At 41.7% G+C, this 144,179-nt stretch overlaps 1 long non-coding RNA gene across 1 annotated transcript; it reads left to right on the plus strand.

Annotated features, from left to right (window-relative positions):
- The first annotated feature begins 34,240 nt into the window (after positions 1-34,240).
- On the plus strand, positions 34,241-98,299 carry LOC146831144 (uncharacterized). Its single transcript, XR_014961240.1, has 3 exons — positions 34,241-35,028; positions 35,290-35,331; positions 98,171-98,299. It is a non-coding gene; the product is annotated as an uncharacterized LOC146831144 (long non-coding RNA).
- Positions 98,300-144,179: the final 45,880 nt, after the last annotated feature.

Raw genomic sequence — 144,179 nt, forward strand, 5'->3', positions numbered from 1 at the left:
AAATCGGCGAGAATATCATGGAAAAAATGGACGAGAAAATTAAAATTTGGAGGCCTTGCCCTTCCAGATTTACTTATCTACTGTCACTCGTTCCAATTAAAAAACTTCAGACGAATGGCAGATAAGGCAGATACTACTGTTTTAGGCTTCCTATTTCAGGCTTTGTTACACAGTCTACCCCAGGGCCAGGAATATTTTCTGTTCAAATTTGGAGATCCCAGGTTTTAAAAAAAAGTTAGATTAAAGATTCTGATAGCTGCCCTAAAAAATTGGGTTTTTTTCAGGAAAAAGCTGGGAATCCCCTACTATGCTCCCCAGGCCCCGATCTGGGACTCACCAGGGACCCCAGAGTGTTTAAAGGATCAGCTAGCCCGCCCTTTGAGGTTGGCCGGTATTACACACTAGGGAGATCTTCTAAAGGATACACAGCTTATTGACTGGGATTCTCTCTATACTTTGACGGAGGGTTCTCTCACCAGGTTCAAGTATTATCAACTATCAGGTTGGTGGGCTACTCTCGCGCCGGTGTCCTGTACATCTAATCCAAGTTTTGACCAGGTAAACAGGAAAGGGACCTGGAAAAGAGAGTTGGCATTTTGGTATTGGGCTATGATGTGAGAAGAAGAAGTTCCGGAGATCGAACTCCTAAAAATATGGGGTGAACAGGTTGATTTAGATCATAATAATCTTAAGGAGTTGTGGGAGGATTCCTTCACAATGCTACACATTGTGGTTAAGCCAGCTGCACTTAAAAGGAACCATCTGCTTACCCTGTATAGAGTATATATCTCGCCCAAGAAACTTGCAAGATTCACCAACCTAGAACATCGGTGCCCTCGTTGTAGATTTCTCGCCGCTGATGACATACATATGTTTGTGGAGTGTCCCTTTCTGGCGCAATATTGGGCTAGATTAGGCGAATTCATTGCAGCAGTATTAAATATACAATTTACCATAAATCCAAAGACAATCTTGTTTGGGTTAGTTAACAATTATCAATTATGTGCCATTGATTCTAAATTTATTTTCTATACTATGTTGTTAGCAAGGCGAGAAATATGTAGGGTGTGGAAAAACGAGAAGGCACCTATATTTTCAGATTGCTTGAAACACATTATGTTCACTTGTGAGTCAGATATTGCCTGTGATCCCTCTAGTGAAGCAAAGGTATGGGCACCCTTAATGGCCTGGCGGAACAGATGATGAAAGTATTCCGATGATTGTACCTGGGCACTGTTGGGGCTCAATCTCTAACATCGTCAATGGGCCTCTCAGTGAGTAAACGTTGGAGTGGACAGAGCAAACAGTAAAATGCTAGAGGGGTTAGACCCCTCTCTCTCTCCCCCAGGGTCTTAACATCGGAACCGTATTTTATCTAGTGGGGGTTGAGGGGAGGGGGCTTCCCCATCTGGATTGCCTTTCTCATCTGCTGGTATATGAGGAATAAAAAAAAAAAAAAAAAAAAAAAGAGGGAACTGCCCATGACTCACCACAGAGGACTGTACAAGACATCGTGGACAATGTTGCATCCTCACTGGCTCCAGTCGGTAGCAGAAGAAAGGAATCCCTTCCCCCCACTGAGCAACTTACTTGCTTTTCATAAGCAGAGAGGTGCTCCATCATCTGAGAGACTTCCAGCAGTGCCGCTCTAATGAGAGAGTCTGTGCTGCAGGGTGCTGCCTCATGGAATGAGAGCCGTCTAACTTCTCTGAACTAAGCAGGACTTGCGGTGTGCATTGAAGGCTCTCGATGTATCACTGAACTCTTCTGTGTTGTGAGAGCAGGTAAGACGTGAACTAGTAATCAACACAATTTAACAAGAGAGTCCTAGGGAGGGTTTTAGAGACCACTAAAGGATTATTTCCCCAAGTAACTGATAGCCAAACACAGACATCCTAGGGTCTACAGCCTACCTCTAAGTCTCATTTCGACCTATGTGGTAGTAAGCCTATCTTGGAGGAAGCTAGAGATAATGCATGCAAAGGGGCAGATCCCTTTAAGGACAAGATCCCTCACTCACCAGAGGTGACATGCTTCATCATAGGGACTCTCCTCCCAAGGGAAAAACCTAGTTCCCTTGAGGGCTACAACCCCCTCACTGAGAGGGAGGAGCTCAGGGATGTTTTAATTATTGATGTTAGAGGACCAGCTACGTCCGTATATGATGAGCTGATAAGTGTGAGTAAGGGTGCAGTGCAAAATTGTGAAAAAGTAAGAAACTGGTGAAAGACTAAAACTGGCTAGGAGGCACCGAGAACAATTTTAATCAAGGGGCGCCTACTGTCAGGATTAAAAAGCAGTACACCGACAGTATGGATTTAAAACTGATGTGGTGTGAGTTTCAGGTGGTCAACATGTTTCAGCCCACGAAGATCAGAGGTGGATCGGGCTTTCGTCAGGACCTTAAAGATGAACGCTACTGCAAAATTCGAGAAAATGGTGAATAGTATCAAAAAAGGATATCAAGCCAATGCGTTGTCATCAGCCTATGGTAGAACCTGCATGTACCCGCGAAAGCTGGGTACAGAGTCTCACCTCTCGCCTGGCAACCGCTCAGGAGGGCAGCACCGCTCTGTCCGTCGGTACCGCTGGACCGATAGAGCCTGCTGCCGGAGGGAGACGTGAACTAGGCCAGTTAGGCCCAGGGGACGCTCTGCTAACAGTGCTGCAGGAAAATAAACAGTTGTTTCTCAACTTCTTAAAGGTCAAAGGGAGAACTCTTGATAATGGCCTAATAGTTTTCATTCCCTGATGTAACCATCAATGAATAGGTAATAACCCAAACACGTTACATGAAGGAGGGTGCGATAGTGATTCGCCTGACAACTACTAGAGCCCTGACAACAAGGGAGGATTTGTTGCTGCTCTGAACGTGAAACTTCTTTTCATGTGTTGAGTTTGCACTTTGAGTTATGATTTTTGGTTCACTGACCTGCATCAACATTCCCCTTGAGGGAGATTTGACTGATCGACTGCAGCTACTACTGAGAGTCAAGTGCAGAAGGGGTTGTTGGCCCAGTTGAGCAGGATATGTAGCAGGTCATGCCCCAGACATAAGCAGTAAAAGGCCTCAAACACCATGATTGGGCACAGTAATCACTGTATGCCCCTTGGCCCTTTGAAAATGGTTCTGACACATGTCATATGGGATTGCCAGAAAGTAACCACTTATTGGAGGCAAATTATTCAGATTCTGGGAGGCGTGATGGGGCTGGAGATTCCCATGGACCCCAAAGTGATACGAGTGGGAATCCTGCATGGGTGGAGTGGCACACATTATAAGAAAGTGCTCCTAGTTCTGGGTACAGTACTGAACAAGAGAGATATCGCAAAGTAATGGTGTGCACCGGATACACCCTCAATTGTGGAATGGCTTAGGAGGATAGACCATTCCACAGTTACAGAAGAACTGCTCTATAAGGCCAGTGCAGGCTCCCAAAATGTGCAAAGATATGGGATAAATGGTAGAAAAAACGAATGGTGTGTAACTGTGACTCATTATTATTTCCCTAGTATTGAACTGCCCATTTTAAAAAATGGTCTTCATTGGGTAACATCTATGTTCGGCACATTTTACCCCACTGTGTTGTAGGGGACTATTCCTTCACTTCCATTCAAAAGTGTTCTTATTTGTTTGGGTAACACCACTAAAACTAATATATAAAAAAAGAAATTGCTAGCTTGGGTTGGGTTTTGAACTTTGGAAAAGCTTACATGCCACATTGGGGTGAGCATGTTACTCCCTTATATGAATTAATCATGTCCATTTTTTGGGGAAACGGTAGATGAAATGGAACACTGCTATTTAATGTAGACTGCAAACAGACAGGTTATAGATGAAACTTACAGAAGACAACAAGATGAACCTAGTAATTAATGGTTTTTCCTAGCACTTCAGGGAATACATAAATAATTTACATGAATGGTCAGGTGACCCCTGAAGCATACATATTCCACTTATATTCTATTTTAGAGGAACAATTTATAATTATTGAGAAAAATCTCATACATTTCAGACAGCCATTTAGAAGATGACGAGTTCATGGCGCGGTGTAAATGCACCAAAGTTTTAGGTGATTCTCCTTTACAAATAGCAGAAGCACACTTACCTTTTACTCTGTATCCAAAACTACCTGATTCATCAATTCCTACACTAATCATGTCAGATTTATTATTCTATATTCAGAGTTACAATGTGGACTTGCCACATTTATGCCTAAATGGATTCAGAGATTCAAAGGTGAAAGGTAGCTGTTCAACTGGGCAAGCTTCCTTTGGTCCATGTAAAACACACCCTGGTAGATAAAAGTAAGGAAATTCACACTAAAGGAAACTGTGTGACTGATTTAGCCACTAAGTAAGTGGTGCAAACCAGATAACTACTGTATTTTGTATCTCAAACTGGGATCAATGCAGCCATTATGATGGCAATACAGCAAACATGCAACATTGAACTGAGAAAAGACACCTCATGGTTTCACTTCCAAATATTCTTACAGCCTTACCAAAGGAAATTATCCTCCTAGGTTTTCATATCTGGATTCCTTCTAGGCATATACCTAATAAATGAGCCAGATGAGATTTGATTAGGGCAGCTCATGAAGGGATAGCTACTGCTTGTGCTGGTATCAGTGCTACATTGTAAATGCTAAAGCAAGAGTACTGGTGAGCTTATTTACTTCAAAATGTGACAAAATATGTACATTAATGTAATGTTTGTTAGCAATGTTTGTTAGCAAATAAAACATGTAACTTCAGTCACATCCAGAACCTGCTCCCTTCACAATATCTGACAAACTTTCATTTTCTGTGATCATATTAGTCCACTGTCAATAGTCACTCAATATAAGTAAATATTGGTTGCAGCTAATTCCTGCTCTAGATTCCTTTGTGAGTGGCCATAAAAGACTTTCACTGTTTTAGTGGTCATAAAAGCAATGCCTAGTAGCAATAGAACCAGTTCATTCATTTCATTCAGACAACGGTCCAGTGTTCACAGCTAAGTCATTTTTAGATTATATACCTGCTCTGAGAGTAAGAATGCTATGCTCGCACCCTTTCTATATGGAATTGAACAACATAGCAGAGCAAAGTAACAGTTTTCTTAAGCAAACCATTTGATTTGTCACAAAATATTCAAGAAATTAGAGAGACTCTCCAACAAAAAGCACTGAAGCTAAAGCTGCTGACAAGTGGCTTCCTAAAGTGGGACAGCTAGTTCAGGGACTCATGCTTGACAAGCAAGTCTTCGGACTATCTTACAGATAGTTCTTGGGGTAAAAGACACATGCACTGTCATACTGATATCACTTCACAGTGCAAATATTAACAGAAAGGTATCAATCAATCACATCAAAAAGCACTATGTGGTTGATTCTGTTCAGCAGATCCTTGGCAACACCACAGTGCCTTAAATGAATCCAATGGATCATCTTCCTATTCTTGGAATGCCACAAGAAGAGTACATTTGCACTGAAATAATTGTCCTCATGCCGCGCACTGATGAGCCTGCCGTGTCTCCATCTTTACATACATCAAGTCCATCAAGTACTGATCCAGACATTGTGCAAGAATCATGTTCAACAAATGAAACTACTGCAGCTATTGCAATCATTACTCCTACTGCAACTTCAATCTTATGTGCACCACAGAAAGAATGCAAATCAGTATATTGAAATTCTACTGTTGCAAGAAATTGCACTGGAAATGAGCCTGATCAAAATGATGAAACTGGAAAAGACCTCCTTCCGTCTATCCAAGAAACACTGTTGCTAGGACCACAACAGATATGTCAGCCCAACATGGCCCTGCATTTGAATCTTTGCTGCGATAAGATCTTTCAATTTGTGTATAACAAAGTTAATTATAAACTTGCTGATGGTGAATGAGCACTATCTTTTGAAATATTTAACATTGTCTCCTATGGCTCAGGTAATGCTGCAGCATTCTTCTATTCGTGCATTAAAAATTATTACGATCCTATTAACATCAAAGTGTACCCTTTGCGTGATCATGTCTTATGGGAAAAGATGCCTTTTCAAATTTTTGTCCCTACAGAAATTATTTACATTCCTTATGTTTTAAGAACCTCATTGTGTGGCATTGTCAATCCAAGACCTTTTGTAAGTTCATGGGATGTAAATGCTGTTAAACAACTGATGACTGACTTACATTTGTATGCTTCATTGGACTATGAATATCCATATGTTGGCATAGAGAATAATCAAGGGCTGTTCGTTTTTCATCATTATGGACTACAGTACATTAATCAATCTAGCAGCCCGAAGGAGATATATAATTTTACATATTGGGACCCCTCTGATTAACAGTCCTAAAAGTGTTCAGAACATGCTTTCTTATTTTAACATTAATAACAGTTCTGTCCCTTCTGCATTTTATTGTTTTCAAGAATCTGAAAAGCTCAAAAAATTGGTTACTCATACATATGTATTTATTTGCTACAGTATATTGATTTGAATTTAGAACAAGGTTTCATATATTAGAAGAAAAATATTATTGAGAAAAGTATTTAGGGTACTACATTTTGGCAAATTCTGGACATTAATAACTTATTCAGGGCACACACGATTTCTAAAGAAATTAGATTTTTAAATAACACTGTGCAACAAGCAACTCGCATGAGCTTTCCATCCACTATAGTTTTAAAAACACTCCACCAAATCCAAGATTTAATATTGCACACTTTACAGACTGAAAAGGAAAAAATATATTTCTAATAATGATTTGAATTAAATGGTTCAGAAGGAAACATACAAATTAATATTACTTGGTTTAGATAAAAAAGACTTTTGACCAACAAATACTAATTCATGTTTGTTCGGGATTCTGTCTAAATAGACTAATCCAGTAGCACGTAGACCAGGCCAAAGACATAACACATATTCCCTGACTACCACAACCAATGATAGTGTAGGGAAAATGTGCCAAAGATGGCATATACAGTATAGTCTCAGTGCTGTAGAAAAACATATGGCAACAAGATATGCATTTGAGGGATTCTCTTTAGCAACACATTCTGTGAGGACTAAGATGTTTACAGCTGTCAGGATTTATGCTGCTGTAGAAAACAAACATGCATATTCTGAGAGAAATTTTGTAAAGTGAATTATGCAAACTACTTGCAAAGGTGGTGACACTTGTCTACTGACTCTTTCTAAACATATCTATTCAGTAGCCACTATCTCCTCTGCTTAAAATCTTTTGTAGGAAGATTTGAATTCCATGCAACACGGGCAAACTCAAATGCATCCACTTATGCAATTCAGTTTGGCATTACAATCAGTGTGTATAAAGTGCAGTGGTCACTGATAGATTATTGCACCATCTTTATTCCTTACAATCTAACTGCCAGACAGAAAATTATCTATAAAAAATAGGCAACATACAATCATCTCTCAATTTAACAGATAGCCTTTTTCTGTCACTGAAGGTCACAAGTACGTGGCTTCTGAATTGACTATCACTGCTTTTAATTCTATGATTGTCAAAAACATACATCTCTTGGATGGAATGAATGCATGCGTGATACATTTCTACAACATGCTTGTGGTTTCCTTTTAAGTATAATTGCTGAACAAAAGGAAATCAAACTTTCATCCGTACACCTTCATGTAATAATCCTTAAGAACCCTCACTTCTTTGTGATTCTTTCACTATTCATGGTTCTTGCAATCTTTTGAATCCCAGCCTTGTTTGTAAATTCCTTGTAACGCCTGCTTTTTTCATTTATTCTTTTAACACATTTTTTAAAATGTGGAGCTATGTACTTCAAACAAATACATCCTGTTGTGGATTGGACCAGGGTTGTGTGTATTTGTTAACTATTAAAACAAAAAGTAAAATTCTGAGGAATTGCATTTTATGTTCCCCCATTGAAAATACATTAAAAGTATTCCATGGACAACATTTGAGTTGATGAATACATGCTTTAATAAATAAAAAAAAGTTTGCATCAATCAAGGAAAGAGTTTTTTTAACCTCTGTAGCCAAGACATTTACTCTTCAAATTGCTCATTCTGTCTGCAAAATCCAGCATTTGTTGCAAACTCAGTTTCTGACACACCTCGCTGGTTGATTGTGCACTGTGTTCCCCGTCTGTAACACAACTGTAATCACCCACATTTATACAACCACAGGATCTGGCTTCCTCATTAGCTTTAGATCAATTTTTGGACTTATCCCTTCCTTTTTTGACTCTTTATTCTCAAATGTGTTTGGCGGAATATCTACTTCTCTTCTCATTGTGGGTTTGCAGTTTGTACTTTTTCCTGCTGAATAAATAAATCAACATGAACAACAATGCACCCTATCCAACTGAGCCTTAATGTGACAAAGCTATTGCACTCTATCTTGGAGGAGAATTGCTTGCTAAACTAATTGCACACTGTGCTCTATATTTTAGAAGCTTCCACCTTTATGAGTGAGACCTGTATTTCAATGCTTGAAGGTTTTTCAACTGTCACCTTGAACATTATTTGGAACAAGCTGTGTTGTTTATTGATTGCTGGAAATTACCCCAATTGATCATAGAGCATCAAGCATTCTGCAATGCAGTGCAACTACTTGTCATCAAATTTGCTAAATAATTCTTTGCATGTGCTGACACATATGCCAACATATAGAAGACCAACACCCTCACTGTTTTCAGATATACACAGTGGGCACGATTCACAAAGGTAAACTTTGACATTTGGTCCATTCCTAGACCAAATGTCTATGTTTAAGACTTTGGAAATTCACTCAGAAACACTAGAAAAAGACAATCAAAAGCTGCTGCTGTTTGTCTGTATATCCATATTATGCCAGTGTTTTTGCTTTTGATCTCTTTTAGGCACATTTTCAGTTTGCACCATGCCACATAGTCAAATTAGGCACAAGGTATTTTGCATAGGTTTTTTAAATGTGTTTATGACATTTACACGTATATAATTATTAGAAGTGTTGCTCTGTCATTCTGGGGATGGCATAATCTTTGTGGTAGCTGCACAGTGTTAGATTTAAAATTCCCCGTTCCCATATTGCATTCAGCGTGCTACATTAGATTAGCAATGTGTGACTAAAGTACATGTCATAATGCTCACATTATACAGCCCGCTGAGTTATCCTGATGCCATGCAAGCTTTCGTTAGCCAGTGTGACTCCATTTTGTGTTTCGTGACCCTTATTAGACTGGCTCTGCTGAGCCCGTGTTAGGACTTAGAATGAAGAATAGCTTGCCTCAGCAGAATACTGTATTTCATTATATTTCTCTTCTATGTCCAAGGCTGCGACATGACTTGCTAACAAGGCAATTATGCTGTTTTTACATTCCATTGTATACATGTAGCTCTGCTCCCACATTAGAAGATGCTGAGGCTCGGCACAGTGGCCATGGGTCGCTGATAGCATGCCCATCTGGCAGGTGTTAGCTCATCTCTCTGTGCCTCCATTGTTAGTGCCCATTTCAGACTGGTACTTTATCACCAGAGGCGTGGCCGAAGTCTCCTGAAGGGTTTATCTTCTATTAGCAAATGTTGGAGAGTCTTTCCCCTCGACAACATCTCATGGTGATGGTCTAACTGGGCTCCTCCGCAGAGAAATGCAATAAATACGTAAATTTCCATTCTCTACTGTCTGATCGACTCTTCATTTGGGAAGGCATTGCAGGTGGTCATAAGTACCCACGTGGCCCTGGGGGGCCACGTCCTTCAATAGGTACGCCACTTACATGTATTTGAGTGTACACTTTCATTTAAAAACATTCACTAGCTGCATTTGGTATTCTTTGAACATGTACAACATACCATGGGCTTTATACTAATTTGATAGTGCATCAGTTATTCATATATACATATTCTTATGAATTGTAGTGTTGTACAGAATTAAGTTAAGGTGCTCCAAGGCTATTATGTTAATTCTTTTATTTGACATCATTCATTCTGAGGCCTGTTCTTTTCAAAAGAATCTGAAAAGTATATTTAATTTTGGTACAGACACATATTAGGCACTTTCAACTTCCTGGAACGCTTGGTTTATGTGATTTGAGCTTGAAACAACCTAACTGAAGGGAATATGCTTCTTGTAGCCAGCCTGACATTATTGGCTCATTTAGAAATGCCATAGAGACAGAGAAAGACTTTCTGAAGGTATAGCATGACAACGCTGTTGTTCGGCTAGGAAATGTGGGTTGGAGGCCACCTCAAGAAACCCACACCAGCACTTTTAGAGCTAAGAGAGCTGAGCTGGTGGCTAGAAGGGAGGGGTTGGTGAAGCAAAGACTGGTTCCATCATTCAATGCCATGGACCTATGAAAAACCCTCGCTAAGTTGCAAATGTTTTTTAATGGATAGCTTATTAATTGCTTGCACTGCCACTATTTTGTTTATTTTCAGTTACATCAAGACACATTATCTACACTAGATCAGGATGATGATTTTAATAAAGTCTTAAAATATATCCATAATGTTTTCTTGTGTGTATTTATCCATGGGGGAAGGAGTTTGAAATTTACTAATAACAAATAATCCTGTAAGCATCACAGGACCTATTGTTGTTCTGAATGTACTATCCTCACGCATTGCACAAGTGGTTTGTGAGTTGCAGCACACTATGTTCCATGTTTCTAGATGATACATTGGGATTTAGCATCCACTTACACAGAGTCAGGGGGCCTAAACCTGGACCATATTTTGCATACGATTACAAAAAAGTGTACTAGGTTTCAGTGGCAGCTGGCTCAGGTAAGAGTGGTGGCGGTGGGGCGGGGCTGGGGCAGGTGGGAATTACATAGATGACAGGGTAGGTAAAATTAAATTAATAAAACCACTTATTTTGCACTTGCCGTATCGCCGACCTGGCGATGCGGCAAGCGCAAGATAAGTGGTTTTATTAATTTTGTATTTTAATTCTCCCTACCCTATTGTCTGTCGTCTTCGCCCCACCTCACCCTGCCTCCGCCCCACCCTACCATTCTTACCTGTGCTAGCCGCCACTGCAAGCTTTCCAGGTTCAGCTCTTGTGATTCGTCCTGTGCCAGTCATCCAGTGCATGTCAAATGCTTGCCAGTTGTTACAATCACGTGTGGCTGCAAGGTGAATATAGCAAACAAAATTGCATATATGCCTACAACATGGCATTTTGGTGATTAACACACATCAGAACCTCCTTCCCAACAGATCCATGAAGGAAACATTGATTGCATGCCTGAAAAGTCATTGGATGTCTGGACCACTCCGTGGCTTCCCCTTGTAACCCTATGTCTCAAATCTCTGTTGCAGATGATGCTGCATATGCCCTCTCTCCCCATTTCTTCACCTCAATAAGATGTTTAACTACAATGCAGCAACAGAGATACAAAAGAGCAGAAACACAAAAATAATTTACCATAGAATTAATTTTGAGCATCCTCAATTCATGTTGCACATGAATATTTTACATAGGAATAGTGTACCAGACTCCCCTGCAATTGTGTACAAGACCATTATAGCCTTTTGCATTCACACATCACTGTTTGTGATTGAGCTTATACATATAACCAAACCCTGCACTCTAGTTATATCAAGGTTCCTTGGCTAATTCATTGCCTAGAGATTAGTGTCTGACGGTGAGTGACCAACTTGTAACATCACACATTTCCTGAGCTGCAGGTGTGGCTGCCAATTCACAGTGATTGAACAGTGTTGAGTCAATTATGTCATTGTTCTCACCTAACATCCTTGTGGCAACACTATGGCCCCATCATGAGGCTGCAACCAGTCTTACCGTTGTGAATGCACAACATTTCGGAGCACACATCATTGATTATGCCATGCACATATGTCTAGTTAATCCAACTTATCATACGTACACATACATGCTTTCTCCCCAATGAACATCATACTTAGGCCTAGGCAAATTTTAAATTACACCGGCGTAATTTGCATAATTTTGAGAATATTGTGTTACACTTGTTAAGAGAAATGTCCACAACTACACCATTGTGCTACTTTGCGTAATTACGTGCCAATCATGGTAAAAACGTACTGTGAATGCACAGGAACAACGTAACATGCGTGGCTGTTGGCTATGCTTTTGTTCAAATGCGTCCGCACGCTAAAAATATATGCAAGGTTACATTTCAGGATAAATTAAAGGGTGAAATGATGGATATGCAATTTGCATAATTTTTGTTGAAAATTACATGAACATTGCACACCCCAATACACTGCTTGTTTTGCATGAATAAAAGATTGTGTGTAGTTAGACACCTACAGGACTTGGCAATACACTTTTCGTAAACTGTTGTTTGGAGTCATGTTTTTAACCAGTAACTGATGTGCTGCACCACTAGGGGTTCCAACAGGATACTCAGCCTCTTGTTCTGTTCTATTCCCTTTTTCCCCTGTTTTTTCAGGAATTCAGGCAGTGTATCTGTGCATAGGGGTTTTCCAGTAACTGTGCATAACTGAAAGTTAGTTGGCAGAAGTGCTAAAGCAGCAATTCGTTATCTATTCACTTATTTAAACAGAATTCTTCTCTATTCTGCTTCTGTGAAAACCTAGAGATCCAGGAGAGCTCGCAGCCTCATTCAGAAAGAAAGGGACCTCATTGGGGACGGGATTTCCAAACAATATCCTCAGCACTGTGGGTAACCAATCTCAGAGGAGGCAAGAATACACACCTAGCAATGTGGATAGATATAGCTAAGAAATGCACTGCAGTGGGTGCTACCGCCAGGAGAGTCAGAGATTGCAGGAAGCCTAGAGAAGACCTCTGCAACAGGTTCTGGCTCAAAGCCCACGACTTTGTGGGAAGGTCCACTTCCTTCACACCCATGATGCTTACAAAAGAGCCACAGACAATGGACAGCAAGATGTGTTACCTGTCAATCCCATGGATGTGTCTTGTAAGGACAGACCTTGTTATTTCAGCGGCTGTCTTTCACTGCATCCCGAGGGTTGTTGGAATGAAGGAATATATGATAGAGCTGGTTCCTCCAAAATTAAAAAATACTACTTTTGGTGGATACATAATTGCAAATCATATCTTAAATGCACATGCAAGTAGTAGTTAACAAGGAGTGAGAGAATCTTATAAAGTACCTCATTGCAGCGTACACGCGAATGCAACAGGCGACTTGACTTCGCAAATTATAAACGGTTTACAGTGTGCCTCATGATGTGGGCATGTGGCTGTGAAATAGTTTAGCAAACTGGGAGTGTTAGCCACTACAGCTGTGAAGAGTGACAGTATGATATTATATGTTCCTTCATACTATTGAGAGGACAAGACACTGGATGTCAGGCATTTCTTTATTCAGAATTGTGACCTTGCTGAAAGATAGTTCCATAATGGGAGTATCTGAAAACTGTGTTGAAATTGTCATGGTACATTGGAGGTCGAGGTGCCATGATCTATTTCTGATTTGCAGTTCTTACAAAATTGACATCACCAGCAATGTCTGGTTGACAGTTGAGGTTTAGACAATCCACACCATACATCCATGCCTTTGGAAGTAATGCTGTGCGACATGTTAGAATTTGGTACAATACCATTCCCAATGTAACCTACACATAGTTACAGTGTAATTCATGATTGAAAGAGACACATTATGGTGATGATGTGATTGTGAGTTTAGCTTAGGGGTTCATGATACACATGGTGTTGTTTATAATAGTTGTATGTACTATGTTTCAGGTGTTGACATTAAAATTGCAGTTATAGTGCCATATGCACTGCTGGTGTATTTGCTTTTGTGTGGTAGAGTGATGACTGTGTTACATTTCTACTTTAGTTTGCACAAAGTTATATTTACTGACATTCACTGATTTAGTTTGAGGGTGACATACTGGTTCTGTGGTCCATCTGGATTTAGTGCCAAGCTCACTTGGCTCTGCAGGCTAGTCAGCAGCAGTGGAGATTGTGGTAGGTGGCTGAGGGCACTTAGCAATACAACAACATGATTTTCATTGTTTTTGGTGTGGGCTTGGGACAGGCATGGCTGTGACACATAACTGGCAGGGGCAGCTGGGATGTGCTATTATGATCGCCCCTATTAAGCCCCAGCCATGAGCGAGATGGATGCTGCTGTTTTTGACATTGCATACAAGATGGCTGTAAGAAGTTAGGGATAGGCCGGTCAACATATGCATTGTTTCTCTTTTGTGTCTACGTGTCTGGGTGGGTTAGGGTACACTAGTGTGTGATTTGACACTATGTCTTATTCCTGGTGTGTAATCTATGTGACTATGGTAACTTTAGCAGGAGGTGTGTTGATTCGCCACATAGGTTGATGTGCCCATTTTACTTGGTCTGACTTTTGGGTAGTACTACTTCTGCATACATTTACAAACGTAATGTTACCATTCTTATCTGGATCTGTGATATTAATAGCAATCCTTAATGTCACTTCTCTCTGGTCCTTGGGTACTTTTGCAATGTTCCCTTTAGTTTGAAAACACAGGGCTGATCTATGAAGACCATGGATGTCTGGGCAGGTGAAAGTGTTGGATCTAGAGACTTGCGTGCCGCTTCAATTTCCAGCAGGAATTCAGTAGGAACATTAAGAGGCTTGGATGGACTTTCTGTTAGTACTTTATGGTTTACCCCACTCTGGATCTTCTAGGCACCTAAGATTTGAATATTGCTCCCACTAAAATCATTTTTTGGCTTCAAATTATTTTGAAGCACTTAATCCAAACATCGGGTTTCCAGATTTAAAGACTGTTCCTTCACCTTAGTGTGACAGTGCCTCAGTTCATTTAGCTTTTTAGCAACAACTTCGAAGACAAGATCTAAACTGCTGATAGCATCTTTCACTAAGGACAGCCAAGGACATGCCCTTCTTAGCTAAGTTACCATCTCTAACAACTGATCCTCCTGTGAATCAGGATCTTAAGAGGGCTTATGATTAAACACCTCATTTTGCGTGCTGATAGGAATGGATTTCTGGGGCGTGGATAAGCAACATTTGTAAAGAAATACCCCAAAATATGGAGAAATAAGTTTAGTTACCATGAAAAATTGGACCTGAAATCACTTGATGCCAAAGTGAACCAATTAACTGAGGCAGCGCACATTGCCACACATGAAGAATCAAAAGTTAATTCTGAATTACTGTGTTGGGAAGAATCAGTCTTCGACTTGATCAATAAATCATTAGTTTGCAGCAATAAATGTTCTTAACTGTTCATCAGATACGCCTGAGCATCAATTGTGCCTATTACAGTTCTTGGCCTCTTTTATTTCTTTCATTGATTCAAAAATCAACAAACTCTCCCATTAAACCTTACAATGTGTGTGCTTGTTACTCTATTGTAGAGAAACAATGTCCCCTACACTGATACAGCAATCCTTTGTGGAAGACAGCAAGCAAATTAGATGGTGTTGGTCAACTGAAGGCTATTATTGTTAGGGGTTATAAGACTCACAGACATCCTAATTTCCAGTCATATGCAAACATGCCCAGCACGCTTGTTGTTGCTGTTAGGAGTATTTTCCATTCCTCAAGCAAGGCTGGGCAGCTACAAATGAAGTGTTGGAGAGAATTGTCATATGTTCCATAGCCCCTGCACATTGTGGATTTTAAGGATCAATGCCACATGCCTAGGTGTTTCAAAAATGGCCACTCCATAACCTTTATTTTTTTCTTTCTGGATCCGTGCATTGCAGGTATGTTTGGAAATGCTTCAGTTGATAGGAATTGATGATAGCACATGCATGCATGCGCTTCGCTAAAACATCCATGTCAGCCTGACATGAGAGAAACCACACTCGCTTTCTAATGATTTGCTTGAAGGGATTTTGACTCGCGTGTGAAGCCCAAAGCTCTCTGGCATTCAAGACAGTGCAGCAGTCCTTGAGGTAGAGAAAGTGGGGTTGTCTTGCACCGCTTGATTGAATTTGATCCCACAATAGGACCTGTGCTGCTGTCTTGCCTGTTCACACTCGCCTAAGTACCTATAATCTACAGCTGATACCTCACAAAAAGCCACCTTAGAAAAAGCACAGGTGGTTTGTCAAGCAACCGTGCCAATGTAAGCCCATTATCAAGAACGACTAAGAAACAACTAACGAAACTGGCAAAATCAGAAAGATCGTCCACTTGCAGGAAATAATTTGCAGGGTATGATGTCCAACTAAGGCAGTGTTTAAGGTATTTCTCCTTTTTAACAATAACAGCAAGAACAGCAATTCTAAGCTATCCCCCGAATGAAGGGAGTGTGGCTGTAAAGAGAACAATAAGGCACTAAACCGCACCCTCCAGAGTTGTATTTGTTAGAATTACACTTGCTGTTGATACAAGACACACAGAATATAAAGAGATTGCAAAATGTCGTAGAGGACTATCCAAACTTTACCTGGGTTTATCTGCCTAAACCCTAGTACATCCAAACTGATAAGGGACATTAAGGGTGCTGTACATGTTTGGTGTATCTCACATATTACTGGAAATGACTTATCTTCATTATCTGGCAGGACAACTTGCGGTACTGTTCTTGTCACAGACGTGGAAATGTAGCAACCAATCTGAGTGTCTACTGCTTATACAATGTCTTGCAATAACAGAATGAACCTCCAACTGCAGTTTTCCTCCTTGAGAAGTGTTTCACAGAATGTGGACATCTAATTGGGAGACTTCTGAATACTGTACTCCTCCAAAGCATCCTAGGATATACTAAATAGAAGATATGTAACATTCTGGGTGCAATCAGTGGGAGAACTGGCATATCTGGAGATTAAGGAAATTAAGGAAATCTACTACAGAACAAGAGGTAGTAACCTCGATATGCAATCAAATTGCAGATATTTTGCATAAATGTCATACTAGTATAAACACCTGGGATTTGTCATTGGGAAACCCTGGAAGCAGAAATATCCTTGGATCACTGAGTGAGAGGTATAAGTAGACGAGAAGCAGAGAAAATCAGGCTACCCTTATAAAGAAGGGAAGGTTGGACTGAGGAGAGCTTTAGTGAAGAATAGGTGGGACTTTTCCAGTCATCCAGTAGTAAAGAAATTAGTTATTGCTACAGAATATTGCAGGACTAAAACTATCTGCAAAATTATATTGATTTTGCGTAATTTATTTATGATGAAGATGTGGATTAAGTGCAGGAAACCTTGGATTTAAATTCCTTGCCATTTGAGAGGTTTCAGGAGTTTGTAAAGCTTGTTAATGTCTCAGTTCTTACAGTGGACCGTCCAGTGTTAATCTATTTGTGTATTTCCCACCTTGAAAACTAAGGCCAAAAACACATGCAGTGCTCTAATATCATGCAGGCATTCCTTACTGAGAAATGGTCGCAGCATAATGGTCCTTTTCAGATGCATGTCATGAAAGTGTACTTTTTTTCCTTTTCCCTTAGCAGGAAACTCACAATAGACCAGTTCTCCCCCACTGTAAATGCTACTATGTTGTCTTGCTGTCTTTGGACATGATTAGTACTGGTGATTTTATATTTAAATTTCCTCCATGAGGAGGATAGACATTTTGATCTTCTTGCTCTTTGATGGGATATCCCCTCTTAATGACCTTTAGCATAGTTGTATATGAATGGACGAACTGCTGGAAGACAAGCATTATTTGTTTGTCTTTCTTTGTTTACATCTGTTAATGACTTTATTATAGGCTCAAGACTAGATAGACGTCGCTTTTCATAGGTGACCTTTTTTTCTCACACTTCTGGTACAGCATAGGAACCATGATGGAATGAATCATAGTTAGAAGGTAAAGAAGCTTACATTTTAAAAATGAATTCACAAAATGGTAGATTCTTCCAGCGGTCCTGTGTTGAAAGTTTAGGTGGGGTTGTAGATCCAACTTCAGTGAAAGTCATAACAGGTCATTGAATCAACATTGGCACATCTATCCCACAGGGGGTGGACTGTGGTAGGAGTAACACACCTTGTAGAAAGATTTCTCAGTACTATGGATCTTAAATGTACGCAATTCTACAAGGGATGTCAATTCCACACTCGTGGGCTGGGGCAGAAATAATACCTATTTTTAAGAAAGGCTCACCCCTTTTGCCTGTTAATTATCACCCCATTAGCTTAATAGATGTGTCCAAAAAAGTATTTGCTCGTGTTCTTCTAGCGCGCCTACAGGCCTGGATGGAAGACTTTAATGTTGGCACCCCTCTCCAAGTTGGTTTCAGGGAACGTATGTCGATAAAGGCTACAAATGATTTACTGGAAAACAGTAAAAATAGAACGAGGCAGGTTATACCTCATTTTTGTAGACCTGAAGTCTGCGTTCGACCTTGTACCGCAGGATAAGCTCTGGAAAACTCTGCAAGATATGGGAGCTCCAGAATATCTTTGCCAGTTGACCCAACGCTTGCATTTAAACAACTTTGCACAAATCCGTTATGGCAAAGTGGGTGGACTAACATCTCCTATCCCGGTGGAGAGGGGTGTGCGCCAGGGCTGTGTCCTGGCACCTACTCTTTTTTTCCCTATATATCAATGGCCTAGTGGACGCACTTAATGCGGGGAAGAATATTGATGCCCCTAGGTTGGCCAATAGAAAAATACCGGCCCTGATGTTTGTGGATGACACTTTATGGCTTGCCAAGTCCCCTATGGGGATACAGCTGATGTTTGACAACTTTGGTGTCTTCTGCAAGCATCGGGGCCTGGAGATTAATCGCCAGAAAACTAAAATGATAGCCTTTAACACAGGCAGTACCACTCGCTTAAACCCAAGCCTAAATGGGCAAGCTTTAGAAAAGGTTAATACCTTTGATTACTTGGGCATTACACTTACCGAAAGAATGGATTGGGGCGTACAACTTATTAAAGCCAGTCTAAAACTGACTCAGGTAGCAGGAGGTATACAAAACTTTTACAGGAGTGCAGCAAATTGTGTGGTCAGCCCCGCCCTGGAATTATACAAAGTACAGGCAAGGAGTGCTACTTTATACAGGGCAGAGCTATGGGGCCGCTGTGCATTAAATAGGCTAACATGTATTGAAAATAGTTTCATCAGACAACTCATTATGTTACCATCTAGTACTTCTCTAGTTCCATTACGTATGGATCTAGGTCTAAGACCCATTGCGGATGAAGCCTCCCTAAAACCAATACTATACTGGGGGCGCCTATGGAGCACCCCAGAATTTATACATTTTAGGGAGGAACTGCAAGAATTGATGGGGCTACCGGGAGCCCAAAAAATTTTCTAGCTCAGATTTGTAAAAGATACATGTAAGACCCTTGGCAGATCTACTCTTTGGAGTGCTCCAGAAGAATGCTCCATTTCGATTACTAAGAAGGAATTGGCAATGAGTTATAGAGAATTCAAGCTTTTGGCTCTTATTAGGAGCCCTACTCTGGGCCGATTAACTTCTGAGTTTCTAGCTGTAAGGGAAAGCTATTCCATCAAATTGGTTCTGCATGATATACAACCCTTTTTAGCTAAGAAACTCTATTTACAGTTTAGACATGGGGTTCTTCCGTTAAGCACTTTTACGAAGAAATGGGAAAACTCTGGTATAGAGATCTGTCCTGCGTGAAATATCGCAATAGAAACAGCTCCCCATGTTCTATTTTTTTGTCAAGAATACAAATGAGCCAGGTCCCGTTGGTTAGAGCAACTTATCAAAAATCTGGGCTCTGGGAGGTGCAATGAGGTTTATAGAATTCTTAAATATGATACTCAATTACCCATTGTTTTCTCTGTAGCCCGCTTTTTGTTCTCTATATGGTGCACTTGCAATGCGATCCTTAAAAAGGCTCTCTTAATAGTCTGAGCTGTTTTGTAATGAACTATAGCCTATTGATCAAACTCCTGTTACTCCTGTCCAATCAATTTTAACACGATTTGCCTATACTTTTAGAACGGCTGGGACCTCTTTTTTGGGGGGGGGAATGCATTTATCATTACTTTTTTGTACTTTGCATTTTGAGATGATGCACCTATGATGCACTTATGGCTATTCTTTGCACTTTTGCATGTTGAGATGATGGCCAAACTGAGTCCTTTGTTTTTTTTATTCTTATGATCTTATCTGTGGGTGTTGTGATGAAGATTCCACTTTTTGTAAAATGTGATGATTGTTTTTACATATGTTTTTATATTTTTATTGTGCTTTTATGGCAGTATGCCGAAATAAAGTTTTCAAATGGAAATGGTAATTATAAAGTTAAGCAAACACAAGTCAGATTGCTGTTGAATGTTCCTGTTGCTGAAAAGCTGAAAAGCTGAAAAGGCTTGTTGTAAGCATAAGTGACGGCCCGTGTAGGGCGTTTTACTGGGGCGGTGACGTGGCACAGAGGAGGGGCAGGGTGGCGGGTTGCAAAATGCGGCAAATGGGAGATTTCAGGTAAGTTACGAAAAAAATTAATAAAACGAATTTTGTTGCGCGCGCTGCAATTACTTGTTACTCTTGATGACCCAGGGATACGTAATTTCATAGCAGCATGGGTTGTTCTCACATGTTTTTTAACAAGTGCATAGTGCTCTGTTTCAACCGTTCGTCACAAGGGCACGGGGTAGTAGGATGCATTCTTATGATAGGCAAGGAAACTATGTGACTTACTATTCCTAACCGAAGTTTAATCAGAACAAAACGGTGTGAAGACCTAGTAACTGTAGACAAATAATCTTGGAATCCTATTCTGATGTCAATTGTTTGATAGAATATAAAGGTAGTTTGCTTCTCTACTTCCCTCATGTGGATCTCTTTTTTGTGGGCCAAAAATGTATCCCTTATCACCTCTTTAGATACATTTATCACCAGTCCTGGTTTATCATGTAACGAAAGCTTGAATAATTCACAATCTAAATCAATAATATACTTTCCCCAGGGAATACATAGGCTTTTATCCAAAAGAATACAGTCCTTATTAACAGTTTGGCTAAATTTGGTTTTGTCTTTGGCCCAAATTGATCTCCATAACAATAGTGGGTGCATAGCAATCCGATCAGATAAATAATCTAAACCTACTTCTTGATGAGTTATTTCAATAGAAGCTGAGGTAGGTAAGCTTAAGAGGTGTTTTAAAGAAAGGTTTTCTTCCTGTTGTAAAATCTTGCTACAGTTATGGCCCCAGACCCCTGCACCGTATAAAGCAATGGCGACACATCTAGCCTTATATATATCTACCATATCTTTTATATGGCGGTCACCTAACTTTGATGCAAATGGAAAGATACTATGTGCACTCTTAATCATTTTTGAATGGACGTTAGTTAACTCATGCCTCCAGTTCCCAATGCCTGAATATGTTTTATGTTGCGTCATATATACAAAAACCAATTGATGTAAGACAAGGAATTGTGCTTGTCAACTGAACGATATGGAATTTATAGGATTGATTTATGTATAGCGGACATTGTCTTTCAAATCACTATTTAATCTTTTTTTTATACTTTTATGGATGTTTTACACACCGAATAAAGCTTGTTGAACTGAACTGACTAATAAAAAGCATGGTCAAAAGTGCAATTGATAAAATAACAGTGGAAATTTCAGAAACAAGTTTGATTGTGGACGAAGAAACGGATAAGCATCACTGAAACCAGGAGCATGCACAGTGCTTCCTTAAGCATCAGAGGATTCGATGAAAAAGTTTGCTTTAGTGGACTATTGCACTAGTGGGCAGTCCTTCTTCACCGCTAGAGCCACAAATTTAACCACCGAGATGAGAGAGCTGTATTAAGAGGATTGAGGGCATTCATGATTGCCTGGTGGCATGAACGTGTTTCCAATTTGATCTATTTCGACTTTAGGAGTATTTTCCATTCCTCAAGCAAGGCTGGGCAGCAACAAATGAAGTGTTGGAGAGAATTGTCATATGTTCCATAGCCCCTGCACATTGTGGATTTTAAGGATCAATGCCACATGCCTAGGTGTTTCAAAAATGGCCACTCCATAACCTTTATTTTTTTCTTTCTGGATCCGTGCATTGCAGGTATGTTTGGAAATGCTTCAGTTGATAGGAATTGATGATAGCACATGCATGCATGCGCTTCGCTAAAACATCCATGTCAGCCTGACATGAGAGAAACCACACTCGCTTTCTAATGATTTGCTTGAAGGGATTTTGACTCGCGTGTGAAGCCCAAAGCTCTCTGGCATTCAAGACAGTGCAGCAGTCCTTGAGGTAGAGAAAGTGGGGTTGTCTTGCACCGCTTGATTGAATTTGATCCCACAATAGGGCCATAAACCTGCTCTGCTAGTGAGCCAGAGTTAGTGACAACAAATTAGGAATGCAACTGCCCTTGCTACCTTCTGGTCGAGAAGACTAAATTCTAGCTGGATCTGGGCAGTTGATGAGGATCACAGTAATTGAAGAGCAGCTTTATGAATCCTGGTGACCAGCATATTTAAAAGCTTGCCATTTCCCCATACCAGGTTTCACTGCGCTTATTAAATGTGCTGCACTCTTACTCCAATGCAAACTGCCTGGAAGCCAGCCTTAGGAAAGCAACGCTCATAATGCTGGGCAGGAAAATTAGGATGGCGAGTGGCTGGTGACAACAACACCAAGATCTTGAAGGAACAGAAATACAAATACCTTGGTGCTACCATTGATGCAAGGTGCTCCTTTGTCCAGCACATGGAGGCTGTAGAAACTATGTCCCTGGCCCTCCTGTCATCTTTCTCAAAACTCTATGTGGGGGGCAGGTCTTGTCCTGCTTCTGAAGGTAATGAGGGCAAAAATCCTGCCATCCTTGACTGAAAGAAAATTATAGGTTTGGGAGCTCCAAGGTTACCCAGAATCGGCCATAAGATAGTATGATCGACTAGATCAAAGGCACTATTAAGATCTGCAAAACACAGATATAAATTCCCCTGCTTGGCACACGTATATTTACCATTAAAAGTTCGAAATTAATACATTGCTCTATTGTGCCAAGCCCTTTTCCGAAGCCCTATTGCACTGGAGAAAGTAACTGATTCTAATTAGCCCACTCTTCTAATCCTACCAGTAACACTTTACTCATAATCTTTACTGATGAGTCAAGAAGTGAACTAGGGCGATCATTTTTAGCTCCTTTTTTAAAAACTAGGAATTATAATTAATTTGCCCCATGTCGATGGTATAGAATCTGTCACGGCTACATTAAAAAATCTGGTAAGGATGGGACCCCATAAATCTGCAACTGCTTTATAAACATCTACTGGGACCCCATCAGGGCCAGATGCTTTCCCTCCCTTACTTCCGGTCAATCCCATCTGGACCTCAACGAATGTAACATTTATAACCAGCCATCTACTCTGTGTTGGGCTTTGGGGCCTAGATACTTTATATTCTATCGGGTTAAAAATACTTGAAAAATGTATCATCTGTGCTTCACAATTAACATGTGATAGTAACTCAGGAATTGAGTCTCTCTTTAAGAATGGCGCGTTTACAGTTTCCCAGAATAACTTGTTGTTAGTTGTGCCTGCTGCCATTGATACCTTGTCCCACGCTAACTCCTGTAACTCCCTTCTCCTTATTTTCAGTGCAGATTTATAATTAAAACATAGATTTTTAATTATTTCATTATTTCTAGGTTTGTTATGTAAAGCCTGTTTCAGTAGTTTTAGAGCCTGAAAATATGCATAATCAAACCAGCCCCTAAATTGTTTACTTTTTCCTGAGAGGGGCAGTCAAAATTCCTTCAATATCTTGGTTAATTGTACTAACATTTGCCAACAGCTTGAGGGCACTAACATCTTTGTTAAGACAATAGGAAATCTCTACACCACATGTAGGGACCATTTTGTGTATTACTTTTGTCATATCCACCCCCTCCATTTAATTTGTGTCCCATTCGGTCTAATAGGGGCAACATTAGTAATAAGGCTTTGTTGTAATACAACTTTTGGGCCCCAGGCATGGGTAGACATAACAATGCTGTTGGAGTCGCTGAGTGCTAACTGGGCGATTCTTGGGGTGGAACACATATAATTTATACTTGAAGAAATTAACATATGATGAATAATGGCTCCAGCATTTGAGCCTATAAAAGTCGGAATTAAACCCCCACAAGTATCATAGGCACATTGTAACAATTCCAGATCGTATTTGGCCATCATAGTATTTAAAGCACCGCCATAGTCATTATGTGGGAAGTGTACACAATCATTGCCCTCGTCGTTCCTATACCCTCAGACTTTAGTCATAGATAATGGACATGTTTGCATATTAAAATCCCCAACCCATATGATTGTGGTATTAGTCCTGGTCATACTTAACAAGTTATCAAGCCCTTTGTCTAACTCAATTACAATGTTACTGTGAGTTTGATCAAACATATTATTGTAATAATTAACTATGACGACGTCCCTGCAGTCTTTGCAAGACAACCATATAATCTGGGAGTGTGCTCCAATTGTAACAGCTCTTTTAACAACGGTCGGTAGCTTATTGGAAACAAGAGTCAGGAGCCCCCCTTTCGCTCTTCCTGCAGGCGAGGGTACTGCTTGTAACCAGTATGAGGTAAATCGTTCAATATTAATAGAATCTGTACACCAAGTTTCCTACATACAGATTATGTGATCTTTGTTAATAAATTCTACCCAACCAAGTAAATCCTGTTTGTTTACTAATCCGGCGATATTCCAGGTTACAATTGTATATCCATTTTCTAATATCTGTCCTGGATTAACACTAAGGGACTCGCTTTACTCGTTTTATCTATATTCATGGTCGGGATCTCTACATACATGATAACAGTGTTATTGACAGTGATTGGTTCATTTTCTGATAAATTATTAACAGCTTGTCCCTCTATTCCATGATCAACTATATCATTTCCTATTGTAAGGGACCATATGCTAGGGGGACAGGCACCTCATTGTCAATCAATGTCTTGTAGGGTATTCAGGGTTTGGAATCTATTTGACACTGTTACTGCATATTGGGGGTAAGTTGACAGGTTGGGGATTGCACAAGAATGGCCTTGATCAACTTCCCTAAATTGTGTTGGGTTTAAAGGTCCATAAAAGAAACCAAGTGGTTGCAATGACATATGCTGGTCAAATTGTAATGGTCGGGGGGCTCTATCCAGGGTAATTTTGGCCCAACCTGGGGTTCTAAAATTAAAAATAATACAATCTCCTCGAAGGCTCTTGTATTAGAGACCAATCCAACTTACTCTCCTCATTAGAAGTATCTGACTTGCTTCTGCCATCGGATAACCACAATTCTTAGCTAGCCAGTGTATCACTTTATTTTTTAATGTATCATGCGTTTTATTTAGGCTGGGCTGTAAATGGGGCACATTAGCCAGAACTGCGACATACGGGCAGCATTCAGGTGGCAAATTTATCAATAGAGCTTCTTTTCCCTCTTTTTCCATGTTATCTCTTGGTTTGGTGTGCTTTACAGTCAATTGGCCCACCTCGGGCCCATCCCCTTTAGTTTGATGGAGTTGATTTAAGGAGGCTTGTTGTCTAGGAGGGAAAGAGCTTACTGACTCGCTGCTTCCATTTTTGCTCCATATAATTGCTACATTGTTGGATCCCCCAAGTAGAGCTCTGCCTGACTCGTTGCTTTTTGCCTTATCCAAGGTAGTTGTTACCTGGTGCTGGCGTGCAATTGGGCCTCTCATTACTGCATCCCTCCTTACCCCTTTACCGGCGTTTGTGTTCACTAAAAAGTCGCTAATCTTGGACACTTCGCTAGCCAAATTATCGAGTTTATCACAAAGTGGTTTTAATAACTCCTCAACCATAGTTACTATAAGATCTATTATTTGTGTAGTTTGTGAATTTGTGAAACTGCCTTGTTCATTTTGGCTAACAGAGGTTTAATCTATTTAATTCTGTGTAGGTCCTTTTCCCACTCTATTAATGGTTGTATTACTCCCCACCTTTACTTGGTTCTTCTTACATCCTCTCTTCCTTTTGGGGGAGGGCAATCCATCAGGTGAATGCATGCATGGGTGGTCAGTTGGTATATGGGGTTCTAGGTCAGGTTCTAATATATAATTTCGGTGATCCTAGAAGTCTCTTGTTGCTCAGTATGAGTTGTTTCCCTTGACTGTGACTGTGCACCACCATCCTGCACTAATCCACTAACCTCTCCTGTTGCCCCTTCTGCCACCATACCTGGGCCCAAAGATAGGCGGCGTTATGTTCTATCTATTTCCTCCGTATTTTACGCTTAACCATTTTCACCCCCTATGGTCTTGCTCATATGTGTTTTAAGATAGGGTGATAACCAGGTAAATTATTCGAAAGTAAGTTAGGAGAGATGGAGGTACAGAGTACCAAGTATAAGGTACATGCAATTTAACTTTAAAATGCAAAGATACAGGGCACTAGATACAAAGTGCAAAGTGCTGGATGCTAAGTAAACACCAATAAAACAAATCCAATTCAAAATAAATACAATACCGTATTAAAATCAAAATTATTATGTTAACCCTTACAAATTCTTACACAATATAATACTGTTGTTTAAACAGATTAATATGAAAAACCAATTAAAAAACTCAGATTAAAGTTCAAGTCTTGTCCAGTCCAAGTCCACCTTAATGCTAGTGAAATAACATGTATTTCTAAGGTAGCAATTCAGGCTTACTTAAATGAAGTTTTCCTTATGTACTGGACTGTTCACAATGATCACATGTGATCATCGTGAACCAGTTCGAGCGCGGCCCCGTTCGTGCGCGGACAGGCGCAAATGGGCCCGCCCTTGGCTTGTGCATGGCCCGGGCATTCCTGCGCACCTCCGAAGAAGCCTTTATGCGCTGTTGGCGAGTCGGGATTCGCGTTGGCGCCTCCTGACGCATTGTGCAATGGGGGATATAGTCCTCTGGGCTGAGAGCTGAGGGCAAAGTGCTTGTGCAGTCACAAACGGGCTCCCATTCCGCGGGAGTCTGAAGAAGCATTTATGGGCCACTGGCGCATCGGGATTCACGTTGGTGTCTCCTGGTGCTTTGTGCAATGGGGGATGTAGTCCCCTGGGCTGAGGGCTGAGAGCAAAGTGCTTGTGCTGTCACAAACGGGCTCTCGCACCGCAGGAGTCTGAAGAAGCCTTTATTTGACGCTGGCGCGTCGGGATTCGCGTTGGCCTCTCCTGACACTTTGTGCAATGGGGGATGTAGTCCCCTTGGCTGAGGGCAAAGTGCTTGTGCAGTCACAAACGGGCTTTTATTAGTCATTGAAGCTGTTGTTTGCGCTAGCTTTACCGTTAAATGTAAATCGTCAACTAGGTGCTTGCCCCAGGTGTAAGCTTCAGGCTCTCGCACCTACCTTCCATTGATAAAATTCTGCTGCCACCCTTCAAATTGCTCTTTGTGATCCAAGCCACTGGTTCAAGCACTTTACAGGATTGTCTGCTAGTACTACAGCTCTCCACTGCAAACTTTTATTCAATTGTCTCAAGCTTAAGGAAGCACTTTTCATGTTCCTGGTTTTAGTACCAGTTATCTGCTTTTTGTTTACAGTTGAGCTTGTTATGAAACACCTGCAGCTTGATACAGCGGCGCACCAACATAAGATACTCCAATACCATATACTCACCTGGGCCCATAAACACATACACACAGTTGGGTAAAACCGCTGGAGTCAAAGTTTATGTTTTTTTTAAATTTAAGATTAGTTATCCCTCATTCCTAACTAACCTTTCATGGATCAAAAGGTTTTTTCCTCTGGTCGATGGACCATTAGTTGAACTAGTTGATGGTGAAATGACATAAATCAATCCTCTATTATTAAAGTGAAATGACCACAGACTCTGGAAAAATTTTAAGTCTTTATCTAAATTAATTTCATGCGAACCACTTTCAAAGTACAGTACAGTCATCGTCACTCGTCAATCGTCACTCATAGGAGAGAGGATTCCGTTAATCAATCATCAAACACATACTTTGTACTTTTGCAATGACTTATGCTCAGAAAGGGGAGGACAGATAGAAAAGAACATCTGCACATTCATGAAATTTATAGTTACCTAGGATGGTGTGAAAACCAACCTCCTGGCCAAAGGGCTGGTAAGGGTCCCCCGGGATAGATCAGGTGACAAAGGCTTCAGGACAGGATTCAGGAGAGGATATATAAATCTTTTGACTTACGAAGGCTGACTTTGCTGCTTGCGCTTCCTGCACTGTGTTTTACGATCTTTTGCACGCCCGCCCGCCATCTTGGAGGTAACGTGGGGAGCAGTCTAGCGTCTGCTTCCCACACGCTACTTAGAGGGCCATGGCGCAAGCGCGCAGCGGGCGCGCGCAGCGGGCGCGCCGGCGGCGCGCCGAAGGCGCGCCAAAGGCAAGCCCGTCTGCGCCCGTCCGCGCCAGGACACCGCCAGGCGCCAGGGACTATGCAGGCTTCACTCCCTCTTCCTGTAAGTCTAAAATCTCTTACAGTGAGGCTGCTCTCAGGCTTATACAAACTAAAAGCCCCTTGGCTAGCCTGTCATGCCCCATTGTGGGTCTACACTCCTTGGAAGGGCCTATATCCTGTATACGATGTAGATTTCATACTCTCTTGGAAGCTGAAAACTCACAAAATCCTGATACTGTGCACTCCATCTCTTCAGATACTAAAACCATCAGTCATAGCCCAACTTCTAAAACTAAGACTACCCAGTGTAATTCCTGGAAGGGTTTTTTAGGTAACGTGAGATCTCTCCCTAAACATGCCTTGGAGATTTGGGACCTACTAAATACTGACTTACCTGATGTGGGTTTTTTAACTGAGACCTGGTTGAAGCCCTCTAGCGGCCCTGATATCAAGATCGCTATTCCTAATGGTTATAAGATCCTGCGACTTGATAGACAGTTGAAAACAGGTGGGGGAGTTGCCATAATCCATAATGAGCGCGCCAAAATTACCATCTTAGACCAACGGGCTAACGCCCAAATTGAAATTTTGATTTTTAAAATGGAAATGGCCACTCTTGATTCATGGAAAGGGGCATTGGTCTATCGTCCCCCTGGCCCTGTAAAGGACTTTGCCTTACAACTAATGGAAATAATAGCCCCTCACGCGATTGCCTCCAAGAATTTCCTTTTACTGGGAGATTTTAACATACATAGCGAAAACCCTTCACTCCCAGAAATATCAGCCTTTATCTCTGATCTATCTACATTGCACCTTACTAAAAAGAATGATGGCCCTACACACTCGGCAGGACATACCATTGACATAATTTTTTCCAACACTGATCGGCTTATCTGCAAGGCTCCCCGCCCTATGTGTTGGACAGATCATGCATTTATTGACTTTTATGTGCAATGCCCGCCCAAGTCCACCTTATCGGTAGCACACACCCAACTCTCCTATAGACAATGGTACAAAATACATCCTGAATCCTTCTCAACTGCTTTCATGCCCCCGAGGTACCCCCAGGCAAATAATATGGAAGACAACCTTACCCTTTTTAACACTTCTGTTTTAGCGACCATTAATTCTATTGCCCCAGTTAAGATTTGTACTAAAGCTTCTAGGAGCTATTTGGCTGCCTGGTTTACTCCCGAATTACGTACAACCAAAAGCCGCTGCAAGAACTTGGAAAGAAGGTGGCGTCGCACGCATCTTGACACCGATAAACTGAACTATAGAGCTGCCCGCACCCGCTACCATAATGAAATAAAACAAGCCCGCAAATCATATATAGCCTCTCAGTTAAGTCAGGCAGGCAATGCCCCAAAAATTCTTCACCAAATTCTGCAAGATTTTATTTGCCCCAAAGCTTGTGATTTGGATAATAATTACTCCCAGCCTCTTTGCAATAAAATCAGTTCCTTTTTTATTCAAAAAATCAACAATATCTATGATAAATTTTCTAAAACCCCCCTCACTATACGGCCTGATGACACTGGCGATTCCCCCGCTGCCAAATATACAACTCTGTTGGCCTTTCCACCCCTCTCACGGGACGAGACCATCGCACTACTGTTCAATGTTAAATCCGGCTCCCCTCTTGATGCTATGCCCGCAAAAATCTCGGCATCTGTCGCACTCGTACTTGCAGACTCCGTCAGCTCACTTCTTAATGCCTCCTTAAGTAAGGGGCAGGTTCCCCTTGCTTGGAAAGGAGCACAGGTCATCCCTTTGCGAAAAAATAATAAACTCCCTATGGACGACCTCTCCAATCTGCGCCCTATCTCCCTCCTCCCTTATCTGAGCAAGGTCTTAGAGAAACACGTGAATAAACATCTCTCTAACCATATCGAGACAACTGGTTACTTGGACCCGTCTCAATCAGGGTTCCGTGCTAACTATAGTACCGAGACCGCTCTGGTAGCAGTTTCCGATTGCATCAGACGGACTCTTGATCAGGGACAATCTGCCATCTTAGTCTTGTTAGATCTCTCCGCCGCTTTCGATACGGTGGACCATCTGACCTTGCTCGGAAGATTAAAAGCAACTGGACTAGGGGGAATGGCGATGAGCTGGGTAACTAGCTTCCTCTCTGAACGCACACAAACTCTCAACCTAGGTCCTCTCCGCTCCACCACCGAAAGCTTGAACAAGGGTGTGCCACAGGGCTCCTGTTTGAGCCCAACGTTATTTAATATCTACGTGGCCCCCCTCGCCTCTCTTCTAAGATCTCTTGGGTTCATCCCCGTGTCCTATGCAGATGATACCCAATTGATCTTCCCTTTTGACAAATCCTCTCCGACAGCTCAATCCACCTTCTCTCTGGGTATGCTAGCTATTTCGAAGTGGATGAGCGGTAACTATCTTCAGCTGAATGCCACCAAAACAGAGATTATTCTCTATGGAGATGCCATCACTATGTGGTCTCCCTCCTGGTGGCCAACTGATTTGGGCCCAGCTCCCCAACCCAAATTAACAGTAAAGAACCTCGGTGTTCGTTTTGATCAGGCCATGACTATGACTGATCATGTATCTCATACAGTCAGTGCTTGCTTTTACACTCTGAGCCTCTTGAGGAAAGCCCTTCCTTTCCTCCCGGATTCTTTTCGCAAGACGCTTGTCCAAGCTCTTGTGTTGAATAAAATGGACTACTGCAATGCTCTTTTGGTCGCAACTAATGAATCTGCCATCAGTCGCTTGCAGGTGGTGCAAAACACCGCTGCACGACTGGTTACCAACGCTCCGTTCAGATCAGCCTCTCTTCCGCTGCTCCTTCGCTTGCATTGGTTGCCGGTGTGGAAACGTGTCTTGTTTAAGCTCTGTTGCTTGACACATAAAGCTTTGTGGGGCCCCGGACCGATATATCTTGCTGAAAGGCTCCACCGATATACCCCTAACCGTGAACTGAGATCATGCTCCAAATCTCTGCTACTTATTCCCAGGATAAAGAAAGCACGGATGGGAGGTAGATCTTTTTCCTATCAAGCCCCGCTGGTTTGGAATCAGCTCCCCCTCGTGCTCAGACAATGCTCTAACTACCTCAGGTTTAGGAAGATTCTGAAAACCACCATGTTTACGGAGTGACATCTCTTTTATATTCTCGCACAGTTCTGCCAGCGCTGAGAGACCCCTACGGGGGTGATTCACGCGCTCTACAAACTATTTAACATAACATAACATAACATATATGACCTCTCTGACACCAATGTCCGCGTAGCACCCTTCTCTGACACTCTCTTCCTCCTCGAGATTCTTCCGCGATCTTCTTCTAAATCAATTAATTTAAGATAGATCGTTCTGCATTCAATTCTTCATCAGCATCTCTTGTTACTCCGACAGCATCCCGAGCTCTGCAGCATTCAGCAAATCTCCGTCTGACTAACTAACTAAGACTACCTCAATTATATCCTTCGTAATTCATGTACCACCCCTTAAAGTTTCAATATCACAAAAATACTAATTCTGATTGGCAGGCAAGAGGGAAGATCATCACAACATGCTTATATATCATCTTAGTCTATCAACTCATTGTTCATAAATCCAACCCCTTAATTTTTATTCAAAAACTTTATTCCCACCCGTATTCACATTTTATTGTTTTTATTTGTTGTGAAAATCCATTCATCCAGAGGTCTTCCGTGCTTGTTCCCAGGGTATGTAACTTTTGTGTCCTTAGACCACATTCAAGTGCATCGTCATTCTTCCGGCTCAATTTCAACAGGCATGCGCGGGGGTCACATGTTTAACAAACTCTGGACACACAGGAGAGGCCCAAATGTGCACTAATAAGAAAGTCAGAAACAGAAATGTTATTTTCAAAAATAAATGGTTTCTCTGTATAGCACCCATCTCTACTCTAACCCCTTTTATTTATTAATACTTTCTCCGCATTAGCACTAGTAGAATAGCTCGATTTAGTTTCAGCTAAGCAGATGCCATGCACGCGAGTCTTCAAGACTCCATGTTAGTCTCTTCTGCTCATGTGCAAGAATTTCCCTCCAAGCGACAGCTCGCCATACTGTGTAGATGCAGTTGACGCATGCGCAATAAAGATTTCCCGTTTGCAGCCATTTATAGAAATTCAATCGAGTTACTCACATTAGTAAACACCTAGGCAAGCTTCTCTAACCCTCATTTTTATGTGGTGCGGATTAGTTTTACAGAATACACAATTAATATCGTTAGGGAGTTAAATGAGAGGTTAGCTTCCGAGCACGTCTCTTTTCTACGAGTCCTTGCTCCCATCAAGCTATTCTATATATTGCACTTGCACTCTGCTTTTCTTAGTCACCGGAGCAGCTGTCTGCATCAACACTATCTCCAAAGGTAAAATTTAAACTAAGCACTTATCCTAGGTGTGAATGTCAAGCTGGTTTCAGTGCCTCTTATTTTTCTTTTGCCTACTGTTGAGTTTGCTCATGAAACTTTTGTTGTTGTCTTATATATTGCACCTTGCACTTTGCTTTAATTAGTCACTGGAGCAGTTCATTCAAATAATATTTTTGGGGAAATATTTCCATTAAAGATACACACATAAAACACAGTCCTGTGCATAAAATGTAAAATAAAATTACAATTCATGAAACATAAAATAATGCAGAAATGCAACCAAGTTACAGCGGTATAACAGGAAAAATATATATTGATCAAAGAGATTTAATATTCTACTTCAAAACATTATACTGTGCAAAAAGGCATATATTATTAGTCTGACTCGCAGTGCAATGTTAATAAATAAGTAGATATTTTCCTTCACTTAATGGAATAACAAACAAATGTAGATACTGCAAAGCATAATTCTGCTGTAGTTAAAGTGCATAGATAGTTAAAAGCATCCTTAAAATAAAACAGTTTAGGTGCTATAAAAACTGGATTTAAAAATCAATTCTTGAGGTACTGATAAAATGTGAAAAACAAGATGAAGTGCTCGGTTAATTGCACAGACTTACCATTACTGGGACATTTTGGTAAGTTCTTTTTCCGCACACCCATTCTTGGAAACGCTACTGCAAAATGTAAAATACCCAACCGAGGCCTTGTAAGATAAAACCTTTCCTGTGCATTAGTTACAAGTAGTAAGTAGCTTGGAATATCGTTATACAGATTGTCTCCAGTACGTTTGCATTGTTGTCTTGACACTGTTCCTGGAATCCCTCTTAGCGTCCCTGTAGCCCATAAGGAGCATCTTCAGCTCTGTTTTATTATAATATAAAATACTTGTTGAATCTTCTGGTGAGGAGTTTTTGTCTATTACAGTCAGGAGGCTTTTAACATGAGCAAACCAGGGGATTTTATCTCTACCACCAAGAGCCAAGCAATCTTTGATTATCTCTTTAGTAAACCTGGTTCCAGATTTAGTCCAAATACTGTACCAAAACAAATGTACATTAATGTGAATGGTATCATTAATGTGGAGAACTGCAAGTTCGCTATAACTATATAGAAAGAAATAGATCGGGTGTCGGAGGGATGGGCGGAAACAGAAGCGAGGAGGCCATAAAGGTGTAATGCAATATTGGGGTATCTTTATTCCAGGTAATGAATTAAGTTAAACAAGCATGGACTCTTTGTCACTAATCCTTCTTCTTCAGTCTCTTCTAGACGTTCTGGTACTCTGGAGGGGTCCCAGGAGGCTTGAGGAGGCAGCAGAACAACAAAAGAAAAGAAACGGTAAGTATGAAGGTTGCCTCACAGCGATTCGGCACAACAACCTTCATCACACGCAAGTGGAGGAAATTGAATGAATAATAGAAAAAAAAATAGCTGTTGGTTTCGTGCCCAGTTCCAGTTCCTCTGTTACGACCTGATTAGTGCCATTGGGCTGTTCTTTCCTCTTTTGCACTTCTCTTGTGCGCTCTGTGGTGTGGTGGGGGAAAAGAGGAAGGAAGGCTTCTGCATGCAACTTCTCTCTCTCTCTGAAATAGTCACAGGAGCTCAGAAAAGAAACATAGAATATGAAAACCCCCAAAGATAGCGCAGAAGGTGCAATACCCTCTATTTCCCACCCTTGCTCCTAACTTCCCCACCTTCACTCTCTTCTGTGTCACGAAGTGCCTCTGCAGCAACTCTCCAGAGTTGCGGCTGCTCCTGCACATCCTCTCCAGGGGACCACCACTCCTCGCTTTATACATTGGGAGTTCCCTCGGCTTCGGCGCCGCTTTCCCATGATCCTGGTGGGTTAAGCCCCTCGTCTCTCTTGACTGTCTCTCTGCATTCTGGGAACAGGTCCTTCTTCTCAGCATCTTCCACGTTGGAGTCTTCCGCGTTCAAAACCTTCCCCCTCCTCTCACTCTTTGGCTCCTTTTCTCCGGGCAAAACCAAAGGGGATGATGGACAGAGTGTTGAACATTGCAAGCACTCACCGCCAGTCAACTGATCTGGGTTTAATCCATCACCGTTCTTTAGCTCACTCCGCCACCCCAGTTCAGACATGGGCATATGCAAATCAGTCTGACCCTGTGCCTCATGGGAACAGTCCAGTCCGAACTGCCAAGCCATGCCTTCCCTGGACCGGAAACAAGCTTCCTAGGACCGGTTTCTGGCATTTCAGCCGTCATCAGCCAGGCTAGCTTGAATCCAGTGGCAAAGTGAGCAAGGGACCCACGTCTGGGCATACCATGCCAACTCCCTGTTTCCTGATTGGTCCGTCTGTTGCACGCCCTCAATTCCGTCCTGTGCAAGCAAACTGGAGTCTGCTTTTAATGTTCTGTTTGTTTTCCGGCCCCTGTTGTCCTCATCGAGACAAGGAAGGATTAGAGACCATGGCGGGAGTCGGGAGGTAAGTCGGGGTTTGATATAGGGGTCTGGGGCAATTCCTTACATCGGGGTACTACCAATAGTCGATGGAAGAAGTTATTTTCCAGTGTTTGCAATATTTTACTATTTGACAGCCCCCACAAGCTAGAACAATAAGTAATATTGGTGATGCAGTTGCTTTTATAAAATAGCAGCATCTCTTTTATGGGTTTGTTTCTAATTTTAAATGTAAATCTAAATATGTTTCTGTGCTTCTAATACATTTCAGTTAACACATTTTTAGGTGAGGACTCCATGCACCAGATTTAGTGAACTGAACGCCAAGGTAGGAACAGCTATCTTTTCACTAATGCCTGGCCCTTAATGCAGTGAGTTTTCTTCTTCATGTTATCTGTACCACAAGCCATGACATAGGTTTTAGACAGATTTAGTTTAATTTCTTTTCCCTCCATGAATGTAATAAAAGCATCACTTAAACTCTGTAGGCCGTTTGATTCCTTGTTAGTAATATTCTCTCATCGGCATACACAAGAATAGGGGTGAGGCGTCTGAGAACTGTGGAGGGATCTGCATTCCATTGTTGTAAGAGATCATCTAACCCATTCACATAGAATGAGAACAAAAAGGGTACGAGAACGCACCCTTGTTTGTTGTATACCTCTCATAACTCTGAACCCTGAGGTGCAATCACCATTTACACCATAGCGAACAGGGGCAGTCACATGACCATATAACTGTGATAAGAAGGAAATAACATCTGAAGAGGCACCCAGCTGTGCCAAAGTTTCCCACAGCTTGGCATGATTAACTAAACTGAACGCACTGCTTAGATTGGCAAAACACAAACGGTCTTTCTTTGCTATGGTGTATTTGCTCATGAGGAGATGTAGATTAGTACATTGCTCCAGGGTGCCAACTTCACTCCTAAAGCCAAATTGTGAATCAGTAAGCATGTGGCTTTCAGCTGGCCAGGTCCCTAATCTTTCCAGTAGCATCCTACCTAGCAACTTGACAGATGTCCCTGGGCTGTACAACCTCTGATATCGATATTAATCCATTTTCCGACCATTCTCTCACTAAACTCAGTATAGAAATCGGCGTAAATAAGAGGCCAAGATCCAGGTGGCAGATAGATCGGCTCCTTTTGCACGACCATCAATGGGTGGCTAATACAAAAGATTGTATCGTTACATTTTTTAAGATTAATATAGATACGGCAGAAATTTTCTCTGTTCGGGGGGCATTTAAGGCTGCCCTTCATGGGCAAATGATAGCACTATCCGCCTCTTTAGTTAAATCAAGGAAAGAGAAAATTCTTAAGCTCCAGCAGGCCGTAGTAGAAGCAACAAAAATCAGTTATGCACCATCTGCAAGTATAGGGGACGCTAAAGCAAAGCTAGATAGGGCCAAATATGAGTTAAAAGAGTTCTTTACTCTGGAAGAGATTGCTAGCTCTAGAACCTATCTACAGTGCGTATATGAGGAGAGTCATATGGTAGGCAAGCTGCTCGCTGGCAGCGTTAAAACCAAACAGTAGGCATCCACCATTACAGAAATTATAGACCCTAAAACTAGTTTGTCTGTAACGGGCAAAAAGGTGATAGCTCAAGTCTTTTTAGATCATTACTCCCAGTTATATACAACTAGATATAAAGCTGGAGTAACTCAAATTAGTAACTATTATGATGGTAATGAGCTTCCTACCCTTTCAGGGGCTAGGGCGGAACAGCTCCTGCTAGACATCTCTAAAGAAGAGATTATAGATGTTATCAAATCCACTCCGGGAGCAAGAGCTTGCGGTGCGGACGGCTTTCCAATAGAGTTCTTCAAAACTTTTTCAAGAGAGCTGACCCCGTTTTTGGTAAATCTTTTTAACAACATCACTTCAGGAGGCGATGTTCCTCCTAGTTTTAAGGAATCATTATTGGTCAGCTTCTTTAAAAAGGGTAAAAACGGGAAAGACATTAACTCATATAGGCCGATTAGTCTCCTCAATGTGGATTTTAAAATACTAATGAAAATCTGGGCACAACGCTTCACCCCTATCACCCAGGAGCTTATTCACTGTGACCAAACTGGGTTCGTAGCGGGGAGGTACATGTCTACAAATACTCGGTTTTTAATTCAAGCCCTTGATTACGTGACAAATAATAAAATACCCACCCTCATTACCATGGTCGATGCGGAAAAAGCATTCGACCTGGTAAATTGGGATGCACTTTTTTTTGGTCTAGGTAAATTCGGTTTTCCGGTTCAAGTTCTAAACATGCTAAAAAATATCTATCAAGGCGCTCAAGCCCAGGTGATAGTCAATGGAGAGGTAGTAGGGACCGTGGAAATAAACCGCGGTACTAGACAAGGGTGTCCGTTGTCTCCTCTTTTGTTTACTTTTTTCATTGAACCCCTGGCTGTAAGAATTTGTGGTAATTCCCTTATTAGAGCTCCATGCGAAGGGATGCCAAAACTAAAATTATTTGCAGACGACATTATTATGTACCTTCGCCCGGAAAAACAGATCGTTGAAGAAGCCCTTTTAGAATTTAGCAAATTTGAACAAATAGGAGGCTATAAAATAAATCAAAAGAAAACGGAGATGTTATTATTTAACTCAAATGGTGACTGCTTACCCATGATTTTAAGAACTCAGGCCCTAAAAGACGAGCCAATTAGATACTTGGGTATCAGCGTCTCATCTCTTGTAGATCAATTATTTAATTTGAATTATACAACTGGGCGAATCAAAATTAAAACTTTATTAGACAAATTGTCCCTCTTGCCTTTGACATTGATTGGCCGTGTAGCACTCCTAAAAATGTCAATCCTTCCATTATTAATATTTCTGTTTGTCAATGTACCCTTAAACATTAATGCTAAATATTTTAAGGAAATCGATTCTATGTTTAGGGAATTTGTTTGGAACAAGAAGGCGTCCAGGGTTAAATTGCCCATACTACAATTAGAGACAAATCAGGGGGGCTTAGCCCTACCAAATATTCGCACATATTGTGAGGCTGCGTTATTAGATCTGACGGCATGCCTAGTGGAACCTAATGACTAGATGGACACATATTTTTTATTTAAATGATTGTCCATGCCGGTACACAAATCCCAGTATTCTTAAAAACATCTAAACTACCGAAAAAGTCTCGCTATAAGACAGTTCCTGACTATTCTATCTGACTCCAGTTACTTTTTAAACAGGCAATCGTCTCCGGGTTTGCCTTTTTGAAATTAGATGAATGCAGGGGATTTAGCCTACATATTCATTCAAGCCATGTTAAGAGATGGAAAGACATTGGCTTTGAAAATCTGGGCCAGTTTCTTATTGGTAATACAGCGATTTCTTGGGAAGGAGTACTATGTAGGGCAGGAAACCGAATTAAGCCAGGGTTCTTGGAATATATGCAGATTATAAACTTTATTAAAAAATATATATTCCCGTTAAGCGGGGCTCCAACTCAACTGGCTAATGCTTTATTCAAAGTAAAATTGAAGGGAGTGGGAAATTGGTATTCCTTACTCATGAAGCACAAGGCACTCCCCTTGGTTGAAGAACTGCTGGGGAAAATAACTTGCGAGACGAATTGTTCCCTCTCTCATCAGGAATGGCAGGCTATACCCCAATTAGAAAGCAAGGCCCTGAGAGCGGCTAATTTTAAAAGGGTGGCCTTCTTGTCACGATGGCTGGCCTATTATACTCCTAAAAAAATTAATAAATGTCATCCGGAAGTAGATAATAAATGCTTTCGATGTCTCTCCCAAGGTGAGGGAGACTGGCTTCACATATTTTATACATGCCCAAAGCTTGAGATCTTTTGGAAAGACATTTTTTTGCAATGAACCAGTCAATTAAAAAAAAGATCAACCCTGAGACAGAAGTGGCTCTCTTTGGACTCTCCAAAGCTAAGTCAGATTTGATAAAAGCTGAAGAGACCTATATATCAATCTGTTCTACAGCAGCACGCTCACTAATCCTGCAAAATTGGAGGTTGGAAGAGATTCCATCTTACCAAAAATGGGTAAACAAAATGGCAAGAATAAGGAGATTTGAGGAAGCATATGCTAATCGGGTTGGTGCAATAAAAAGGTTTGCAGTGGTTTGGAAGTTCTTTAACAATTTGGCTGTATTTTAGGAATTTTAGCACTTTAGCACGTTTGCACTTTAGAAGTTATAATGCCAAGATTTTGTAAATGAAGGGAAAAAGGAAGGGGGGAAAAAAGAGAGGGGAAAAAAAGGAAAAAGGAGGAAAAGAGAAGGAAAGGAAAAAAAAAAAAAAGCTACTGATGAACCAACTGATTTACTTGTATTCTTGACGATTACTTGGCACTAGTCACTTTAGGGTAGTTTTAGATGTGGAGGATGTAATTAATTGCTTTCTGGATGTTTATGACCATAGGGTATTCCGGACTCTTTTTTCTTTTTTTCTTTTTTTTGTGTATCTTTGTCTGAAGGATTCCAGGTTTTAATTGTATATATGATATAGGTGTTAGACATATGTTTAATTGTATATATGATATATGTGCGTTAAATTTGGAAATATGAGTGCTGTTGCTCCTTGACGACAAATGTTTTGTTATTTTGTTTGGTTCTCTGCTCTGCTCAATAAAAATAAAAAAAAATAAAAAAAAAACTTGACAGATGTATCTAGAAGAGAAATTGGCATACAGCTCTATGCATCTCTCCTATTCTCTTTTTTAAAAATCGGAACTATAATACTTTCAGACTATCTTAAATATTGCACCTTGCACTTTGCTTTAATTAGTCAACAGAGCAGTTGTCTGCCCCAGTATTATCGTCAAAAATGTAAACTAGGTGCTTGACCTAGGTGTGAACATTAGCCTCTCGTGCTTATCTCCTGCTGATAAAAGTCTGTTGTTTCTCTATCTATTGCACCTTGCACTTTGATTTCATTAGGCACTGAAGCAGTTGTCTACACCAGCAGTTTCAACAATTGTAATAAGCTTGAAAGACATTTTTTAATGTATTTTAACATATTTTACGTGACTACTGTTTGTAATGGCACATGCTAAATGTAAAAATGCTTTGAAAGCCATCTGATTGGGAGTTTTAACACTGTACATTTTATTGTTAATTTAAGGGTTTTAATTAACCAAACAATAAACGTATTATTATTTATGTGTGTGTTGGTACCCCAGATTTTCATCCTCTGCATGACTGATCTTGGTGAGGCATTAAAAAAGGGCAAGGTTGCTTTTTTTCAACCTTAGGGTAACTTTTTGCAGAGATCTTGCAGTATACGGGTAATCTGATCATTTCTGGCCAGACCTGTGTTGTTCTGATAAGAACTTTACAACAGCAGGATAGGTATAAGAAAGACAACTATTTGTAGGCTACCCCAAGAACAACTAAGTTCATGATATTTGACCAAAGTCAGAAATATCAGGACAACTATCTTATGGGAAGGCATATACTTACCAGAACAATCACATACTACTATCCGAAAGCAGGGTTTAGCAATATGGGGACCCTTAATGGAAATGAAGAAAATTACTCAAAGTTAATCTTTGAATTTTGCAGATTATATAAAATGTTAGATAGCCTCTCTGCTGACTGGCAATGGACACATTGCCTATTCAGATTGGGCTGGGACATACCTAAACTTATTGCAATGCAAACATATAGGACAGTCTTTGATTTACCATTTACTATAAGCCAAGAACAAGTGTGACTGTAAATTGCGTTTGTTGGGTTCGTTAGGCAATCATCTATGTAAAGGTTGCTGCTTGAAATCAGCTCCGAAGTGCACCAGAATGACCACTGAAAAGCGCGATTTGATATGTGATTTCTCCAAGGTCAATAAATATGGTGAAAAACAACCAAATACACGGTTTACCACATTTCAGACTGCACTCGAAGTCCAGATATATGCAGTTTTAGGCTCTGGAATTCCATATAAAGCATTAAGCAGTGGCGAATCCTCCACTAAGGCAGAGGAGCGTCACCCCACTGCATTTCAGCAGTGAAGGAAAGGAAAAAAAAAATTATAATAACGTGATTTTATTATCACTTTATTTGTTCCTGCTGCGACAGCATGGGGGGGTGCAGGGCTGCTGTGCTCACAGAGAAGAGCAGGGGAGGAGTGGTGGGCACAATGAAGTGCGCATGACACTTTGGGCGGCGAAACAGTCATGCACACTTAGCATGTTCTCCACCCAGGCTGCATTACAGCCTGGGTGGGGAATATTCCGAATCCCCCCCGTCCCCATCTGAGCGCCAAATAATGGTGCTCAGACCAATCACAACACTGCATTGCAGCATTGTGATTGGCTCAGAGGAGCCTAGCTGCTTCCTGTTCGGCCGACAGAGGAGAGACCACATGGGGCAGAGCGGCGAGGAGGTAAGTGAATTTTTCTTTTTTTACACTTCCTTACTCCCTCGCCCCCACCCTGCCACCCCAGATCCATGCCGGCCACCACTGGCATTAGGTGGGCAGTACATAATTATTTCAAACTGGTATTAAGCAGTATGGATTGTGTTGATTTTTTATGAATTCACAAAGCATTCTCTTATTGATTCTTCTTTTATGTTTTTAAACTGGAGAAATAATTCCTCCTGGTGACTACTTGGCAATTTCATATGAAGTGGCAAACAACACCATCTGTAGCTTTTGTTTTACAGAAACAAATCAATGCAACACCATCAACGTACTTGTCTGTTGAGAGCAAGTTCTGATTGTGCCCGTCCTACTTACAATTTGGCATTAGAAAACGCAGGAAAGCAGTCCTTTTTAGTTTTGGTTGTGAGATTTCGCCGGTCCTATTGAAATGTTGACATGTATGTACCGTGCAAGAATGTGTCTGAAACAGCTGCTGTTTAAGTTTATGGTATAGAATCTTAGGATAATGGTTAGATTTTGTAACTATTATATTACTATGGGATGATGATTTATATTGATTGATCAATAAAATGCTGCCACCCATCTTCTAACTGGATTCAGAATCGCATTTGTTGCTTTAATATTTATTCCTCCTTTTAAAGATGCCTGCTTACTGTTCTATATTGTAATGCAAAGCTCTTATATCAGGGTGCGGCGAGTCAAAATGTGTTTGTGGATTCACGTGATATAAGCAGGGGGCAAATCGCAAGTACACCTTTATAAATCGTAAATCTACTTCGTGTAGGTTTCTTCTTATGGTCTGAGAAGATTTACACCTTTTATGGGATTTCTAAATTATCCCCATACACAATACACAAATCATTTTATAAAACCTTCAAATGATTATACCTAACCTTAAACCAGTGCCGATAATCCACGTTTCCTGTCATTCAATGGGTGGATATACAAACTCTGGGGCATATCAACAACAACCGGCGATAATTATCTCTAAGCGCACTTAGCGCTAGGATAATTATCGCCGGCTAGCGTGAATGTTTATCGCTGAGATAGCGTGCTATTAGCAACGCTTATCTCAATAGCGATAAAAATTCTCACGCTAACAGGCTAACGTGAGATTATCGCTGGAAACCCAGCGATAATCTCACGTTACCTTGTTGATAGGGACAGGCAAACTTAGCCATGATATCCTCCTTCCATAGGATATCATGGCTAGGTCAGAAAAATACCAGACGTAAAAAAGCAGCGTTAACCGCGGTTCGCGCTGCTTCTTTTGTCTCTAACAGGGTTAGCGACATTCTTGATAATAGGCGAAATGTCGCTTAGCGACATTTCTCCTATTATTTTACTCTGGAACGCCCCCTTTGCATCTCATTAGAGATGCAAGGGGAAGCGTAGAGTAAAAGGGTGCTAACATGCAAATTTGCATGTTAGCACCCTGTTGTTGATAGGGCGCTAGTTTTATCTCTCCTTTTTTGGCTTTTAAAGCCAAAAAAGCAGAGATAAAGCCCTTGTTGATATGCCCCTCTGTTCGCTTTCAGGGTATTATTTTTTCAAATGAGGAACCCCCTTCCCCTCCCCTACTGTATATATGGATCTGTTTACGTTTCTTTCGCATTCTCTCCCTGTCTCGGATGGAATTTTTAATTTGTAAATGGTGTAAAAACTCTATTAACAGTGTCAGTGAATACCCATACATGGTGCCCTGTAAGGGAATTAAGCACATTTTCGATGATCGAACCCTGCACATCCCCTGTGAGCACTGCTTTTCTCACCACTATCACCAACCTTATGGCGATACCAAATCCCTAATAGAGGAAACTTTTCCATCATAAGAGGTGACATTTGTAGAAGATTCTACAAATTCAGATTGCGTGTATCACTGTGTTACATTTACAAATGTGAATGCATCTTTCCGAAGTGAGACTTCCATGGACAAACTTGTTTTTGATCGGGTCAGTGGTGTTATATATCAGTTCGTTGTCCTCAGTTAAGTGCAACAAACCTAAACAGTGAAAAGATTATTTTTACAATTAAAATGCATAGTGCACTGATTTTAGATGGAGAAGCATGATTTTTGGACAACATGCACTGTATGATTTTTGTTGGGGCATCGTCCACTGGCCCCATGAGGACAATGAAGAAGGTACACAGAGAATCCAGTGGCCCCCCGTGAGAAGGTAGGAAGCAACTCTAGTTTAGCATATCAAAACAGTGATATGTACAGCAAGAGTTGTCAAAAAGCAGCTCTTATTTATGAACTGAAGAGTTCAAAACTACTGTAGAACAGACATTGGCAGGTATCTTTATCATTTGCTTGGTATATGTGGCTGTGCAGAATTTAATAACTTATTTATTAACATTGTCGAATACAAGGAGGAACCCGGGCTCACTTGAGGTGAAGCCATGATTGGGTCATGGGACCTCTTCCTTCATTCAAAAATGATATTATGGTATTAGAATCTATGGATGTAGATGTGTTGTTTATGCAGTGCCGTTGTTTCATGTGCAGCAGTTATAACCAAAGCTACATAACCATATTTAGAGCACAGGAGGTCACTGTTCAGTGAGCCAGAAACACAGAAACTACTCTTTGTGAGTTTTGCCCGGTTGCATTCTTTTCTCTCATCTCATTCCACAGTGGAAAACAATAAGCATTGTTTTATTAAGTCAGTTAAGCTCTACTGTGGAAATAGCAAGGCCATTGGTCCTTATGCTGTGCAAATACACCTGTGAAAGCGTGTTTTTCTAAATAACTTGTTTTAAATAGCTGCATTTATTTTCACTGGAGTGGCATAAATGTATGAATGTTTTAATCTGGGTGTGCATGTTCAAGTTGGATATACATTCAGCAGGTTAGGTTTTTTGGCATTTTTCAACTTGTCACCATTTGTTGACATGTGAAATATTATCACAAAAATGTGTACAGGGGCCATAATATAGAAAGTGCTCTAGAGGCAGAATGGAAGTGTTCGCCTTTTTGCATCACCCCGGCACCTTGGTATTACAGAATGAGCTGCAGACATTTGTGTTGCCCTCTCTGTAATACAGATTGTGCCACTAATCATTTGCCGTGGCATCTGCGCTGACTAACAAACATGGAGCGCCACATCGAGTTGGTGCGCAGTCATTGGAACCCCTGAGGGCAACCACCAGGAGAGAAGGTGAGTCCCTTGATCCATCAGTCACCCCCCGGGCGGTGGGTGCAGCCACTCAGTGCATCCGCCTGAAATTATATTTCTGCTGCTCAAAAACGCAGACCAGCAGCCGCGGCCCGTGAAGGCGCAGATTCAGAATGAGTTTCATTTTGATTGATTATCCCACTCTCTAGGATTTTTTCTTTTATTAGAAATGGACTTTCAATTCAATTTAGCTCACGCTAAAAGCATTAAAAAGGAATTATATCTTCAATGTAGTGGCATATGCAGTACAATGAAAATAATTACCTCCTCAACTGAAATAGGACCTGAAACGTTCTGATGGCCACAAGCTAAATGAAACTGTCCATAATATAGCTATATATTCATTCATCTGTTTAATTAGAAGTGTATTTGACATTAAATTGATGAAGTTACCAATGCATCGTGTTACATTACTTTGTTGCAAACTACTATTTTAAACCATGTGATAGAATAGCCCTTTCTTCATTATTGCATTAAATGGGTAAGAACGTGGGGCTTCATATTTTGCTCGGAGAAAGGAAACTACCTTGTTTTACTACTAATGAAATATTGTTTTTTCAAGAAACATTGCGATCTTTTAAAAAAATGCAGAGGTGTTTAATATGAGGTATCTCCTTACAAAGCCTAATATCGGCCAAAACAAAACGAAAATAACGTACTATCCACATACCACAGAGTTGGCTTTTAAGGGTTTCCCAAAATACAACTGCTGCCTCTGCACAGTATTCTGCCTCCCTCCCCAATCCTTCACGAGCTGCCTCTGACATCACAGGAGCATAGACAGACACAGAAGGGCACTAGCGATATTCCTGTTTTCCACGACAGGCCCTGGCACCTTCCATCACGCCTCAATGGCCTCCTGTTTGCTGCTCATGGGGGAGGTGGTATGGGGCAGGTATTCTTCTTTTTGCCCACACTCCATCACGCCACAGTGGGGGTGTGAAGAAAGAAAGGGCAGGGAATAGAAGCTGTGCTCCTGTCGTCTTACATCTGAGCTGTGTACCTCCTTTTGTGGCTTCCTCACTGTCTTCCCATTTGTTATAAACCAAGTGGGAGTACAAAAGTCTAAGGTACTGCTAGGGAGCTGATCTAGACAGTAATGATTTAATTTGCAACTTTCAATTTAACCAATGGTTACCCATGTTAATACATTAATTTCCAAAAGTTTTGATTTTAGAATATTAAAAAAGTATCATTATTTAATCAATAATTGACAGTCACGCTGATAAATTGTCATTTGTATACATACTGGGAGTAAGATGTATGTCGGAACAACAAATTATTATATATTCGTTTGATACGTGTAAAATACTGAAATGTTTTGTGGTAAAGGCATCCGTGGTAAAGGCATTTGCGTGGTAGAAAAGTAACAGGTATACAGACAATATAAATATATATTTATTTTTCACCTGTTGTTCATTGCATGTATAAATAAAGGGGATGTTCTTGGAAGTAATTACTTGCCATTCACTGTGATGCCTGCCTATGAGAAAGGGCGTTCCAAGGCCGAAACGCGTCAGCAATTTTATATGGAGGGGTGTTGATGTGCCGAACGTCTCTTGCGACTGCCAGCTGTTTGCCGCCAGAGAGTGCACCTCACCGGTTAGGGCAACTCTTTTTTTCAAATGTTGTGGCCGGCCCTGGTCACGAGGAGCACCACCCCGAGATCCGAGGGGGTCTGCAAGTGATCACAGTGACTGCAATGCAGTGCTGGCGGAGGCTGCTTTACAGGCAAGAGCCTTTGGAGTGCGTCATTTTACCCCACGCAAAGAACTTGTTTTTACTCATGGTGCATGGCGGCGACCCACATGGGAAATATAATTGGACTTCCATACCCAGAATTCATAGCGATAATACTCACCTGTTGTTCATCGCATGTATAAATAAAGGGGATGTTCTTGGAAGTAATTGCTTGCCATTCACTGTGATGTCTGCCTATGAGGAAGGGCGTTCCAAGCCCGAAACGCGTCGACAATTTTATATGGAGGGGTGTTGATATGCCGAACGTCTCTTGCGACTGTCAGCTGTTTGCAGCCAGAGAGTGCACCTCACCGGTTGGGCAACTCTTTTTTTCATATATATATATCTATATCTATATATATATTCAGTGAAAAAACCATAGGTTTCACACACGTTATAGTTAGGAATTAGCATTTAAAAAACCTTAGAAATTCAGTGAAAAAACCATAGGTTTCACACATGTTATAGTTAGCTGGACATTTTACTCGTAAAAAACCAATGAAATTCCCCCGTTATAGTTAGTTCAGCTAACTATAACTCGCGCGCCCGCAATGCACTGCTGATGACGTCACATATTACATCACTCATGACATGGTCAGTGACATCACTCATGACATCACTGATGACATCTCAAATGACATCACTGATGACCTCACTGATGACATCATCCAGTGAATGTGTGTTTTTCTGAAAATTAAATATGTTTTATATATGTATATCTCAAGGTCGATGGAAGAATAAATGGGTATATTACTGTCTAAATGGATGATTTCTTTTTGAAAAATTGATTGTGTAACTGACTGATTAAGTGTATCATAGTGAATACATGGCTTAGTGAGTAATGTTTAAATATATAAATATCTGTATCAGTCTCTCACTTTGTGTATAAGTGGCTGCATGGGTTGGAGAGTAGCTACATGGGTGTCTATATAGGTTATTAGTTGGTTTTTTGAGTATCAGTCTGAGTGTCTGCATGGTTCGGTGGGGGGTATTACGTAGTGCATAGGTGCATGAATGAGTGACTCACTGTTTGTATGTGTTGAAGACAGCATGTGTGCAGGACTGCATGGGTGGATGAGTGTGTGTATGGGTGTGTTAGTGAGTGAATGACTGTCTCAATAGTGTCTTTATGAGTAACTACATATGTTTAAAACTGGTATATGTGACTATTGGTTTATATATGTGAGTATATGTGAGAGTGAGAGATTGAAAGAGTTCCTGTATGAATAAGTATGTATTTCTATAAGTAATTGTTTAAAAGACTAAGTATGTGTAAGTTTCCGTAGAAGTAAGTGTGGTGGTGTGTGTATAACTGTATATGCAAGTAAATGTATGTTTGATTCTTTATTAGCATGAGTGACTATGTGTGTGAGTAGCTCTATGGATGAGTGGCATTGTGTAACAGGATGTATAGGTGTATGAGTACATATGTTAAGTGAGTACATGTATGAGTGACTGTATTGGACTGTTGGTGAATGAGTGGATGTGTATGTGGATCTTAGAATTACTGAAGAGGTTGTTGTAACTGTTATTGGTATGTCCATTGTTTTGTAAATTTTAGTCTCTATTTTTGAATGTGTGTATCAAAGGTTTTATTAGGGGAAGAGGAGGTCTGCCACTCTATCACAAGGATGATGTCATCAGTGAGGTCATCAGTGATGTCATTTGAGATGTCATCAGTGATGTCATGAGTGATGTCACTGACCATGTCATGAGTGATGTAATATGTGACGTCATCAGCAGTGCATTGCGGGCGCGCGAGTTATAGTTAGCTGAACTAACTATAACGGGGGAATTTCATTGGTTTTTTACGAGTAAAATGTCCAGCTAACTATAACATGTGTGAAACCTATGGTGTTTTCACTGAATTTCTAAGGTTTTTTAAATGCTAATTCCTAACTATAACGTGTGTGAAACCTATGGTTTTTTCACTGAATTTCTAAGCTTTTTTAAATGCTAATTCCTAACTATAACGTGTGTGAAACCCATGGTTTTTTCAGTGAATTTGCAAGGTTTTTTAAATGCTAATTCCTAACTATAACGTGTGTGAAACCCATGGTTTTTTCAGTGAATTTGCAAGGTTTTTTAAATGCTAATTTTTTTTTTTTCTTCTATTTTTTCTAACATATTTTTATTTTAATTTTCTTACCTTTTATAAAGACTATGATTACATTTTTAAAATTCTTTAATATGTTTTTTTTAATATATTTTTTAAAATAAACATGTAAAATTTATTTGCAGTATTTTTTTTCTATTTTTTTTAAAATTTTTTTAGTACGCGTACCGTAAGCTCACGGTAAGCGTACGGTTTACGCAACGTCCGTAATTTTCCTACGCTGCTTGCGTATAGTTACGCAATTTGCGTAGCCGCGCGTACTCCGCGTGGGACGCGTACGCGTGTACGCTACACGCGCACGTTACGCGGAAGTGCCGGGAGTGACTGTTATGCGCATGCGCGCAAGCGCGTGTCTTTTTTACGCGCATGCGCACTTTTGCCGTAAGCGTACCGTAAGCGCACCGTAAGCGTACGGTAGGTCATGTGATCATGAAACACAACTTTTGATTGGTTGAAACTACTTTCAGTTCTAGAACTCTCCTACACCACACCCATTCCCCTCATTTCTGCTTGTGATCCCTTGGGAGAAGGAGCTGGTTTGTCTTTGGGATACGATGGCAGAACAGCAGAGCTCTTCTGAGAGTGAGGCTAGCACTAGCAGCACTGTCTTGAGGCAGAGATCGAGGAAACAAAAGCCCTCTTATGTATGGGATTATTTTACTTTTCCTGAAGGCCAGCAAAAGGTAAATGCACCCTTAGTGACTTGTAAGCTGTGTAAGCGTGTACTTTCTAGAGGTAATCCTAACAGGAAGTATTCCTTTGGGAATCACACCATGAAGAGACACCTCCAGGATGTACACAGAAGGACACATGGTCATCTTTTTGGAGGTAACTCTTCAGAAAGACAAGCCAGTACATCCACAGCAGCTCAGCCTGGACCATCATCTGCAGGGCTGACTCCTTCTTCTGCAGGTCAGGTGAGCCCTTCATCTGTGGGGGGAGAATCTCCTTTTGCTGGCCCTCTGGAAATTAACCCTCGGTTTGCGAGGGTTGAAGTACGGTGCGCCACTTGTCACGATCTAATTACTTATAGGGAGACCAGTGTTTCCCTAGTGAACAGTAAAATAGATCAGCACACTTGTCGTACCGTCTAATATTCCCAATCTTTCTTTCCTCTGTCCCTGCATGAACACAACGGCTCTTTTAAGAGCCAACCTTACCTTTCATCTATTTTTTATATATGTTTTTAAAAACTTTTTTTTTTTTTTTACCGTACGCGTAATTTTTTTTTTTTTTTTTTTAAAAACACTAAAAATCAATTATCACATTACAAGGTCCTTGAGAGACTACAATTATTATTATTGACTTACCATACTCACTCAAAAAAATATTTATTCATTTGTTTTTTTTAAAAATAGCTTTAAAAATGGTTCTAGTTTTCGAAAATTTTCTATATGAATCTGAAAAAAAAGAAAAAAGTATTAATATTTTTAAAACATTTTATAATACAGTACACATATTTACATTTTTTTCCAAAAAATATTTTTGCCTTATTTTTGCTGTTTTCAGAATATATTGCATTTCACTATAAATTGTGAAAGCAATTGCATTCATCATTTTACAGCGGGCAAAAAAAAATAACAATCACAAAGATTGTAATAAAAAAGCCCAGAATCTCTTTTTACTTAAACTTAACATTATAGAAATGCATAATATTCTAAAAAAATATCATCTAATACCAATACTTATTTCTTTAAAATACCGTCTGATATGTTTGTTTCAGAAGTATAATCACAATATTATATCTCAAATAACTCCAAAATACATCTGATTTCATTTCCTTTAGACCAAATAGTAATTTTAAATTTTTTTTGGAATAAATTTCCAACGGTAATCCAATAAAATTCTAAAGTTTAGTTTGTCCAGATCTCACCGATTCTCTGTAACATTTTGGTTCACGAAAATTTTTTGAATAATTTATTAAGTCCACAATAGAATTGGTTACTTTTCCGCATGGCCAAATAGTAATTTTTTAAATCATTTTTGAAAAAATTTCCAATGGCAGTCCAATAACATTCCAAAATTTAAAATGTGCAGAAGTTACCGATAATCTCTAAATTATTGGTTTTTCAAAGTTTCATTAAAAATTTAAAAAGTCCACATTACAATTGGTTATCTTTCCATTAGGCCAAATGATAATTTAAAAAATCTTTTTTCTACAAAATTGTAATGGTAATCCAGTAAAATGGTAAAATTATTTTGTCGAGATCTTGCCAAATCTGTCTAAAATTTAGGTTTCAGGAAGATTAGATAGGAATTTGCTAAATCAAAAGGCAAACGTTGTTTGAAAATCAATTGGGAATCATTACACAGTGTCCAGCCTTTTTCACATTTAAGATAAACTGTGTAATGTCCAGAAGTAACAGTAGGTCCATCATGGAAAATTATTGCAACAGTTACAAAAGTTTTTCCTGAAATTGATAATTGCTGTCCTGTAAACTTCTTTATTAAAGTATCCAATTTTGAACCATCAGCTCTACATCGTTGCATCATTAAAATTACATACTGTCCGTATTCCTTTAAAATTAATGTTGAAAACATGTCAGAATTACACTCACTACATTTCATGCTATGATTAGCATCTTTAACTAATTTTGCAAAAGTGACTGTTTTACTCTCTGGCAATGTCAAATAAATAAATCTTTCATTATCAACAATAGAGCCACATATATTATAACAATTATCACAACTATGTTCCCATTTATAAGAGAGACCAAAAAAAATGTCAATGGGAACTCCTTCTTCTTCCACTACCTGAAGAAAATACATCAAAAATTCATGTGCATCTTGCTGTTCATTTTGAGAAAACTGTGTTCGTCCTGAACATACATCTAAAAGTTTTCTAATTTCAGTAGCACTTTCTATTTGAGTTTTATCTTTACTCAGCTTTTGAAAAAGGAGACTCAGCTCTGAACAGAATCTTTTTCCCTGATTTACTATTATCTGCTCTTGCAAACTTTTCAGATAAAATGCAACATTCAGCACTACATTTGCGTAGCAGTTGACACCAGAGCTATTTTCAAAATGAAATCCTACAACCTGTTCTTCATTTTCCTTTTTCTTTTTGCTTGCAATTACATCACTCCTCTTTTTTTTCCTCTTCTCTACATCTTCATTACAGATATTCTCATTTTTTCTTTTACGAGAAACTACACGTTTCTCCAACACAGGATACTGACCTAAATGAGGAGCATAGCTTCTTCTTAATCTATTATACTCCTTTACACAGTTTGTATCAGCACTAACTTTTGAGTCATCAAAGTCTATCATGAATAAACCTGATAATGTTTTCACTCGTGACAAAGCTACATAAGCCATACCTTCTTTGAACACAGTTGAACCAATGTTCACAAATGCACAATCTACAGTCAATCCTTGAGACTTGTGAATAGTTACAGCATATGCTAGAGAAAACGGAAACTGCTTCCTACGTACATATAAGTCTTTCACAAGCATAAAACGTACTGTACAACGACAAATATCTTTAACTTCTTCTATCTGATCAAATTTTATTTTTAAACATTCAACTCCTTCTTTTTTCTGGTAATTAATAAAACCCACAACTCTTCCCATCGCTCCATTAACTAAACCTTTTTCAACATCCAAATTTCTCCTTAAAAATACTCTACAGTTCATGCAAACATATAGATTTTTTTCTAATCCAGCTGTTTTGGAGATGTTCTTCTCTAGTGAGTCCAATTTATTTTTCAGTTTGCCTGTTACTGTGACACTAATTCTTCCATCCTCAATTTTGTCCACTGCTTCCAATTTCCTGATCTCTTCCTTTTCCAATTTCAAAAGCTCCTCATTGAATATTGAGCATTCACGTAGAGTTGGCATTAAGCAGATGACACTTTTGTTTTCTGCAATGTTCTTGTATATCTTCTCTGCAACTATTTCTTCCTTTGGAAATAAATTATGTAGCAGCCGACTCTGTAATGTTTTTTTGCCAACTTCTGTGAGTAGTCCAATCCTGATATCTTTCAGAATACTTCCATATTCTTCATCGTTTGCTTGCCTCATATTAGTAGTAAGTTCCTTGTACTCAAAGAAGGACCAAATATTTGTATTTCCGATGCTTCCCAATGACTTCTTCGTGTCTTCATGTGTGACAGTATTAAACACTGGTTGTCCTTTAACTGGAGTAAGTTGCAAAAGATCTCCAAAAACTATGACGTGTTTTCCACCAAATAACATGTCATAGTCTGTCTTCAAAATTTGCTGCATTCTTAAATGCACAAAGGCAAGCATTAAGTTTGATACCATGCTCACCTCATCAATAATGAGAACTTGCATCTTCTTCAATACTCTTGAAACTTCCAAGGATGCTTCTCCAGTTAGCTTGTTGAATTGTATTTTGTTCTCATGCTCCACTGGTAACATTAGCAAACGATGTAAAGTGATTCCTTTTATGTTATATGCTGCTAACCCAGTTGGAGCAGTAACCACACAAGACAAAGTAGAATCCGTTTTTTGCTTTAGGTAGCTTCTGATGACTTTTATTAGGAAACTTTTTCCAGTTCCAGCTTGTCCGCTTACATACATCCTGATTGGATGAAATGATGTGCATGAGCACTCTTTTTTTTCATGTAGAAATCCGTGATCAATTTTGTTTTTGATCTCTTCATAAATTTGTTGCTGCTCTTGATTCAGTTGTCTTTCCAAATTTTCTAAGTCTATAAATTCTTCTTGAGCTTGATTCATAGCCGTTTCCACTTCATTCATGGCTATTGATGCTTCATTTTCAATGATTGGTTGTCCTAGGGGATCTTGACTGAGTGTTCCTGAACTTTGGCTGTCCTGAGAACTATCTCTAGCGATTTCTGCTGCAATTGTAGTTTCCTGATCAATTTCTTTATTTAACATTTGCAGATAAGTTGAGAATGTACTGCATTGTATGCTGTCTTTGCAAGCATTAAAAGAATCTTCATAGCTCTGGAATTCTCCCAGTAGTTCATCCTCTGTACGCCATGGTTTAAACAACTGTAAAAGAGCCAAGTAGTAAAATTCCTTCTTGTCAGTAGTGTCGCAACTCAGCTTCCGGTGATTTATCAAACTTCCTTTTGTTTGCTTCACCAAACATCCTTCTTCACCAACGACTTTATATTTTCCATTATTGATGTCTTCTGTGGCTTTCCGTGAATAAATGTAGTTCTGCAGCACTTCATAGAGACACATGTTCTCCAGATGTTGACTTCTCTTGGGATAATATGTGTCCAACATGTTTGTTTTCAAAATATCTGTACTTTCTGGGTCATTCTCGGCCAAATATTCAATTTCTCCTACAGATTTCAGTACCCGATTTCTCATTGCTGCAAGGCCTAAACTTGCCCAAATTATTCTTCTTGACTTCGAGTAGAGACTTGCAGAAGATAACCTATCTGAACATTCGTAGGATCCAATTTCTCGATGCGATAACATCTTCAAACTGAAACTGTACACCTTCTTACTGACAGTCTTCTCGTGAGAAATCTCTTCCCACATTTCCTTCAATACTGTTTTTTCTGATTTCGTAATGTAAGACGTTACATATCGAGCAACAGCAATGGAATTGTCAGCTACATACTGTATATCCATGTTAGCGTTCCACATGGATAAAATGACTGGGTTGTAGTCATTTATATTTTTTGATTCTTCTTTTCTTTTTAGGTTGTAGGTATTCTTAGGTGATTTTCTTGTGATAGTATGTCTCACAGCTGACATAAAACTGTTGACTCTTCCATTTGAAAGAACAGGTCTAGGAAATCCAAATCGACATTTAGTGTAGTATTTTTCTTTGCTCTTGTATTTCCGTCGACAGTATTTTCCACACCGATGACTTTGGAAACATAAAACTTGCTCCTTTAACTTGTTCTCTTCTGTGCTTTTTGGTATAGCACATGTTGCATATTCTTCAATGTAAGATAACACTGCTTCATCAGCATCTGTTCCAAACTTTGGGGCATCCTTGATCCACAACAGCATATGAATATGAGGAGCACCTCTTGCCTGGTACTCTTTTCTCCAAAAGAAATCCACTACTTCTCCAAGGGGTGGATTTTTTTTATTGCAGATGAAGGACATCATAGCCTCAAATCTATGATTGAAATATCTGCAAACATTAACCGGATCCAATGAGCACAGTTCTCCTGCTGTCTTGTATTCGATGTTTTTAATGTTTGAATTGGCCTCTCGTAGAAAATCCAGTAAATCATCCCAAGCGTACTCGGCACAGCTTAGGGTAAGGAACCATGTTGGTGTTCCTAAATTCCGTAACATGCATTTTAGTTCACCATGGCGTCGGTACCAATATTCATTTGTCCCACGCTGACAAGCCATCAGATTGATCAGTTGTGTTTCCAAATGATCATCTCGGTGCTGCACTTTCTCCATAAAATCCTTAGCAGACACATTTTGTAAATGTACTCCACTTTTTAAAATGTGATTTACTGCATAAGACAGTGCAGACAAGTCGCTTTCAAATAAAAGATGGAACAAATAAGGAATACTTTGTCGAAATCTGGGATCTTCAGCATATAGTCTTGTAGTCCGATACTCAGAAGCTGGAATCTGTTCCGGACGTTCATCGTATCGTCCTCCTTTTCCTTTAGGAAACAGCTGGGGAAAACATCGAGCTTCCAAGCTCTCCTCCCATACACTCACGGGAGTTCCTTTTGCTTTCTTCATCTGAAAGAGATCAATATTGTCTCCCATAACTTCTTTCGAATGAAGAGGATGTATGCTAAAATGTTCATAAATTTCTTCTTCCTTTGACTTGTCCACTTTTTCAATTTGTCCAGTTGGTATTTCTGTGTCTTCTTGTAAATCTTCTTCTTCTTCTTCTTCTTCTATATAAATTGATTCATACCATTTGTTATTTTTTTTCAAATACAAATTTGCTCTTTGTACTTTCCGCACATCTACCAGCTCCTGCCAAATCTTCTTATTCTTTGTAGGTACACCATTAACCAGAATAATTAATGGTTCAGTTTCCAAAGTATCCGCATCAATAGTTTCCATATTTTTTTTTCAAATCCAAGGGCAAATACACCACTCTACCTTTTAAACCTCTCAGTAAATCTGAAGGAGGTAATTTACCAGTTTTGGGCTCCATACGTACTATGGTCTGGAACGGATGAACACATTGAATGAGTATAGACTCATATGTATTTAATTCAGAAAGTTCAGCAGGAATAGCATCCAATTCTAAATTATTATGTACAGCTCTGGTCGGCATTCTATTTTCCTCTAACTTGTTGTAACAGTATTTACAAATACGCTGATCTTCACCCAATTCAAAACAATTTTCTAGAAATATATATGTGGCAAAATCCTTCCACTTATAATTATCTTCATTTTCACTCTTTCTGTAGAGATCAACATTCCTAGTTTGTTTTCTATAATGAGTTCTGCGGCAACAAATACAAGTAAAATTTGGTCTTTCATTAGAGACTATTGCAAATTTTGTTATGTGATCATTAAATGTGTTACTTACAGAGGGTTCTACATTCTCTTCCACTTCTTCCTCATTTACTGTGTCCTTCTCTGCACTGTTTTGTTCAGGACCAAAGTAACAAAACTGAATTTCATCAACAACCTTCTCTACATCTGATACTGTTCCTCGGAACAGAGCCCTATTCAATTCATTTAACTTTATTGCTGGACTTTTGGCAAAATACAACCGTCTCACAAACTTTCTCATTTCAGTATGATGAACAGCCAGCATCCTAAAATGATGGAAAACACTATTGCACACTTTTCTAGATAGACAAGCCAGAGAATGACCCTGCAAACCAGTATTCTCTCTCACTCTGCATGGATCCAGACTTTGAAGCACCTTAATCTTCTGTTTTACACTTTTTTTACTATATTCTCTTAGAAACTCTCGAAATTTGTCAATAGATTCCTGACGCACAGTGCAAATACTACTACAATTCCAAGTGTACACTGGGGCTTTAGGACGTCTCCCCATTGCCTCATCTGCCATCACTTGTACCTCATCTCTTGGAACCATTATCTCCTTCTCCATTATGCAACCATTTGTTACTTCGTATGAACGACCTCTGGTGTCAACTGCATGCAGCAAACTATTACTTTGAAAATAGCTCTCTTCATTAAAAAAAGGTTCACTACTTGAACTATGCATCCACTTTCCTAAAAACACTTTACAAAAGTTTGTTCTGTTCACTACTCTTTTCCTTTTGCTATGTGATTTCAGTACATTAACCATTTTGTCTAATGTACGCATCCTATTCAAAATTAATATGAATAGTTTCCTTTTTAATTCTAATGCCTTTGCTGCAATGGCTTCAATTTCTTTTTTTCTCTTGTAATATTTTGCCTTTTGCTTATATTTCTTCACATCCTTTATCAAATTGGACATAACTCTTCTCTGAAACATTTTTCTACGTATCTCTTTAAACGCTGTTTTTCTATTTATGTAAATCTTTTCAGTTGCAGAAGGTATATTTGCATTAACTAAATTCTCAATTTTTTCCTGTTCTGTTCGTTTCGTAACATTCTTTCCAGTACAGACATTTTGTACATTTTTCCTTGTTTTGAATATATTTTTAAGAAATTGTTTTTTCTGCTTACCAGAAGATTTTTTCTTTTTCCCAACATGAGCATCTTCTACTAACTTTGGTCCTCCAGTTGTCTTCAAATATAGTTTTTTTTTTAGCGTTTTTTGAACTCTGGATTTTGTAGGCATCTTAAATTTTGTTCACTGCTCTTCAGCAATACCTGAAAAAAACTAAAAAAAAATTCCTTTATTGTATTTAAATATATTACTACATTTCTTTTCACAATAGTCACAAAACGAAATTTCTATGCCAATTTGAATGCACACTAACTGCTCTTTTTTTTGGGCAAGTGAAAATCACTTTTACAAACTGTCACATTATGAAACCACTTTTCAGATTTTTTAAAAAGCCCATATCCAGACTGCTACACTACAGCAAGGGCAACCAGCCTTAGTGATGCTGAATGTATTTGCATTACAGACTGAAACCTGAAAACCCCACTCGCTTGTAAATACTGTGCATGATTATACATGGCAAGCACATGGGTGTGTGCTAAGAGTCTGCTTCTTCCCCCAAAAATTCGCTCCCCCTTTCCATCTAATGCAACTGTGAAATCACCAGAGCAATATGCAATAAATCTCTGCCTATAATTCCTCTCTGCACACAGAGTCATGTTTTCACATTAGTTCCAAAACGAAATTTCTTTGCCAATTTGAAAGCACACTTACTGCTCTTTTTTTTTCGGAGCAAGTGAAAATCACTTTTACAGACTGACACATTATGAAACCACTTTTTTTGATTTATTTAAATGCACATGTCCAAACTGTTTTTTCAGACCACCACCATGTGTATTGTCGGTGACTGCCTACACTCCAGCAAGGGCAACCAGCCTTAGTGATGCTGAATGTATTTGCATTACAGACTGAAACCTGAAAACCCCACTCGCTTGTAAATACTGTGCATAATTATACATGGCAAGCACATGGGTGTGTGCTAAGAGTCTGCTTCTTCCCCCAAAAATTCGCTCCCCCTTTCCATCTAATGCAACTGTGAAATCACCAGAGCAATACGCAATAAATCTCTGCCTATAATTCCTCTCTGCACACAGAGTCATGTTTTCACATTAGTCCCAAAACGAAATTTCTTTGCCAATTTGAAAGCACACTTACTGCTCTTTTTTTTTTCGGGGCAAGTGAAAATCACTTTTACAGACTGACACATTATGAAACCACTTTTTTTGATTTATTTAAATGCACATGTCCAAACTGTTTTTTCAGACCACCACCATGTGTATTCTCGGTGACTGCCTACACTCCAGCAAGGGCAACCAGCCTTAGTGATGCTGAATGTATTTGCATTACAGACTGAAACCTGAAAACCCCACTCGCTTGTAAATACTGTGCATGATTATACATGGCAAGCACATGGGTGTGTGCTAAGAGTCTGCTTCTTCCCCCAAAAATTCGCTCCCCCTTTCCATCTAATGCAACTGTGAAATCACCAGAGCAATACGCAATAAATCTCTGCCTATAATTCCTCTCTGCACACAGAGTCATGTTTTCACATTAGTCCCAAAACGAAATTTCTTTGCCAATTTGAAAGCACACTTACTGCTCTTTTTTTTTTCGGGGCAAGTGAAAATCACTTTTACAGACTGACACATTATGAAACCACTTTTTTTGATTTATTTAAATGCACATGTCCAAACTGTTTTTTCAGACCACCACCATGTGTATTCTCGGTGACTGCCTACACTCCAGCAAGGGCAACCAGCCTTAATGATGCTGAATGTATTTGCATTACTGAGTCCAACCTCAAACCCTTAAACTATTCTTTTTTTTTCCAGTACACCTTAATTTATTGTGAAAACATACTCCATATTATTTTACATGTTCCTCACATTTAAATTTCTCCCAAAACAGAAAATGATAAACGCAACTACAACAAAAACAATTTCCATTTCTATTATTCATTTCTTAAGTTACCACATACATCCCCTCTCAAACTGTAAACTCACCTTTAAAATTAGTTAGTTGTGAAAGAAATGTGACACTCAAACAGCAGATTATCAGAGCCAGGATCTCTGTTGTGTTCACCTCTCTCCTCTCAGCAGAACCAGATAATGGCAAACTTTCCCTCTATTTTTCCACACATATACATGTAAGTTTCAAATCTCAGTGCTTCCCCCGTTTTTTCAAATGTAATCACACATTTCTATTGGTTGAAAACCAACCCTTTTCCAAAAGTACCCTTCCCCCAACTTGACTTCTGCCTAGTACCCTTCCCCCAACTTGACTTCTGCCTGCTACCATAGCAACAGCTCATGGAACACTGCTGTGTTGAGTTAGGTCAGAAGTTCGCCAAACAATGTTTCAATTCCACAGAGCAAGAGTGCTTGACTTTTCAAACCTAACAGCAAATCCATAGTACTGTTCTTTGGTTACACATTTTTTTGTACCAATACAAAACATGCTTCTATTAATTTACACATACAGCCTAGTTTTTATTCTAGAATGGTATGAAACAGCCAATCAGTTCTTTTTGTTTTGAAAAAAATATGTATGCCTCCATTTCCAAACTGTCTTTCTTTTCATATTGCCATTCTACTGAAAGACACCTCCTGAGTGCATCCAGATCTCCTTTGAAGATGTTCACAGTGTGGATTGTAGGGCACAGCTATGTCTTCTGGAGTGAAAAGTTTGCAGAGAAAACAGATATGGTGAGAGACCTTGCTTTGCCAAATGTAGACATTAAATGGATTGGTCAGAGAGGGTTAAAGTGGCACCAATTGATGCCATTGGTGAAATCCTTCATGCAAATCCAACACCCTGACCTCATAATAGTGCACTGTGGTGGCAATGACCTAGGCACTTTGACTGGGGTAGGTCTGGAAATGCTTATGAAGGACACCTTTGCACAACTGTTTTCACTTTTCCCTAAAACTGCCTTTGTGTTTTCCAACATATGCCAAAGGCAAAAATGGAACTGGTCCAATCATTTCTGTCCACAGATTGACAAAGCAAGAAAGCACGTCAACAAATCTGTTTCTGCTTTCCTCCGTGACTATGGTATGGGTGCCATTTACCACAACAACTTGCGTTATGACATGCAAGACATTTATAGAGGAGATGGTGTGCACTTCAATGATGAAGGGAACAGAGTCTTCCTTTTGAACCTTAGACTCTGCATCGGTACTTACTTGTAGGTACCACTAAAAAAATGACTTCATAAACACAACAGCTCTTTTTAGAGCTCCCTAATATCTAAACTCTTAAATCTGCTTTTCATTTATTTATTTTTATTTTTTTTACCGTACGCTTACCGTAAGCTTACCGTACGCGTACCCCGTGATTTTTTTAAAAACCAATAAATGTTTTTTTTGTACTTTTCTGTCCTTCTTTGACCCCCTTACAAATGTTAGGGGGTCTGTAACTCTCCTCATTGCCCCCTTTTCTTGTTTTCACTCTTTTTTTTCAGAGTGAAATACACAAAATGGCGGCCGCCGCTTCCTGGTTTCGGCCGATTCGAATGTTTACTAAGATCTAAGAGCCAATCAGAATCGCGCTCGCGCACGCCACCGTACGCTTACGGTAAGCGTACGGTAAGCGTACCGTAAGCGGGCTCAGATATATATATTGATTTAAAGGCTATTTTCTCAGAATCTACTGAACAGATTTACAGAATGTTGCGGATTTCCTATGGAAAAGGGGTCCTAACTATAACTACCTACTGGCGACCGCCAGTAGGTAATATATCACACAGCACCGCTTGTAAACTTCCCTTCCTCCAGGAAAAATGGACGGCGAGACCGCAGTTTCGTGCTTCAATTGTTTGTTTATTCAGCCACCTTGTCCACCATGACGCGTTTCGGCCTTGCGGCCTTGTTCACATAGTGCGCTACGGGGTTGCCATGTTGCATTTAAAGTGACATTGTTACCACACGTGATTTCATCATAGGCATCAACGACATACTATGCGTAAACTTTTACATTAACAATGTGCAAAATTGCTTTTATAAATAAGGGTAAAAACTGGTTTAAAAATTGTCTTTAAATATCAAGTTTAGAATATAAATAGAATAATTTAGATAAAATATCATTTTTCATTGTTCTAAAACCTCCTTATCTAAAAGCGATTTAATTATACGTGTGCAAGACCATTTTCATACATTAAAATTAACGACTATGTATGTTTAGTCTCTTGCTTGTATATAGACCAATATATTTGGATCTATTATGTTGGACATTGCTATATTGGTAACATTTAGCGTTAACCTTGAAAGTGTACGCCACCGGTTTAGTTTATTATTTTCTCCGCCTCTTTTTGTGTCAAAATGTATTTATGATATCTTGAGATAAAGTGCAAGTGCAAAAAAACTATATATAAAATAGTGCTAAAATGTAGTATTCATAAGTGACGTGTGCTGGTAAAAGAATGTCAATATGCCCGAAACGCGTCGGCAATTTTATATGGAGGGGTGTTGATATGCCGAACGCCTCATGCGACTGTCAGCTGTTTGCAGCCAGAGAGTGCACCTCACCGGTTAGGGCAACTCTTTTTTTCATATATATATATATATATATATCGGTTCCAGCAAGAGGGCATCCACGGCTTGGGATGTATGTATATATATATATATAAATATTATCTACTGGCGGTCGTCAGAAGATAGTTATAGTTAGGACCTATTTTCTATAGGAAATCCGCAACATTCTATTCCCAATAAGTCTGGCGCCGGTTGACGAATCTTCGCGAAATTTTCCAAACTTTTGGCCAGCTCTGCTCCGCTCCTACCCTGAACGTTTCGTGGTGATTCGTCAAGCGGGGGCCGAGAAAAAAGGGGGGACCTACAACGCATTTTCCCCATGCAATTTCCCATAGAATCTGTTGTCGAAGCTACAGCCTGAACCGTTGAACGGAATGACACCAAATTTTGCAAAGAGGTAGTCCTCAGTTCAGACTCGTGCCTTTTGCATAAATGGTGTGAATATGTTCAGTAGTTCCGGAGAAATTTAGGGTAAAAAAGTTAGCGATATCTATGGCCGGGGAGGATCCGCGCACCCTACCCGCACCGTAAGCGCACCCTCCCCGAACCGAGCGCGCACCATCCTGATCGTGCGCTGAATGCTAATTGGGTGTCGAGTGTCTGTCTACATTCGGAACCAGGAACTGTTGGCGGCCATTTTCTGCCTCGGTAGAAGCGAGGCTGAAGAAGCAAGGGGAATAAGTGTGTAAAACATATAAAGGGGGCAGAGTGGAAATACTCTGACCCTCTAGAGGTGCTTAGGGGGTTCCAGAAGGACCCCCTGGGGCCCCCTTTCTAAAAAAAATAAAAACGACGAAATACACGCAGGGTGCGCGCATCCTAACGCGTTGGGTGCACGGATTCTCTCGAGTTGGGTGCGCGGATCCAAGGAAAAAAAATTGAAATTTTTGGGAGATAAAGATCAAGCTTAAGTGTTTTGTTCTTGAGTGGCTCTAAAAAGAGCCCTTGTGTTCATTGAGAGTTTTTTGTACTTATACGTAAGTACCTATACAGAGTCTAAAGTTGTTGAGGAAGACTCTGTTTCCTTCATCAGTAAAGTGTACTCCATCTCTCCTATACATCTCTTGCATATGAAAGCGCAGATTGTTATTGTAAATGGACCCCATTCTATAGTCTCGGAGAAAAGCAGAAACAGATTTATTCACATAAATCCAAAATGGTCGCACACTGCTGACCTACCTGCGTGTTACCCCAAAGAACTGTGGTCCCTGTAGTCAGCGTCGGCGAGTACACCTATGCTCGTGTCGTGAGTGCAAGTGTGAATAGCGTTAGCCATCCCTGGACACGTGTTTTGAGGTTGTTGCCTCTCGTCAGCAGGGAGTAGGAAAGAGTGCAGGGTTGCTGTGTAGGCTGCTAAAATCAATATCAGGTATGTACCTCTCGTAGCAACGCAGGTGCATAACCTAGAGCCCGTCGGCTCTCCCGGCTCAAGGAGCCACTAAATAACTAAATCCAAAATGGTCGCACACTGCTGACCTACCTGCGTGTTACCCCAAAGAACTGTGGTCCCTGTAGTCAGCGTCGGCGAGTACACCTATGCTCGTGTCGTGAGTGCAAGTGTGAATAGCGTTAGCCATCCCTGGACACGTGTTTCGAGGTTGTTGCCTCTCGTCAGCAGGGAGTAGGAAAGAGTGCAGGGTTGCTGCGTAGGCTGCTAAAATCGTTATCAGGTATGTACCTCTCGTAGCAACGCATGTGCGTAACCTAGAGCCCGTTGGCTCTCCCGGCTCAAGGAGCCACTAAATAACTAAATCCAAAATGGTCGCACACTGCTGACCTACCTGCGTGTTACCCCAAAGAACTGTGGTCCCTGTAGTCAGCGTCGGCGAGTACACCTATGCTCGTGTCGTGAGTGCAAGTGTGAATAGCGTTAGCCATCCCTGGACACGTGTTTCGAGGTTGTTGCCTCTCGTCAGCAGGGAGTAGGAAAGAGTGCAGGGTTGCTGTGTAGGCTGCTAAAATCATTATCAGGTATGTACCTCTCGTAGCAACGCAGGGGCGTAACCTAGAGCTCGTCGGCTCTCCCGGCTCAAGGAGCCACTAAATAACTAAATCCAAAATGGTCGCACACTGCTGACCTACCTGCGTGTTACCCCAAAGAACTGTGGTCCCTGTAGTCAGCGTCGGCGGGTACACCTATGCTCGTGTCGTGAGTGCAAGTGTGAATAGCGTTAGCCATCCCTGGACACGTGTTTCGAGGTTGTTGCCTCTCGTCAGCAGGGAGTAGGAAAGAGTGCAGGGTTGCTGTGTAGGCTGCTAAAATCATTATCAGGTATGTACCTCTCGTAGCAACGCAGGTGCGTAACCTAGAGCCCGTCGGCTCTCCCGGCTCAAGGAGCCACTAAATAACTAAATCCAAAATGGTCGCACACTGCTGACCTACCTGCGTGTTACCCCAAAGAACTGTGGTCCCTGTAGTCAGCGTCGGCGAGTACACCTATGCTCGTGTCGTGAGTGCAAGTGTGAATAGCGTTAGCCATCCCTGGACACCTGTTTCGAGGTTGTTGCCTCTCGTCAGCAGGGAGTAAGAAAGAGCGCAGGGTTGCTGTGTAGGCTGCTAAAATCATTATCAGGTATGTACCTCTCGTAGCAACGCAGGTGCGTAACCTAGAGCCCGTCGGCTCTCCCGGCTCAAGGAGCCACTAAATAACTAAATCCAAAATGGTCGCACACTGCTGACTTACCTGCGTGTTACCCCAAAGAACTGTGGTCCCTGTAGTCAGCGTCGGCGAGTACACCTATGCTCGTGTCGTGAGTGCAAGTGTGAATAGCGTTAGCCATCCCTGGACACGTGTTTCGAGGTTGTTGCCTCTCGTCAGCAGGGAGTAGGAAAGAGTGCAGGGTTGCTGTGTAGGCTGCTAAAATCATTATCAGGTATGTACCTCTCGTAGCAACGCAGGTGCGTAACCTAGAGCCCGTCGGCTCTCCCGGCTCAAGGAGCCACTAAATAACTAAATCCAAAGTGGTCGCACACTGCTGACCTACCTGCGTGTTACCCCAAAGAACTGTGGTCCCTGTAGTCAGCGTTGGCGAGTACACCTATGCTCGTGTCGTGAGTGCAAGTGTGAATAGCGTTAGCCATCCCTGGACACGTGTTTCGAGGTTGTTGCCTCTCGTCAGCAGGGAGTAAGAAAGAGTGCAGGGTTGCTGTGTAGGCTGCTAAAATCATTATCAGGTATGTACCTCTCATAGCAACGCAGGTGCGTAACCTAGAGCCCGTCGGCTCTCCCGGCTCAAGGAGCCACTAAATAACTAAATCCAAAATGGTCGCACACTGCTGACCTACCTGCGTGTTACCCCAAAGAACTGTGGTTCCTGTAGTCAGCGTCGGCGAGTACACCTATGCTCGTGTCGTGAGTGCAAGTGTGAATAGCGTTAGCCATCCCTGGACACGTGTTTCGAGGTTGTTGCGTCTCGTCAGCAGGGAGTAGGAAAGAGTGCAGGGTTGCTGTGTAGGCTGCTAAAATCATTATCAGGTATGTACCTCTCGTAGCAACGCAGGTGCGTAACCTAGAGCCCGTCGGCTCTCCCGGCTCAAGGAGCCACTAAATAACTAAATCCAAAATGGTCGCACACTGCTGACCTACCTGCGTGTTACCCCAAAGAACTGTGGTCCCTGTAGTCAGCGTCGGCGAGTACACCTATGCTCTTGTCGTGAGTGCAAGTGTGAATAGCGTTAGCCATCCCTGGACACGTGTTTCGAGGTTGTTGCCTCTCGTCAGCAGGGAGTAGGAAAGAGTGCAGGGTTGCTATGTAGGCTGCTAAAATCATTATCAGGTATGTACCTCTCATAGCAACTATTTAGTGGCTCCATGAGCCGGGGAGTCGACGGACTCAGGTTACGCACCTGCGTTGCTACGAGAGGTACTTTACCTGATAATGATTTTAGCAGCCTACACAGCAACCCAACACTCTTTCCTACTCCCTGCTGATGAGAGGCAACTACCTCGAAACACGTGTCCAGGGATGGCTAACGCTATTCACACTTGCACTCACGACACGAGCATAGGTGTATCCGCAGACGCTGACTACAGGGACCACAGTTCTTTGGGGTAACACGCAGGTAGGTCAGCAGTGTGCGACCATTTGGATTTAATTATTTAGTGGCTCCATGAGCCGGGGAGTCGACGGACTCAGGTTACGCACCAGCGTTGCTACGAGAGGTACTTTACCTGATAATGATTTTAGCAGCCTACACAGCAACCCTACACTCTTTCCTACTCCCTGCTGATGAGAGGCAACTACCTCGAAACACGTGTCCAGGGATGGCTAACGCTATTCACACTTGCACTCACGACACGAGCATAGGTGTATCCACCGACGCTGACTACAGGGACCACAGTTCTTTGGGGTAACACGCAGGTAAGTCAGCAGTGTGCGACCGTTTGGATTTAATTATTTAGTGGCTCCATGAGCCGGGGAGTCGACGGACTCAGGTTACGCACCTGCGTTGCTACGAGAGGTACTTTACCTGATAATGATTTTAGCAGCCTACACAGCAACCCTACACTCTTTCCTACTCCCTTCTGATGAGAGGCAACTACCTCGAAACACAAGTCCAGGGATGGCTAACGCTATTCACACTTGCACTCACGACACGAGCATAGGTGTATCCGCCGACGCTGACTACAGGGACCACAGTTCTTTGGGGTAACACGCAGGTAGGTCAGCAGTGTGCGACCATTTGGATTTAATTATTTAGTGGCTCCATGAGCCGGGGAGTCGACGGACTCAGGTTACGCACCTACGTTGCTACGAGAGGTACTTTACCTGATAATGATTTTAGCAGCCTACACAGCAACCCTACACTCTTTCCTACTCCCTGCTGATGAGAGGCAACTACCTCGAAACACGTGTCCAGGGATGGCTAACGCTATTCACACTTGCATTCACGACACGAGCATAGGTGTATCCGCCGACGCTGACTACAGGGACCACAGTTCTTTGGGGTAACACGCAGGTAGGTCAGCAGTGTGCGACCATTTGGATTTAATTATTTAGTGGCTCCATGAGCCGGGGAGTCGACGGACTCAGGTTACGCACCTGCGTTGCTACGAGAGGTACTTTACCTGATAATGATTTTAGCAGCCTACACAGCAACCCTACACTCTTTCCTACTCCCTGCTGATGAGAGGCAACTACCTCGAAACACGTGTCCGGGGATGGCTAACGCTATTCACACTTGCACTCACGACACGAGCATAGGTGTATCCGCCGACGCTGACTACAGGGACCACAGTTCTTTGAGGTAACACGCAGGTAGGTCAGCAGTGTGCGACCATTTGGATTTAATTATTTAGTGGCTCCATGAGCCGGGGAGTCGACGGACTCAGGTTACGCACCTGCGTTGCTACGAGAGGTACTTTACCTGATAATGATTTTAGCAGCCTACACAGCAATCCTACACTCTTTCCTACTCCCTGCTGATGAGAGGCAACTACCTCGAAACACGGGTCCAGGGATGGCTAACGCTATTCACACTTGCACTCACAACACAAGCATAGGTGTATCCGCCGACGCTGACTACAGGGACCACAGTTCTTTGGGGTAACACGCAGGGAGGTCAGCAGTGTGCAACCATTTGGATTTAAAGACTTATTCACATGTTTCCTAGCTTTCTCAATTTATGTACAAAAATGATCTGACCAGTTCCATTTCTACCTTTGGCATATGTTAGAATACACAAAGGCAGTTTTGGGGAAAAGTGAAATCAGTTCTGCAAAGGTGTCCTTCATAAGGATTTCCAGACCTACCCCAGTCAAAGTGCCTAGGTCATTGCCACCACAGTGCACTATTATGAGGTCAGGGTGTTGGATATGCATGAAGAATTTCACCAATGGCATCAATTGGTGCCACTTTAACCCTCTCTGTCCAATCCATTTAATGTCTACATTTGGCAAACCTAGGTCTTTGTGAATGCCTTTGTTTTCTGCATACCTTTGGCTCCAGAAAATATAGCTGTGTCCCACAATCCACACTCTAAGCATCTTGAAAGGAGGTCTGGATGCACTCAGATGGTCTCTGTAAATGAAATGGCAGTTTGGAAAGTAAGATGTTTACTAAAATGGTGGCTAAGCTGCAGTTTTGAAAAAAGACAAGAAATCATTGGTTGTTTGACAAGCTTCTACACTGAAAGGTAGGGTGTATATTTCTGTTTTTTAAACGCATGATTCTAATTGGTTAACAAAAACTGATTGTAAGGAACATTATATATGATAAGCTGATATGTTGAAAAGTCAAGCACACTTGCTGTCTTGATTAGCAATATTGTGTGCTGAACTTGTGACCTGTGTGCTCAGTACAGTGTTCCATGACCTGTTTCTATGGTAACGGGCAGAAGGCAGATTGGGGTAAGGGTTCAAATTTATGTCATTTGGAAAGGGTTGAAATGTTTAACCAATAGAAATGTGTGTTTGCTTTTGAATTTATGTGGGAAGGAATGTGATTTGATGTTTACATGTATATGTGTGGGAAATGAGAGGGAACCTTTGCCATTCTTTGGTTCTGCTGACAGGTGCATAGTGCAGAGATTCTGTATAAGAAAATCTGGTGTGTGACTGATATCTGGTGTGTGACTGATATACTTCTTAATCAACAAAACAAATTGAAAGGTGAGTTATTTAATTGTGAGGGGATGTATGTAGACTATTTTGATTTTAATCAGACTAATGTATTTCTCCTGCTAAAGTGTCGGGAGTACTTTTTTTCTCTACAATCTTGTTGACTGTGTGTGCATGTAGCAACCATTCTGTGATAAGCATTTGTGTTTTTCATGTGTTTGCAGACAGATAACTGTGCTGTTTTTATATTTTGGTAGAATTAGAAACCAGTCATTGTTTATGAATTTGTGAAATGAGTTATGTTTCTGCACTAAAATGTAGTACTCCTTCTAGATTAAGAAATGTGTTTTGGTATAGTGCAAGGGATAATGTTGTTTGTCTAGAATCACACAGTGAGTCTGTGTGCATTTGGGAACCACTGTGAGAGAAGCATTTGTTAACATTGTGTATTTGCTGACAGATAACTGTTTTAAAACCTGTCATGTTGTCAAGTTTTAGTAGCATTAGAAGCCAGTCTTTGCTTATGCATTGATAAAATGAGTCATGCTTTGACACTAATGTGCTGTACTTTAATATGCAGATTGTGTGTAGTCTCCTTACCACTTCCACTGTAGTGTATGAGTTTTGGTAAACTCCTAGGGATAGTGGTGCTTGTCTAGAATCACACTGTGAGTGTGTGTGCATTTGGGAACCACTGTGAGAGAAGCATTTGGTAACATCATGTATTTTCTGACAGATAACTCTTTTAAAACCTGTCATGTTGTCAAGTTTTAGTAGCATTAGAAGCCAGTCTTTGTATATGCGTTGATTAAATGAGTTAGGCTTTGACACAAAAGTGCAGTCCTGAAATATGTAGATTGTGTGCAGTTCCCTTACCACTTCCACAGTAGTGAATGAGTTTTGGTAAACTCCTAGGGATAGTGGTTGTTGTCTAGAATGGTACAAAAGGGGGTGGTGATGGACGGAGCATCAGAACCAATCAAACACTCACACCCAGTCAACAGATCTGGGTTTGATCCATCAACGTTCTTTAGCCCACTCTGCCACCCCAGTTCAGACATGGCCATATGCAAATCAGTCTGACCCTGTGCCTCATGGGAACAGTCCAGCCCGAACTGCCAAGCCATGCCTTCCCTGGACCGGAAACAAGCTTCCTAGGACCGGTTTCTGGCATTTCAGCCGTCTTCAGCCAGGCTTGCTTGTATCCAGTGGCAAAGTGAGCAAGGGACTCACGTCTGAGCATACCTGCCAACTTATGGCGAAAAAAGTAGTACAAAAGGGGGCGGTGATGGACGGAGCATCAGAACCAATCAAACACTCACACCCAGTCAACAGATCTGGGTTTGATCCATCACCGTTCTTTAGCCCACTCTGCCACCCCAGTTCAGACATGGCCATATGCAAATCAGTCTGACCCTGTGCCTCATGGGAACAGTCCAGCCCGAACTGCCAAGCCATGCCTTCCCTGGACCAGAAACAAGCTTCCTAGGGCCGGTTTCTGGCATTTCAGCCGTCTTCAGCCAGGCTTTCTTGAATCCAGTGGCAAAGTGAGCGAGGGACTCACGTCTGAGCATACCCTGCCAACTTATGGCGAAAAAAGCGGTACAAAAGGAGGTGGTGATGGACGGAGCATCAGAACCAATCAAACACTCACACCCAGTCAACAGATCTGGGTTTGATCCATCACCGTTCTTTAGCCCACTCTGCCATCCCAGATCAGACATGGCCATATGCAAATCAGTCTGACCCTGTGCCTCATGGGAACAGTCCAGACTGAACTGCCAATTCATGCCTTCCCTGGACCGGAAACAAGCTTCCTAGGACCGGTTTCTGGCATTTCAGCCGTCTTCAGCCAGGCTTGCTTGAATCCAGTGGCAAAGTGAGCAAGGGACTCACGTCTGAGCATACCCTGCCAACTTATGGTGAAAAAAGCGGTACAAAAGGGGGTGGTGATGGACGGAGCATCAGAACCAATCAAACACTCACACCCAGTCAACAGATCTGGGTTTGATCCATCACCGTTCTTTAGCGCACTGTGCCACCCCAGTTCAGACATGGCCATATGCAAATCAGTCTGACCCTGTGCCTCATGGGAACAGTCCAGCCCGAACTGCCAAGCCATGCCTTCCCTGGACCGGAAACAAACTTCCTAGGACCGGTTTCTGGCATTTCAGCCATCTTCAGCCAGGCTTGCTTGAATCCAGTGGCAAAGTGAGCAAGGGACTCACATCTGAGCATACCCTGCCAACTTATGGCGAAAAAAGCGGTACAAAAGGGGGTGGTGATGGGCGGAGCATCAGAACCAATCAAACACTCACACCCAGTCAACAGATCTGGGTTTGATCCATCACCGTTCTTTAGCCCACTCTGCCACCCCAGTTCAGACATGGCCATATGCAAATCAGTCTGACTCTGTGCCTCATGGGAACAGTCCAGCCCGAACTGCCAAGCCATGCCTTCCCTGGACCGGAAACAAGCTTCCTAGGACCGGTTTCTGGCATTTCAGCCGTCTTCAGCCAGGCTTACTTGAATCCAGTGGCAAAGTGAGCAAGGGACTCACGTCTGAGCATACCCTGCCAACTTATGGCGAAAAAAGCGGTACAAAAGGGGGTGGTGATGGACGGAGCATCAGAACTAATCAAACACTCACACCCAGTCAACAGATCTGGGTTTGATCCATCACCATTCTTTAGCCCACTCTGCCACCCCAGTTCAGACATGGCCATGTCTGACCCTGTGCCTCATGGGAACAGTCCAGCCCTAGGAGTTTACCAAAACTCATTCACTACTGTGGAAGTGGTAAGGGAACTGCACACAATCTCCATATTTCAGGACTACACTTTTGTGTCAAAGCCTAACTCATTTAATCAACGCATAAGCAAAGACTGGCTTCTAATGCTACTAAAACTTGACAACATGACAGGTTTTAAAACATTGTGTATTTGCTGAGAGATAACTCTTTTAAAACCTGTCATGTTGTCAAGTTTTAGTAGCATTTGAAGCCAGTCTTTGCTTATGCGTTGATCAAATGTGTTAGGCTTTGACACAAAAGTGCAGTTCTGAAATATGTAGATTGTGTGCAGTTCCCTTACCACTTCCAAAGTAGTGAATGAGTTTTGGTAAACTCCTAGGGATAGTGGTTGTTGTCTAGAATCACACTGTGAGTCTGTGTGCATTTGGGAACCACTGTGAGAGAAGCATTTGGTAACATTGTGTATTTGCTGACAGATAACTGTTTTAAAAACTGTCATGTTGTCAAGTTTTAGTAGCATTAGAAGCCAGTCTTTGCTTATGCATTGATACAATGAGTCAGGCTTTGACACTAAAGCGCAGTACTTAAATATGTAGATTGTGTGCAGTACCCTTACCTCTTCTAGACTAGTGAATGAGTTTTGGTAAACTCCTCGGATAGTGTTGCTTGTCTAAAATCACACTGTGAGTCTGTGTGCATTTGGGTAAGGATTGTGAGAGAAGCATTTGCTAACATCGTGTATTTGCTGACAGATAACTGTTTTAAAACCGGTCATGTTGTCAAGTTTTATTAGCATTAGAAGCTAGTCTTTGCTTATGCATTGATAAAATGAATCAGGGTTTCACACTAAAGTGCAGTACCATGTACTATTCTCTTCACTGCGCCAGAACTGAAAATGTTAAAGTTTTACCCAGGCACTGTCCTAGCAGTAGTCTGATTATTTAGTCAGTTTTCAAGTACTCATGTTGTTCTTTCACAGCAGTTGTGCTCCTTCTCCTTTCACGTTTACTGCAAAAATGACAGCAAAAAAAGTTTGCTTTGAATCATAAAAACTTGTCCATTTTGTTTTGTCAAATTTATTGGGGAAGAGGACAAGTTTTTCTTTTCCTCGCTCTCTTGTTGTTCCTATTTGTTATTACAGCGCACAGCTGTGAGAGCCTATTTTTACTCAACTGTCTTACAACCATCTGGTTTTTATCCACATGAAAAGTACAAACAATAACTTTTGATACATAATGGCTGAAAATGCAGGACTCACGTTCACTGACGAGGATGTCAACAATATCTTAGCAGCTACTCCACTACTAGCTGACTTCAACGTGGCACAAACAATTTCTCAGAGCGCCGATTGGGAAAATCTTTCTGAGAAAAAAAGAACACGCATCAGAACAATACTACACGGGGTTATACTTACTGAATATTTGCGTTCCAACACAGCCCCAAAAGGCCTAATAGTAACTAACGCGCCACGCATTTTTCTGGATGATGCAGCATTCCGTAAAGACTGGGCACAAATTGCATGGCACTGCACAAGAGACTGGATCATTCTGATAATCCAAACAGCAAAAAGACTTTCAGATGCCATCCTGATAGAGATCCAGGCAACTGAACAGCACTTCAAAACTACACTAACCTCATATAAAAAAAGACTAGAGGAGGTCAATAAAGAAATAGCAGACTACAAAGAAGAACTCACACAATCCAAGATCCAACAATTTCAAAAAGATCTGAAGAAATTTTCATATGTCAAAACATATCCATATTCAGATGCAGACTATAAAACCCCTACGAGATCAAACCACTCCATATCATCAGAAGAGGGATCCTCAATACACAGTGGTGGCAGCAATGAGAGCTCGGGATCAGAAAAAGGCTACTATACAAACAGACAACGAGGAAGAGGGAGAGGAAGAAATACACATTGGCAACAACCATGGCCCAATATGCACCCAGGAATGGTACCCAATTATCCGGCTCCTTTCCCGCCCATGACTCAACCAATGTTCTACGGCTGGAACCCACAGTTTCAACAACCCCCACCCCAATTTAGCAACCCCAATCAACGGTTTCCTTTTTTAGGATCAGGCCAGAGGGGACGTGGAAGACGCCCACGAAGAGGCCAAGTACATTGGGAAGACAACCAGAACCCGAGTGCCAACACACGCAGCAGGACAAAGGAACCTCAGCCGAGCACAAGCAGAGCCTAATAACCAATCTATCAAATCACACCCTCACAACAGCAGAGGAACAGGTCCTGGACAGAGGCCTTGGATTTTCACCTACAGCAAAACTTGATAAATTTAAATTGCATTGCGAATTATCAGAATTTTTTCGCAAACTTAAACTCAAAGCTTTCTTTGAAAATTCACCTACTAAGGAGTCACAACAAGAAGAAAAAGGCGACACCACCCTCAAATTGAAATCAACTTTCACTCCACCTCCCCACACAACACCAGCGGAACTCATCGCCTTCGAACAAGCGATATACAAAGGCATAGAGAATACTCATGAGAACAAAGTATTCAACAACACTACATCTCAACAGTTCAATGCCATCCGAAGTCTCAAAAACAACAGAGACATTATCATTAAACCAGCTGATAAAGGTGGAGGGATAGTCATTCAAAACCGGAACGCCTACCATCTGGAATGTACACGCCTCCTAGATGATCCAAAAAACTATAAAATACTGGACGAAGATCCCACAAACAGAGTTAAGACCAAAATTGACATCATGGTTCACGAAGCTGAAGCTAATGGCCACATCAGTAAACAAGAAGCATCATTCCTTACCTCAGGCGGCAAGACCATTCCATATTTCTACACCATTCCAAAAATACATAAAAACAAAACACCACCTCCGGGCAGACCCATTGTCTCCGGAATAGGTTCACTGCTTGAACCCCTGTCCCGCTTCTGCGACTTCTATCTACAACCCATAGTTCAGTCGACTCCAGCTTACCTAAAAGACACTAAAGACTCACTGAACCAAATTAACAACCTAGAGTTCAACCCTATTACATCCATCCTTGTTAGTCTAGACATAGAAAGCCTCTATACCAGCCTACCCCAAGATGACACCCTAGAGGTCTTCCGCACCTCCCTCGACAAAACAATCTGGGATTATAACACCCCAAAGTCATTTGTAATGGAATGTGCGGAAATAGCCCTTAAAGACAATTTTTTTTTGAATATGAGGGCACCCTCTTCCTCCAACAGTATGGAACATCTATGGGGAGCACCTTCGCTCCTAGTGTAGCGGGTCTGTACGTGTCCAATTTTGAAGATTTATATATCTTCAATCCTCAATCAATATACTCTCAGGATATCACTTTCTACAAAAGGTACATCGACGATGTATTTTTAATATGGACAAGTGACAACCAAAGACTCAACGAATTCCTAAATTGGATTAACACACTTGACCCAAACCTACGATTTACTCACACCATAAGCAATACCAAAATTACCTTTTTAGACTTGGAGATTGAAGCACGAAATGGAATACTCTTGACTAAAACCCACTTTAAACCAACAGCCAAAAATTCTCTTTTACACTTCCAGAGCTTACACCCCAGGCCTCTGAGGGACAATCTGCCATTTGGTCAATACCTCAGATTGCGCCGAAATTGCAGCGAACTTAAATATTTCAAAAAACAATCAGAAGAATTGACAACAAAACTCCAAAATCGTGGATATCCCAACAAAGTCATTCACAAAGCGCAAAAGAGAGCCAGAAATCAAAACCGTGAAGGTCTACTGGAACCAAAGGCGAACCTGTCAACTACCATACCACTTACATGTGTAACTACCTTCAATTCCATCTCAAACCAAGTAGCTAAACTGATACAAAATAATTGGAAAATTATAACTTCGGGAAAGCTACAATGGGAAAAACCCCTATTCTCCTACAAAAGGTCACACAACCTCAGAGACAGTCTAGTGCCGACCAGACCGAAAAAGACTCTGAGTACTCCGAGCACAGTACTGAATGCATGGGGACTACCAGAAGTAACAGGCCACTACCCGTGCGGCAATTGTAGCATCTGCCACCTTACCCAATCCACCAAAACCCTACATCTGGAACAAGACAAAGTCTGGACGATTATGAAACATACCAACTGCAATTCGGCAAATGTCATCTACCTTATCACATGCCCTTGCAAATTACGATACGTCGGAATGACCACCAGAAAGGTCAAAATCAGAATCTGCGAGCACCGCAGTAACATCCGCTGCAAACGCAGCACGACGAAACTCACAGAACACTATCTAGCCAAGGGGCACACCACCAACGACATGTCATGGGTCATAATTGAACAACCTGACCCAAACCTAACCGACATCCAGGAACGTTTGTTCGAAAAAGAACAACACTGGGTTTATAGACTCTCAACCCACATCTCAGGACTTAATGATAATGTACCCTGGAACAGCATACATCGATAATGATGACAACAAATGTAACGAAAATAACTACTGCATCCGATCATTCTCTAACTAGCCTGCAACATATGTCGTGCTCAGTCTTGCGTATCCATTTCTGACCTTGCAGACTGTCACCTTACCCTATGATCTGTACACAATGTACAGTACCCCACACTAAGAACTCAAAACGCAGTTCTACGAGTTAGCCATTACCCTTCCTCTTAACTCGCTCCATCCTTTTCTATTTCTTTTAACACACGGGCATAGATCGACCCACATTTAGTCACACAAGTATTATATTATATACACCAAGAGACTCGTAGCTCTGACCCTCCCCACCAGGTTCCGTATGCAGCCAGGTATTTACTAACACTGTTCAGCCACATCAGAGAGGGACGTAAATATATATTTTTTACATGTCTTTGATTTAACTTTCGTGTTATTTTAATCAGGAACCTTCAACACGAGACATCTAGTAACAAAAAACTTTTTTTATTTCTATTTTGTTTATTCATTCATTCGCGTCTATTTCCATTACACATAGGCTCCGTCTGCACCATCCGCAGACACGGCGCTCAGTCTTTTCAGAGCCGCACCACGTGACATCCTGTCCGCCTTCTTCCTTTTTTAACCACTCCCCATTCTCTTTTCGGTGCTGAACAAGCGGACCCGATCACCGTCCTAGGTACCTCGGACCTTTTACTCCCTTACAACTGTGAGTACAAGGCAAGGATGGGCTAATGTTGATCGACCTAATTTTTCCGTCTAGATCCAGAAAGTTTCGCCGATTTAACCTATTACGGTATTGCTCGGTACCGGTAGGCGCTTCACAAACATGTCTCCCCGCCATTACCTTTCCTTTTCATTAAGGTCAAGCGGAGAGTCACACGGCGATCGAATCCCAGAGGCATAACTACCTCTCTATTCAAGTGAGACCGCTTTTCATGTTGTTTGTCACTTTAGCTGTTGTTTGTCTTTCATTTTTATTCATATTTGTGTCTGTTTGTTGAACTCCATGTTTATTGGACACCATATAAGCCACCATGTCAACAAACAATTACTATGCTGCATGCGCACTTGGCCGCTTAGCATACTGGCCTCCTGTGTGTTTTTTTCATGACTTGCATAGTCACACTGAGTGTGTGCAACACGTGTATGATTGCGCCATAGGCACGCACACAATGGATAAAGATTATGCGCACTGTGTGCCCCAATATTACGATATCTATTCACTCACGGATCCCCTGTGTATGTTTACACCATTGGGGCACATTGTAGCCACGCAAGCCTTAATAGCGTTCGTGTACACCCACTAAGTCATTGGCTCTAGATCACTAGCCTTTAGTTGAAAGGAGCATGCATCTAGTATATATGCATGATTCACAACTGCTCTCCATAACTAAATTAACTTTTCATTTTCAGGTAATCTCAAACGGAGATACTGTGAGTACCTTTCCACCACACTCACAGCACACTTTAGGGTGTGTGCTGATATTTGCACGTGGCCTATACCGTGTTTATATGGCCATTCACTCTTTCTTTTTTATGTGGTCCTGACGAAAGCCTCTAGAACCATCAAGAAGGCTGAAACTAGTTGACCTTATTTACAAGGGATATCAGGAAAATTACATTCCTAATTATATATCCCGCATAACTTTTTTACATTAGTCCTGGGACCCTTATAATAAAAGTTTTTCCATAGGGCATCTCCCAGAGACTTTTTTAACTTATAAACACATCTCACATAGCACGCCACTTTCTGCTCAAGATCCTGCTCCGCTGTATTCCAGGCGTTGAAGCACAGCTGGATTGTGCTAGACAATCCAGTTGGGCCCCGATGATGAAGCATGCCACCTACTAGGTAGGTGGGTGAGGGGTTTCTTTCACAGCAGTTGTGCTCCTTCTCCTTTCACGTTTACTGCAAAAATGACAGCAAAAAAAGTTTGCTTTGAATCATAAAAACTTGTCCATTTTGTTTTGTCAAATTTATTGGGGAAGAGGACAAGTTTTTCTTTTCCTCGCTCTCTTGTTGTTCCTATTTGTGAACCATACATTACCACATAGACTGCTTCAAATGTCTATGCAGTATGCATACAGTCTTCTAACATACTATACACTTGTCTTTCACACCTTCAATTCCCTAGTCAGTATCCATACAGTCCAGCAAACATCCTGTCACTCCCTTTGCACTCCATTAGTGACCCATTCAGTACCAAGTACTAATCCATTCACTGTGCCAAAAGCCAACCACTTATAAATTCACCCAGGCACTCTCCTTGCTGTACTCTAATCATTCAGTCAGTACCCAAGTACTCATGCAGTGAGCCAGGCCTTAGCACATGGACTGCTTCAAATGCCTATCCACTATGTATGCAGTCCTCTTAACCACCTACACAGTTGTCTTTCACAACTTCAATTCCCCAGTCAGTATTCATACACTTCTAGCAAACACCCTATTACTCACCCAGTGTGTCTCCTTATAGTACTGTAATCATTCAGTCAGTTAGCATGTAGTCTTTTAGTGAGGAAGGCTTTAGGGCATGAACTGCTTCAAAGTAGTATGCACTATGCATGTAGTGTTTTAACCATCGTCACACTTGTGGTTCAGGGCTATAGTTTCTAAGTCAGTTTTTATATAAAATGTGTTTGTACAGTAATGGAATAGTATAAATTTGAAAGTTATTAATATACATTTATTTGTGATTCTTTTTTACAGATACTGTTTTTCTACGTTAAAATAGAGAAATCATGCCAGAAAAAAAAAGAAAAAGAAAAGAAACTCAGAAAGGCGCAGGAGCAGGAGTGTTTCTCATCCGTTTGCACTCTTCTCGTGCAAGATTGTTTGAATGAAGGGTCCTTAGGTGCTTCATCATACTTGCCGTGCCGCATGAGTATTTCTTGTTAGGATCCACTCACGACAGCAATCTTTTGCAAATCTTGCACGTGACCAAGGTGGCATTGGTCTTTGTTTGCCCCTCGGGAAAAGTAAAAAATGTCCACACCACTGAAGAAAAACGTTTTGGGCGTGGTGCCTCCTCCAAAAATTCATCCTTAGATTCGGTGAATATTTTAAAGCGGCAACATTTACAGTTTTTGTAAGTTAAACTTATAAAATTTTGTTAGCGATAAGCATTTTAAATATGTGTGATTTGTATCTTGTGGTATTTTACTGAGAATAGCATGTTGGGTTATTTTTAACAATCTTTCTGATTGTTTTTTTTTTGCCCGCTGTTAAGTGATGAGTACGATTGAAATCACTATTTCTAGTGAAATTCAATATATTCTGAGAATAGCAAAAAAGGCAAACAAATTACTTTGTGGAAATTATGCTGTGTTGTAAAAAATGTATTATTACATGTTATAATTTTTTTTCCTTTTCTTTCACAGATCCAAATTTTAAAATAAGCAATTTATATGAATTTAGATTGCAATGAAAATCTGAAAAAAATGTATACCATTTTTTATTCCTATTATTGTGAAGGTAAGTTTAACTAAGTGTTAATATGCAGAATGAGGAGGTCTGCAAGAAGCTACAAAGTTGAAACACGTTTCTAAAAACACTCTGTTTATACCTATGTAGTTTTGAAATCTGACGTGACCTGCAAAAAAAGAGATTTGAGGGGTTCATAATATTTCCCACTGTACCTATTGAAGGACCGCAATCATTTCAATCATTATTCTTTGAACATCTTTGCAGACAAAACTCTGTGCTTACCTTCTATCATTCGCAAGGAATTTTAAAAACGGAAATATGTCACTTTTTGTAACATAGTTATTGCGCAAGACACTCTTTCATATTTACAAAGAGAGGAAAAGGCACTCTGTGCACTTTTTATACTCCATGTAAATACAACCTCATTATGCACACCACTTTGCGTTGAAAGGGTGTTCTATAAGTGTTGTTGTGCATGATTGCACTGAATACTCATAGAACAAGACACATGTCTAGATTTATCAGAAATCATAAATCTCAAAATGTGTGTGAATGCTGCACCATTCTAAAATTGGTGTAGGAAAGCACAACAAGGAGAATTGTTTTCATTTCTTCACATTTTTATATCTTTAATGCATGCTGAAATGTTCAGCATACATTGAAGGAGAAAAATGCATTTTCTCATTGTTTTTGTGCAGGAAGGTGTGTCTTCCTGCAGAAAAACAAACAGCATGTGACACAGATATCCTTGCACTATGGTGCAAGGGTGCCTGTGTCACCACATGGCTGCAGTTTAAGCAGCCGTGCAGAGAGAAGCATAGATTTGCAACATATTTATGTACATATGTTGCATCCCTGTGCTTCGGAAGTACTACAGCACACTGCAGTTAAAGAGGTTACTGTGTGATGCTGCAGCACTTCCTCATAGTTCTGCACTTATACATTCACCATACGCTACTAATGCATTCATTCAGTCAATTACGTACTACACATACATTCATCTAAACTTTCACACACTGACAAAGAAATGTAGCTCTTTTTTTAAACCAGGAAAGTTAGTTCTTAGAAGAACTTTTTTTTTCTTCTTTCTTCTTTTATATTTTTGGGGGGGTTTTTCTAACAATTTTTTTGATTTTTTTGGTTTTTCTGGAAAACAAAAAAACAAAAAACAAAACAGGAGGAATTGTGACTTCCTTGCCGGCGGCAGATCAGATCGATCGACTGCTCACCGTAGCACAAAGTCGCATTACACTTAGTGCAGAGCACTTTTAAAAATTTAAATTGAGGACGGATGTCCAAGTTTTGGGCTGATGGATGCACTCTTGAAGTGCTCGGCTGCGATGAGGTGGAAGGCGCAGGAGCAGGAGTGTTTCTCATCCGTTTGCACTCTTCTCGTGCAAGATTGTTCCGATGAAGGGTCCTTAGGTGCTTCATCATACTTGCCGTGCCGCACGAGTATTTCTTGTTAGGATCCCCTCGCGACAGCACTCTTTTGCAAATCTTGCACGTGACCAAGGTGGCATTGGTCTTCGTTTGCCCCTCGGGAAAAGTAAAAAATGTCCACACCACTGAAGAAAAACGTTGTGGGCGTGGTGCCTCCTCCAAAAATTCATCCTCAGATGAATGAGGAGATGCAGGGGATGCCTGCTGCCCTGAAGCCATTTTTAGTTGAAAAAAGTTAGAGCTAAGTGTAAACTTAGTCTAAAAAATCTTCTTCTCTGCAAAGAGATGCTCCTCCAAAGAAGGTGAAAGAAGAATGATTGAATTGAGTGGGGTCTTTCAATTGTTAGAACAGGAAGTTAATGAACCAATCAAATCTCTTTTTTTGCAGGTCACATGGGATCCGCACACACTGCGCGTATGCATCACGCACCCAACCCGCATCCGCGAAATTGAATTAAAAAAAAATATAGGATTACATGTAAAAATATATTACTTTTAAGACTAGTTTAGAGTTTGTCTTCAATTAATATTCACATGAAATACATATATATGTTTTTTTAAATGTTAAATATTTAGTGGGAACCGCGCACCTACCGCGTCATAGATGCAGATGACGCATCGTGGAAGCGCGTAAACGTCACGTTACGTTCATCGAACGTGTCGCGTATACGCTGGGGGTCGCGTACCGGTCGCATTGCGATCGCGCAGTAAACACGTACCCAACGCATACCGTGCGCGGATGCTAACACGTAGGGATCGAGAACGGTGCGCATAGGGTGCGTGGATCCAAAAACATGGAAAAAATATATATAAAATAAAGTTTTGAACACATAGTTAAAAAAATATTTTAAAAAATATAACAAAATATGTTTGCAAAAACCCAATAAAAACAAATAATATTTTTTAATTTTTAAAAGAATTATTGAAAAAATAAGTTTAAAAAATGGTGATTAAAAAGAATTTCAAAAAAACATAATTAATGAAATTGACACTCTGAATTTGAAAAATATAGAAATCCAATGAAAATCATTAAACATGATATCTTTAGAGATAAGTTATAGATAGGAATTAGCATTTAAAAAACCTTTGAGATTCACTGAAAAAAACATAGGTTTCATGCATGTTATATTTAGGAATTGGCATTTAAAAAACCTTTGAAATTCAGTGAAAAAACCAAAGGTTTCAGGGGTGTTATAGTTAGGAATTGGCATTTAAAAAACCTTAGAAATTCACTGAAAAAAACGTCATCATGAATATTGGTGGAAACAAAAAATATACATATTAGTGCACACATGCCAGTCAAAGACTTATGTATGCACTCACAAACTCACTCACTCACCTATACACCCATTCACATACCCACTCAGACAATATTGCAAACACTCACAGATTCACTCAGAGACCAATGTATGAACACACATAAACATTCAGAGGTTCATGCACCCACTCTGAGATGCACTCAAAGACTCATGCACCCACTCACAGACCCACTCAGACACTGATGCACCCACTCGCAAACCCAAAGAGATACTTATGCTTCCACTCACAAACCCAGTGAGAGATTGTTACATTCACTCACAGACCCACTGATAGACTCTTGAACCCAGTCAGAGACCTATTCAGACACTCACACACCAACTCATAAACCCACTAAGAGACTTTTGCTGCCACTGAAATACCCAGTGATACACAGACCCACTCACAGTCATGTACCTATTCACATACCCACTCAGATACTCATACACCCGCTCACAGACCTATGCTTCCACTGACACACTCACTAAAAGATTGATGCACCCACTCAAAGACCCACTCAGAGACTAATGCTCCCAGGTACAGATTTAGTCAAAGGTTGATATACCCACTCACAGACCCACTCATGTACTGACTCACAGACCCACTGAGACACTTATGCTTCCACTCACTCACACACCCACTGATTGATAGACTCACTGAAAACACCTATGCACCCACTCACAGACTCAGTGAAAGTCTCATAAATCTACTGACATACCCACACACAGACATATACCCACTCGCAGACACATATACCCAGTCACAGACCCACTCGAAGACTTTTGCACCCGCTCACATAACACAGTGAATCGTTAATACACACTGTTATAGAGATATTGAAAGACTGATAAATATTTTAATAGAGTTATTTAGATAGTGGTTTATCTAATGTGATGGTTAGAATGAATTATATAGTTATAATTTTTGAAGAAGGTGCTCCGAGTTAAGAAAGACACACATGCAAATATGTCCTACACTCATCCCTTTAATGTATCAATGCAAGAATGGGGTGCAAGTGTGGAAAGACTACTTCTCTGCTGACTAACTGGTTATAGACTACGTCTCCCAGAAGTCAACAGAAATGCCAAACATGAAGATCAGTGCAGGGGAGGAGCCTGAGTATATGAACCACTCCTGTGGTGTGGGATTGTACTTGTCAATCTGCTAAAATGCCATTCTAGTTGGAAAGTCCTTGTTTGTTTCCCCGCGTGTTTGTAGTTGCAAACGTTTTGTCCAATTAGGTCTCTGTGTCCTGAGAACTTGGACATATTCATACTCAGGGAGAGGTGCCAGAAGAGTTTTCCTGTTCGCATGCTTGTGTGTTCGGCACAAGAGCATTGCTAGTTGCATTTTTCTGCTCTGTCGCTTACCCATTTATTTATTGACTGACTGCTACGTCATTCCTGCTGGCAACTATTCCTCCTTGCTGCCGGTGCTTCACTTCTCCTGGCAGAGTCTCTCAGGAGAGAGAGGGACTTCTCTGCATAGCGGAAGGTCGAACAAATGAACTGAACATGTTCGCCTTTCTTTTGGGCTTATAATTCAACGCGTTCGGACACACGTAGTGCCTCTGTGCTAAACGCTTTTCTTTTGAGCTGCAAATAAAAGAAAAAACACTAGGAAGTGTTTTTTGGCTGTCAATGAGGTGAAACCTTAATTTGACTTGCTTCCCACAGGAAACATGAGGAGTAGGAGACAATGCTGAATTAAGCAGATAAGTACAAGCTTACATACAGAGCCTCTTAGAAAAGAGTATACTTCAGAGAAGGAAGTGAAGACCAGAGAGGCCTTCCAGTGACGTTCCACAGCTGTTTATTGTTTTATCCATTTCCCCTTTACCATGTGGGCAGTCTTGCAAGGGTGTTTATATCTCTTCTTTCTGTGGGTTTGCGCAGGGAGGAGTGGGGAAACTAATCATTGCCCATGCTTGTTTTGTTCCTGAAGTTTAGTGGCTTTTATTATCTGCTAACCAGACAAATGGATTATTTGTATTATTATTTTTGGATGTGCTGGTAGCTGTTGAATGTCTGCTTTTGTTTTTGCAATTTTAAGACTTATTCTTGAACATCAGGTCGTCGTGGCAAATTAAAAAAATTCAACAACAAAAATATTTAATAAGAAAATGAACAGTTGTTGGCCTCTTGGGTGGCTGTGACAAGAGCTTTGTGTAAAGATTATGTATAAGACAGTTATAGATAAGACTGCATGTAGAGTTTCAGGTTGCTTAAAACATCCTGTTCCCTTCGTTTGTAAAGTGAACTCCATCACTTCGTTAGATTTCTTGCATGTTAAAAAGCAGGTTGTTGTAGATAAAGCCCATGTTATGGTCTCTGGAGAACACAGAAACTGTTTTATTAACATGTTTCCTGGCTTTTTCAATCTGTGGACAGAATTGTTTAGACCACTTCCATTTCTGTCTCTGGCACGTGTTAGAAAACACACATATAGTGTGAGGTAAAAGCATCATCAGTTCAGCAAAGGTATACTTCATTTGGATTTCCAGTCCTGCTCCTATTAATGTGCCTAGGTCATTTCCATCACAGTGCACAATCATGAGGTCAGGGGCTAGTGAATCCACAATGCTTTTAACTAAAGGTAGTACTTGATGAAACCTTAATCCTCAATGTCCAATCCAAGTAATGTTCACATTAGCAAAACCTAAGCCCCTGTAAATACCTTTCTTTCTTGCAGCATTAGAAGCCCAATAGACATAGCTGTGGCCAACAATCCATACTCTAAGTATTTTGAAGTGAAGGAGCAATAGCAGTCAGGGAAAGGCTGGAGCTGAATGAGGTAGTTTTCCAAATGAAAAGCAGTTAAAATTGAGCTTTTTTCTTCTTCTATTGGATGCTGTCTGCATTTAAGTGAATAAAATTAGGTTATGTGTTGGATGCAAAAGGTAGAAGTACTATTATTGGCAGTTGTTTACAAAAAGAAATGTAATACAGACATGCATATGCTTTTGAATCTGTGGAGTAAACCACACCTGCTGCACCTCATTTGGAAGTAGCATGTTTCTTCTAGAATGTACTGTGAACTTGTGACCTACTGGTTCCAGTGGGTTGCTAGGTACACTGAGCTAAGAGTGTATTGGGGGAAGGGTGTTAAAGAGACAGATTTTATTTTTCAAGTTGAGGAGCTATGACACAGTTTAAGTAATGGTAAACTTTAATTTCCAAATCAGGACAATGTAATAAACTGTTGTGCAGTATTTAAATTAAAAAAAGAAGCTAAATATTGGTTTTGACTTCTGTTATTTTTGGCGATTACTCCCCGATTATCTCGAACACGCAGACACAGGAAACTTGTTTTGAAAGAGAGGGAGAGGGTTAACAGATGCAAACCATCCACAAGTGGAGATACAGTAGTCTAAAATGAAAGAGATGATCTCATTTGCTGCCTTATTCATGATCATAGAGTGGAAAGTTGAAGAGGTTGCCATTTTTTCAGTTGCTTTCTATGAGAGTGGTGTACCATTCTTGTGCATAGTTTTTACAAATTTTATCCGGGTCAAAACTATCCAGAAAGAGCTAAAACAACAATATAATCTACAAACTCAATTCACTGGTATGAATATAATGTTTTAATTATTTTAAAAATTTATATAAGAAATGAAGATTTTTTGGGGGGCCATGGCCAACTGCCGTTGACGATGGCTGCACTGTAATGCGGATCTGGCCCTTATCCCCTTTAAACCCCTGTATCTCCGATTATTTATCCGTTTATTGCAAGAGTATCTCTGGAAATAGGAGGCACAAAGATCAACGCTTGGATCCGGCCAATTTATTGCGACCGGGGGGATGCCAGTGCCTCGGCGAGACTTGCGGCCAGCTTAAGGACTTGCAGCACCGGCTTTGCATGGCCGCGTAGACTGCTGCCGAAAGTGAAAGTGACTGCCCCAGCCGGAATCGAGGAACGAGGTCCCCGTAGGACACCCCATCGTGAGGCTCCTTGCTGTGAGGTGCACTCCTGGGTCAACAACGAGTGACGAACATCGCGAATGCACCTGGAGGTGAGGTGCTGCCGATTGCAGTAGGAAGATTGAAGGTGCCTAAAATACCCAGAGTGCAGAATTAATTCTGAACACACGCTGTGTGTGCCCAACCTGGAGAACTATGAACTCTTCCTTTGGGGGCACAATAGAGACGTCCCTACGGACCCTCAATAAAGACTTGGAGAGTAAGACCCAGGCAGGCAGACAAGCCTTAATTCAATAGAAGCTCTACATAATATTGCATACAGCCAGCTCCGCTTTATTGCCAGAGCCTCCATCTTACATACACACACATCAATGCATGCAGCTGACAGGCCCACGTGCATTAAAGAACCCCTGCTGAATCATCCCTGAAGAAGGTGCAGAGGATTTACGCAAGTTGGTAGTGACACGTTTATTGCTTGCCAAGTGGATACGCTGCCAAAATCGTTAGGCGAGTGGTGACCCGGCAGGTAAGTCAACAGGTTGATGGGGGAACGACACCAGGCAGGCCATGGTGAAGCCCGGGGACACCAGAAACACCCCCTCCTCCTCCTGTGGGTCATGACCTGGAATTCAGAGTTGGTACATTATGTCCGGCCTCAAAGACAGCTGCGTTTGTCACCAGCCCATATTGGATAAAATGGCGTGGCTCAAGAATCAGGAGAGGCCTGAGATGCAAGTGGATATGCCACTGGGAAACGGTGATATGCCACCAGCACAAAAGGACCCTACCCTACAAGATATTCTTACTGCCGTTACAGCGGTAAATACCTACTTAGAATCACACATTGATTCCATTTCTATCGAGGTCGGGCTCATTCGGGAGGAATTTGGTAAAATGAGCGAACGGGTGACCGAAGTGGAATAAGGCACTCAGGGTCTTGTCACTACCTCCAAGGGTGTAGAGAAGCAAGTACAGGAACTACAAAATACTAGCCTGGCTCTCGCAGACCAGTGGATGATTACGAAGGGAGAGCCAGGAAGAACAGCGTGCGCATTATTGGAGTTCCCAAGAAGGCGGAGGGTAAGTCAATGGACTTATTTGTGGAGGAACTAATCACACAGCATCTCCAGCCAGAGACGCTCTCCAAGTATTTTTTGATTGAACGTGCCGGCTGGGTGCCTTGGGGTAAACCTAAACGTGGGCAGCCCCCCAGGCCCATAGTGGCTAGAGTCTTTAACTATTGCGACAGGGACACAATCCTACAAACTGCACAATGTAATCCCCCCATTAAGTTTGACAACAGCACCGTCCTGTTTTTACCAGACTTTACCTTGAAGGTCCAAAGACAGCGCAGAAGTTTACTGGAAGTTAAGAAGGCCCTGTGAGACAGAGAGTTGCAATACGCAATGCTGTTCCCCCTGAGGCTCCGGGTCGAGGGTGAGGGCCGAGCATGATTCTTCAGGGAACCGGGGGCTGTCTGGGAGTGGCTGGATGGCTGGCACCAGGTTGGGGGCACGAATAACAATGGCAGACATCAAAGACGGATGGGAAGGGACCGCAGAGGGAAAACGTCGGAGCACGAGGAAGATGACACCACAGATACAGAATGAACTGAGGCTGGCCGAGCTGGTCCTGCATAAGGGACTGAGGCCCATATGTATCAAGGTATTTTGAGGTCGCAAATGCCACGAATCACAAAAAACAGCTTTTGCGATCGCAAAATACCCATTCCCAATGTATGAGTGACATTCGCAATGCAAAATTGGTAGTCGCAAAATTGTGATTACCTAATTTGCAACGCACACAATCTGCAAAAAAATATTTACGAACTTGCAAAATGAGTCTGGCAAATTTCAAATTCGCAATCCAATGTATGAAAAAATCGCTAATAGCGAATCCTCAAAAATTGCTATTTTGCACATGATTTTTACCACCAACTCAAAGCAGGTGGTAACCAGGTGCAACCTATTTAAACAGGCCCAGAATGCAATAGGGCCTTTCCACAATGGCAGCCCTGTATGTGATAGGCAGGAGGATGCGGATACAAGCAGCAGCACAGAGAAGGAGGCAACAGGAACGGATCTTCAGAGAGCACATCACTCTGTTCCAGCAGACTGAGGAAGAGATACATGAGAAGTGTAGGCTGGATGTAGCAGCCATACTGGACTTGGTTGCTGAGCTAAAACCAATGCTAGAACACCCAACCCGCAGGACCCAAACTATCCCACCACATGTGCAGGTCCTGTGTTCACTGCACTTACTATGATCTGGGAGTTTCCAGAGGGTGATAGCGACTGCAGGAGGGGTCTCCCAGAGTTGCCTGTCACGCTTCTTCCATGCATTTTTGGATGCAATGGTAAAGAGGCTACATCATCACATCACATTCCACGCCACACAACAAGCATTGCAGCAAACCAAACTGGACTTCTACCAGATTGCGCAATTTGTCCATGTCATTGGTCGCATAGATGGTACCCAGGTAGCCCTCTCAGGCCCCTCAGACAATGAGTACGTATTCAGAAACCGAAAATCATACCATTCCCTAAACATACATGTCATCTGCAACGCAAAACATATCATAACTGATATTGTGGCTAAATACCCGGGCAGTACACACGATTCCTTCATTTTTAGGCACAGTGGGATATACACACGTCTCACTGAGGGCGAATTTGGCGAGGGCTACCTGCTAGGGAAATACATGTCAAGCACTCATTCATACAGTTAAGGGCTGAGGTGAGAGGACAGTGAGTAACCGTATGTCTTTCATCCCGTAGGTGACAGTGCATATGCAGTGCGTGAATTCATCCTAACACCATACCTCAATCCAGCCAATCCAAGAGAGCGAAGGTACAATCGCGTACATTAGTTCACGTGCTGTGTAATAGAGCGGACATTTGGGATCTTGAAGAGCAGGTTCCGCTGCCTGCATAAAAGTGGCTACATATTAGGGGTGGGCGGAATTTGCGGAATCGCGTTACGCAAATCTCCGCGAAACGGTAAAAAATCTCCGCGAACATGCAGAAATTCCGCAAACACGTGGAATTGCTTGTTCGCGGTACTTTTTTCCTGTTCGCGATCGCTGTTTGCGTGCTCGGGGTGAAATATCTCGCGAACACGCATATTGAGAACGCGAACAAGCAAAAAATTTCGCGAAGTTGCGGAACGCAGATTTTTGGGCATTTTCGCGTTCTCCGCGGAACGCGAAATTACCCGAATTCCGCAAATTCCGCGAACGGAACGGAATTTACCGCCCCGGCCTACTACATATGCCATGCTGCACAACATTGCTACGAGAAAAGGCATACCTGTGGAACTCAGCGATACAGATTCAGAAGAGGATGAGGTACCAGGTCCACGTCGCAGACCAGCAGGTGGTGTCTGGGCAGCTGCGGGCCGACTGAGATGTGATGAAATAACACAAAACTATTTCTAGGTGAGTAATGATGACACAATGCAAAATATGATTTGTGAATGACTGTGTTTTATTTTACCTTTAGCTTCAGGTAAATATCAGTCACACAGCCTACATATACACTTTGTGTGGCACAAACTGTTGCTCATGTCATACCCACAGTGCATGGTTGAAGGGTGAAGAAAAGTCCCTATGCTATGGGTTACTTCACCTATTGGCTTTCTGATGTGGTAGCAGTTTATTTTTTGTGTGAACGTCCTTCTGTTGCACTCTCAGGGTGCTGACTGCTCTCCCTTGAGGCATCCGATGGTGTTCCCTGTCTCACACTACACTGTCTGGGTTCGGCAATTGGTGGGGGGATGCTGCTAGGCTTGAGAGCTCCTCCCTGTACCCTGAGCCCAGGAGACCTGTGCCGTCTATGGTAGCTGTCTGCAGCTGGTCTATTGCACTCGTCACCTGCACCAACCCTTTCACCACATCCTGGCTGCAATGTGCCATTTCGACCTGCATGGTCACTGTGCGGCATGACAGCATGGAAGTGGCATTGGACAAGCAGTCGAACGCCTTGCTATGAGTGTCCAGACGGGTGTAGAGACGTTGTTTCCCCCTGTGTCTGGATGCCTGGTCTCGTTTCATGGTGGCACAGAGTTCTTTTATAGCTCCCGTCATTTACCTGATTCTGTCCACACAGGCCTTATGTCCCTAATCTATTTTAACATTCAGCTCTCTGATGCCCTCCTTCATGTCAGTCAGGTTATGGTTCACAGACACCAACTGCCTGTGTATTGACTTCATGCTTCTTGTTTGCAGGCGCTGTACGTTCACCATGGTGCCTTCCAGGCTGGAAAACACCGTAGGATCCTCTGTAGCATCTGCGCTGGTGTGTGCCCTCTGCCTGCGTCTCCTGCATGTTTCTTCTGTATGGTGCACGGGGGCTGATCATGGACCTGTTGTGCACGCTGTTCCTGCTCTGGCTGGGCCTCATTCCCTATGGACTCTGGTTCTCCCTCTAACAATGGGAGTGGAGGCACAATCTGATGGTGTCTCCGTGGGACAGGTGTTAGCAGTCTTGTCTGCTCTTTGTTCTCTTGCCCTACCTGGTCCTCTGTGTGTGCTGCCTACTCGGCTTTAGTGCAGTTTCTGGTTCAACTGAAAATGAAAAGGCACTTTTTATTTTGTGTTCAGTTTCACATTGTTTACTGAATAAAACTTTCTGAATTTAGGTTAGCTAAGTACTATCTAGCATTTTGTCCTGTACTAATTTCCTTCAACTGATTCTACATTGCTGTTTCGCATTACTCCACTGTATTATCTGTGTGACTACATATCCCATGATGCATTGCTGGGTCTGCTGGATACTGGAGTGGAGTTGCATTGTTACTTTGTATTTGGGGCATTCCTGAGTGTGTGATTAAGTTGGTAATGTGTCAGGTATAATTCAGCATGCATCTTACCTTGTCTGTTGTTGGGAGTGTCGGAGCTGTCAGCCACACTACTGATACTTTCAGGCTGTAGGGTGGACTCCACCAACTCCTCAAGGGGCGTGGATTCTGTGTCTGTGGATGTACCCCGCCAGTCTTAGCGCCTCTGCAAGCCTGGTTGCCACCTTGTCCTTGGACCTGGAGCGCATGGCATACCAGCTCTTGCGTAGGTCAGGGATGGAGCGCTGGGTTACACTGATAGCATCCACCTTTGCCTGTATGTCCAGCCATATTTTTCTTTTCTGTGATTCTGGCACATGAAGGGATTTTTTCCCAAACAGCAACTTCTGGCTATGGACCATCTCTTCAATCAGTACCTCCTGCTCCCTCTCACTGAATTTGTGCTTCCTTTTCCTCCCAGCCTCCTCCTTATCCTTCTCCTGTGGATCCATTTGGCTTTGGTGGTGTTGCAGTCCAAAGTGGTATGCTTCTCCTCCCAGCCTCTCACACAGCCTCAGGCAATCAAGAACAGCATGGGCAGTCACACTTCCTGGGTGTGATGTCATCAAGCTGCACCTGAATAGCAGATTCACTAAAATTGCGATTTCTTATTTGCAAATTCTCAAATAAGGAATTGCTAATATGGAGTACGCACAGGAATTTTTGGGAAATTGTATTTACATTGCGGTTTGCGATTCTCAAATTGCAATTCGCAAAAAATTGCAAATTCAGAATCGCGAATAGCTTTTTTGATACATTTGCCCCTGAGAGTAGAGACACATTAAATTCGGCCCAGGAGACATAAAGTTGCTGGCAGTCTGCTATTTGCGCCTCTTCACCGGACTGTTGAATATGCGATCTAGTATGGTGAGGTTCACCAGCCAGTGCTGATGAGTCGCAGAGGCAACAGCCTGGACTGGAGATGGCTGCGTATAAGCATTGAATATATTATAATCAGAGACAGTTTGCAATACATATATTTGAATTTGGGGGGAAGGGGTCTAGTCTTGTTAGTTCACATCCCCTCCGAAATAGGGATAAGTGGGCGAAGGGCACTCTGCAATGTTGTGGAGGTGGGTAGTTTGAGGTCCGTCTTGCAGGGAGGCAGGATGGGAGTTGATTGGGGCAAATTTCAGGAAGTTAACTGTTGTTCACAAGTGTTATAGCGATTATTCTTGCATCACTCCACAAAATAGCTACTGAATCCTGTTTGTGTTGTCCAGTATATACACGCTGCTGCCTACAGACACATCCTTATCAAGTGTAAGTGTACACATGGGGGGGTTCCGACGGCACCGAGCCTTGAAGGTGGGGGAAATAAGGAGCACATAACGCCACCAGAATGATAATGGCTAATACCCCCGGAAACATATGACTTGAGGCAACGTTAACCCTCCTCTCCTGGAATGTTAATGGGCTGGGAGATAGGATCAAGAGTGGGATAGTACTACAACATATTAAAAGACAAGCAGCAGACATGATTCTGTTGCAAGAGACTCATCTTCTTAGTAACACCTGCAAGGCACTCAATAGATTGGGATACAAACTGGTCGCACATGCGAGATTCACTACTGGATCCTGAGGGGTGGGGATACTCATGAAGAGAAACCTCCCATTTGTGATATCTCAGATACATACAGATAACTACAGATGATTTGCTGGGGTATCAGGGTCCTGGGAGGGCAGGACCATGAATGTTTTTTCAGTGCATATAAGCCCTACTCTACATAAATTGGCTTTGCCGGACCTGAGCAATATGATTTTCATATTACCAGAAGGTGAAATTATAGTGGGTGGTGATTTCAACAAGACGATTTGCGACCAAGCTGACAGATACCCCCGAGAGGCACCGCACGCACACAAAACACATTGGCAGAATTTGGGGTAGCACTGGGATTGACGGATATATAGCAGGCAACGCACGCACAGCTCCAATATACATATTACTTGGCTGCTCACAAAAGCCACACCAGTATTGATTGTATTTTGACTTTAGCTGACACCGCATTCCACATCTCTGAGGTTAAAAACCTGGCTAGAGGCATCTTCGACCATGCTTCCATAAAGGCTCGATACACACTAAATACCACCCCTACCCGCAAGACACTTACCATGAATCCACGGTGCCTTCTGAACCCCCACATCAAAGACGTCCTGATCCAAGACACAGAACACTACTTCGCTGAGGATTTATGGTCAGTTTAGTTGGCGCAAATATTATGGGAGGCCTATAAGGCAGTAATCAAGGGTGGGGCGCTGTCACTCTCAGTTGGTCACAGGAAAGAGAGGGATAGACAAATGATCAAATTGGAGCAGGACATCCTAAGACGGAAGTGCACATTGGGGGCAGCCGGGATAAGACAGAGAATCACATCTTGGAACTCAAAAGAAAGGAATATAGAGACCTGGCCACTGATACAGCTAAGGATAGACATTGTGTCATGATATGTAAAGTGTTCGATCAGGGAGACAGGGCTAGTAGACTCCTAGCATGGTTGGATAGAAAGGAAAGGGCAGACTGGTGGATAAGACTATTACACGATCGGAACCGGACCTGTTTGTGTGACCCACAACACATAGCAGAGGTCTTTGTAGATTACTATACTCAACTTTACTCATCTGCAACAGCAGACACTATTGATGACATACAGGAGAAAACCACCGATATTCAAATCCCAGTATTGATCCCTGAAGACCTGCAATCACTGGAAGGGGACATTACGGTGGAAGAAACAACAACTGCCATACTCAATATACAATCTGGTAAAGCAGGGGGCCCTAATGCCCTCCCTTTTGAACTCCTTAAAGTTACAGTGACGAAGGTGGTTCCTTATCTTCTTGAAATGTACCTTGAGAGCAAGTCCATTGGCACACTCCCTAAATACCAGAGATTGGCATCTATAGTGGTTATACGTAATCCAGGGAAATTGGCAGAAGATTTGGCCTCATACCGACCAATATCTCTATTAAATGTAGAAGCCAAATTCTAGCAAAAGTACTGGCTGAGAGGCTACTCTCGGTTATTACAAAATTGGTCCACCTGGACCAATCTGGGTTCATGCCTGGCCGCAACACGGCTATGAATTTGCGCCACCTAAATGGTATACTTGCCAGGGAACACACCGTTAGGGAGGGGGTGGCAATACTTTCTTTAGATGCACGTATGGCCTTTGATACTGTGGAGTGGCCATATATGTTCACAGTGCTCGGGCGGATGGGCCTGGGTAAGGAATATCTCGACTAGGTGAAACTTCTGTATGCTGAACCATGCTGAACCACTTGGTCAGGTGGTAGCAAATGGACATATGTCCTCCACGTTCACTGTGCCGTGGAATGAGACAGGGTTGCCCGGTGTCTCCTCTGATATTTGCTCTCATCCTACAACCCCTCACGTGTTGGAAACGTCAAGACCCCTTGGTCCATGGGCAGAAGTGGGCAAACGAGTCGGAGGACAGCATCTCACACCATGCAGATGATATCCTTCTTTACGTCGCCACCCCAGGTGCCTCAATTCGCAGAGTCCTTCAAATCTGCACTAACTATGGCAAATACTCTGGTTACAATATAAATTGGTCTAAGTCGATACTATATATGCTACATGGGCCTGCACCAGTCCTTCCAGCCACCTGTGAAATCACGATTTTGGAGGATGGATTCAAATATCTAGGGATATTTGTAACAGCCGACCGGTTGCTCTTTTACGAACGGAACCTCCTAGGCCCGTTGACTCGCTTACAAAGCGATGTGCGACATTGGCGCGCACTGCCAGTGTCACAACTAAGACATGCCGCTTTCTACAAAATTATGGCCCTCCCCCGGCTCTTATATGCATTACCAAATACCCCATATGGCATTCCTGATGCATATTTTAAATCAATTGAAGAAGAAATTAGAAATCTGCTCTGGGACAGGAAGCCTCTGCGTATCTCTAGACCCAAAATTGTCCACGGGGGGTATGATGGGGGAATTGCCTTTCGAGGCATCCGATGTTATTACTGGGCCGCCCACCTGTCAATCATAAATAAATGGGTATATGGACCACAACAGGACCCAGCATGTCGAATGGATAAATGGCTGATGGGACATGGAGGGTACAGAGAAGCACTGTACACAAAATCAAATGGGCCCACTGCTCTTACTGTTGCCATATGGCACACCACCTCTGCTAAATTGGGCTGGAAAAATAAATTGACACAAATGACACCACTATGGCATGTGGACATACTGGGCAATTTAAGTCGATGTAGTGGGGTTGATAAATGGGATACCATTGGCATATCACAAGTTAGTGACTTAATAAAGAAGGCTAAAATACTGACCTTCCCCGAACTACAAATAGAGTATAAATTATCCATGACTGAAACCTTCCGATATTTACAAATACATCATGCCCTACTAGAAGCAACTAAAGATTTGAATGGGATCCCCAGAGGCCACTCCACTGGAGTACAGATTATTGGCAGATCCCATGCTGAACAAGGCAATCTCCCTTACGCATCGTCAGATAATTAATAACTTACCATACCCGATGACTCACCTATATTCATGTTGGCAGACTGACGTTGGAGATTTTGAGGATGAGGACGGGCGTGATGCGTTATCGTCCTCGCGCAAAGTGGCTATACCGGCAAGACTGCGTTTGATCTAATTAAACTTTTTACATCGCATGTATATTGCATGTGGGGCACTTGTCAAAATGGGCTTTAGTGACTCAACAGACTGTAGAAGGTGGTGCAGAGAGGTGGGTACATTTTAACACATACTCTAGGAATGTCCTTTGATACAGAGTTACTGGGAGGCAGTTAACCGCATTGTGAACGAGGTGAGTGGCAATGCTCTAACATTATCGCCTAAGACATGCCTCCTAAACATTTGGAATGCTACTGACCTCAACCGTATGGATCAAATGTGGGCGGCCAATGGTTTCACAATTGCAAAGTGTAACATCGCTTGCAAATGGGGCGCACCAGACACAACAACGATTGCAAACTGGAAACGAGATGTTGATTGGTGCATATTGGCGGAACATGCAGTCTACACGAATAGATGCTGCCCCAAAAAATTGAATACGATATGGGGGAAATGGAATGCATATCGAGGTGACATTTGTCCCTCCCCCTCCGAGCACAGGCAGGAGTCGGATTGGTTAAATATGTGAAAATCTTGGAATGAAGGGAAAGGGTACAGGACATGGGTGGGATATTAAGTATTGGATTGTAATCTTCTGTAATTGATTGGAATGTGATGCACAAATTGTATTGTATCGACAGGTTTTTACAATAATAAAAAGTGTTTGAAAAAAAATAAATGAAGATTTATATGGGAGTTTGATAAAGAGTATCACAGTGACGTGAAAAAAAAAATATTGGATGAACTGTATCTGGCAGACGGTATGTGATTAAGATGTTAGTACTGTTGACCATGAACAATGCTATTAAAAATGACAATGTTTTAAACATCCAAGCATCATGTGCAGAACAGACAGATCTATATTATTTGCATTCTGGGAACTGTAGTACTTTTAGTCAGATTAATAAACAGAAGTAGTGTAGTCATGAATAAAAAAGAAAATGTGCTGCACCTGTATAGAAATGATAAAATAGTAATTCTTGTTAGGTATGTATTTGGAAGTGTTTGTCAATGTGGTCTTTAACTTATATGATCAGTTTGCATGTGTTTAGAGAGTGAGGTATGATTTTTCTTGCTGCAGATAGTTATATGTAAGATTAGACGCTTGAGTTTACTTAAGGATGTAGAGGACTATATATTTTAGGAAAGATGGCCTGAAGGTGTATATCTATTATGAAATCACATATATTTTTACATAGTGATCTATTTTCTTTAAGGCTGTTGAGGGTGGTGCATTTCTGTAAATGTGCTCTGTTTAAAATTGAGGAGGTTAATAGTGCAGAATATCTCATTAAAGTTATTGGGCTAGCTTCACTTGGTGTGTAACTTTTCTTTGAAAAATAATTAATATATGTTTTAAAGACACAACAAATATTTGAAAAATTATGTAGGTATGCCATCAAGAAAAGGTGTTGTGCTTTGAAAAAGTGAGAATTGTTGTTTTCAGTTTTAGAAACTTACTGATGCATGTTCCAGCTGAGTAAGTGAGCAATGTATGCTCCTAGAGAGCCATGAATCCAATTTTTAAAATCGAGACACCGTCAATCCCCACGCTACCTACTGCCCAAAGTCTACAAGAAGCCGACGAACCCACCAGGACGCCCCATTGTTTCACCAAAAAATAGTGTTTTTGAGAATACTTCTAGGTCTGTGGACCACTTCCTGGCACCTTTTGTACATAATTTAGACTCATACATTAGAGACACAAAAGATTTTATCCAGAAAACCAATGACTTATGCTGGAAAGGAGAATGTTGGCTAATGTTTGGATGTGGAAAGTCTATATACGAGCCTAAGACATCAGGATGGTATGAATGCCTGCAAACATTTTCATAGGATGAAAAGTGCTACGACTCTATTACACACACAGATGATCATGGAAATTATTGAGACATGCTTGAAGGACTACATTTTTCTCTTCAAAAACACGCTATATAAACAGATACAGGGAACGGCCATGGGGACCTGCTTCGCCCCCAGCTATGTGAATCTTCTGGTGGGCTGGTGGGAGGAGCAGGTCCTGTGGAACCGTGATCATAACAAGTACATTGATGAAATCAGTGTGTGGCTCAGGTACATAGATGATGTCTTCCTCGCTTGGGATGGGAGCGAAGAGGACTTGAATGATTTTCTGACATCCATAAATAACAATGAAGTTAATCTGAGATTCACTATGACTTACAGCAAAAACACAGTAGATGTTCTGGATTTAAGGGGGACTCTCAAAGAAGGTACCTTACAAACTGAACTTTTCAGGAAAAGTACTACTGGACATTCCATACTCCATGCGGATGGCTGTCATCCACCTAGCTTTCCCTGGAGTATCCCATTCAGTGAGTTTCTTAGAGAAAAAAAAAAATCAACTATGAGGAAAGCTATAGAAACACTAACGGGAAATGACTGGTCGCCTCACTGCAAGGAAATATCCCAATAAGAGTCTAAACAGAGCAAGTACAAGAGCAGATGAGAAAACAAGGGAGTGTCTTTTGCAAGAAAAACCACAGACAACACAAGATCCTGAGAATGCACCAATTAGGTTTATTATGAAATACATGAGCCAGGAAAACAACTTACATAGAATTCTACAGAGTAGGTGAGCAATACTTACACGTGACACTAATTTGAAACCCAAAATAGGGAAAACACCCAATGTCACCTTTCAAAGAAATCTTTTGTTAAGGGACATGTTAGTACATAGTCATCTGAAAAGTAATACCCAAACATGGTTACAACAAAGTCGAGGGTTTAAAAAGTGTGGACACTAAAGCATGCAAACACAGCAGTAATATCTAGGAAGTGTATCTGGATAAAATTAGGAAGAAACAGTGCATTACCAAACTGATTACGTGCAAGACAGACTACGTAGTATATGTTATCACCTGTCATTGTGACAGGTAGTACATAGGATCTACGATGTTTCCTGTACAGAAACGAATATTGGAACATTGGCGAGGAATCTCTAACTCAGACATTAGTTACAGTACAGCACGACACTTCAGGGAATATCATGAGAGAGAATGGACCAAAGCCAAGTTTCTGGGATTGGATACAGTCACAAAACACCCTGGGGGAGGCAACAGAATCACTGCATTACACAGAATGGAGCCTAAGTACATACTGAAGGCAGGTAGCCTTGCCCCGTTTTGGATGAACCTGGATGAAGAGTTATACACACACCTTTGACCTTGATGCTCCGACTCCTCTTTTTAGCCCAGAATGTTTTATTTTTATTGAACATGTATGAATCTGAATAATATTTGTCTTTCCTTCCTTGTTTTTCCCTTTTTTTATTGTTTGATTGCATTGAATTGTACCATTGTTCGAACATTAATCTTTAGGACCGCTTGCATATGTGTAGCAAAATTTTGTTTAGTAATGGTCAAAATGATGATGTGTTAGATAACTGTATCTCTATCTCTGTTACAGATGGAAAGGGAGTCTCCAAGCAAATTATGCTGGAATTATCTCTGGGAGAGCAGAAGGCGATCCCCATGTGGCAACACCTTTTGATTTTCATATCTAGTAACCTACAACAGAGAGTCGAATTGGGTACTACACCCGTGAGTGCATAGTTGCTCAGACCATATAAAATGTTTTTTTGGCCATAACATACATTAATTGATAATTAAATCATGAGTGGAGTAGTGTGAGATGGTCATACAAAGATGACGACTTCGCCACCCAAGAATCATGTTTATATGATTTTTCTCCTAGAATCACTAAATTTCAAATACACAGAAGCATGGTCCGATATTTATAAGGTCTAAAAACTAATTGTTTCCTGAAATTATTGATAAAGATTTGTTGAAAATGGGAACATTCAGGGTATGCATAGTAATTTGTTTATGTTGCTCTAAAACACGTCAGGATCACGTTGTATTTAAGGAAGCCAAGTGAAAAATACAGGTCATGTGATAAAGAACGAAAGTTCCAAATGTGTCTGTTTCTTTGCCGATAATAAACTTGTGTTATTGAAACTGCGTTGGTGTGGATGTTTCATGCTGGCTCCGACGGATGTCCAAAACCAGAATTGCAGGATTGCATTTGGATTATATATATATATATTCACTGAAAAAAACATAGGTTTTACAGACGTTATAGTTAGGAATTAGCATTTAATAAACGTTAGAAATTCACTGAAAAAAACATAGTTTTCAGGGACGTTATAGTTAGTTGGACATTTGACTCATATAAAACCAGAGAAATTTGCCCGTTCAACAGGCATATGCATCAATGTAAAAACCAGTCGCAAACGGGCAGATTCTCAGAATCAACCCCTTTGCGACCGGTATTTTTGCATTTGGGATGACGTCACATATTACTTCACTCATGAAATGGTCAGTGACATCACTGATGACATCTCAAATGACATCACTGATGACATCATCCAGTGAATGTGTGTTTCTGTAAAGTTTAAATATTTTTCATATATATCTATGCCAAGGTGTATTGAAGAATGAGTGGATTTACAAGTGCCTGAATGGCTTATTTAGTAGGTGCGTGACTGACTGTATAAGTGAGTGAGTGGGCATATGTCACTGAATGTATTGGTTAGTGATTGAACTGTGTGAAAGTCTGTATTAGTGTCTCAGTTGGTTTATAAGCAGCTGCATGGGTTGGTGAGTAGCTACATGAATGTCTATATGATTTATTGATTTGTTGTATGAGTATCTGTATGAGTGCCTGAGTGTCTGTGTGGGTGGGTGGGGGTGTGTGACTCTGTGCATACATGTCTGAGTGGGTGATTCACTGGTTGTATGGATTCAAAAGTACATCTGGGAAGGGCAGTATGGGTGAGTTAGTGTGTGTATGGGTGTGTTGGTGAGTGAATGAATGTCTCACTGGTATATGTGTGAGTAACTACATATGTTTTAAGGCAGTATATGTGAGTGTTGGAGAATATAAATGACTATACGTGAGAGTAAGTTATTTGAAGAGTGGGTGTATAACAGAGTGTCTGCTTGTATCAGTGATTGTATAAGACAGTAAGTATGTGTTAGTACCTGCATATGTAGTGTGTTTATAAATAATGCAGTTGGTGTGTATAACTGTATACATGAGTAAATGGGTATGTGATTAATTCTTTGCATGACTGACTAGGTGTGTGAGTAACTATGGATGAGTGGCGGACTGTGACTGTATGTATAGGTGTATGAGTGCATATTATAGTACTGTATTGATGAGTAACTGCATGTATAAGTGAGTGGATGTGACTCTAGACCTAGGAAATAGTGGATGGTATGAAGTATCTGGCATTGTTGTGTGTATTGTTTGAAAAATAGTAGTCTGTATTTTAGAGTGCGTGTATCAATGTTTATATTAGGCCATCAGTATTTGCATCAGATTATCACGTGGATGATCTCATCAGTGATGTCATCAGTGATGTCATTTGAGATGTCATCAGTAATGTCATGAGTGATGTCACTGACCATGTCATGAGTGATGTAATATGTGATGTCATCACCAGTGCATTGTGGGCATGTGAGTTATAGCCAGCTCAACTAACTATAGCAGGGTAATTTCTCTGGTTTTATATGAGCCAAATGTCCAACAAACTATAACGTCCCTGAAACCTATGGTTTTGTCAGTGTATTTCTAAGGTTTTTGAAATGCTAATTCCTAACTGTAACGTCTGTAAAACCCATGTTTTTTTTCAGTGAATTTCAAAGGTGTTTTAAATGCTAATTCCTAATTATAACGTCTGTAAAACCGATGGTTTGTTCAGTAAATTTCGAAAGTTTTTCAAATGTTAATTTCATCTTTTAATATTTATAAAACCTATAGTTTTTCTATTTTTATGTACTATTTTGGAACTCTATTATCCTTTTTTTAAATTAATTTTATATGTAACGTTTTAGACCTTTTTTTTTTTAGAATTCTGAAGTCCCGTACCGGTAGTGTACCAAGCTCCATCAGCTCGCAAATCCTATCTGCCATATTGCTAAACTCGTAAAGGATGCGTATTTCATATCTGACGGGTTCGTAGCACCGTGTCCCACGTAACATCATATACGTATGTGGTCGTGCCAGTGCTACTTTGGTATGCGACGGGTACGCAGTACCAAGCCGCGCCTTACGTCATGTACGTATGGGGTCGCACCCGCTGCACGTTGCGTATGCGACGAGTGCACGCTGCCAGGCCCTGTGTTACGTTATAAACATATGGTGTTGCACTGGGTACGCCATTCCATCATTTTTTTTTGTCTCAAATCTATATCTAAATAAGTTTAAAGTGTATAAGAGAACAAGCGATAATCTCAAATATTTTAAACATTCATATATTTCTAACTGTAATAAACATATTATGGTAAATATATATTTTTTCAAAATCACGTTGGGTGCGGCCTTCTTGCGCGCTCGGTGCGAGATTGCCAAGTGACCTTAAAGAAAGCGATTTGATTGGTTCATAACATTTCCCATTGTAACAGTTGGAGGACCCCACCCATTTTAGTCATTCTCTCTACAGCATTTGATGAGAGACTCCTCTTCTGCTTAGAGAGCTTTTTTGAAAACCTTTTGCTATGTACACATATCTGACACTACACACAACATGCAACCATCATCTTCATCAATATTCATGCTCTGTAAAGTAGCCTTCCACCTCTAAAAGCTGCATGTTATGTTATGTTACTGATATTTCTAGAGCGCACTGCTACCCGAGGATGTCCTGGCGCTGTACTTGATGTCCTGCAGTGGCCTAAGCTCAGAAGAAGTAGGAATAGTTATTATGCATTGAAAAGCCAAGTTTTCAAGACCTTCCTAAAGTACAGCAAATTTGTCATGCATCTGAGAGGCAAAAGGAGGTCATTCCAAGCTTTGGCTGCACCTTCCACAAAGCTTCTGCCACCCCAGTTGGCTTTTTTTACAAAGGGCACTGAGACTAACCTAGCTTCTGACGACCGCAGTGATCTTCAGGGTGCGTACCAGTGGAAGCATTGTTTTAGGTGATGGGGTCCATTTCCTTGGAGGGATTTATGGACCATGCACAAAGATTTAAACAAAACACGCTTTTTTACGGGCAACCAGTGGAGCTTTTTAATTTCTACAGAGATTGATGCATATTTTGGGATGCTAGTCCGTAACCTGGCAGCTGCATTCTGCAGGAGTTGAAGTTTTCTTAAGTGCCCCTCCTGGATATTTAAGGCTCTTGCAGTAATCCAATCTGGACATGGCTAAGGATGTGAGCACAGTTTGTTGGCTGTCTTTCGGCAGCAGTCGTAGAATTTTTTTGCAGGATCTCAGAGTGTAGGATGTAGCTGAGACTACTGCGTTTACTTGATCCTTGGAATTAAGTTTGTTGTCTATGTAAACTGATAAGTTTTTTACCTTTCTAGTAGGAGATGGAAGGGGACCTAGTGAATCTGGCCACCACGCCGGGGTCCAGAAACTTGAATCATTACCGAACAGTAGCACCTCTGTTTTGCTGGAGTTAAGCTTCAGGCAATTTTGTTCCATCCAGTTACCTACAGCTGTCATACAGTTATGGAAGCAGGACGCCGTTTCCTGTACTCCAGCTGGTAATAGTGTCACCACGATTTGGGTGTCATCAGCGTAAGAAGTTAAGTTGAAACCAAAGAAGTCAATAAGGGGAGCCAACTGAGACACAAACGCGTTAAAAAAAGTTGTACTTATGGATGACCGCTGAGGGACCCTACAAGGCAGTGAGAAGGGTTTGGAAGTGAAATCTCTGAGGGAGACTGTCTGTACTCTATTGGATAGGAAGGATTTCACTAAGTTCCAGGCTGTACCTTTACTCTGATCTCTTGTAGCCGGTCCATCAGTAACGTATGATGGACCGTATCAAAGGCCGCAGAGGGGTAAAGCATGATCATAGCAGCTTTTCCTCCCTGGTCCAATGCGGTCCTAATTTCTTCAGTGGATTTAAGTAGTGCGGACTCCGTGCTGTGTCCCCCCCGGAAACCATACTGGGTGGGGTCCTACAGCTGTCCTTCCTCCAAAAATCGACTGAGTTGGGTATTCATTATTTTTTCTGCAATTTTGGCAGGTAGTGGGTTTCTAGATATGGGCCTAAAATTGTTGGCGTCTTTAGGATCTAGATTAGTTTTTTTTAGCAGGGGAAGTATTGATGCACTTTTCCAAGCTTTGGGGAAGTAGCCTTCTAAAACATTAATGATTGCCGTCAAAGTTGTAGTGACTGGTTCAGATGCTAACTTTAGAATACAGGGTGGACAGGGATCAAAGGGTGAACCCAATTTTACTTTCATGAGGAGCTTGAAGATATCTGTGACAGTGACTGGGGTAAAGTTATAGAAATGTGGCAGCAGGTTTTTTCCTATTTTAGGATCTTCCGATTCTACCTGAAAAGTCTTTGTAGTCAAGCCTTTGAAAGCACCGACTTTATCAAAGAAAAAGTCGGCTATCTTGTCACACAGTTCTTGACTAGCTGTAATTGGCAGGGGAGCTGGGTGTGCTAGGGCAGTAACTGTATTGAATAATTCTATGGTTGAGTTTATTTTATTAACAAAATAATGTGCTTGATTTTTTGGAGTAGCTGTTTATACTGTGCTAGGCTTTGTTTATGTTTGTTTACATAACAGAAGTTTACCCCACTGCCAGAGGTAGCATGGTTGCATACGCTGTCCACAGCACAATGTAGTGTGGTACGGCCCAGGGGCAGTATCATGCATAGATAATGAACACACGGACACAGATAGATAGTGGAAGTGGGTACTGGCACGTGCGCTCAACTCCTTTTTATTACCAGGGTCACATATCCAGTGATGTCTGTGCTGAATGCGTGTGGGGTGAGTGTAAACCAGCCCTCAGGTAATGGTTGCTGCTAGCATCAAATACAACTGTAATCATTGGATCATACACATAGATTCAATAATAAAAGGGTCAATAGTTTATGCTGCAGTAAGGTAGGGACACTAGATGTGAAATAATACAGAAAAGATTCAATCGTAAAAGAACCATAAATTGTGGTATAGTGAGATACAGGCAGTAGATCTGAAATAATACACAAAAAGATTGTATCATAAAGGGTCCATCAGGTCTAGTGCACTCAGATAGCCACATCAAAAGCATTCAGCATGTGCACAGCCAGCGATGATGCGTGCTGCGGGCGGGCCGTACTAGGAACAATGTCTGTTGCCTACAGGACTGCCTCATCTGCAATAGAGACTCGATCTGAATTGTGAACATTGCTGTCTGCAGTGTAGGCCAGAGAGCGGTCAGCAAGGACCCAAAGCCACGCGGCGTTGACTTGAGCTGCCCAGTTTGTCATATGCGAAGCAACAAAAACCTTGTGCAGACCCTGTGATGATGCGTATGTGTGGTGCGGACAGAGTGCACTGGAGCAATGTCTTTTGCCTACAGGACTGCGTCATCTACAATAGCGACTCAATCTGAATTGTGAACACTGCTGTCTGCAGTGTAAATTGAAGGCAGTAGTGAGCACAGTCATCCAAGAATACTTTTTCTCACTTCCTCTTCACAAAATACAACAACATAAATTACAAAAAACTCTGCAATAAATAAATCAAATCAATTTGAATTGCGATCTCTGCTGTCCACTGTGTAGACTGTTATTCTTTACCACTACCAAGAAGAATTTGGTCACAGTACTAGACCTATAAGTCATCTAAAAAAAGTTCTTCAAGCAAGTATACTAAAAGGCTATTGTGTATATTTCAATAGACGTTGTTGTAAGTTGCCTACTGGATTCTGTAATTAAGTAATCACCACTCGATCTGAATTGTGAGCCCTGCTGACCGCAGTGTAGGTCAGGGGCAGTGATCATTAACGCCTCACAGACACGTGCCGTTGGATTCGAAAGCACGGAGTTGGTTGCACCTGATTGGAGGGAGTACACACAAATCATCACAGACTTTAATTTCTGACATTCTCAATCATAGAATCAAGACCCCGTTTCACTGTTCTGACCTGCTGTACCACGGTGTACTCCACCGACTGCAGTCAACCAAGCCCAACAATCATGTGCAGCAGTTAGATACGGAAGCACAGAGTCTGATGCACCTCAACGGAGGGAGTTCTGTGAGAAACAAGCAGCAGGTAATATCGTACATCGTCCATTTTGGAAACAAGACACCGTTCCACTGTTGGGACCTAGAGTTGGTTGCACCTGGTCGAAGGGAGTACCTTCATCTCCACTCTTAGATGCAGTTCTAACATCGTACATTGTGGGATCAAGACCCCGTTTCACTATTCGGACCTGCTGTACCGCGGTGTACTCCAGCAACTGCAGTCAGCCAAGCACAATGATCATGTGCAGCAATTAGCTACGGAAGCACAGAGTCTGATGTACTTCAACGGAGGGAGTTCTGTAAAAAACAAGCAGCAGGCCATATCGGACATCGTCCATTCTGGGATCAAGACACCGTTGCACTGTTGGGACCTAGAGTTGCTTGCACCTGGTCGAAGGGAGCACCTTCATCTCCACTCTCAGATGTAGTTCTAACATCGTCCATTGTGGGATCAAGACACCATTCCACTGTTGGGACCTAGAGTTGGTTACACCTAGTCAAAGGGAGTACCTTCATCTGCACTCGCAGATGCAGTTCTAACATCGTCCTTTCTGGGATCAAGACACCATTCCACTGTTGGGACCTAGAGATGCATGCACCTGGTCGAAGGGAGTACCTTCATCTCCACTCTCAGATGTAGTTCTAACATTGTCCATTGTGGGATCAAGACACCGTTCCACTGTTGGGACCTAGAGTTGCATGCACCTGGTCGAAGGGAGTACCTTCATTTGCACTCTCAGATGCAGTTCTAACATCATCCATTGTGGGATCAAGACACCGTTCACTGTTGGTACCTGTTGGACTACTGTGTTAGTAGTATACATAGCACTCCACGGTGCTGGGCCTCAGGCTGGGCGCTGTCTGCCTGTGTCGCGGTAGCCAGCATTGATCTCAGGAGCCTTCCCAGCACACAGACCTCAGGCCAAAAGCTTCCGCCGGCACGTGGTGGGCCCTCTTTCACATACGCCGGTGTCCAAAGGTGAACTGTGGGGCATATGTGCGTCGCAGCTGCTGTGATGGTTTCTGGGTACCAGCAGGCTGAGAGCAATATTCCCGCAGCCACCTTCGCTCACGGCTTCAGCCTTGTGGCGGTGTAAGCTGCGCAGACCTGACAGACATGTTTGCCATTCCGGAAGAGAACCACACCCAGAGAAACGTGCCTTTTATTCATACCCCTACGCTATCTTTGCATATGCCGAGCCAGCCCACTACGCTAAAGATTTGGGGGGAAGAGGGGGCACGTACACGCTATATTTTCATAATCTTCCCTACTTACTGTACTATCATGGTTGCGTCCACTGTCCACTTCACTCAATAGACCATCAGTGTATGTTGACATGTACATGTCTGTGCTCTGCATACTCAAGTCTGTCCGGCACATTCCCTCAACACTTTGCATTGTATACTTTTATAATCGAGAATCACTTGCCACCTTTCGCACATACTTTGCTTTCATCTCTCCCCGCATTCTGCATTGTGTGGCTGAGGTGCTATGTTTGGTTTGTGTACATGTCTAGCCATGGTTCCCACAGTACGTAGTGTCGTTGTATCTGCTAGGTGTACATGTTGTTTGTCATGTTTTATGTGATTATATAAGGTAGCGCGTTTATTTACGAGCAGTGGTTTCTCCCATTTACATATCGCTGTGTTAAAGAGGATACGGAACTTTCTCACAGGTGAAAAGTGGGACCACAATGGCAGAATGTCCAACTGCACGACACTTCTACCCTTACAGCCCCCAATCTTGCGTGCTTTCTTAAAAGCACGCCAACTCCCACAATCAGACCAACATTCACACAGCTTTCTAATGGCAGTTATCTGCTTCTTAATAAAATGGAGTGCTACGCAATGTGACTAACCAGGGATGGGTGATGTATGGCCTATGCAAATACGTTATTTACTTGCTAAATTAGCCTAAACCCGACATCCATTTTGAAACCATGTCTATTCTTTATACACACTGCCTGTTATCCACGAAGCCCTGTCACACAAATTGGTTAAGCCTCAGCCTCTGCTCACGAGCTGGCGATCAAGATAAAAAAACACGGCATTGTTTAGGAACTGGTTGGCACAGTGTGGTAATCGTATCCTACCTTTATTTTCATTCTACAATTTACAATCATTCATGTCTAATAGGTATTGTTTATGTCACATGGAACTGTAACATGTAATGTGGAATTGACTGATGCAGGAGCTTAGGTTTGAATACAGCAGAAGCGGTTGGAGTTTGCCTCAGCTGGATGCCTTTGCTCTTGCACCAGTGGGTCCATTTATGACACTTAAATAAAGACACTTTTAATATAACTTGCAGACTCCTTCGCTTTATTCCACACAGCCACTTTCGTAAACACACCTGATTTCACCATTTGTCTTCTGTGGCATTGCAACATTCTGCATTATATTCTTCACGATTATTTCTTTATTCCTACTTGTTAAAACACTCCATTAGAGTCTTCAGGCCGGTAGGGGTGAGTAGTTTGCTTCCCACTCCCGCTATAGTCTAAACCCATACTAACACCACTTGCACAGCTATGCTACATCGGCCAGTATGCTACAGCGCCCAGAGCACATCAGTTTACAGCAATCAGCTCACGGTTTCATCCCCGAGTGTACCGACACCTCACCTCAGCACCATCTCACTCTGGGCAAAACAGCACTTTCACACCGGTAGGGGTGAATACATCACTTCACACTCCCTGTATAGCACACCCTAACCACCCCACAGAGCTCACAGCGCTTCTACCCTCTTCTTTCCTACTCTTTTCACTCTTTTTTCACCTTACTCGCTTCAACAGAATCACAAAATGGCTGCCAACACTTCCTAGTTGCAACCGCTCGCACCGCTCGCAGCCAATAAGCAGCAAGCTCGTGCTCGTAACGCCTCAGCCAATCAGATGGCAGAATTCCCAAATATCGATATCTGTAAATTTCGATATGTCTCCAAAACTACTGAATGGATTTACACCAAATAAACAAAAGCGTGCCTTCTAGACCAAGCCTCTTCTTCCTGCCAAATTTGGGGTAATTCCGTTCACCCGTTCGACCTGTAGCCTGGTCTACAGTTTCCTATGGAAATTAACATGGAGAAAACACTTTTTGGGAGCTGATATGAACAAAGAATTTGTTTGGTAAATGTCATGAAGATTCATAAACAACGCCAAAGTTTTAAGCAAAACAATAAATGCTGGTTCTATGGAAACTTGGTCCTAACTATAACTACCTACTGGCGACCGCCAGTAGGTAATGTGTATATATACATATGTATACATATATATATGTGTGTTTATATATATTTATATATATATATACAAACACGCATATATATATATATATATATATATATATATATATATCCTCACACGAATCTCCGTTCAAGGAGTCTTCAACCCTTCGGGGCGGCCTCTCAAACAGTGGACACGGAGGGGCCCACCAATCACGGCAAGTGAACAAACAAACAGAGGCCCAATTCCTGAGCAGCAGTCCTTTAATCGTGGACAACCAGCACAATGCCTCCCATAACCCGACATGTTTCGGCACCTGCGCCTTGATCACGGGAAAGAGGCAGTTCACAAAGTGCTTACGTGCGTATGGTTTTTAAAATGGTCGTGACTCACGTGACTGTTCAGCCTACGTCTCCCACAATGCAGCAGAAGCATCAGGTAAGTATTGGCATTCTTTCCGACAGTTCTCAAATTAATGCACAGATTAAACAAAAGCGTGCCTTCTAGACCAAGCCTCTTCTTCCTGCCAAATTTGGGGTAATTCCGTTCACCCGTTCGACCTGTAGCCTGGTCTACAGTTTCCTATGGAAATTAACATGGAGAAAATACTTTTTGGGAGCTGATATGAACAAAGAATTTGTTTGGTAAATGTCATGAAGATTCATCAAACAACGCCAAAGTTTTAAGCAAAACAATAAATGCTGGTTCTATGGAAACTTGGTCCGAACTATAACTACCTACTGGCGACCGCCAGTAGGTAATGTGTATATATACATATGTATACATATATATATGTGTGTTTATATATATTTATATATATATATACAAACACGCATATATATATATATATATATACATATATATACATATATATGTATATTTTCACCTTCGTTTCCCCAAGAGGATTCCTCACGCACTCACGGACAGAAGCCAAGCTTAGCCAGTAAAGTTTGGTTGTAATCCATTTAATCACAGCGTGCCACATTTTTAGTACATTTATAACTAACAATATGTCTGCTAAATTTCTAAACAAAATTAACATTTATGCAACCAATTTACTTTTTTGGTTTATCAGGTTGACTGCAGTTTGGTCGTATTTCTAAATGTTCCTTTCCTTCTATTTGTAATCTATTGCAATAGTTTAACCCTCCAGTGGGTCAATATTAAAAAAAGAAGGACATATAATACATTTGCCAATGCTGTATGTAGGGCCCTCCAGTGGGCCTAACCTGAATCTCATTTTTGTATATAGATGTAAAGCAGTTATATGACAATTAAACCACAATTAATTTGTATCAATTTAAATTGCTGCCTAATATCACCCATGATTGACAAAAAACATAAAACTAAATTTGTGAAAAAAACTAATCAAAACCCTAAAATACTAAAATACAGGAGGCCAATATTAATGTCCTTATCAATCTATGACCTTATCTATAGTTGTGACAATTCATAGATGATAATGGAGTTCTTCGTCCTGATTTAACCCATGAGGAGTCAGAGTCCTGAAGTTTAGGATGTGTTTTGACTATTTTTGCCTAAGAGTTCTCTCACAATCACCTCCTCTGGGATGCATTCCCACTGCTTCAACTGCATAGAATTTAAGTTCTTTCCAGTTGCCATGATGTTCTTTTTCCATGTGTTTGGCCACCGCATTGCTTCTGTCGGTGTTTATCGTGGCCCTCACATGTTCCAATATACGTTTTTTCAACTCAAACTTCGTGCTTCCCACGTATTTCAGAGAACAGGGACACTCGATGATATAAACGACAAATTGACTTTTACAATTAATCAATTGTTGGATTTTCCACATTCGTTTATTGGCCATTTTGATTTCCTTCATGTTTTGAGCAATGGTACAGACCTTGCAACACATGCATTTGAAAAAGCCAATAGGTTTTAACCAATTTGTCTTTTTTTTTGGCCCTAAAAGTGACTATGAACCAATTGGTCTTTAAGGTTTTTTGTCCGTCTGTACGTGATATTGGAGTGATCCCCCACAATACTTGAAGTTGTTTGATCCATTTTTAAAATGTGCCAATTCTTACGTAGTATTTTGATCAATTGTGGATTGTCAGTAGAGTGAGTGGTTATAAACCTTATTTGGTTTTCATCCTGTTTCTCTTTTTCTTTTTCTGTCAACAGGTCAGTTCTCTTAACACTCACAATTCTCTTTAGGGACTCCTGGATTGATTTCTCGCTGTAATTTCTTTTCTTGAAGCGTGTTATTGCTTGGTTACGATGTTTTAACCATTCTTCTTCTTTTGAGCATATTCTCTTTATTCTGAGAAACTCCCCGTAGGGGATGTTCTTGATCAAGCTCTTTTGATGGAACGATTCAGCATGTAAAACTGCATTCGTTGCAGTATCTTTACGATGTAAGGTTGTGTGAATCATATTATCCAAAATATAAATTTCAGTATCCAGAAACACAACTTTTTCTTCACTAATATTGTATGTGAATTTTAAGTTGAATTCAGAAGTGTTCAAAATCTTAAAATATTCCGCAAATTCTTTTTCAGATCCTTCCCATATTATGAATAGATCGTCTATGTATCTAAACCAAGCTATGGTTTTATTTACATAGACATCATGTTCACTGCTCCAGGCCCAAGTCTGCTCCCATAGGCCCATCGTTAAACAGGCATACGATGGACTAAAGGAAAATCTCATTGCCGTCCCCTTGGTTTGACGAAAGATTTCCTCACCGAACATAAATGTGTTTTGTTCCAGACATATCTGTATCATTTGTAATAACATCACATTATGATCAGAGAATTGGATGTTTCTTTCTGAGAGGAAATGTTTGCATGCTTTCAATCCAATGTCGTTTTGGATGTTAGAGTATAGTGATATAACATCCATTGTTACTAATTTGTAATTTGCTTGCCAAGGTTACAAATAGAAGGAAAGGAACATTTAGAAATACGACCAAACTGCAGTCAACCTGATAAACCAAAAAAGTAAATTGGTTGCATAAATGTTAATTTTGTTTAGAAATTTAGCAGACATATTGTTAGTTATAAATGTACTAAAAATGTGGCAAATAGGGTTAGAAACTACGAAGACCACAATTCCTTGCTGGCACATTTTAAAAATGGATCAAACAACTTCAAGTATTGTGGGGGATCACCCCAATATCACGTACAGTCGGACAAAAAACCTTAAAGACCAATTGGTTCATAGTCACTTTTTGGGCCAAAAAAACCAGACAAATTGGTTAAAACCTATTGGCTTTTTCAAATGCACGTGTTGCAAGGTCTGTACCATTGCTCAAAACATGAAGGAAATCAAAATGGCCAATAAACGAATGTGGAAAATCCAACAATTGATTAATTGTAAAAGTCAATTTGTCGTTTATATCATCGAGTGTCCCTGTTCTCTGAAATACGTGGGAAGCACGAAGTGTGAGTTGAAAAAACGTATATTGGAACATGTGAGGGCCACGATAAACACCGACAGAAGCAATGCGGTGGCCAAACACATTGAAAAAGAACATCATGGCAACTGGAAAGAACTTAAATTCTATGCTGTTGAAGCAGTGGGAATGCATCCCAGAGGAGGTGATCGTGAGAGAACTCTTAGGCAAAAAGAGTCAAAACACATCCTAAACTTCAGGACTCTGACTCCTCATGGGTTAAATCAGGATGAAGAACTCCATTATCATCTATGAATTGTCACAACTATAGATAAGGTCATAGATTGATAAGGCCATTAATATTGGCCTCCTGTATTTTAGTATTTTAGGGTTTTGATTAGTTTTTTTCACAAATGTAGTTTTATGTTTTTTGTCAATCATGGGTGATATTAGGCAGCAATTTAAATTGATACAAATTAATTGTGGTTTAATTGTCATATAACTGCTTTACATCTATATACAAAAATGAGATTCAGGTTAGGCCCACTGGAGGGCCCTACATACAGCATTGGCAAATGTATTATATGTCCTTCTTTTTTGAATATTGACCCACTGGAGGGTTAAACTATTGCAATAGGTTACAAATAGAAGGAAAGGAACATTTAGAAATACGACCAAACTGCAGTCAACCTGATAAACCAAAAAAGTAAATTGGTTGCATAAATGTTAATTTTGTTTAGAAATTTAGCAGACATATTGTTAGTTATAAATGTACTAAAAATGTGGCAAATAGGGTTAGAAACTACGAAGACCACAATTCCTTGCTGCACTAAAACAGGATGTGATGTCACTTACGTTTTTTTAGAGGTATTTAAAAAAAGAGAAAAAAATCCTTGAATCATTGGTAAATCTCGTGAACAAGCCTCAGGGGAGGTGAAACGCGTAGAGTCCTTTGTTTGAACTGGCACGCTGTGATTAAATGGATTACAACCAAACTTTACTGGCTAAGCTTGGCTTCTGTCCGTGAGTGCGTGAGGAATCCTCTTGGGGAAACGAAGGTGAAATTACAAACGGCTTGGCCCTGCCGTACCTCATTCTCACCGCCATAGAGCGCCTGGAATCCTAAAGTGGGCCGTTTTGCGGAAAATATATATATATATATTCACTGAAAAAAACATAGGTTTCACACATGTTATAGTTAGCTGGACATTTTATTGATAAAAAACCAATGAAATTCCCCCGGTATAGTTAGTGCAGGCAACTATAACTCACGCGACCGCAATCCTCTGCTGATGCTAATACTGTATTTAGACACTTATTTGCCCATGTCTTCTTCCATTAAATTTTAGCTATACATATATTACAAATATTTTTTTTTCATAAAGACACATATGTCATCAGCAGAAGATTGCGGTCGCGTGAGTTATAGTTGGGCTTGGGGGTTGTTTGGGGACCCCTATATCAATGCTGGGTGTTTAGGATCTCAAGAAACTGCCTCTTTAGACATTTTTGGCATCGTTTTTGCTGCCCAACACAGAGAGCGAGAGAGAAAATGGCGGCCGCCGCTTCCTGGTTTCGACCGATTCGAATGTTTACTAAGATCTAACAGCCAATCAAAATCGCGCTCGCGCACGCCACCGTACGCGTACGGTAAGCGCACCGTAAGCGCACCGTAAGCTGGCTCAGATATATATATTGATTTAAAGGCTATTTTCTCTGAATCTACTGAACAGATTTACACCAAACCTACGAAAGGCACTTCCTTGACCTGAGGACTACCTCTCTGCCAAATTTCAAGTAATTCTGTTCAGCCGTTCGGGCTGTAGCTGTGTCTAAAGGTCCTATGGAAAAATGCATGGGAAAAATGCGTTTTGGGACCCCCCTTTTATCTCAGCCCCCGCTTGACGAATCCCCCCGAGACTTTCAGGGTAGGAGCGAAGCGTAGCGCCCCACCTATTTTGAAAAATTCGCGAGGATTCGTCGACCGGCGCCAAAGTTATTCAAAATAGAATGTTGCGGATTTCCTATGGAAACGTGGTCCTAACTATAACTACCTACTGGCGACCGCCAGTAGGTAATATATATATATATATATATATATACATATATTATCTACTGGCGGTCGCCAGTAGATAGTTATAGTTAGGACCAAGTTTCCATAGAACCAGCATTTATTGTTTTGCTTAAAACTTTGGCGTTGTTTGATGAATCTTCATGACATTCGAGTTTCCATAGGAAATCTGAAAATTCTATTTTGAATAACTTTGGCGCCGGTTGATGAATCCTCGCGAAATTTTCAAAACTAATGGGGTGCTCCGCTCAGCTCCTACCCTGAAAGTCTCGGGGTGATTCGTCAAGGGGGGGCCAAGAAAAAAGGGGGGTCCCAAAACGGGTTTTCCCCATGCATTTTCCCATAGTCGAAGGTACAGCCCGAACGACTGAACAGAATGACTTGACATTTGGCAAAGAGGTAGTCCTCAGGTCAGGGAAGTGCCTTTTGCATATCTGGAGTCAATCTGTTCAGTATTTCCTGAGAAAATTGCATTTAAAAGCATAAAAATATCTATAAGCGTGCACCGTGCGCGCACCGTGCACGCACCATAACGTGCGCGAGCGAATTCTGATTGGTTGTTAGATGTCAGTCAACATTCGAATCGGTCGAAATCAGGAAGTGTCGGCCGCCATTTTGTCTGTCGCACTGAAAAGGAAAGGTGGAAAAAAGGTGGAAAACATGAAAAGGGGGCAGGGAAGAGAGTTCCTGACCCCCTAGCCTTTGTCAGGGGGTCACAGAAGGACCCCCAAGGGTGAAACAACATTTTTTTTTTTTTTAAATCGCGGGGTGCGCGCACCGTGCGCCCATGGTAAAACACCTTAAAAATTATATATATATATTATTAATAAATACATAACTTAGCATTTAAAAAAACGTACAAATTCACTTAAAAAACAATAGGTTTCACACACGTTATAGTTAGGAATTAGCATTTAAAAAACCTTGCAAATTCACTTAAAAAACCATAGGTTTCACACAGGTTATAGTTAGGTCTACATTTCACTCGTAAAAAAACAATGAAATTCCACCGTTATAGTTAGTTCAGAAAACTATAACTCGCGCGACCGCCACTCTATCAGAAGGATGAAGTCATCAGTGATGTCATGAGTGATGCCACTGACCATGTCATGAGTGATGTAATATGTGACGTCATGAGCAGTGGATTGCGGGCGTGCGAGTTATAGTTTTCTGAACTAACTATAACGGTGGAATTTCATTGGTTTTTTACGAGTGAAATGTAGACCTAACTATAACCTGTGTGAAACCTATGGTTTTTTAAGTGAATATATATATATATATATATATATATATATATATATATATATATATATTCACTGAAAAAAACATAGGTTTCATGCACGTTATAGTTGGCATTTAAAAAACCTTTGAAATTCACTGAAAAAATCTAAGGTTTCAGGGGCGTTATAGTTAGGAATTGGCATTTAAAAAACCTTAGAAATTCACTGAATTATAGTTAGCTGGACATTTCCCTCGTACAAAACCCTTGAAATTCCCCTGTTATAGTTAGTTCAGCTAACTATAACTCGCGCCCCCGCAATGCACTGCTGATGACGTCACATATGACATCACTCATGACATGGTCAGTGACATCACTGATGACATCACTGATGACATCTCAAATGACATCACTGATGACGTCATCCATGTGATAAATTAGTGCATCTTCTCACACCCTAATATAACCTTTGATACACCGACTCAAAATTTCAGACGGCCATTTTGAAAACCATAGATACTCAATTTCGCGGATGCACGTTGGGTGCGTGATGCATAAGCGCAGGGTGCGCGGATCCCATGTGACGAGCAAAAAAAGAGATTTGATTGGTTCATTACACTTCCTGTTCTAACTATTGAAAGACCCCACCCAATTCAATCATTCTTCTTTCACCTACTTTGGAGGAGCGTCTCTGTGCAGAGAAGAAGATTTTTTAGACTAAGTTTACACTTAGCTCTAACTTTTTTCAACTAAAAATGGCTTCAGGGCAGCAGGCATCACCTGCATCTCCTCATTCATCTGAGGATGAATTTTTGGAGGAGGCACCATGCCCACAACGTTTTTCTTCAGTGGTGTGGAAATGTTTTAATTTTCACGAGGGGCAAACGAAGACCAATGCCACCTTGGTCACGTGCAAGATTTGCAAAAGAGTGCTGTCGCGAGGGGATCTTAACAAGAAATACTCGTGCGGCACGGCAAGTATGATGAAGCACCTAAGGACCCTTTATCCGAACAATCTTGCACGAGAAGAGTGCAAACGGATGAGAAACACTCCTGCTCCTGCGCCTTCCACCTCATCGCAGCCGAGCACTTCAAGAGTGCATCCATCAGCCTAAAACTTGGACATACGTCCTCAATTTAAATTTTTAATAGTGCTCTGCACTAAGTGCAATGCGACTTTGAGCTACGGTGAGCAGTTGATCGATCTGATCTGTCGCCGGCAAGAAAGTCACAATTGCTAGGTTTTTTTTGTTCCCTGAAGTTCATTGTTTGGTTCCTCCTGTTTTGTTTTTTGTTTTGTTTTTTTCCAGAAAAACCAAAAAAATCACAAAATTGTTAGAAAAACCAAAAAAAAAATCATCATCACACAGTAACCTCTTTAACTGCAGTGTGCTGTAGTACTTCCGAAGCACAGGGATACAACATATGTACATAAATATGGTGCAAATCTATGCTTCTCTCTGCACGGCTGCTTAAACTGCAGCCATGTGGTGACACAGGCACCCTTGCACCATAGTGCAAGGATATCTGTGTCATATGCTGTTTGTTTTTCTGCAGGAAGGCACACCTTCCTACACAAAAACAATGAGAAAATGCATGTTTCTCCTTCAATGTATGCTGAACATTTCAGCATGCATTGAAGATATAAAAATGTGAGAAATGAAAACAATTCTCCTTGTTGTGCTTTCCTACATCAATTTTAGAATGGTGCAGCATTCACACACATATCGAGATTTATGATTTCCGATAAATCTAGACATGTGTCTTGTTCTATGAGTATTCAGTGCAATCATGCACAATGTCGTACTTTAATCTCTGTGACCGCGTAGGGAACAGGGCCCTACCCCTGTCTATCTTGGTATTAGCAAACCGCAAATGGTAAATGCGGCATGTACGAGTGCTTTATATATCGTTCTAGCTATGAATGCACTGTGTACACGTTATTCTGCTTCACTACGCGGGTTCCATTTTGGAAGCAGTGGCCATCTTGTCATTGCCCTCACATAGGCTATAATGGAGTAAATACGGGCCTCACAGTACATGGGCTTCTCCTCTGACTTCTCTGTGACCTGGGCAGCTGGCTCTGCTGCCCCGGGTCAAACTGGTCTCACGAGCTCCCCTTCCTCCGTCCACCTGTGATTAGCATCAGGGCTTGACCCGTCATAAAACCCTTTCATTCTACACAATCCTCCGGCTAATCTCTTTCACACCTGCTTGTTCCTGCTTTATGACTTGTTTCCCAAAACAGGAGATGCTCATGTTTATTGGGGGGTCTATTGACATCCGATGTGGGATCTGAACCTTACTGTGTAAATCATTGTGGGCTGGCCGAACTGGAATGTGGGATGGTCATCATGACTCTGCCTTTTCTTTGTAATGTATACTTGCTTATTACCGTATCATAAAACCTAGGAATGTATGCTTGAGGCAGGAAAAAGGGTATTTAAGATGAAGTCCGTTCCTATGATTTTCAGCAGTCTCCTGAGAACATACACGCTGTTGTACTTCTAGGATACCTGTAATTGGTCTGCAGCCAATAAACGAATCTTTGACTTCACCCAGAAGACTCTGTGTTTCTGTAGGTCTGGAACAGGGTGAACCCAGAAGTCATAGGGTGTGTGCCCCTGCACCGCTGGGACTAAAATACCCAGTACTTCAGTTTGGTGCCCAACTCGGGACGATTTCAGCGGTACCAGTCCAAGCCAGAGGTTCGTGAGGAGCTTCGTGTGGAAATTCCGGAGGAAGGCCGCCACTTCATCGACCCCTGCATGTCGACGTGGTCCGAACGTCTTTTCTGCGAGGTTCTTCGCGTCCCGACGGCTACGAAGGACTGCTGCCCTGATTAATCGACCTGTTTTGGACCCTTGACGAGTTTGAGAGAGCGAAACAATCGAGAGAGTCTTCTGGTGACGTCATCGATCGGCAATATTCAGTTAAGTATAAGTGGAGCGTCTCCCATTTGTTTTTGGTATCCTTCGGGATCGTTTGATTTGGTAATTTGGTAATTTGGAGTTTGCAAACGCCAAAGCCAGAGGACTCGTGTATTCACGAGACTATCGTAATCGATAATCCTTTGACGTTTGGATCTAGACTAGTGAGCGAAGATGCCTGGTTCTGGAATATTTGGTAGATTATTCTGTTTGGGTTGTGGAAAAGATTTCCAGCTAGAGGAATCATGTCCGGTTCCTCCGGTTGGAACTCCAACTTATGAGCTCTATGTAAAACATGGCGTAGGCCCCATTGCATATAACGAAGTGTGGATCCACTACACTAGGAAAGACGGTGTTTTAAAATGGCCCCAAAATGGTAGTTTCGATACCGATATTTTAGATAATTTGGAAATTAAATTGTTTAAGAAGAAAGCCCGGCCGGCGATGTTTGACTCTTTCCGCTTATGGCGAAAGGAAGCCAAACAAAAGGAAATTAAGTTAGCGAAAAAGAATAAAAGAGAGAGAGGTATGACAGTAATGCAAGCAGCTGTACAATTTAAAGACAATGAGGAGGAACAGATGAATGAGCAATTGCACAGGCAGCGTAAGTTAGGGATTGACAAATGTTACCCAGCTTTACCACATTCTAAGCAGAATGAGTTAGAAGAAAAGGAGAAAGATCCCCTGATGTCACATTTGTTGAGTTCGCCACCCCCGTATGCTCAAAATGCCATGGCACCTCCCCAGCTTGTGAATATGCCACCTCCAGTGAATATACTGCAAGCCTTCCCGCTACCGCCAGCTGCTGCGCAGCCAGCTCTTATCCATATAGCGCAGCCCTCTCAAGGGCCGCCAGCTGTGTTCCCGACTGCCCCCGCGCTTCCTGCGACTTTGCCTAATTCAGCAGCTGCCTCCCCTGACACTCTTCCTTCCACCACTCCAGTACCTGTTTCTACATCTTCTTTTCTTCCCTCTGTTTTTCCCCCTGTTTCCGCCTCAACTTCTCCTTCAGCGCGACAGCGCTTAGCTAATGTGGTTACTACATTAATGTCGCCTCTCTTTGAGTCATCTGGTGCGACTCCTGGTTTACAGCGTAAGCAATTGCGTAGCCAATTGCCTAACCCTGATGAGAAAAAGGTAATAGACAGCATGGCGCGTAGATGGATTGTTTTCCCTTCATTGTATGATGTGGAATCAGTTGTCAACGTTTTCCATCAGTGGGATGCACCAAAACAGAGATATGTGTTCGAGAAAATGTGCGAAATTCTCTGTGAAGAATTGGAAGATAGTGGTAAAAATCCGAACCCGCAGGAGTTGTGTAGAGTGAGGTTTGATTTTGGAACTGGTATAATTGTGGACCGCGAAGTAGATAAAGCAGTTGCGGTTGTATTGTCCTTCAGGAATGATGATTGTCAACAGTCATTGTTTGAACAAGATGTCCTTGTGGGGAAAAAGGTGAAAGCGCGACAATACCCCATGAGAGAAGTTCCCCCGGTATGGAAGGAAGCAGTTGCAGCTGATGCTAACGCCGGTATTGCCGCTGCGCCAGTGCATTTCCAGCGTGTTTGGGTGCATGTTCCATGGAAAAGATCTGAGGTGTTAGCGCTTAAGCAGTCATTGCCTGATTCCCGTAAAAACCCAGCAGGTTATTATAAAGAGTTGTCACAGACGGCAGGGTCATGCGTTATGAATCTGGCCGACATAGACATGTTGTTTGGTAATGTTGTTCCACAACCTCTATGGGGATCAATTCGTAATGCAGATCACGATGCAGAACTAGGGGATACATGGGCTAACATCGTTGCTGCTGATGCTAGACAAACTGGTGGCGCGAAACCAGAACCTTTAGTAGCTGAACTGCCTGGTAGAATCATCACGTATATGAAGACAATAATGCCCGCGATGCGCGTAAATTGGGACAAGTTATCTGCATGCAAGCAGAAGAAAGATGAGACAGTGTCAGACTTCTTTACTAGGTTTGAAGAAACATTTATTGACCACAGTGGGCAGGATATGAGTACTGAGGGTGGCCAACGGTTATTTGTGGATAAGTTTGTGCAGAATTTACTTCCTGACCTGTGTAAAAAGTTGAAAGACTCAGAGAGTTCTTGGGCTGTTTCTTCTTCAGCGCAAATACTGGCTACTGCACAGTATTATGAAAATAGAGATAAAGACGAGAAAGATAGAACAGAGAAGAAAACGAAGGAATTAAAGACAAAAGTACTTTTACAGCAGGCTTACCCACCACGAGGAGGTCAGAACAATTATAGACAACCCCAAGGTGTCTATCACCAACCCCAACAGTTTCAGAACAACCAGCAAATGAATGGGTATTATCAACCACGTGTCCCTGTAGGTCCCAACCAATGTTCATACTGCAAAGAGGAAGGTCATTATAAATATAGTTGCCCTAAATTAATGCAGCGGAACGGTAATGCGTATGGCGCAAGAGGTAGGGGTGGTCAGCAAGCTCCTAGAGGCAGAGGGCGTGGAAGTGTTCCCCAGAACGCGCGTCCTCTTCCGCCCCAAAGCGCCATTAATAGCTTTGATCAGCAAGCTAACGCGACTAGTAATACGGCCCAGTATTATAATAATGATTATTATGCAGAGGACGGTGATGCAGAAAATAATGATTATTAGGACAGCCATAGACAGAGAGAGGGAGTTGTTTCAGTGCCAGTGGATCAGAGTGGACCGTATGTTGAGGTGACTACAGCAAATGTACCGGAGCCTTTTCTGCTAGACACTGGTGCTGCAAAGAGTTCAATCATGCATTCAAAACTCCCTGGCGCACCTTTGTCTGGCGATATAAATGTTTCAGTAGGTTTTTCTGGCGCCCCAGTTAGGAACCCGATTTCTAGTCCCATGTCACTTTCTGTTGGGCCTTGCGAGCTGAAAGCACCCCTGATTCTGACAACAGGTTGTGGTGAGAATTTACTGGGATTAGATTTGTTGAAAAGATTGCACGCTACACTGTATTGTTCTCCTTCAGGAGTACAACTTACATTAGGCAAGAAAGTGATTTCCCCAATGTACTTGTCTAAAAATACAATGCCGCCTGAATTGTCATCCCTTCCGGATGCCCTTTGGGCTATTGGTCCCAATGATGTGGGCCTCTTGGAGATACCGCCATATGTGGTGACTTTAAAGGCTAATGTCAGACTGCCACGTATTCCCCAGTACAAGATCTCTAATGAAGGGCAGAAAGCATTGTTAGACATTGTCAGCGACTTGATTAATAAAGGTGTGATTGAAGAGACAAGAGGCAACGTTTGCAATAGTCCGATTTTACCTGTCTTAAAACGAACGGATCCTTCACAGCCACCTGTTTACAGATTTGTGATCGATCTTAGAGAGGTTAATAAGATTGTTGTGCCACAGTTTCCGGTTGTCCCTGATATAACTGCCTTGTTAACGATGATTCCAGCCTCTGCTGCATGGTTTTCAGTGATTGATTTAAAGAATGCTTTCTTTAGTATCCCAATTGCAGAAGAGAGCAGAGATATTTTTGGCTTTAGTCTGGGAGGCCGAAGCTTCCGCTTCAAACGCGCTCCCCAGGGCTACTGTGAAAGTCCATCAATATACAGTCAAGCTTTGAAAGCGCAGCTTGATGCACTTGTTTTACCTAGTGGCGCTATCCTGATTCAGTACGTGGACGATTTACTAATTGCTGCGGATACTGAAAAGATTTGTAAAGAAGTTACATTGTCATTGTTGCGCCATTTATCTGCTTTCCGTCACAAGGTGTCTCTCTCTAAGCTGCAATATTGTCGACAAGAAGTGACCTACTTAGGTCATCTCTTATCGAAGGAGGGAAGGAAACTGACCCCAGACAGAATTCAAGCCATTGCACAGTTGAGTGTGCCGAAAACACAGAGAGAAGTGCGTGCTTTCTTGGGCATCACTTCATACTGTAGGCATTGGATCCCTAGTTTTTCTTTGTTGGCAAAACCTTTAGTAGCCTTAACATGCAAAGACACACCGAATCCTATCCCATGGTCTGAAGAGTGCCAGAAAAGTTTTGTGGAATTGCGTAATGCATTGTGTTCGGCTCCTGTGTTGGGTACTCCTGACTACAGCAAACCTTTTACATTGTATGTTCACGAGAAAGATGGTTGTGCGTTGTCAGTGTTAACACAGCCTTTTGGCGACAGACCGCGCCCATGCGCATATTTTTCATCAACCTTGGACCCTGTAGCGAGGGCATTGCCAAGCTGTCTGAGAGCGACAGCTGCTGCAGCAATGTCTATCCGACAATCTGCTGGTTTGGTAATGGACAATACATTGATCGTTATGGTTCCACATGCTGTAGACACATTATTAAATAGGACCAAGACACAACACTTGACTAGTGCGCGATTATCAGGCTATGAGCTTACACTGTTAGCAAATCACATACACATAAAGAGATGTAATACGCTGAATCCAGCTACGTTATTGCCAGTTCCAGCAGACTCGGATGAGATTGAGCAACATGACTGTCTGTTCAGAACAGAAGAAGAGACGAAAGGGAGAGTGGATCTAAAAGATACTCCCCTGACTGAGTGTGATGGTACTTTATGGGTGGATGGTTCATGTTTCAAACTCCCTAATGGTGACACGACTGCTGCATATGCTATCACGACTTTACACACGGTCGTGGAAACTGCACGAGTGCCACATAATTCGGCCCAAGCAGCAGAATTAATCGCCCTCACGAGAGCATGTGTGTTGTCTGAAGGAATGAGAGTAAATATATACACAGATAGCCAGTACGCCTTTGGCGTGGCTCATAATTTTGGGCGTTTGTGGAAAGAGCGTGGGTTCCTGACTTCGCATGGAGCTAAAATTCAGAATGGCAAGTTGGTGAATGATCTCCTTGAGTCACTGACCCTACCGTTGCAAGTTGCGATCATGAAATGCAGTGCGCACAGGAAAGTCACAGATGATGTTGGACGTGGGAATGCGTTTGCTGATGAGACGGCGAAAGAAACAGCACAGAATGTGAAGACTAGAATGTATGTTGCAGGCCCCGCAAGATGGGTTGACGATGTTGGGATGTGTGAAAACACCATAGAGAGCGTGAAGTCGCTTCAAGCTGAAGCCCCAGAGAAAGAGTTAAGCAAGTGGAGAGAAAGTATGGGTAAGTTGGATGAGAATGGTTGTTGGATTGATCTGACAGAACATAGGCGATGGTTGTTGCCTGACGCATATGTGCTCCCAGTGGTTACTATGGCACATGGAATGGCACACATCAGTACAAAAGGAATTTGTAAGTTGTTGGCTCCAGTATGGCAGAATGCTGGGATTCCCAAGTGTGCAGAGAATGTGGTCAAGAACTGCATGGTATGTCTGAAGTATAACCCTGGTAGGGGAACCCCAACTCCAGCTTGTCACTTTGCACCCCCATCATGTCCATTCGAAGTTTTGCAGCTGGACTTTATTCACATGGAAAGATGCAACAACCTGAAATATGTACTGGTGGTTGTTTGTGCTTTCTCAAAATGGATAGAGGCTTATCCTCTGAAAGATAACACTGCCCTATCCACAGCCAAAGCCCTTGTGAAGGAATTTTTCCCTAGGTTTGGGATGCCAAGAATGGTGTGGTGTGATAATGGAAGTGAGTTTGTGGGTAAAGTGATGAAGAATGTATGTGAAGGGCTAGGGATAAAGCAGAAGTTCCATGCTGCCAATCACCCCCAATCAGCTGGACTAGTAGAACGCTACAATGGAGCCTTAAAGCTCAAACTGGCCAAAATCCAGGCGAGCACCGGTCTTAAATGGCCTGACGCTCTGCCTTTAGCACTCCTGTCCACCAGAATGACCATACACTCACGAGTGGGACTTAGTCCTTACGAGGTCGTTTTTGGCCGCCCAGCCAACGTATGGGGTGTACCGAGGCCAACGAACTTTAGTGAGATTGAGCATCCAGTACTACTCGATTACTTGTATGATTTGACTGTTAAACTGCGTGTTTTGCACCAACAGGTACATGATACTCTTCCCCAAGCTTCTGAACCTCCCGGACACCCCATCAACCCTGGCTCGTGGGTCCTGGTCCGAAATTTCCAGCGCAAGAGCAACGACGAGCCTCGCTGGATCGGCCCTCACCTTGTGCTTCTGTTGACAAGATCAGCGGTGCGAGTAAAAGGGAAGAAGCACTGGATCCATGGTACCCACTGCAAAGTAGTCCCCTTGCCTCTGCCATATGACCAGTGGGTCCAGGAGGGTATCGCCGACTCTGAGACAGACACTGTGCCTCGTTTTGTACCATTCAGTGACGCACGCCTAAAAGACACAGTTTCAGACCAAGAGAGTGACAATATTCTGCAAGAAGCTGTGCCACCATCAAATCGACTGGACACCACTGAGCCTGAACTTTTGTTCCAAGACCAAACAGCACCTGGCCGTCTCCGCTATAATTTGAGACCAAGACCCATGGACAAATAAAGATTTCCTTACTATTTCCTTTTTGACATTTTTTGCTCTCCCATCTGAAGGACTTTCTTGATTTTTGTTTTTCGAACCACCATCCGGGTTCTGCCGCAGGGTCGCGGTGCCAAGACTTTGGGGTACAGGCCGAAGACGCTAGGTCAACGGTTCTGGTTGGTCTAGGGCGTTTCCCTGGACTGACAGGCGTACTCATTAGCAGAAGAAACTCATCCGCCGCGAGCGGCCCGATTAGAGGATGGAGTTTTTTAAGATGGAGAGACCCGTTGAGGAAATGAACTTCAAAGCAAGGATGTGTAGAATTGTAAAAACTAAATGTTTTGTATTTTTGTGCCTTTTTACACTGTGTAGTATCATGATGTTTATTGTAGGATTTGTGTTCTTCTCCGCTCAAAAGCCCATTGAACCCACTGAACAGCCTATACCCCTTTCTACTGCCTCCTCTCACTCTTTTCACCCTTTGCCTGAGCACGAACAGACCAGACGATCAGAGTTTGTAAATAACTCGTTTATCCAGCTCTTGCACCAGCACCAACTGGTAATGAATACGACCAATTGCTGGGTGTGCGGGTTAATGCCACATACCATTAACAAGGGTATTCCTTATTTGGTGCTGCCGTATAGTTACAATGGATCGTCATGGGCATTCCAGACCATGTTTCTCTATTCTCTAGATACGTACTCCCCTTGCCAACCGCGTTCCATTAGACCTATCACCAATAATAAGGCTTTGATGAAAGGAGTTGCCGATATGAGTAGGGATATTGATGCATACTCATCCATTCCCAAAGAAGAGCTGAGACCTTATGTAGGATGGAACGCGACGGGGTATAGTATTAGTCTGGGTGAAAGACAGCGAAAAATCTCATCTCCAATCTGGGTCGTACCCCACATGGGTCGGTTCTGCTTACAGGGTAATGGTCAGAATCCTAGAGCTCAACTGGGAAGAAGTGACTGTACTGAAACGTACACGTTCCCGTCACAGTTTTCCCCTGCATTTTTGGCTGCCAAGGGCACATATTTCATCTGTAATGATCGAGCATATACATGGCTGCCCCCTGATTTCTCGGGCACATGTTATATTGCGAACTTGCTACCGCCTACATTTACTGCTGCCTCTGATTATCACAAGACCAGAGTTGTGAGAGGTGTAATTAGTAAGGAGGATACTGCCGGTCAGGAAGCGGGAGACTTCTTCTTGGGTTTCCTGCCGTTTTGGGGACCTATGGTGAATAGTAGGAACCTGAGACAGCTGACACGTGTGGTTGAATCCACTGTAAATGTAACGGCTGGTGCCCTTGGTAATCTGACGGCTGAGCTCCAAGCGGATCGCCTTATGACTTTGCAGAACCGCATGGTTCTAGACGTTATTCTCGCAGACCGCGGTGGGGTATGCAAGGTCATCCAATCCAGTTGTTGCATTTTCATACCAGATAACGCTCCAACAGTGTATCAAGCCATCTCCAAACTCCATAAAATATCTGAATCCATACACGTGGATAAGGGAGACTGGTCACTGGTGGGGTGGTTCTGGGAATTGATATCTGCCTGGGGTTGGAAAGTTCTGATGGTCATTGGAATGATCTTAGCCATTCTTTTCCTGTTCTGTCTGTGTATACAGTGTGCTCCTACGATATGTAGCCTCTGTGCTACCTTATGTGCAAGGAAACCTGTATCGAGGGACGAGCTAAGTAATAGGATGATGCTACAGCAACATCTCCATGACTTCGTGAACATCGACCTAGACTCGGATTAAGATGAGTATAGTGATTGCCTATGTAAGGGCAAAAGGAGGGTCTGTCGTACTTTAATCTCTGTGACCGCGTAGGGAACAGGGCCCTACCCCTGTCTATCTTGGTATTAGCAAACCGCAAATGGTAAATGCGGCATGTACGAGTGCTTTATATATCGTTCTAGCTATGAATGCACTGTGTACACGTTATTCTGCTTCACTACGCGGGTTCCATTTTGGAAGCAGTGGCCATCTTGTCATTGCCCTCACATAGGCTATAATGGAGTAAATACGGGCCTCACAGTACATGGGCTTCTCCTCTGACTTCTCTGTGACCTGGGCAGCTGGCTCTGCTGCCCCGGGTCAAACTGGTCTCACGAGCTCCCCTTCCTCCGTCCACCTGTGATTAGCATCAGGGCTTGACCCGTCATAAAACCCTTTCATTCTACACAATCCTCCGGCTAATCTCTTTCACACCTGCTTGTTCCTGCTTTATGACTTGTTTCCCAAAACAGGAGATGCTCATGTTTATTGGGGGGTCTATTGACATCCGATGTGGGATCTGAACCTTACTGTGTAAATCATTGTGGGCTGGCCGAACTGGAATGTGGGATGGTCATCATGACTCTGCCTTTTCTTTGTAATGTATACTTGTTTATTACCGTATCATAAAACCTAGGAATGTATGCTTGAGGCAGGAAAAAGGGTATTTAAGATGAAGTCCGTTCCTATGATTTTCAGCAGTCTCCTGAGAACATACACGCTGTTGTACTTCTAGGATACCTGTAATTGGTCTGCAGCCAATAAACGAATCTTTGACTTCACCCAGAAGACTCTGTGTTTCTGTAGGTCTGGAACAGGGTGAACCCAGAAGTCATAGGGTGTGTGCCCCTGCACCGCTGGGACTAAAATACCCAGTACTTCAACAACAACACTTATAGAACACCCTTTCAACGCAAAGTGGTGTGCATAATGAGGTTGTATTTACATGGAGTATAAAAAGTGCACAGAGTGCATTTTCCTCTCTTTGTAAATATGAAAGAGTGTCTTGCGCAATAACTATGTTAAAAAAAGTGACATATTTCCGTTTTTAAAATTCCTTGCGAATGATAGAAGGTAAGCACAGAGTTTTGTCTGCAAAGATGTTCAAAGAAGAATGATTGAAATGATTGCGGTCCTTCAATAGGTACAATGTGAAATATTATGAACCCCTCAAATCTCTTTTTTTGCAGGTCACATGATATCTGATTATGGTCAGATTTCAAAACTACATAGGTATAAACAGAGTGTTTTTAGAAACGTGTTTCAACTTTGTAGCTTCTTGCAGACCTCCTCATTCTGCAAATTGACACTTAGTTAAACTTACCTTCACAATAATAGGAATAAAAAATGGTATACATTTTTTTCAGATTTTCATTGCAATCTAAATTCATATAAATTGCTTATTTAAAAAATTGGATCTGTGAAAGAAAAGAAAAAAAAATATAACATGTAATAATAATTTTTTTACAACACATCATAATTTCCACAAAGTAATTTGTTTGCCTTTTCGCTGTTCTCAGAATATATTGAATTTCACTAGAAATAGTGATTTCAATCGTACTCATCACTTAACAGCGGGCAAAAAAAAACAATCAGAAAGATTGTTAAAAAAAAAAAAAACAACATGCTATTCTCAGTAAAATACCACAAGATACAAATCACACATATATGAAATGCTTATGGCTAACAAAATTTTATAAGTTTAACTTACAAAAACTGTAAATGTTGCCGCTTTAAAATATTCACCGAATCTAAGCATGAATTTTTGGAGGAGGCACCACGCCCACAACGTTTTTCTTCAGTGGTGTGGACATTTTTTACTTTTTCCGAGGGGCAAACAAAGACCAATGCCACCTTGGGCACGTGCAAGATTTGCAAAAGAGTGCTGTTGAGAGGGGATCCTAACAAGAAATACTTGTGCGGCACGGCAAGTATGATGAAGCACCTAAGGACCCTTCATCCGAACAATCTTGCGCGAGAAGAGTGCAAACGGATGAGAAACACTCCTGCTCCTGCGCCTTTCTGAGTTTCTTTTCTTTTTCTTTTTTTTTCTGGCATGATTTCTCTATTTTAACGTTGAAAAACAGTATCTGTAAAAAAGAATCACAAATATATGTATATTAATAGCTTGCAAATTTATACTATTCCATTACTGTACAAACACATTTTATATAAACACTGACTGAGAAACTATAGCCCTGAACCACAAGTGTGACGATGGTTAAAACACTACATGCATAGTGCATACTACTTTGAAGCAGTTCATGCCCTAAAGCCTACCTCACTAAAAGACTACATGCTAACTGACTGAATGGTTACAGTACTATAAGGAGACACACTGGGTGAGTAACAGGGTGTTTGCTAGAAGTGTATGAATACTGACTGGGGAATTGAAGGTGTGAAAGACAACTGTGCAGGTGGTTAAGAGGACTGCATACATAGTGGATAGGCGTTTGAAGCAGTCCATGTGCTAAGGCCTGGCTCACTGCATGAGTACTTGGGTACTGACTGAATGATTAGAGTACAGCAAGGAGAGTGCCTGGGTGAATTTATAAGTGGTTGGCTTTTGGCACAGTGAATGGATTAGTACTTGGTACTGAATGGGTCACTAGAGGAGTGCAAAGAGAGTGACAGGATGTTTGCTGGACTGTATGGATACTGACTAGGGAATTGAAGGTGTGAAAGACAAGTGTATAGTATGTTAGAAGACTGCAGTCATACTGCATAGACATTTGAAGCAGTCTATGTGGTAATGTATGGTTCACAACATGAGTACTTGGAAACTGACTAAATCATCGAACTACTGCTAGGACAGTGCCTGGGCAAAACTTTAAAATTTTCAGTTCTGGCGCAGTGAAGAGAATAGTACATGGTACTGCACTTTAGTGTCAACCCCTGACTCATTTTATCAATGCATAAGCAAAGACTAGCTTCTAATGCTACTAACACTTGACAACATGACAGGTTTTAAAACAGTTATCTGTCAGCAAATACACGATGTTACCAAATGCTTCTATCACAGTGGTTCCCAAATGCACACAGACTCACAGTGTGATTCTAGACAACAACCACTATCCCTAGGAGTTTACCAAAACTCATTCACTACAGTGAAAGTGGTAAGGGAACTGCACACAATCTACATATTTCAGGACTGCACTTTCGTGTCAAAGCCTGACTGATTTAATCAAACCATAAGCAAAAACTGCCTTCTAATGCTACTAAAACTTGACAACAAGACAGGTTTTAAAACACTTATCTCTCAGCAAATACACGATGTTATCAAATGCTTCTCTCACAGTGGTTCCCAAATGCACAGAGACTCACAGTGTGATTCTAGACAAGCAACACTATCCCTAGCAGCTTACCAAAACTCATTCACTACTGTGCAAGGGGTAAGGAGACTACACACAATCTACATATTAAAGTACAGCACATTAGTGTCAAAGCATGACTCATTTTATCAATGCATAAGCAAAGACTGGCTTCTAATGCCACTAAAACTTGACAACATGACAGGTTTTAAAACAGTTATCTGTCAGCAAATACACAATGTTACCAAATGCTTCTCTCACAGTGGTTCCCAAATGCACACAGACTCACAGTGTGATTCTAGACAACAACCACTATCCCTAGGAGTTTACCAAAACTCATTCACTACTGTGGAAGTGGTAAGGGAACTGCACACAATCTACATATTTCAGGACTGCACTTTTGTGTCAAAGCCTAACTCATTTAATCAACACATTTGCAAAGACTGGCTCTTAATGCTACTAAAACTTAACAACATTACAGGTTTTAAAAGAGTTTTCTCTCAGAAAATAAACAATGTTACCAAATACTTCTCTCACAGTGGTTCCCAAATGCACACAGACTCACAGTGTGATTCTAGACAAGCTCCACTATCCCTAGGAGTTTACCATTCAATACAGTGGAAGTGGTAAGGGAACTGCACACAATCTACATATTTCAGGACTGCACTTTTGTGTCAAAGCCTGACTCATTGAATCAAAGCATAAGCAAAAACTGCCTTCTAATGCTACTAAAACTTGACAACAAGACAGGTTTTAAAACAGTTATCTGTCAGCAAATACACAATGTTACCAAATGCTTCTCTCACAATGGTTCCCACATGCACACAGACTCACTGTGTGATTCTAGACAAACAACACTATCCCTTGCACTATACCAAAACACATTTCTTCATCTAGAAGGAGAACTACATTTTAGTGTAGAAACATAACTCATTTCACAAATTCATAAAAAATGACTGGTTTCTAATTCTACCAAAATATAAAAACAGCACAGTTATCTGTCTGCAAACACATGAAAAACACAAATGCTTATCCCAGAATGGTTTCTACATGCACACACACTGTCAACAAGATTGTAGAGAAAAAAAGTACTCCCTACACTTTAGCAGGAGAAATACATTAGTCTGATTAAAATCAAAATAGTCTACATACATCCACTCACAATTAAATAACTCACCTTTCAAGTTGTTTTGTAGATTAAGAAGTATATCAGTCACACACCAGATATCAGTCACACACCAGATTTTCTTATACAGAATCTCTGCACTGTGCACCTGTCAGCAGAACCAAAGAATGGCAAAGTTTCCCTCTCATTTCCCACACATATACATGTAAACATCAAATCACATTCCTTCCCACATAAATTCAAAAGCAAACACACATTTCTATTGGTTAAACATTTCAACCCTTTCCAAATGACATAAATTTGAACCCTTCCCCCAATCTGCCTTCTGCCCGTTACCATAGAAACAGGTCATGGAACACTGTACTGAGCACACAGGTCACAAGTTCAGCACACAATGTTGCTAATCAAGACTGCAAGTGTGCTTGACTTTTCAACATATCAGCTTATCATATATAATGTTCCTTACAATCAGTTTTTGTTAACCAATAAGAATCATGCGTTTAAAAAACAGAAATATACACCCTACCTTTCAGTGTAGAAGGTTGTCAAACAACCAATGATTTCTTGTCTTTTTTCAAAACTGCATCTTAGCCACCATTTCAGAAACATCTCACTTTCCAAACTGCCATTTCATTTATGGAGACCATGTGAGTGCATCCAGACCTCCTTTCAAGATGCTTAGAGTGTGGAGTGTGGAACACAGCTATATTTTCTGGAGCCAAAGGTATGCAGAAAACAAAGGCATTCACAAAGACCTAGGTTTGCCAAATGTAGACATTAAATGGATTGGACAGAGAGGGTTAAAGTGGCACCAATTGATGTCATTGGTGAAATCCTTCATGCATATCCAACACCCTGACCTCATAATAGTGCACTGTGGTGGCAATGACCTAGGCACTTTGACTGGGGTAGGTCTGGAAATCCTTATCAAGGACACCTTTGCAGAACTGATTTCACTTTTCCCCAAAACTTCCTTTGTGTATTCTAACATATGCCAAAGGCAGAAATGGAACTGGTCCGATCATTTTTGTCCACAAATTGAGAAAGCTAGGAAACATGTGAATAAATCTATTTCTGCTTTTCTACGAGACTATAGAATGGGGTCCATTTACAATAACAATCTGCGCTTTCATATGCAAGAGATGTATAGGAGAGATGGAGTACACTTTACTGATGAACGAAACAGAGTCTTCCTCAACAACTTTTGACTCTGTATAGGTACTTACTTATCAGTACCAAAAACTCTAAATGAACACAACAGCTCTTTTTAGAGCCACTCAAGAACAAAACACTTAAGCTAGATCTTTATCTCCCAAAAATTTCAATTTTTTTTCCCTTGGATCCGCGAACCCAACGCGAGAGAATCCGTGCACCCAACGCGTTAGGATGTGGGGCCCCAGGGGGTCCTTCTGGGACCCCCTAAGCACCTCTAGAGGGTCAGAGTATTTCCACTCTGCCCCCTTTATATGTTTTACACACTTATTCCCCTTGCTTCTTCAGCCTCGCTTCTACTGAGGCAGAAAATAGGCGCCAACAGTTCATGGTTTCGAATGTAGACAGAAACTCGACAGCCAATTAGCATTCAGTGCGCGATCGGGAGGGTGCGCGCTCAGTTCGGGGAGGGTGCGCTTACGGTGCGGGTAGGGTGCGCGGATCCTCCCCGGCCATAGATATCACTAACTTTTTTACCCTAAATTTCTCAGAAACCACTGAACAGATTCACACCATTTATGCAAAAGGCACGAGTCTGAACTGAGGACTACCTCTTTGCCAAATTTGGTGTCATTCCATTCAGCGGTTCAGGCTGTAGCTGCGACAACAGATCCTATGGGAAATTGCATGGGGAAAACGCGTTTTGGGACCCCCCTTTTTTCTCGGGCCCCGCTTGACGAATCACCACGAAACTTTCAGGGTCGGAGCGGAGTGGAGCTGGCCAAAAGTTTGGAAAATTTAGTGAAGATTCATCAACCGGCGCCAGACTTATTGGGAATAGAATGTTGCGGATTTCCTATGGAAAATAGGTCCTAACTATAACTATCTACTGGCGACCGCCAGTAGATAATATATATATATACATACTTCCAAAGCCGTGGATCCCCTCCTGCTGGAACAGACCAAGAGCACATATATATATATATATATATATATATATATATATATATATATATATATATAGATATAGATATAGATATATTCACTTAAAAAACCATAGGTTTCACACATGTTATAGTTAGCTGGACATTTCACTCGTGAAAAACCATTGAAATTCCCCCGTTATAGTTAGTGCAGGCAACTATAACTCACGCGACCGCAATCCTTTGCTGATGACGTCAGATATTACATCACTGTATTTAGACACTTATTTACCCATGTCTTCTTCCATTAATTTTTAGCTATACATATATTACAAATATTTTTTTTTCAGAAAGACACATATGTCATCAGTGATGTAATATCTGACGTCATCAGCAGAGGATTGCGGTCGCGTGAGTTATAGTTGCCTGCACTAACTATAACGGGGGAATTTCAATGGTTTTTCACGAGTGAAATGTCCAGGTAACTATAACATGTGTGAAACCTATGGTTTTTTAAGTGAATTTGCAAGGTTTTTTAAATGCTAATTCCTAACTATAACGTGTATGAAACCTATGGTTTTTTCAGTGAATTTGTACGTTTTTTAAAATGCTAAGTTATGTATTTATTTATTTATTTTTTTAATGTTTTTCACCGTGCGCGTACCGTACGCGAACGGTGCGCATCGCGCACCGAGCGCCCACGTTACGCAGTTCGCGGAATTTTTCCGTTTCTACCGTACGCGCACGCTACGCGTACTCCGCGATTTTTCGCAAAAAAATTAAAGGAAGTTTTGGCCCTTGCGGGTCCTTCTGGGACCCCCTGACAAAGGCTAGGGGGTCAGGAACTGTCCACCCTGCCCCCTTTTCACGTTCTCCACCTTTGTTTTTCACCCCCTCAGACTGCGAGAGACAAAATGGCGGCCGACACTTCCTGGTTTCGACCGATTCGAATGTTTACTAAGATCTAACAACCAATCAGAATCGCGCTCGCAAACGGCAGCGTGCGCGTACGGTAAGTTTTACCATACGTGCACGGTGCGTGCTTATAGATATATATATGCTTTTAAATGCTATTTTCTCAGGAAATACTGAACAGATTTACACCAGACCTGCAAAAGGCACATCCCTGACCTGAGGACTACCTCTCTGCCAAATTTCAAGTAATTCTGTTCAGCCGTTCGGGCTGTAGCTTGGACTAAAGGTCCTATGGAAAAATGCATAGGGAAAACGCATTTTGGGACCCCCCCTTTTTCTCAGCCCCTGCTTGACGAATCCCCCCGAGACTTTCAGGGAAGGAGCAGAGCGGAGCGCCCCACCTATTTTGAAAATTTCACGAGGATTCGTCAATCGGCGCCAAAGTTATTCCAAATAGAATGTTGCGGATTTGCTATGGAAACACGATCCTAATTATACCGCCAGTAGATAATATATATCTGCGATTAGTATGCCTGCTAATCAAATATGCTAAAGTGGACAGAGCAGCCAATATGGAGGAAATCGACCGGATTAAAAAAAAACTCAATAAACCAGAATTCCAAGCGAATAAGGACCTCATTGAAAAAAGCATTAACGAAATGAAGGATCGCATAAAAAAACAAGAACTGGTCATCAAAACGAGGAAGGCTTATAAATTTGCCAGAGACAAAGGCGATTACGAACAAGGACAGGTGTTTACGTTTGCCCGCAAGTTCGATAAATTACGCAAAAATCAAAGTGGACAACGCAAAACTACAACAGCACCTATGTCTTCTCTAGGTAATCAACCTGAGGCTGACGATGACGCGAACTCTAATGTATCAACAGAAAGTAGCGCCATGACTAGCGCAACTACCAGTGAGGTGGATTCGGACAACCCAAGCTCAAGCAACGAAGCGGGGGACCTTGGGCTTTTAACTTTGGCAGAAGAACTGGATTATGTTCGCATGCAACGCAAACAGACACTGCGCCCACGTCAGCAGCAATCACAACCAGCCAGAAGCGAAACATCAGAAGGCGGCAAAGAAGGAAGTGCAAGAGGGCGAAATCGTCGTGGACAACAATGGAGACAGTACAAGAAGTAAGTGACAACACTATCATTAATGTTACGGATGTCGAACTGAATACGGCGGAGAAACAGCTACTGTCATTAGGCCTTTCGTTCTGCCCAGAAAGCAACTTTAACTATGTGCATACGAGAGTGGACGTATTCAAATTCATTAGGAAGATTAAATTAAAAAAATACTTTACCATTAAAAACAAATTGAGTGAAGAGTCAAATAAGAGATCTGAACTAGATACACCCACAAGTTATGTGAGTACGAGTGAGAATAACACCAGAGGACTAGTGGCATCGGACATGCAAGCCATCAATATCTTAAATGCACTGGGTAGAGGTCAGGAAGTTACAAGTGCTACACAGGAGGTGGCAGAATATGAAGGGATTAACATTTCCAAATCTTGCAAGAGTCCGTTCAAACCGGCCTCCACATTCATGCCTACTATGCCGCGTGATTCCATAGACGTATTTCAAGAGAGAGTCACTGATGAACTAAAAAAATTACAGCACCAGACTCTAAGCAACAAGACAAAACCTACCCAAAGAATGAGAGACTATTTCAAGTTGATGTCCAAATTGAAGGAAAACAGCAATGTCATTATCAATAAATCAGATAAAGGAGGTAACGTAGTCCTATGGGGTAAAAAAGAATATAAGGAGGAAGCATACCGTCACCTCAACAACTCGGAATGCTATCGTAGGATACCCAGAGCATTGGTTGAGAGTACTAATAAACAGTACAAAGATGAATTATATATCTGGCATAAAGAAGGGCTGCTCACGAAGGAAGAACTACAATTTTTGAATAAGGAGTATCCGATTCTTCCGAGTATATACTTCATCCCCAAGGTGCATAAGGGAGTCAAACCGATTCCAGGATGACCTATAGTATCGGCAATCAATGGTACATTTGAGAATACCTCGAAATACATAGACTTTTTCCTCCAGGAACTAGTGATCAACTTGCCTAGCTATATAAGAGATACCATGGACTTTTTACATAAATTGAATAATCTAAACTTGCCTTCTGATGCTGTTCTTATGACTATGGACATCACAGCACTATACACTAGTATAGCACACGAAGATGGGTTGAAGGCTGTGGCTCATTTTTTGGGTGAAAGAGACATTGAGTTTTACAACCACAATAACATGTTATTGAAAATGATTCGTATTTGTCTTAATAATAATATGTTTCAGTTTAATGGTGAGTTGTTTCAACAATTGAGAGGCGTGACGATGGGGGCATGCTTCTCTCCCAGCTATGCATGTTTACATGTAGGCTGGTGGGAGAAGCATGTCCTCAGGACCTGCTTTGTGAAACAGTGGTCGAATAACATTCTGGCATGGTGGCGTTACATAGATGACGTGTTTGTCATTTGGAAGGGCAAGGAAAATGAAGCATTCGAATTTGCCAAAAACATCAATGATAACGACCTGAATCTGGAATTCACAGTAGATGTGAGCACCAGCGTGGTCAACTTTCTTGATGTGACTGTACATGTTCATGACGGGGTATTAGAGACTAGTTTGTTTCGTAAAAAGACATCAGGAAACACGGTACTGCACTCAGAGAGTTTCCACCCACAACACACTATAAAAAGTATTCCATATGGGGAATTCCTGCGTATCCACAGAGCGTGTAGCACTATTGCAGCGCGCGACCAACATCAGTTGGATGCTAAGAATAGGCTGTTAGCGCGTGGATATGAGGAACTTAGTCTAAATAAAGCTATGACTAAAGCAAATCTCAGAAATAGGGATGATCTTTTGATAGTCAAAAATACCGCGAATCAGGAAACTCCAGCAGTTACCAGTACTGCTCCTGATAACGATTCGAGCAAAAGTGAAATGAGATTGATCACAACCTATAGCAGACAGGCCAGGAAAATTAAAAAAATAATCTGTAAAGAGTGGCCCATTGTGTTGACTGACCCCACTCTAAAGACAGTACTTCCCAATACTCCTACCGTCACATATAGACGTGCGTTCTCTATGAGGGACGAACTGGTCTCCAGTAGTCCGGAAGTATCAGTAGGAGGCACCTGGCTTACTCCCACTAAAGGATTTTTTAAATGCTCCTCGTGCAGAGCTTGTAAGTTTGGAACCAACACCTACCACTATATGACACCTTTCAGCGACAAGCCCAAATATTTGAAGGGTCATTATACCTGTCGCACTGATCATGTGGTTTATATATTGCAATGTACATGCAAACTTCAATATGTCGGCAGTACAAAGCTACAAGCTTACAATAGAATTCTGCAGCACTTACGTGCTATAGTCAACTCCGATCCTGCGTACCCAGTAGCCAGACATTTTAAAGCTTGCCATAACAACAATCTGAGCTGTCTGAGCTACTTTATTATAGATTCAGTACCTAAACAAAAGAGAGGGGGGAATCGTGAAAAAACCCTTAGGCAATTGGAGTGTACATATATACTGGAGCTAGACACCCGTATACCAGGAGGTTTGAACAATGGGGAAGATTTGCACCATTTTTTATGAGATTTTAAGATCAGTATTGAGTATTGCAAATTTGTGGGTTCATCAGCATAATGTGCACATATGGGTCCTCTCTCTGTTTCCCTTTGGTCTACCAATAATTGTATGTACAGTTACATCACTATGAGTTTTCTATAGTCATGAAGATGTGAGAGGAGTAATTTTGACATCTCATATCTTTCCCGTGCACCGAAGTTTAGTTTTATGAGTAGATACTACGGGTATTTTAATCTATCAGCTTCCTCGCAGCCTACACATATTCACACATTATGTGTTTTTAGTTGTGCTTTTACAGTATTGTCTGTGTGCCATCTTTTTTGTGACTCCACTAGACATTAAGTATAAGAGTATAGGGTTTTTTTCCTATCTTTCCAGACTTATTTTAGAATTGTTCCATGTATAATGCATTTAGGATATAATGTTGGTTTACAATATATGCTTTGCATATTCTGCACATCATATGGGGGTTATGTATATTGAGCCGTATTTGCACATTCATATATATAGATTGCCAGATTTGCACATTTTCCTTAGCAGATTTGCACATCTTGCTGTATTTGCACATATACTTCCATCTAGCGTATTTTTGCACATATATTGCGTATTTTGCACAACATTGGAAATTGAAGTTTTTCCTATGTCCATCTCCCCATTCAGCTTGGTATACCAACTAGTATTGCGCATTTGAGCAAACTACCTTGTTTTTACCTTTTTTCATTGTATATGGATACATTCATTGTAATAGTACATTTCTGGAAATTGTCATTTATAATAGAGTACAGGATTTATCCTGGTATATTCCTATGTGAGAGAATCTCAACAAAGCGATAGTATTTTTTCTATGCCTATACGTAAAGTATTTTTTTCATGTCTATACGTAAGGTGTCACACATTTGATTTAAAAGCACCACGTTCTGTTCGTGTAAACCATGTGATCAAGACCGCTGTGTCGGTCGAAACGCGTCAGAACCGGATTGAAGTTTGAGTGGAAATAAACTGAGCAAAATACTTGTACCAGCATACCTGTGTCCGTGTCTTGCAGCAACACCGGCTGGTGTTGCGAAAGGAGGAATTGATATATATATATATATATATATTCATCAAAGGTTGCCCAGTTGTGAGGACGCACTCCACTTCAGGTAAGTAACATACTTTATTAAGCTAACAGGCGGCTTCTCATCCCAACAATTAAAGTCCTTCAGCTTGACGCGTTTCTGAAGCATTTGCGCTTCTTCATCAGGGGCTAGCATCGGCAACCATTCATAGATGCAACCACGTTGTTCTCTGCGCACTCTTACTTAATTGGCCTCTGGTGTGCCTCATAATGATGTCTTTTTCCACAAGGTACGCTGGGACACGTAGTTCATAATTATGCAAGTTGTACCCTCCGGTGGGTTTGATTTGCCGATGCGCAGTGCAGGACACATTTCAACCCTTCAGTGGGTCTTCCGAATGAGACTTCGCCTGTTGAATCAAAGCACCTTCCGTGCCTGCAGACCAAGGGGAATTTTTCCCCTCGTGCGGACCCGTTTCCATTCCTCGGGCTGTGCGATCAACTCCACGGCCTGGAACCGCCGTGTTTACATATATTCATCAAAGGTTGCCCAGTTGTGAGGACGCACTCCACTTCAGGTAAGTAACATACTTTATTAAGCTAACAGGCGGCTTCTCATCCCAACAATTAAAGTCCTTCAGCCTGAAGCGTTTCTGAAGCATTTGCGCTTCTTCATCAGAGGCTAGCATCGGCAACCATTCATAGATGCAACCACGTTGTTCTCTGCGCACTCTTACTTAATTGGCCTCTGGTGTGCCTCATAATGATGTCTTTTTCCACAAGGTACGCTGGGACACGTAGTTCATAATTATGCAAGTTGTTCCCTCCGGTGGGTTTGATTTGCCGATGCGCAGTGCAGGACTCATTTCAACCCTTCAGTGGGTCTTCCGAATGAGACTTCGCCTGTTGAATCAAAGCACCTTCCGTGCCTGCAGACCAAGGGAAATTTTTCCCCTCGCGCGGACCCGTTTCCATTCCTCGGGCGGTGCGATCAACTCCACGGCCTGGAACCGCCGTGTTTACATATATTCATCAAAGGTTGCCCAGTTGTGAGGACGCACTCCACTTCAGGTAAGTAACATACTATATTAAGCTAACAGGCGGCTTCTCATCCCAACAATTAAAGTCCTTCAGCCTGACGCGTTTCTGAAGCATTTGCGGAAAAAGACATCATTATGAGGCACACCAGAGGCCAATTAAGTAAGAGTGCGCAGAGAACAACATGGTTGCATCTATGAATGGTTGCCGATGCTAGCCTCTGATGAAGAAGCGCAAATGCTTCAGAAACGCGTCAGGCTGAAGGACTTTAATTGTTGGGATCAGAAGCCACCTGTTAGCTTAATAAAGTATGTTACTTACCTGAAGTGGAGTGCGTCCTCACAACTGGGCAACCTTTGATGAATATATGTAAACACGGCGGTTCCAGGCCGTGGAGTTGATCGCACCGCCCGAGGAATGGAAACGGGTCCGCACGAGGGGAAAAATTCCCCTTGGTCTGCAGGCACGGAAGGTGCTTTGATTCAACAGGCGAAGTCTCATTCGGAAGATCCACTGAAGGGTTGAAATGTGTCCTGCACTGCGCATCGGCAAATCAAACCCACTGGAGGGTACAACTTGCATAATTATGAACTACGTGTCCCAGCGTACCTTGTGGAAAAATACATCATTATGAGGCACACCAGAGGCCAATTAAGTAAGAGTGCGCAGAGAACAACGTGGTTGCATCTATGAATGGTTGCCGATGCTAGCCTCTGATGAAGAAGCGCAAATGCTTCAGAAACGCGTCAGGCTGAAGGACTTTAATTGTTGGGATGAGAAGCCGCCTGTTAGCTTAATAAAGTATGGTCCTTACCTGAAGTGGAGTGCGTCCTCACAACTGGGCAACCTTTGATGAATATATGTAAACACGGCGGTTCCAGGCCGTGGAGTTGATCGCACCGCCCGAGGAATGGAAACGGGTCCGCACGAGGGGAAAAATTCCCCTTGGTCTGCAGGCACGGAAGGTGCTTTGATTCAACAGGCGAAGTCTCATTCAGAAGACCCACTGAAGGGTTGAAATGTGTCCTGCACTGCGCATCGGCAAATCAAACCCACCGGAGGGTACAACTTGCATAATTATGAACTACGTGTCCCAGCGTACCTTGTGGAAAAAGACATCATTATGAGGCACACCAGAGGCCAATTAAGTAAGAGTGCGCAGAAAACAACGTGGTTGCATCTATGAATGGTTGCCGATGCTAGCCTCTGATGAAGAAGCGCAAATGCTTCAGAAAGGCGTCAGGCTGAAGGACTTTAATTGTTGGGATGAGAAGCCGCCTGTTAGCTTAATAAAGTATGTTACTTACCTGAAGTGGAGTGCGTCCTCACAACTGGGCAACCTTTGATGAATATATGTAAACACGGCGGTTCCAGGCCGTGGAGTTGATCGCACCGCCCGAGGAATGGAAACGGGTCCGCACGAGGGGAAAAATTCCCCTTGGTCTACAGGCACGGAAGGTGCTTTGATTCAACAGGCGAAGTCTCATTCGGAAGACCCACTGAAGGGTTGAAATGTGTCCTGCACTGCGCATCGGCAAATCAAACCCACCGGAGGGTACAACTTGCATAATTATGAACTACGTGTCCCAGCGTACCTTGTGGAAAAAGACATCATTATGAGGCACACCAGAGGCCAATTAAGTAAGAGTGCGCAGAGAACAACGTGGTTGCATCTATGAATGGTTGCCGATGCTAGCCTCTGATGAAGAAGCGCAAATGCTTCAGAAACGCGTCAGGCTGAAGGACTTTAATTGTTGGGATGAGAAGCCGCCTGTTAGCTTAATAAAGTATGTTACTTACCTGAAGTGGAGTGCGTCCTCACAACTGGGCAACCTTTGATGAATATATGTAAACACGGCGGTTCCAGGCCGTGGAGTTGATCGCACCGCCCGAGGAATGGAAACGGGTCCGCACGAGGGGAAAAATTCCCCTTGGTCTGCAGGCACGGAAGGTGCTTTGATTCAACAGGTGAAGTCTCATTCTGAAGACCCACGGAAGGGTTGAAATGTGTCCTGCAATGCGCATCGGCAAATCAAACCCACCGGAGGGTACAACTTGCATAATTATGAACTACGTGTCCCAGCGTACCTTGTGGAAAAAGACATCATTATGAGGCACACCAGAGGCCAATTAAGTAAGAGTGCGCAGATAACAACGTGGTTGCATCTATGAATGGTTGCCGATGCTAGCCTCTGATGAAGAAGCGCAAATGCTTCAGAAACGCGTCAGGCTGAAGGACTTTAATTGTTGGGATGAGAAGCCGCCTGTTAGCTTAATAAAGTATGTTACTTACCTGAAGTGGAGTGCATCCTCACAACTGGGCAACCTTTGATGAATATATGTAAACACGGCGGTTCCAGGCCGTGGAGTTGATCGCACCGCCCGAGGAATGGAAACGGGTCCGCACGAGGGGAAAAATTCCCCTTGGTCTGCAGGCACGGAAGGTGCTTTGATTCAACAGGCGAAGTCTCATTCGGAAGACCCACTGAAGGGTTGAAATGTGTCCTGCACTGCGCATTGGCAAATCAAACCCACCAGAGGGTACAACTTGCATAATTATGAACTACGTGTCCCAGCGTACCTTGTGGAAAAAGACATCATTATGAGGCACACCAGAGGCCAATTAAGTAAGAGTGCGCAGAGAACAACGTGGTTGCATCTATGAATGGTTGCCGATGCTAGCCTCTGATGAAGAAGCGCAAATGCTTCAGAAACGCGTCAGGCTGAAGGACTTTAATTGTTGGAATGAGAAGCCGCCTGTTAGCTTAATAAAGTATGGTACTTACCTGAAGTGGAGTGCGTCCTCACAACTGGGCAACCTTTGATGAATATATGTAAACACGGCGGTTCCAGGCCGTGGAGTTGATCGCACCGCCCGAGGAATGGAAACGGGTCCGCACAAGGGGAAAAATTCCCCTTGGTCTGCAGGCACGGAAGGTGCTTTGATTCAACAGGCGAAGTCTCATTCGGAAGACCCACTGAAGGGTTGAAATGTGTCCTGCACTGCGCATCGGCAAATCAAACCCACCGGAGGGTACAACTTGCATAATTATGAACTACGTGTCCCAGCGTACCTTGTGGAAAAATACATCATTATGAGGCACACCAGAGGCCAATTAAGTAAGAGTGCGCAGAGAACAACGTGGTTGCATCTATGAATGGTTGCCGATGCTAGCCTCTGATGAAGAAGCGCAAGTGCTTCAGAAACGCGTCAGGCTGAAGGACTTTAATTGTTGGGATGAGAAGCCGCCTGTTAGCTTAATAAAGTATGTTACTTACCTGAAGTGGAGTGCGTCCTCACAACTGGGCAACCTTTGATGAATATATGTAAACACGGCGGTTCCAGGCCGTGGAGTTGATCGCACCGCCCGAGGAATGGAAACGGGTCCGCACGAGGGGAAAAATTCCCCTTGGTCTGCAGGCACGGAAGGTGCTTTGATTCAACAGGCGAAGTCTCATTCGGAAGACCCACTGAAGGGTTGAAATGTGTCCTGCACTGCGCATCGGCAAATCAAACCCACCAGAGGGTACAACTTGCATAATTATGAACTACGTGTCCCAGCGTACCTTGTGGAAAAAGACATCATTATGAGGCACACCAGAGGCCAATTAAGTAAGAGTGCGCAGAGAACAACGTGGTTGCATCTATGAATGGTTGCCGATGCTAGCCTCTGATGAAGAAGCGCAAATGCTTCAGAAACGCGTCAGGCTGAAGGACTTTAATTGTTGGGATGAGAAGCGCTTGTTAGCTTAATAAAGTATGTTACTTACCTGAAGTGGAGTGCGTCCTCACAACTGGGCAACCTTTGATGAATATATATATATATATACATATATATATATTTTTTTTCTTAATCAATTTTTCTGTTAAAGTCCAAACAGGGAAAAAACGGCACTCCAGGGATTAACATCAATCAGATTTATTGTTCTGACTGGCGTGTTTTGACCACCAGAGGATTGCTAATACTTTATTAAACATAATTTTCGACATAAAACATTATCAAAAAATAAATATTATTTTATTATTTTGTTGTTTGACATAATATGATAATGTTTTATGTTGAAAATTATGTTTAATAATGTTTTACCAGTCCTCTTGAAATAATGTTATTCAGAGTATTACCCCAGTCTTTTCACTATGTCAATTGTGGGAGGGGTTTGTTTCACAGGTTTTAAGGGAATGTGGTGTAACTCCCTATAGTGGCTTTGTCAAAGACCGTGGTGGTCGAAATGCATCAGCCAGAACAAAAAACATGATTGGTGTGAATCCCTGCAGTGTCAGCTTTTTTTTTGTTTGGACTTTAACAGAGAAATTTCTTAAATTCTGAAGCGTGTCCTGCTCCTGCCGCCGAGCACATGACCCGATTGGTAGATGCAGTCGGTATCAGCAGGACGATATATATATATATATATATATATATATATATATATATATATATATATAAACGTCTCACCATGTGTATTACATACACGAAGGCACTCCTCCCCAAGAAGGACACAGCAAATCCAAAATTCAGTCTCGAGATTTTAATGTGCTTAAGCCAAAAGTCTACCCAACGCGTTTCGACGATCATATCGTCTTGGTCACGGGTAATTCTCTGTTTGATTTCAACAGTTAAATACAATCACCACAAACGAAAAGAAGCATCAGCGCTACGCGCAAGTCTGGCGTGCATTAACATCAAAAGAGGACTACAGTTTGTATGTGTTCCTGGTTGGTGGTTTGGCGGCCATCTTAGAATGGTAACAACATTTGGTGATGTTAACCTCACAATCACCTCAATAAAGTTGTATATTCAACAGGCGATGGAGGCGAGAACAAAATAATATTAACTCGTATTTCTACATACATAGCAAAGTGCCAATAACATTCAAGTTTGCTTAGTCCTCTACTCTTCTTCAGCGCAACTCCGCATTAATTACACATTGTTCTCAAAGTTCCTCAGAACCCTGTTGTAGGTGTAATGCCTAAATGTTTACAAAGTCTCCCCATCCTACCCAAGTGGGTATTTTTTATTAAAGAAAAAAATCAAAAAAATAAAATATTGAAAAAATGATGAAAAAGGTGAAAAAAGTTTTCCTGTCCAAGTGGATGACATGACCAGATTCCTGAGAGGGGAATATCCATATAATAATAAATTTTTTGTTGCTTATCAACGTTACATAATGTGTTTATATCTCCAATTAACATAATAATCAGTTTACATATTTCATCTTATTTGATTGACAAGAGTCAAAGAACTATTCTAGAGTCCATCAGGTTCGACATGGCAACATCTATA

This window comes from Triturus cristatus, chromosome 5_1, assembly GCF_964204655.1.
Source record: "Triturus cristatus chromosome 5_1, aTriCri1.1, whole genome shotgun sequence".
Lineage (NCBI taxonomy): Eukaryota > Metazoa > Chordata > Amphibia > Caudata > Salamandridae > Triturus > Triturus cristatus.